This window comes from Felis catus, chromosome A3 (genome assembly GCF_018350175.1).
Source record: "Felis catus isolate Fca126 chromosome A3, F.catus_Fca126_mat1.0, whole genome shotgun sequence".
Lineage (NCBI taxonomy): Eukaryota > Metazoa > Chordata > Mammalia > Carnivora > Felidae > Felis > Felis catus.
The window spans coordinates 89,590,668-89,732,348 of record NC_058370.1 but is presented as its reverse complement, the minus strand read 5'-3'; the positions used below and the strand labels follow the sequence as shown (position 1 = coordinate 89,732,348).

General features: G+C 47.0%; 6 protein-coding genes and 1 pseudogene across 6 annotated transcripts; 4 read left to right on the top strand and 3 right to left on the bottom strand.

Moving 5' to 3' along the window:
- Positions 1-38,172: 38,172 nt before the first annotated feature.
- EGR4 (early growth response 4) lies at positions 38,173-40,981 on the top strand. The gene is given in 3 exon segments (XM_006930186.5): positions 38,173-38,732; positions 39,134-39,781; positions 39,784-40,981. Coding segments are annotated over 3 exon segments (1,758 nt in total). The 5' UTR covers positions 38,173-38,290; the 3' UTR covers positions 40,452-40,981.
- Positions 40,982-47,079: 6,098 nt separating this feature from the next.
- FBXO41 (F-box protein 41) lies at positions 47,080-74,489 on the top strand. The gene is made up of 13 exons (XM_023251770.2): positions 47,080-47,558; positions 60,853-61,883; positions 63,356-63,581; positions 64,064-64,137; positions 64,408-64,766; positions 65,598-65,839; positions 66,054-66,169; positions 66,292-66,444; positions 66,625-66,720; positions 68,065-68,183; positions 68,363-68,521; positions 69,960-70,075; positions 70,208-74,489. Exons 2-13 carry the CDS (start codon positions 60,991-60,993, stop codon positions 70,268-70,270), a joined length of 2,616 nt encoding a protein of 871 aa, XP_023107538.1. The 5' UTR covers positions 47,080-47,558; positions 60,853-60,990; the 3' UTR covers positions 70,271-74,489.
- Positions 74,490-75,983: 1,494 nt separating this feature from the next.
- Positions 75,984-93,184, bottom strand: CCT7 (chaperonin containing TCP1 subunit 7). Its single transcript, XM_003984121.5, has 12 exons — positions 93,042-93,184; positions 87,756-87,909; positions 87,020-87,126; positions 85,678-85,803; positions 84,834-84,886; positions 84,309-84,480; positions 80,234-80,398; positions 79,200-79,388; positions 78,465-78,562; positions 77,951-78,083; positions 77,290-77,496; positions 75,984-76,356 (listed from the first exon to the last, which is right to left on the bottom strand). The coding sequence occupies exons 1-12, from the start codon at positions 93,045-93,047 to the stop codon at positions 76,135-76,137; spliced, it is 1,632 nt and encodes a 543-aa protein (XP_003984170.1). The 5' UTR covers positions 93,048-93,184; the 3' UTR covers positions 75,984-76,134.
- Positions 93,185-94,137: 953 nt separating this feature from the next.
- Positions 94,138-98,259, top strand: PRADC1 (protease associated domain containing 1). The gene is made up of 5 exons (XM_003984120.6): positions 94,138-94,351; positions 96,272-96,372; positions 96,899-97,008; positions 97,290-97,457; positions 97,708-98,259. The coding sequence occupies exons 1-5, from the start codon at positions 94,285-94,287 to the stop codon at positions 97,826-97,828; spliced, it is 567 nt and encodes a 188-aa protein (XP_003984169.1). The 5' UTR covers positions 94,138-94,284; the 3' UTR covers positions 97,829-98,259.
- A 440-nt stretch (positions 98,260-98,699) lies between these two features.
- Positions 98,700-110,769, bottom strand: SMYD5 (SMYD family member 5). Its single transcript, XM_003984119.6, has 13 exons — positions 110,460-110,769; positions 106,564-106,672; positions 105,699-105,838; positions 105,109-105,230; positions 104,651-104,720; positions 103,925-104,029; positions 103,086-103,148; positions 102,798-102,868; positions 102,388-102,494; positions 101,939-101,995; positions 100,985-101,079; positions 100,266-100,336; positions 98,700-100,169 (listed from the first exon to the last, which is right to left on the bottom strand). The coding sequence occupies exons 1-13, from the start codon at positions 110,553-110,555 to the stop codon at positions 100,025-100,027; spliced, it is 1,251 nt and encodes a 416-aa protein (XP_003984168.1). The 5' UTR covers positions 110,556-110,769; the 3' UTR covers positions 98,700-100,024.
- Positions 110,770-110,917: 148 nt separating this feature from the next.
- Positions 110,918-117,427, bottom strand: NOTO (notochord homeobox). The gene is made up of 3 exons (XM_023251769.2): positions 116,911-117,427; positions 115,153-115,367; positions 110,918-112,769 (listed from the first exon to the last, which is right to left on the bottom strand). Exons 1-3 carry the CDS (start codon positions 117,260-117,262, stop codon positions 112,611-112,613), a joined length of 726 nt encoding a protein of 241 aa, XP_023107537.2. The 5' UTR covers positions 117,263-117,427; the 3' UTR covers positions 110,918-112,610.
- A 12,897-nt stretch (positions 117,428-130,324) lies between these two features.
- On the top strand, positions 130,325-132,375 carry LOC101097634 (annotated as a pseudogene).
- Positions 132,376-141,681: the final 9,306 nt, after the last annotated feature.

Here is a 141,681-nt window from a genome sequence, read left to right as displayed (position 1 = left end):
TCTTAATAGACAAGAATGGAAACAGCTATATGACCACTAATAAAGTCAATAAATAAGTTATGGTATACTCATACCATGGAATAGTACACTGCAATTAATATGAGCAAACCAATGCTACAACAACATGAATCAATCTCATAATGTTGAATGAAAGAAGTCATACACAAAATAATACATACTGTAGGATTCCATGTATATAAAGTGCAAAAACAGGCAATAATAATCTATGATGCCAGATATTAGAACAGCTGTTAAGAAAGGGGGAGGGGGGAGGGGCGCCTGGGTGGCTCAGTCAGTTAAGTGTCTGACTTCGGCTCAAGTCATGATCTCGTAGTTCGTGGGTTCGAGCCCCACATCGGGCTCTGTGCTGACAGCTCAGAGCCTGCAGCCTGCTTCGGATTCTGTGTCTCCCTCTCTCTCTGCCCTCCCCTGCTCATGCTCTGTCTATCTCTCTCTCAAAAATGAATAAATATTAATTAAAAAAAAAAAAGAATGGGGAAGAGGGAAAGGGTAGTGATTGGAGGGACAAAAAGGGCTTCTGGGATGGTAGTTTTGTTCTATTTCTTGAGGTAGGAGGTATTTCCTGGGTATGTCAATTTTTTGATGTTTTATCAAGCTATACATTTATAATTTCTGCATTTTGTATCTATGTTATACCTCAATTACAATTTTATTAATGAAAAATATGTATGTACAACAATGTTAATCATTGCATTGTCAATAATGTTATTGGATTAACCAGTTATGGCATTAGTTAAATACATTGTGGTACATCCATGAAATAAAATACTTTGTTGTCATTTAAAATAATTTCTATGGGTGGGGCGCCTGGGTGGCTCAGTCGGTTGAGCCTACGACTTCGCTCAGGTCATGATCTCGTGGATTGTGAGTTTAAGCCCCGCATTGGGCTCTGTGCTGACAGCTCAAAGCCTGGAGCCTGCTTCAGATTCCCTCCCTCTCTCCGCCCCACCCCTGCTTGTGCTCTGTCTCTGTCTTTCAAAAATGAATAAACATAAAAAAAAAGAAAGAAATTTAAAAAAAAAATAATAATTTCTATGGGCATGCCTGAATGGCTCAGTCAGTTAAGCATCCAACTCTTGATTTTGGCTCAGGTCATGGTCTCATGGTTCGTGCGTTCAAGCCCCGAGTCCTGTTCTGTGCTAACAGTGTAGAGCCTGCTTGGGATTCTCATTCTCTCCTTCTCTCTGCCCCTCCTGCTCTCTCTCTCCCTCAAAAATAAATAAACTTTAAAAAATCTTTAAAAAATTAATAAAATAATGTCTATGGAAAACTTTCAGAACATTTTGCCAAGTGGAAAAAGCAGGTTACAAAAAAAGTATATTAAGTACATATCTATTTATTTTTTTATTATTTTTTTTATTACAAAAATTTTTTTTTCAACGTTTTTATTTATTTTTGGGACAGAGCATGAACGGGGGAGGGGCAGAGAGAGAGGGAGACACAGAATCGGAAACAGGCTCCAGGCTCTGAGCCATCAGCCCAGAGCCTGACGCGGGGCTGGAACTCCCGGACAGCGAGATCATGACCTGGCTGAAGTCGGACGCTTAACCGACTGCGCCACCCAGGCGCCCCTTTATCTATTTATTTTTTAAAAAAACGTATGTGTATGTGTTTCTGGGGTGTGTGTGTGTGTGTGTGTGTGTGTGTGTGTGTATGCACTCACATAAACCAGATCCTGGAAGGATTCACTCCAAAATATTAATAACAGTTGTTTCTGAGTGGTATTATAGGTTGTTTTTTTTTAACTTTCTGAATTCTTTGACTTTTCTACAATAAACATGTTCTACTTATGTTTTAAAAATGCTTTTTTAAAAAAGAAAAAATCTATTCAGAGCTTTGTTTGCATTTCATTAAATATTCTTTTATACATTCCCTGATTCTATCAAAGTAATCTTTTATTCTCCCCATGGTATCTGAATCAGGCAGAATGGCAAAATCAATCTGCTATGTAAAACATTAAACTAAAAATCTGAAACGGCTTTGGTTAGAGCCTTCCTGTTGTGTGGTCCCGTTTCTCCCACCTAATCTTTCTGAACTCGATATTCTCTTCCCCCATGTACTGCTGAAACTTGGATTTAAAATTGTTCTGTTTCTCCATATATTTTCTCGGTGCTTGGATTTTTGCTTTTATTTTTCTGTCTACTAAAGACACAGCCACAAAATCTCCAGACATAAACCAAGGTAGGTGGCCTATTTTTAAAAGGTAACAATAGGCATGCCTGGATGGCTCAGTCAGTTAAGCATCCAACTTCAGCTCAGGTCATGATCTCATGGTTTGTGAGTTCAAGCCCCACCCCAGGCTCTGTGCTGACAGCTCGGAGCCTGGAGCCTGCTTCGGATTCTGTGTCTCCCTCTCTCTCTCTACCCCTCCCCCACTCATGCTCTGTCTCTCTCTCTCAGAGATAAATAAACATTAAAAAAAATTTTTTAAGGTAACAATAATCATACTAGACCTCATATATGAAGTACCTACTATTTGTCAGACACAGTGCTGAATGCTTAACATTAATGAATCAATGACTCCTCACAACCCTAAGAAGTGGGTGTCTTTATATCTGTTTTACAGACAAAGAAACTGAAGCTCAAAAACGTTAGGTAACTTGGCCAAGGTCACCTGTTTAGCAAGGGGCAAAGCCAAGATCCAAAAGGGTAAGGGGCCATGGAGAAGGGTTGACCTGTAAAACTATCCAGGATAGAGACTCATATAGTGAGGACCTTGGCTGTACAAATCTTTTGCACCTACCTGATAGTCCCTTCCCATGGAAATCCAACATTGGGACAATGAGGCTAAAAATGTCAGGAATGAATCATGGGGAGAATCTGGAATTTCAGGAGTCTTTGGTTGTCTTTGACACCAGAGGCCTCACTCCACATCAAAGACCTCTTTTTTTGTAAGTGTGCCCACCTCTTGGTTGGACAGAATGAGACCTTGAAAACTCTGCCTTGAACTACCAGATCTCCCCCTCCCCCCCGCCCTGTGTTGGTCCAGAGGAAGCATTTAGCAGGCAGTGAGGGCTGCCTGAAATAATATGACTATTGAGATGTCAGTTTAGATGACTGCATTGGGCTACCATCCAGAGTAGCAAGGACATTGAAGATCCTGACAAGTGCCAGGAACTTTCCAAGACTTTGCTGAAACATTTAGGCACCATGGCAGAGTCATCCAAATATGAGTTGGAAGTACCCTCAGAGATGTAACCACATATTAAGTGGTTACTGTAATTGGAAAGCTAGAAGTCAGAGGCCTAACGTAATGGTTCTCAAACTTGAGCTTGCACCAGAAGCATCTGGAGAACTTGTTAGAACACAGTTTGCTGAACTCCATCCCCACAGTTTCTGATTCAGTAGGTCTGAGGTGGGACCCAGTGTTGTGCATTTTAAATAAGTTCCCAGCTTATACCAAGGCAGCCAGTCCAGGACCTCGCTCTGAGAACCATTGGCCTAAGGAATTAGTACAATAGTCACAGCTGTATGGATTTCTTAGACTGTACTGGCAGCCCTTTCCTTCATGGCCAGAGTGAAGAGGGAGATTTTAGGAGTGCTAAACTGGTTCAGACAGGGCAGAGAAAAGCCAGGACAGTTCCACCAGGAGGTGGACATCATGGGAGCAACCTTACAGTCTGTCCACCACACAGAGTAGGTGATAGCTATTCCTTTTCATCTTCCTGATGTCCAACAGGTAACTACTGATCAAACACACACACACACACACACACACACACACACACACACACACACACATTTACCAAGGATAAATGCTAATTTCTTAGAAATAGCACAGTCTGAATTTATATTGCAGAAGGAAAAATTTTTCCATACTGCCACATACATTTAATGACAGCCATTTGCTTGAGAGTACCTGAAATTACACAGAACAGTGTGAGTTTCCCTTATTCATCTTACTCCCTCAACCTTTCCTCACTCCCTGCAAACTGCTGGTGTTCTGGGCCCAGGATTAGGGCCCATTATTAAACTATACGCCTCCTCCTAACCACTGATTAGCTACACAAAGAACTGTCTTTGGACTTGCCCTTTCTCTTAACCTTCAACCAAATCAAATTATTAGCCAAAGCCTATCTTCCCTCTCTCTCTGACAGTGCAAGAGGGTGAGAGAGTGCGTTTTCTCTTCACATTACATAACCAATTTCTTCTTGATTGACATTTTAAATAATTTTTGTTTCCTTTACCAAATCTGTACCCTGTTCTGTGATAAGTGTTTTGCTATTTCAATCCATCTCAAACTGGTTTTGAAGTAGGTGAACTGTTAGGAAACAATTCAAAATAAATAAACATCTAGATGCATAACTTCCTGTGTCTTATATGCTTATAGACTGGGTAAGAACTACAGTGAGGTCATGAAGGGGATGATCAATAGTAAGAATCACTATATTCAGTCTCAGTGTGGTTAAGAAGTGCTGCAATGGGTTACTAGAGCGGACACACTGAAAGGATAAGAGGCAGTAGTCAAAGAAAGGGGTGCTTGAAATCGAGATATTGGAGGGACACAGAAGCCAACAATAACTGGTATTTAGACATTTGTACTTCAACCTGCCATTGGTTACTGACCTTGATCATTCTTGTAACAAAGGAAGTTTCCCAAGGCCTGCTCAGTTCACGTTTGATTTTACTGATTACCAGTCCTCTTTATGGATACTCTGGTGACTAAAGCAAACGTTCTCTAGGATGGGCGCTTCAAAGGAAAATGTCTTCGAAGAAAGTGTTCCTGGGTGATCTGTAGGTCTCCCCAGCTAACCTTTCCAAGAGGGGAGAATTTGGATGCAAGCCTTATGGTCATGCAGTTACTTTTCTACTATAGCATAATGCAACTCCCAACTTCCCACGCATCGGCTCTGTAGTGGTGCGGGCACTGAAAATGTTTAGAACCATTATCATACCTTCATAGGCACCTCTCCTTGGGTCCATTGGACAATTCAGGAGAAAGTGCCTGGTGGAAAATTAGAGCTCTAATTACGGATTGGCCTGCTGAGATAATGTTTGTAGGCACACTTTTCCATGCTTAAATCAGAGGCACTCCGTGGAAAGGATATATTTCTGTTCTTGCCTCTTTGAAAGTGCCTTTTCTGTCTGAAAATTATCTGTCCCAAGAGATTCTCTGTGAATTCAGTAAAATTGTATCATGAGGAGTTGTTGTGTTTTTTTTATCTGAAAATTACTCAGCTTAAGAGAACATAAAAGTGAAGTCGTGTTAGTAATTGTAATCACGCTAAGGAAGTTTGCATTTCTTCAGCAAGCGTAGGCACAGCAGGTAAGAGCCACTGGAAACAAGATTTTTCCAAAACTGCTCCTCTTACTGCTGAACTTCCATTAGTTTTGAGATCACTACAGTCTGGATTCATTTATCCCATAATTTCTTTGAAAGCAATGATTTATTTTTATAAAAATGAATTAATGTTCCTTATTTCTAAATCCAATATGTAAAAGCAACAAATTGCACACATTTGGTGAACACCATTTGATGCATTTCTATGCATATATGCAGGTTTCATATTTAATTCGCAGGCCATACAATTCAACTCACCCTTTCAAAGTGTACACATTGTTATTTTTAGTATTTTGACAGAGTTGTGCACTCATCACCGCTATCTAATTTGAGAACATTTTCATCGCCCCAAAAAGAAACCTAATACCCATTAGCAGTCACTCCCCATTTCCTTCCACCTCCACCCCCTGGAAACCATAAATCTTTCTGTCTCTATGGATTTGCCTCTTCTGGACATATATACATGGAATCAATTGTTAGATTCTTACACCACCACTTACTAGCTATGAGACCTTGGCCAAATTACTTGGTTTATCTGAACCTTAGTTTCTCCATCTGCAAAATGGGATTATACTGCCTACTTTAAAGACTTGTAAGGATTACTTGAAATAACACATATATATTGAGCACTGGGTGAAGTATAGAATTGTTGAACCCCTATATTGTACACCTGGAACTAATATAACACTGTATGTTAAGTGTACTTAAAATAAAAACTTAAAAAAAAAAAGGACTTGTATAGGACTTATCTTATGGTATTTGCCCTATAAACATGATATCCCTTCCCTGAGACTGGAATAGCTAGTAAGTTCAACTCTCGAGCCAAACCTATTTTTAAAGAATTCTCAAGAACAATTTTATTTGCTACAAATGGATTTCAAGGTCTTTAATAGGAGCTTATGTATTTTTAGTCATCAAGTACATCAAAAGCAAACAAGTACAATAAGTTTTAAAAGTAGAATTCAAGAGGGGCACCTGGGTGGCTTAGTCAGTTAAGTGTCCGACTTCAGCTCAGGTCATGATCTCACACTCCATAAATTCAAGCCCTGCATCAGGCTCTGTGCTGACAGCTCAGAGCCTGGAGTCTGCTTTGGATTCTGTGTCTCCCTCTCTCTGCCCCTTCCCTGCTCATGCTCTGCCTCAATCTGTCTCAAAAATAAAAAATAAAAATAAAAATAAAGAAGTCAAGATTGATGATAAGACTTTATCAAGTCTTTTTTTCAGATTTATTGAGGTATATTTGACAAAATTTTAACATATTTAAAGTGTGAATCCAAGTTTTAAAATTTGAACATTTTTGTGTCATATTGTTCATTGGGTTATGCGTATTTGGGCAAAATTTTCTTGATTGCAATGTAACACGAGGAGCCATTCAATTAGATCAACTGATTATGTAGTTCTACCCAGATACCATTCCTAGACAAAAAACTAGCTATACCAAAAAATTATCAAAAGATAAATCACAATATTAGAAACTATTTAAACTGTGATGATCAAACTATAATTGCTGAATGGGCAGAGAGTGAAACATCAATGTACTCATAAAGACATGAGTTCCTGTATACACTCTACAGGAACCGGTCTTCAGCATCCTGGACCTCAGATGCAGAATTAATCGTTTTCATCACTTCATGTCTATTTGCTTGTCCAGACAAGGCTTTTCTCTAGTTTGTTCTTTTTTTTTATCTTCATTCCCCAAAGCCTATCTATCCCCTACACCCCAGACACACACATAGAGGCAATTATTCTAATGAATTTGTATCATATCCTTTATATATATATATATATAGGAATATACATACATATCATACATATATGTATTATAGCACATGCATAACATGTTTAATATATACATATATAACATATATATGTCTCGCAAAACATGTATTTTTTTGCGTGTTTTAAAAATTATTACTATTATGCTTTAGACCTTATCCTATTTCTCATGTTTTATCATATTTCTCAATATTACTCAGCATATTGATAACTAATAATAATAATATTTGTATTGCTTGCGCACATCTAGTTTCTTGCTTCTATATGCTACATAGTCTTCCCTGGCATTTATCCAGTGCATTTTACTATACAATCCCCAGAGATCAACGTGTAGATTGCCCCCCCAAATCCCTGCAAAGAGCATTGAAATCTTATTCTTGTCAAGGAATTTATTTCATCAGATAGAAAGATTGCTACTCAACTTTCTTTTTGTTCATATCTTTTTCTATTGTTTAATGTTCAACCTATGATTTTACTTTGCTTTCAGTGTGTCTCATGTACTTACACATTGTTGGATCTTGTTTTATTTTGTTTTTTTATCCTAGTTGAGAGCTTCTAGATTTTATTTTTTATTTTTTTATTTATATGGGGGGGTAAGAGTGGGGGAGAGGGGCTGAGGAAGAGGGAGAGGGAGAGAGAGAGAGAGAGAGAGAGAGAGAGAGAGAGAGAGAGAATCACAAGTAGGCTCCACACTCAGCAGACAGCCAGATGCAGGGCTTGATCCCACAACCCTGGGATCATGACCTGAGCTGACATCAAGAGTTGTGTGTTCAAGTGACTGAGCCACCCAGGTGACCCAAGAGCTTTTAGATTTTAATTGATAAATTTTATTCATTTATATTTATTGAACTTTCTGGGACTTTTCTTATATTTTCTTTTTAAACATTTTTTTCTTTATTTTTTATTTAATTACCTTGTATTTTCTTTGTACTACATTTTTATCCTTTGCTCATTTCTAATGGAGGGATAAAGTTTAATGCTTTTTTTTGTTATATGATTACCCTTAAGTTTGATATATTTATTTGCCCCTATTTATTTAACTTATTAACATATTATCTTCCAAATAAAACAATGACTTTAACATACTCCTTTAAAAAAAAAAAGTTTATTTGTTTTTGAGAGAGAGAGAGCACACAAGTCAAGGAGGGGCAGAGAGAGAGGGAGACAGAGGATCCGAAGCAGGCTCTGCATTGACAGCAGACAGCCCAACGTGGGGCTCAAACTCAGAAACTGTGAGATCATGACCTGAGCCAAAGTCAGACACTTTACCAACTGAGCCACAAGGTGCCCTGGCTTTAACATACTTTTATGTCCCTTAGGACCATGACCAATTTGATATTGTCCAGAAAATTTGTTCCAGGTTGTTATAAATATACTTTTTCTCTTTTTTTCCTTTGGTCATTTAGGTTTCAGACAAAGATAACACTTGCTAAGTTATTTAACTGCCCTTGTATGTCCCATACACCTGGTAGCATTCTCTTGGTTTATTTCTCTTATTTTAAAACTTCTCCTAAGAGCATTTCCAGTGCTCTTTATGTGTAACCTCTAAGGCCTTTTGTGCCAGAGAATATCTTATTATAGTCTCACACTTAGATTATAACATGGATCCATAAAAAATTCTGGAATTGAAGTTCTTTTTATTTAATACTCTAAAATTATTATCCCATTGACTTGGATCCACTTTTTCTGTGGGAAAAAATGATGTCAATATTCTTCTTCTTCTTTTGTAGCTCATTTACTCTGGAGATTCTTTGTCTTTATTTTTTTATGTTTACTTATTTATGGGGGGGGGGGGCAGGAAGAGAGGGAGAGAGAGAATCCCAACCAGGTTTGGAGCCTGATGCGGGAGGGTTGATCTCACAAACCCTGAGATCATGACCTGAGCTGAAATCATGTGATCATGAACTGACATCAAGAGTCAGATGCTTAACCGATTGAGCCACCCAGGCACCCCTGGATATCATTTGTCTTTAATGTTTTGGGGAAGATTTTAGAATTTTGTCTTTTTCTTTGATGTTCTTATATTTCACTATAAAGTGTACAAATGTGATTTTGATTTTCTCACCTACCAGCTTGATATATAATAAAACTTTTCAATCCCGGGAACTTTATCATCATTATTATTTCAAACATAACTTAACAATAATTTTATTCTTCTATGGGGCTCCTGGGCGGGTCAGTTGGTTGGGCGTCCGACTTCGGCCCAGGTCATGATCTCACGGTTCGTGGTTTCGAGCCTCATGTTGGGCTCTGTGCTGAACAGCTCAGAGCCTGGAGCCTGCTTTGAATTCTGTGTCTCCCTCTCTCTCTGCCCCTTCCCTACTCACGCTCTGTCTCTCTCTGTCTCTCAAAAATAAATAAACCTTGAAAAAATTGAAAAAAAAACCAATGATTTTATTCTTCTCTTATTCTGGGACTCCCGCTATCTGGATGTTAACATTTCTACTTCAATGCTTCATATCTTTTTAGCTTGCATTTTATATGTTACATTTTCTGCTACCTCCTGGGAGTTTTTAATGTGATCTTCTGACTCACTAATTTGTTCTTTGGGTGAATCCATCTATTTTAATATATAATATACACATATAAAATCCAACTATAAATTATATACATTATATCCCATCTGTTATATCAACTATGCTTTTATAGTTTTTTCATTGTATTCTTTTTAATGAATCTTCTTTCTTTATTCATATTATTAAATAATCTCTTCTATTTTTCTTAGTCTTTCTTTCCTCATCTCTTCTCCCTCTCTCCTTGAAAATAATAACTTCATTGCCATCAAAAAATAATTACTTCACTGCAACTTTATAAGTGCTCTAGGATACTGAAGAAAGAATCACAAAAACCTCCAGGAAAAGAAATGTGACATTTTATTCCAAGCCAAACTGTCACTCAAATCCATAGCCAACAGATAAGCAGCTTTGAACATAAAATATTTCTGAGAGTTCCTGTGAGTTCAAACGGATGATTCTATTAGAAGATAAATTTAGGTCTACCTGAAGAATTGGCAAGAGAGTATTGGATGTATGTTACTGTGGACCAGGACGGGACACATGCAGCAACTATGGTGGAAGAACAGATTGGAAATGATCTAGAAATGATATAACTGACAAAACTTCAGAGGGGAAGGGGGCACAAAGATAGGATAAGGTATAAACACATTGTGGCATAAATGTGTTTCTTCATCTTTAATAGCTTGGACTACATAGCTGCCAAATCAAGTGAAAGAAGTATACTTAATACCAAGGTTAGGGGCGCCCTAGCGGCTCAGTCAGTTAAAAGTCTGACTCTTGGTTTCAGCTCAGGCCATGATCTCACGGTTTGTGAGTTTGAGCCCCTTGTCGGGCTCTGCGTTGACACTGAGGAACAGGCTTAGGATTCTCTCTCTCCCTCTCTCTCTGCCCTTCCCTCCCTCTCTCTCTCCTAAAATAAATAAATAAACCGTTTTCAAAAAAAGTACAAAGTTTAAGAAAATGAAAGTATCAATTAAAATTAAGTGGGGGTAAAGGAAAGGGGAAAGAAGTAGAACTATTCCAATTTTACCATTGCTCATAGTGGAAAATTAATAGACTCTACCTAAAGAAATACAAGATTAAGATAGTTACATAAATATAAAAAAGACAAGAAATAACAAGTGTTAGTCTGGATATGGAGAAAAAGAAACCCTTTTGTGTTGTCGGTGGCAATGTAAACTGATATAATCGTTACGGAAAACAGTACGAGAGACAGAGCGTGAGCAGGGGAGGGCAGAGAGAGAGGGAGACACAGAATCTGAAGCAGGCTCCGAGCTCTCAGTTATCAGCACAGAGCCCAATGCAGGGCTCAAACTCATAAACTGTGAACTGTGAGATCATGACCTGAGCCCAAGTCGGAGGCTTAACCGACTGAGCTACCCAGGTCCCCCAGTGCAAAAATATTTCAAAGCTAAAAAACAGTAAAAAAACAAAATATTATAGGGGCGTTCATGAGTTTGAGCCCCACATTGGGCTCTGTGCTGACAACTCAGAGCCTGGAGCTTGCTTGGGATTCTGTGTCTCCCTCTCTCTCTGCCCCTCCTTCCCGCCCCTCTCTTTCAAAAATAAATAAACATTAAAAAATTATTAAAAAACAAAAACAAAATATTATAAAAACAGAGCTAAAGCCTCCTATTAATTAATGTAAATGAGCCAGATTTCAATTTTAAGACAAAAAGACTTTCAGATTGGCTCACAAAACAAAAGCCAACTGTGTTATAGTCTCGAGACAAACCTAAAACAAATTAGCACTGTTATACTTCCTCCAATTTCCTGACTTTTTAGTAGATGCTATTTTATTTTCCATTGTGAAGGTTTATAACATAGACATTTCATTCTATAACCTGAGTTTCTTTAGTGTTTATTCCTAGCTCTATGTTTAAATTGGTATTGCAAATAACACTTCCAAACATCATTTCTAGTTCTTTATTTTGATTCTCTTCTTGATTCTATTTCTATCATTAAAATATTTTTTTCAAGAAAGGCTTATATAACAACAGCAACAACAACAAAAATGACAGCAGTACAAAACATTTTAACATTGGTTCAGCCCTCGCTATGTGCTGAGAACTGTGCCCAGGTACTTTACATTATCTCGTTTAGCCCTCAAAACAACCCTGTCTTGAAACTATTATTATCTCTATTTTATGGTTACTCACTCCTTAAACACAGTAATTTTGCTCTCTTCTAGCTTCTGTATCTAAAATTGCTTATCAGTCACCCCTCCCCCCCGCATTTAAATTTTATCTTCAAGAATGTAGAAGGTTTGGGACACCTGGGGGGCTCAGTCAGTTAAGCATCTGACTTTGGCTCAGGTCATGATCTCGCGGTTTGTGGAGTCGAGCCCCATGTCAGGCTCCGTGCTGACAGCTCAGAGCCTGGAGCCTGCTTCGAATTCTGTATCTCTCTCTCTCTCTCTCTCTCTCTCTCTCTCTGCTCCTCCCCTGCTCATGCTCGGTCTGTCTTTCTCTCAAAAAATAAATAATAAGACATTAAAAATTTTAAAAAAAGAATGTAGAAGGCTATTATACGAAGGGCAATGTCTTCATTTGAACTTAGCCAACAAAAGGTCCCACCATCCTTAGAGGGCAGTGGGAGATTAAAGATAATAGCAATTTTTTTTTCATAACAGCAAAATTTTGTTCTAGCACATTTGAGAGTTGCACCAAATAAGCCCTGAAAAATTGACTTTAGAGACCCTCCATTTACTGAAGCATGAAAGAGGGCTGAAAGCAAGGTGTTTTCTTTCATGGGTAGGATATAAGTGTAGCGAAAGGAAGATCATACCAGAACTTTAAAGTACTCAAGTCTGTGTGAGCCATGAACAAGGAATGCTTTATCTGAAGTCACAATTCTGAAGGCAAATGCTGCAAACATATTGCTTTACAAATTATCGGTAATTGGAATCATCCCCCAATCCTGGAGCTTACATACTTCCCGAGTTGTGGTAGTAAAGAAAAAGGCACAAAATTCATTTGTATGGATTACCATATTCTTAACTGTATCTTTCTCTACTGCTCCTGGGGTATATGAAGAGTGAATCATTACTTCTCCTTTTACTTTTCTTTAAAATACTAGTTACGGCAAAGTTCTTCCTCCTACTCATTCCCGCCTCTCACTATTGTAAGTGGGTGTGGAGGTGGTAGTTAAATTTATCATTCACTCCATAGGTCAAAGAATACTGGAATTATGATAGACTAGATGAGGAATGGCCAATCTCCAAGATTAACGATTCTAAAATGAAAACAGCAGAGAATAAGAACGATGGATTTGGGAGCCACAAACTCGGGTTCAAATGCCGTCTCTGCCATACAACCTATGCGCCCCTGTGAGGATGAACTGAGTAAATACATCTAAAGTACTTAGAAAAATGCCTGCCACACAGTAGGTGCTAAAGAAAAAACATAATGGTCCCAAGCTTTTATCTCAAGGGGCTGAAGATGACTTTATATTGGTTCCTGGGAAGCATTTCGTGTTTTCCAATTAGTGGCATGGAGCAGACCCTCAAATATAAGCATTATAAGACCGCCTCCAACATTCACAGGTGTCCTTGAAACATTGGTTTTCTTCTTAGTGATGAGGCACCAGGTGAAACAACTTGCCTTTCATTCTGGATGGAGTATCCCAACATACCCCAGATCTTTTCACACTCCATCCATCCAAGAATTTCTGTAAAGTGGCAGACTCCTGTATTTCACAGGACAACCTCTTTGCTTTCTCCCTTCCCATGAAATTTCACAAAATACCCTATGTACTTGTGGCTTTTAGTTCTCCAGAGCCTTTGGTATGATGCCACCATTCTTGCAAAGTAGCATGCTGTCCTTTGGAATGGAGATAGAGTCAGGGACACTGCAGAGTTCCGGAGCCCCATTTGGTGGTGGGGGCTCCCAGGCTCTGTTCCTGATTCATCAGTCACCTGACTTACTAGCCTCTGGTTTAGTTTTTTTCTGTTCGTGAAGTTGCTCAAGGCTGGTTTGTGGTAGGGGCCAGGAAAAAGGTGGGAAAAAGACCCAGAATGGGATATCCAGTGGTGGCAAAGAATGACAAAAGTCTTGGGTGACAGGTGCAGCACAATCAGGGTCCACGCTGTACATAAAACCCGGCGTTCCCGGAAGATTGGATCTGTTTATACTCAGTTTTAAAAAGTGGCAATGGGGGTGGGGGTGGTAAGGAACAAGCAAACAGACTAGAAACAAAACCATCTTATTCCCTTTTTTATGCAGCTTCTGGAACCCACTTAAGTGGTAAGACATCTTATTTCAAGGAAGAGAAATGCTTTTCATTACTTGGCAATAAGCTGGATTGGCGATTTATTAGCATCTATTTCAACATCCCAGGCATCTCATGTAATGAGAGGAGAGGTTGATCAACATTTATGGGAAAACATTTAGGAACTTCCATAAATTTGTGTTTCCTGTACAGAGCACTGACAATCCAGAGATGTAATGACGATTTTGAAATCTGGGTTTAGGAATTCCTTTGAAATCGGTCCAGGCTTGTCAGTGCCTTTGAAAAGCATATGGCTAAAGGCAGCAATGATAATAAAAACCCAAGGAGGCACAGCTCAATCACTCGGTTGCTTTTTCCCCCCCAGCTGCCTTTGCAATCCGTCCATTATATGCTCTCCGGGCCATTGGCAGGAAATCTGTAAATGTCAATGTGAGGAGTTTCTGGTGCATTATTATAGCAGGCAACATTATTGTTTTTTTCTCCTTTAAAAAATATTTTGGCAAGATACCTGAGACTCTGGAATGGGCCGCCAAATCACAGTAGGATTCCAGATGGTTGAGATTCCGGCTCCTGATGCCCTGATGTCTCCCCCTCCCTCCCCTCTTAGATATTTTCATTTGTGTTCTCCTCAGAGATAAATATTTTTATGTCAAGCAGCCTCAATAGTGGTCATTATTGAACACTTCTGGGTTAACCTGGAGGTGAATGAGTTCAATCATGTACACTCGTGAGGTTCAGCCTTCATCTCTCCCCTTTCCAGGCTCCTCTTGCCCCTTTCAGCAGCCTCCCCCACTCTCTCTCCCACTGAGGTGTCCTGTGAGGACCTGACCTACTAATGCTCCCTCTTTCTTCCCCCATTTATCTGGCTGGCCCCTAATATGTGCTCAAGCATTGGCAGAGTGGTGTGTGAGCTTCTTTGTGATCCTGCCCTGACCTCTACAGTGTGGGTGACTGCCCTTCTCGAGGCTTGTGTGGCAAACCATGCTGTACTCCATTGCAGGAATAGAATGTAGTGATCACTCATGGAGGCTTCGGTCAGACTTGGTGCAGCTCCGGGCTCTGCCTCTTGCTCTGTGTGACCTTGGGCCAGGCACTTAACCTCTCTAAGCCTCAGTCCCCTCATCTGAAAACTAATAATACTAAAATTATCTTAGATTGGCTGTTGGAAGGACTAAAGATAAAACTTGTAACATGGTTGGGATAACACCTGTACACAGTAATTGTCCTGTGGACATTTAGCCATTGTCATTGCTGTTCTGACAGAACTTTATTTCAACCATTGGGTGGATGTCTGACTCCCATTCTGGATGGTAAGCTCCTTGAAAGCAGGGACTACAGCTTTGACATCTCTGACTCCCAGTTCCTAACTCAGTAGGTATTAATACATCCTGCTCAAAGGGTATTTGTATGTTTCAGTGAGGCTGTTGGAAGGACTGTGCCCTAAACAAAAGGTATGACTTAAATCAGGGATACCTCAGTTATATGGAAGGCAGGGATATTTCCACTACTTTGCTCCTATGTCCATTTTTGCCCCCAAGGAAGGAAATACCACATTATTAGTCCTTTCTGAGAGTGTACGAGTTGCTCAAAGCCTAGGACATTCCTGAGCCATGTTTCACTGGTGGACAAAACTTGCAACAGGTGAGAGTTTGAGTTCCATTCTTTTACTCCCTGCCTCCAAGCAGTGAGCAGAGCAGGCTTGGCTGTCCTTCTGGTCAACCCCCCTGTCCTATATTCTCTACCCTGACCTGTGGGAGGGAGGGGTGTGTGTAGACTCTGCAGTGTAGACTCTCAGTTATCCTCACTTCAGAAGAGACAGTATAGGAAGCACCACCCAGGCTTTCAGAACTAAGCCACACACTCCAGCCCAGAGAAGCCCTGCTTTTGGTAGGTGACTTCTACTTGTGCAGTATTAATAATGTGATGCTCTATTAACATAGATGCCCACCTCTATGTATAGCTGAGAGAACCCCAAAATAGATAAGGGACACATGGTATAATCCAGACACCAAAATCCCACCCCAAATTGAAATAGGAGATATGTGGGACAGAACTTGTTATGCTCATGAGAATTTTAAGAGTACATGACCCCTCCCAGGGACTACAGAAAGGATGGCAACACTAATCCAGGCACTTCTGAGACATTCAGAGAAAGTTTTGAGATGGGCCAGAGCAGGGGAGTTTTGCATGTAACTAACCTTCTGTTCCGATTAAGTCATTTATGATGAGCCTATGTGGCTTCGACAGTAAAAAGGAGGTGATTGAAAGAAAGGAGGCATTTTCTGGTTGGGCAGCAGTGAATAGGAGCCGGCACAGGGAAATCACCTCTTCTCTCCTTCTGAGTTGTACTTCAAAAGTCCTTCCTTCCACATTCTGCTTCTTTCTTTGAATCACACTACCTTCTCTCCCAAAACCCTCTCCGTTTGTAAATAAATAGCCCTTGACTGGAAGTCAAGTGCCTGGACTCTTACCCAGCTCTGCTCCTAATTCACCAGCCAGGGGGCCTTGAATCATTAACTTCTTTCAGAGTCAATTTCTCATCTGGAGATCAGATACAAATGCTTAGCTCTCTGGGCGCCTGGGTGGCTCAGTCAGTTAAACATCTGACTTTTGATTTCAGCTCAGGTCATGATCTCACGTTTCTCACATTGGGCTCTGTGCTGACGGCATGGAGCCTGCTCGGGATTCTCTCTCACCCTCTCTCTCTACTGCTGCCCTGCTCACTCGCTCTCTCTCTTAAATTAAATAAACATATTTTAAAAAAATACTTAGCTCTTAGGAGACTGTCAGGTCATCAGTGTGAGCCTTAATCCAATTTGACTGTTGTCCTTACAAAAAGGGAAAATTTGGACAGACGCGTGTACAGAGGTAAGACAACATGAAGAGACACAGGGAGAATACAGCCACCTACAAGCCAAGGGATGCCCGAGGCTACCAGAAGTGAGGAGAGACACCTGGACGGATTCTTCCCTACTTCCTTCAGAAGGAGCTTGGCCCTGCTGACACCTTGTTTTCAGACTCTGGCTTTTGTTATGGCAGCTCTAGGAAGCTAATACGGCATTAAATGTCCTCAAGATTTGCCACTGTGGCCGGGTGTTCTGTTACTGCCAAACACATCGCTAACTGATACACACGAGATACATATACATTAGTGTAATTTACTACTGTACAAGAAAAAAAAAAAAAAAACCTCCCAAAACATGCAACTTAAAACAACAACAACAAAATATTTATCTCATACAGTTTCTATGGAGCAGGAATTCAGGCTCTGGTGAAAATTTCATGAGGTTAAAGTCAAGATGTTGGCCTGAAAGCCTGACTGAGGTTAGAGGATCCACTTCCCTCTAGAACATCATCATTGATTTGACTCCACTCTAGGGACTCCCAGTCCATTGTCTTTTTGTTCCATCTTCTAGATCCTCCTAGAAGACAGGATACAACTGGCCCAACTTGGGCCAGGTCTCCTCCTCTAGACTTAATCAGTCTTAGTTGAAAAGCTCGAAGTCCTTCTTCCTCTGGCCCCCTTCTTCTCATCTTTTCTACTCTTCTGCTCACACTTACCCACTCTCCCCCCCCCATCCATGCCCTCAACCTACCCCAGGCTTCAGACTCTGGGTTCCATTGTGACAGAGGCCCTGGTGGCATTATCTTAGAGAATATGTTGTCTTGCCGGCCAGTGGAGCCTTCTTATAGCACCTGAAGTGTAAATAACTTTAGGTCTTGCAGATTCTTCAGAGTAAAATACTTACAAGACAAACAGACCTTTGTTCTACCAATTCATATCACCTCCCACAAGTCATTTTGATTCTAAGGACCCACTCCCCAACAAGGGTAAAGATGTACTAAGGGGTTTCCACAGCACATATCACTCTTTTTATCCCCAAGTCTGGGTGAGTGTCTTATGACTCCGACTTGCTATCCATAACTGGGAAACACAGGTACAAACTCTTCTGGGAGGAGGGACTAATGGCAGCATGTGTCACTCCATGAAGCAATCTCTAAATTGTGAGCCTAGAAGGAGAATGTCACTCAGCAGCCATTCTGCCCCATGGCAAAGGCTGAGGGAAAAACACTAATCAGTATTGGAGAGGAAGTGGGTCGGGAGTGTGGGGTGGGGATCTCTTAGTCAGCTGCCCTGATCCTATCCTAGAAGAAAGAATTTCTGGAATGTGACAAAGGAAGTTATATCCAAATTGGTGGGTGATGGCTTCAAGATGAATAATATCTCAGCTATATTTGAGCTCCTCTCAAACATAGAAAATTATGCTGCAAGAAATAGCATTTAATCTGAGCTTTAGTCCCTGCCAAGTGAGGCCATTTAAGGATTTTTTAAAAAATGTTAAGCCCGCCAGAGCAGATTTGTCCTATCAGTGACAATGAGGGCAGAGGAGAAAGTGAAATAACACGATGGGCTTCTAACGCCAAACCTGATTTGGGTACAGCATGGAAAGTCACCTTGGGTGTGGCAACATGAGGAGGTGAGACGGAGGACCACATAATTGGATTTGGGTTATTGCCAAGGGCCTCGTTTTATTTGAGTTCTGAGTTTGTGGGTGTTTATGACACTACTAAAAGCAACTAAATAAAAGTAAGTTATAAATGAGGATGAGGAATGGGATGGAAGAGTCACTAAGCCCTCAGCAACTCCGTGTCCCTATCTTTCAAATGGGATTGTCTTTCATGCCTAGAAAATACTAGACTTACAAAAGAGTAAATATCTCCATAATGCCATCATGTTTTGGGCATGGAGATTATAAATGTCTCCCTGCTATCTCTGCAAATCCGGGAGGTCTCAGTTTGGGACAGGCACTTCCTCAATTATAAAACAGCAATATAACAGGGAAACTTTCAGCTTCCTCAACTCTATTGATCCACTTGGTAAAAATATCCCTTTAAAATCTGTACCCAAAGTGGGGCTCAAACCCTCAACCCTGAGATCAAGAGTTGCACGCTCCACTGACTGAGCCAGCCAGGTGCCCTCCCTTTAAAGTCTTCAAAAATGTGTACACATATGTAGTTGCCATGGTAGGAGTTTAAGTGATGATCAAAGTGAGGTGAATCTGGAACTCCCATGAGCTTGCAACTTAGGAATGATTGGGAAAGACTGGACCCCAGTTATCAAATAAATACGCAAAGAAGTTCACTTTCATTTGGTTCAAGCAAAAAACAAAACAAAACACAAACAGGTAAAGGACATTTAATGGGTGGTGAGTAAACTGTGGAGCCAGACATAATCTGTACCCCACTGGCAGGCCATCCAGACAGACGTGGATTGTGTCTGATGTGCACTGAGCCCCAGACTGGGTGCTGAAATGGTTGCAAAGTGAGTAAGTGTCAGCGCCTGCCCTCAAGGAGATTGAGTCTCATAGGGGAGACAGATGTCTCTGCCAATAGCTATTTTATGCAAAAACACAAAACCTGATTTAGACATCAAAAAAGGCAGAGGAAAGAGGTGGGCCAAGAACGTAGATTAGAAACGGAGGATTTGAATAGTTTGAGAATTTGTATCACCTTGTGCTGGGGCCTTGAGGAAGAGCCAGGCAGAGTGTCACTGGAGAAGTCGCTGAGTGACCCGCTTAGAGAAGACACAGGGACCCTGTAGGCTTGAAGGCTTAGGAAGGGTGGGTGAGAAGGAGCAAGGACAAGGGGCATGAGGAAGGGCAGACTCTACATCTGAGTCACACTCCTGGGCTTTCCAGAAAGATGAAGCTCACGTGGCCAAAGTGATAGACCGGGCATGGACGCTCAGTCAGATGCTCCTAAGGAGAAAAGGAAAGGCTGCAGCAGCCCTGGGACCCGCCACCTGGGGAGGCTGTGTCTGGAGAGGCAGGTCTGGTGTAGGCAGGAGATTCTCTGGTTTGAGAACCAAATCGGGGGCTGGGTCGGGAAACCGTAGGAAGGCGCTGCACGGGATGTGAGAAAGTATAGACAGTAGTGTGCGGTGCTTAGGGACAAAGATCTGGAACCCAACTTTTGCGTTCACGTCCCAGATTTCCCACTTCCTATCTCTCTGATCTTGGATGAAAATGCAAACTCTGTTCCTCAGATTGCTCATCTTTAAAGTGTGCAGAGTAAAATCACCCACCGCTTAGAACTGTGATGGGCAGGAAATGAGCTGACAAGTATAAAAGAATAGCACACAGCTGGTAGTCATCGGTGTTAGCTAGGATTATTCCCTAGTCATTTGACGTGAGTGCCCAGCCTATCTTCTCTATCCCCACTGATATTTTCAAAGATCCATTCCATTTTTTTTAAAGTGTTTTTGTTTGTTTTATTTTGAGAGAGCACATGAGCGGGGAAGGGGCAGAGAGAGGGGGTGGAGAGAGAATCCCAAGCAGGCTCCACGCTGACAGTGTGGAGCCCGATGTGGGGCTAGAACTCACGAAACTGTGAGATCATGACCTGAGCCGGAACCAAGAGTCAGACACTTAACTGATTGAGCCACCTGGGCGCCTCCAAAAATCCATTCCATTTTAATTCAGGGTCAAGTCATTCAATTGGTCAATATGTGGACCCCTGGGATGCCATGGTGGCTCAGTTAAGTGTCTGACTATTGATTTTGGCTCAGGTCATGATCTCACAGTCATGGGATCAAGCTCTGCATTGGGCCCCGTGCTGACAGCGTGAAACTTGCTTGGGATTCTCTCAACCTCTCTCTCTGCCCCTCCTCCAATTGTGTGTGCATGCTCTCTCTCTCTCTCTCTCTCTCTCTCAAAATAAATAAATACACATTAAAAAAAAAAAGTGGACTCCTGAGGCCAGTGGACTGGGGCTCAGGCTCTCCATGGATCCATTACTGCTTCTTCGTTCTACATCAAAGATGAAGCACACCGCAGGACAGACCCATGGGGGGTGGGGCGGTCAGCTATTGGAAAGCAGGTGCTACGTTGGTCACGAGAGGCCCTGTGGGAAAAGCAGGAGTGGGCAGGGACCTTATCGCCCCATTGAACAATCACTTTGGACCCCACCACTCCCACCATTCTTAAATTCTCTAAAATAGGAAGAGTCATGAAATACGTTCAATCACAGGTTTGAGTCCCTCTTCTTTCCACCCACCTTCCCATCTCCTCTAGCCCCTCCCTCAAAGCTGACACTCCAAAGAAGAGAGTCTTGACACTCCTGCTGCTCTGGAGAAGGCTTGGCCTCTGATAACACAAGAGACACGTGGCTCTTCTTGAAGGCAGCAGACCCACCAGGCAGCTCAGGAGCTCCGAGGCGAAGGGGCTGGCAGCAGGCAGCGCACAGCCTATATATGGAGCTGCCAGGGAAGTGACTGTTTCCAGGGTGAACTGACACAGCCGTTCAGGAAACGAGCAACTCAGAACTTAGCAACGTAATTGAAGCCTGCCAGGCTCACCTCTCACACCTCCACCCCCAGCTCCTGCTCTGCGTGGGGCTGCTTTGGAGGATTTGTTGCCGGCACCCAATAGCTGGGTGAATTCTGCTCACATGTGTTTCCCAAACAGCCCTGGGGGAAGCCTGGGTCTTGCACAGGGGTGGGACTTGGGGGCTCAACAAGAGGGCTTCCGTGGTGGAAGTAAAAGCTGCCAAGCGAAGACAGGGACATACGAGCAGAAGGAGACAGCACAAAGGCACCGTCCAGGGAAGGGAATCGGCCCAGATTGTCCCATTTAGAAATGGAAAATGTGTGCTTGAGGTGATGACTGGTCCTTCTCTTAATCACTGTCATTAAAACAAAGCAACCATAAGAGAAATGGCAGATTCAACAAGAGAAATGAAGGAAGAGAAATGAACTAACAGCATACATTTATGAAGATACAGTGGACTCCTGGGTCCTCATGAAAACTTGCCCACATCAATTCCCAGAATACTTTCTACCTTAATCCGCCTGATGGCAAAATGGCCCCCACATGAGGTAGCTCAATGGGGCTCTGTTCTCTTCTCTCCAGGATGATGACCCAGTGGCGATGGCCACAAGAACCAGGAAAGATCTGGATATAGGCAGCCAAGTCGAAAAAGATTTGCTTGGACAGAAGTCTAAAATTAGCATGGAGAAGAAATGGTCAAGAGAGGCCTATCCAGAGAGAAAGAGAGAGAGAGAGAGAGAGAGAGAGAGATTGGCCAAAGAGATGGGACCTCCAAAGCCAGGATGTGTGGCAGAGTTCCCAGCACCAGCCTTGAAAGCCAATCCTGGCCACTCAGGGCCTTTGAAGAGAGACTCCTTCTGTCTAGGGCCAGAAGCCACATTGAACTGACCTCCAGTCCACCCCTGTCTTCTCTCCTCGTTGTAACAAAGATATATTTGATTTAGTAGACTTTTGTGTCAGTGCTATTTAAACATTTCGTTGTCTTGATGTGGCCTATTTTAATTCTTCTTTTTCTATCCTTATCCTTAGTTTATTGCTTCTTTTTCTAATTTTCAGTCTTCTCATTCTACCTTCTATTATTTTCCCTCAACTTCACACCTTAGGTATTAATTTTTTTTAACGTTTATTTATTTTTGAGACAGAGAGAGACAGAGCATGAACAGGGGAGGGGCAGAGAGAGAGGGAGACACAGAATCTGAAACAGGCTCCAGGCTCTGAGTGGTCAGCACAGAGCCCGACGCGGGGCTCGAACTCACGGACTGTGAGATCATGACCTGAGCCAAAGTCGGACGCTTAACCGACCATGCCACCCAGGCGCCCCAAGTATTAAACTTTATTCTTTAGAAAACTATTTGCTTCTATATGGTAGCCTTTCTATTTACACTTTTAAATCTTTTAAAAATCTGCCTTTTCTTTAATTTTCCTGTACATTCCTTTAAAAGATTACTTGTTTAGATATTTACAGATTTAATTTCTATTGCATTTAGTTTTAGCTCAATGTTTTATTCTTAAAGGGTTTTTTTTTTTTTACAAAAAGTTATTATTAACTGTATCAATTATGTTTCAGAGCAGGAATGTGGCAGATTGTACTTCCTAAAAAAGGCCACAATATTTTCATCCCACATGCTCTTCCAGAACTTTGCTGCTCCTCCATCAAGAGGAGGCATCTAAGTCCCCTTGCCTTGAACCTGGGTGAGTCTTTGTGACTGTCTCAACTACTACAGTATGGTAGAAGTAATGCTATGGCACTCCTGAAGGTAAATGATAAAGATGATCACACACACACACACACACACACACACACACACACACTCCACCTTGGATCGCAGCCACTATGCAGTGAGGAGAGGCCCACGTGACTAGGAAGCAAGCAACTCAGCTGACAGCCAGCACCACTTTGCCCTCCTGGAAGTAGATGGTCCAGCCTTCAGGAGAGCCCCTTCAATTTACAAGGTATGGAACAGAGCTGAGCTTTCCCTGACAAGCAAGCCCTGCCCAAGTCACAGGTTTGTGAGCAAAAGAAATAATTGTGGCTGTTAAAAAAATTTTTTTTAATGTTTATTTATTTTTGAGAGACAAAGAGAGATAGAGCACGAGTAGGGGAGGGAGACACAGAATCCAAAGCAGGCTCCAGGCTCTGGGATGTCAGCACAGAGCCCAGTGCAGGGCTCAAACTCACAAACCTCGAGATCAGGACCTGAGCCAAAGTCTAACGCTTAACCAACTGAGCCACTCAGGGGCCTCACTTGTTGACGTTTTAAACCACTAAGTGTTGGGTGCTGTATTATGTAGCAATAAAATAACCAAAACAAAGAAATAGAAACTACCTTAGGTATTTTAAAGAGGAAGAGGTTTACTAGAGGAGATTGGGTACTTACAAAATGTTTGGAAGGGCTGGAATGAACCCCAGAATGTAAATCATTGAGCTCAAAAACACTACAGAAGATATAATCTAGGAGTGAACTAGAAAGTTCCTACTGGCCAACACAACCACCTTTCAATGACTAAGAAGCCAGGGATTGGACACTGGACACTGTTGTGGGAAAACCTTGTGTCTCCTTGACGTGACTTGGCAGCAGGAAAACAACCCAAAGAGGCACGAAGATGACTTCGGCCCCACACCCGCCTTCCGAATCTCACAACACTACTTGGCATTACCTAATTTGCATTCTGAATTCTAGCTGCAAAGGAGTCTGAGACCCATCAATTTCGGCTTCCTGGCCTCTGCCATACAGGGAAGCCCTTAAAGGCAGGGTGAAATAGAGATTGAGCGATCAGCCAAAAGTAGCCACAAACATAAAAACTATGCTTTTATTTCATTTTACATCTCCTTTTCTTCTCTTCTCCATCTCTATTACTTTGCTCTTCATGATTTGTTTTTATACGGGGCAGCAGCATTAATGGATGTAATCACGATCGCGCTGAGGAGAGTGAATCCTTCACACAGGGGCGATCAGAGTCTTCTGCACCCAGGGGCACCTGCAGGACCCATCTGGTCTCTCCTAATTAATAACATCAATATTTTTATACTCACAAAAATTTAATAGGCTGGACATCCATACTGTTCTGCAATTTTGTTATGATGTATCAAAACACCTTTCTAACAGTATATATGAGATACATATTACATGTAACAGTATATATATGAGATATACTATCTCATTTTTAACAGCTACAAGTTTCTCAATGCCAAGAATTACTGTAATTATGTAATCTTCTGGTTGATATATAGCTTGTTTCAAGTGTTTTTCTGCTACAATCAATGCTATCAGGAATCTTCATTCACATCTACATTGCGGGAAGTTTGGTTTGGAATAGATTCTGGAAGTGTAGCTATGTTTTTCTTTATGTTTAAATGCCCTCTTATTGTTGAAAAATTCTAACAAGGAGTTACATAAAGTGAAATACAGAAATCCCTCCATATATACTTCCCCAGAATTATACACTCAACAGTTTAATGTATGTCCTTCAAGATCTTGGTCTGTACAGAGACAAACACACACTCCAGAAACATGTAAATATAATTGTTTGTTTTTCAAAAAATGGGATCATTTTATATTTATTTCTAGGTTGCCTTTAAACCTAACAATATAATAAAATTAAATGTATAATAATAAACATTATCATAAATAACTTTCTGTTTAGATACACCTCACTCTTTTAATGCCAAATGCTGATTATTATTAACCTTTTCAACTCTTGCTTATCTGAAGGGTAAAAATCTTTATCTTGTATATCTTGTTTGATTTGCATTTGTTTTATTAGTAATGAGGTTGAACATCATTTTATCTCTTTATTATTTGTATTTTTCCTTTTTTTTTTAAATTTTTTTTTCAACGTTTATTTTTGGGACAGAGAGAGACAGAGCATGAACGGGGGAGGGGCAGAGAGAGAGGGAGACACTGAATCGGAAACAGGCTCCAGGCTCTGAGCCAACAGCCCAGAGCCCGACGCGGGGCTGGAACTCACGGAGCGCGAGATCGTGACCTGGCTGAAGTCAGACGCTTAACCGACTGCGCCACCCAGGCGCCCCTGTATTTTTCTTTCTTTAAGTTGCCTATCATAACTTCTGGCTATCTCTCTATGATTTGCCTTTTTAAGTTATTTGTAAGCACTCTTTCAATATTAAGCCATGTCTACTATATGCAGAGAGATTTTTTTTTCCTCCAAAAGTGTACTTTGTTTTAGATTTTCTTATGGCTTTTGTCAAAAAACATTAAAAATTTTCACATAGACAAAGTTGCCAATCTTTCTAATGTGGCTTCTGAGTCTTATGCTTGCTAAGACCTTCCTCATGCCAAGATTATAAAAATATTCTCCTATACATGTTTTGCTATTTTATAGCTTTAGGTTCGTTATTACATTTTTATTCTTATTTTATTTTTATTTTTTAAAATGTTTATTTTTGTGAGAGAGAAAGCGAGAGAGCGTGTGCACACACAAGCTGGAAAGGGGCAGAGAGAGGGACAGAGGACCCGAAGCGGGCTCCGTGCTGACAGCAGAGAGCCCGATATGGAGCTTGAACTCATGAACCGGGAGATCATGACCTGGACCGAAGTTGGATGCTTAACCAACTGACCCACCCAGGTGCCCTTATTTTTATTTTTTTAATGTTTATTATTTATTTTTGAGATAGAGAGAGGTGGGGAGGGAGGGGCAGAAAGAGAGGGAGACAGAGAATCTGAAGCAGGCTTGGAGCAGTCAGCACAGAGCCCAACACAGGGCATGAACCCACAAACCATGAGATCATGACCGTCAGACAGTCAACCCACCGAGCCACCCAAGTGCACCTGTTGTTACATTTTTAATACATCTTGAATTTACTTTTGAATATCTTACAAAATATGTACTCTACTTTTTCTTACAGGTCTACCCATTCTCTCAATGCCACTCATTCAATAATCAAAATGTTGCCATTCATGTGAAATTCTACTTTTATCACACTAAATTCCTTATATATGTGGGTTGGTTTCTTGACTATTCCGTTAATCCATCTGAGTATCCCTCGCTCTAGCACTACATTATTTTAATAGATTTTTATGTTTAAAAAGTATTAGTCATAATAATAAAAATTATCTTATTATTCTTTCGTGTTCTTCCAAACATACTTCAGAACTAATTTGTCAAGTTGCACCCCAATTCCTAAAAAATCCCACACCTTATTGGCTTTTTTCTTACATTCATGGGTACACTTTCAGACTCCCTGTTCTATTTCTCTAATACTTGTGATAATACACTATTTACCCTACATTTATAAGTTGTCTTGATATTTAACAGCATGATTCCCTCCCCAACCTTATTCTTTTCAAAAAGCATATTAACTGCTCTTTGTTCTTTGCACTTTCATAAATATCTCATAATCAACTTGTCAAGAACCACCATTAATTTGTTTACACTATCAATAAATTTGCATGGGTCAGTTCTCACAATTTCTTAATTTTCAGTACATGAAAATGATAGATCTCTCCATTTAATTAAAGCTTCATATAGTATCTTTCAATAAAATGTTATCAATTTATTTTTTAAAAATATTTTTTTTATTTGAGAGAGAGAGAGAGAGAGAGAGAGTGCTAGTAGAGGAGGGGGCGGAAGGAGAAAGAGAGAAATTCTCAAGCAGACTCCATGCTCAGCATGGAGCCCCATAATGGGGCTTCGATCCCACGACCCAGGGATCATGACCCGAGCCAGAATCAAGAGTTGGATACTCAACCGACTGAGCCACCCAGGCGCCCCAGATATCAATTTCTTTATACAGATATTACTTTTTTGTTATGTTATGTGTCAGTATTTCATATTTTTGTTGTTCTTATGATAGAATTTTTAAAATTCTGCTTCATTTTCTTTTCCTTTTACATTTCAATTTCTGGTTCATTGCTGCTGATATATAGAAAGAATAGATCTAAAAAAAAATTTTTTTTTAATGTTTATATTTGAAAGAGAGACAGACAGAGCATGAACCGGGGAGGGGCAGAGAGACAGGGAGACAGAATCTGAAGCAGGCTCCAGGCTCTGAGCTATCAGCACAGAGCCTGACTTGGGGCTCGAACCCACAAACTGTGAGATCATGACCTGAGCCAAAGTCAGATGCTTCACCTACTGAGCCACCCGGATGCCCCAGAAAGAATAGTCAACATGACTTCGCACCAAGAGACTTACAAACTCTCATATGATTTCTCATAATTCATCTGTTTGTTCCTTTAGATTATTTGCTGTATATAATCATATCATATGTGTGTTGTTACTGAAGTTGCAGTAAATGTACAGATTACTCTAGAGAGACCTGACTAGCCGCTGTGGAGTCCCCCTTCAGGAAAGGACATGGGACCCAGCTGCAAGGAGCAGAGGTGTAGCTGAGCTCCCAGCTGTTAGCACCTTTCAGGTTCACCTCAGCTTTCAAGCCAAGGCCATGCTTTTTCCAGGAAGGCCCTCCCCACTGACTGAGTACAGAGGGCGAACCTCGGGAACAGGCCGATTCTTCTCAGTGCGAGGTTTTACTAACGGGCAAGTTTTGCTCTGAAATTCATCACTGGGTTTCCTGAGACTTTGTCAGATATGCAATGCGGCTGAGGCTCTCCTCCCTGTGTATCACTCCCAAATAAGCCCCTTGTACTCCTGACTCCATCTCATTGTCTGCTTCACAGAGAACCCACTGACTTTGACACATTGACATATTTATAATGAGTCTTTCCATCCAAGAAAATATATCTCCCCACTTATTCTATTCTTAAATGCCCTTCAGGAAGATTTTATAGTTTTCTTCTTATTCATCTTGCACATTCTTCAGTTCATTACTAAATTTTTAAGTTTTTTTTTTTTTTTTTGCTTAAGTAAATGCTATCTAGGGGCGCCTGGGTGGCGCAGTCGGTTAAGCGTCCGACTTCAGCCAGGTCACGATCTCGCGGTCCGTGAGTTCGAGCCCCGCGTCAGGCTCTGGGCTGATGGCTCAGAGCCTGGAGTCTGTTTCCGATTCTGTGTGTCCCTCTCTCTCTGCCCCTCCCCCGTTCATGCTCTGTCTCTCTCTGTCCCAAAAATAAATAAACGTTGAAAAAAAAAATTAAAAAAAAAAAAAGTAAATGCTATCTCTCATTCATACCTTTTATTTACGTATTTTACTTTATTTGAAGTTTATTTATTATGAAAGAGCATGCACACATGTGTGGGGGGGGGGGGAGCAGAGAGAAAGGGAGAGAGAATCCCAAGCAGGCTAGTGTGGGGCTCAACCCCACAAATCATGAGACTATGACCCAAGCCAAAATCAAGAGTCGATTGCTTAACTGACTGAGCCACCCAGGCATCCCTTATTTATATATTTTAAAGCTACATTGTAGGTCATAAGGGTTTAAAACTGTTATATCTTTTCATTATCATTCATTTCTAAATCATTTTTCTTTTGGTTTCTTCAAACAAACAAACAAACAAATATAAAGGCCAACAACAATAACAACAAAAACCTGCCTCCATCGGTAGGAGAATGGATAAGCAAACTGTGATATATTCAAACAATAGAATATTAGTCTGTGATTTATTTATTTTTTTAAATTTTTTTTTCAACGTTTATTTATTTTTTTGGGACAGAGAGAGACAGAGCATGAACGGGGGAGGGGCAGAGAAAGAGGGAGACACAGAATCGGAAACAGGCTCCAGGCTCCGAGCCATCAGCCCAGAGCCCGACGCGGGGCTCAAACTCACGGACCGCGAGAACGTGACCTGGTTGAAGTCGGACGCTCAACCGACTGCGCCACCCAGGCGCCCCTAGTCTGTGATTTAAAAACGAAAACAAAAACAAAGCACAAACTACTGATACACGCAAAACATGGAATGGATAAACTCACAGACTTTGTGTTGAGCAAAAGAAGCCAGATGCAAAACAAAACATACTAAATTATTCCATGTATATGAAGTTCAAAAGCAGGCAAAACTAATCAATAGGGATAGCGTGGAAAAAAGCAGTTACCTCAGAGAGGGATGTCTGTTAACTTGAAAAGGGCACAAGGGAACTTTCTGGGGTAAGTCACTGTTCTGTATCTTGATTTGGGTAAAAAGTCCTCAAACTGTACACTTAAGATTTGCTCCTTTCGCTGTATGTAAGTTATAATTCCATAAATAAAACCCAGTGCGTTTGGTTGGAGGAGTCTGCTTTTCCTGTTGGTTCTCCACCTAAATAAATGACTACCCCACTGTCAATTCCAGAACCTGAGATTCCCTCCTCTCCCTTCTGCCCCATGGAGTAGCTAATCACCCATGTATGTCCATTATATTCTAGCTCCTAAATGACCATTGACGCTTCTCCTTTCCTGTTACTGTCACCATGGCTCAGGCCTCAAGACCTCTGTCACCTGATTTGCTGCAGTGTCCTCCTAAGTGATTTCCCCTCCAGATCACCTTCCATACAGTAGGCAGACTGGTCTTTCTAAAATAAAAACTACATGTCCTACACAGCTTAACCCCCTTCAAAGGCATCTTATTGCCCCGAGGATACAGTCTTGATGCATAAATATGCTTTAAAAGATCCTCTGCGACCCTGAGCTTGCCCCTGTCTCCCACCTGGCCCCACTTCTCCTTTCTGGCTTTTTTTACTCCTTGTGGTCCAGCCATTACAGACTTCCTTCAGTTCCCTGAATCCTCTCTCTCTGTCCTTCAATCCTCTCTCTCTCTCTCTCTCTCTCTCTCTCTCTCTCTCTCTCTCTCTCTCACTCACTTTTTGATCTTTTGCTTGGAACATTCTCCCCACTCAACCTGTCCTTTTCCCATGGCTAACTTTTACTCAACCTTCTGGTCTCAAATGAAATGTTGCTTCCTCAAGGGAAGCCTCCCCTGAAAGTCTTAACTAGATTATTATCTCCTGCCTCATGGTATGATCCCAAACCACCCTGTCACATGCATCACACCTTTCTGTAATAATTTGTTAAAGCAGCTGATACAGTAACTCCTCAATAAGTATCTAGATGAATAAGTGAATGAATGAGAGCAAGGATTGGGTTGGGGGGAAGCTAGTCACAAGATCCTGGTCATGGTGACCAATCCCACCCCCATATGAGATGGTACCCAGGAAACCGGAAGCACATTTGGGGTGAGCAGGGTTATCTACTGTTTCTTAACTGGATATATTGCATCTCATCGCCTCTCAATTTTATAGCATGTGCTTGTCCTTCAACTGCCTGATTGGTTGATTCTTGATCGTCAGAATCAGAATAGGTGAGCAAATAACGCATATTCCCATTATGCAGGTGAGAAAAATGCAAGCGCAGAAAGCACTGGTAATTTGTTCAAAGCCACAGAACAAGTTAACAGTAGAGCTGGTTTGGAATGAGTTCCCTAGGCTCCCAGGCTGGGGGTCACTACTCCATAATGGGGTTCTCTGTGACCCTGTATGCCATGTGTCCCTAGACTGGCCTTTATGGGAACTGGTGTTTAGAAATCCTATTGAAGCTCCTTTCATGCCCTACGTACCCTGTACCAGAAACCCGCTGTACATCATTGACAAAGCCGGTTCTGTTCTGGGCCCCTGCTTGCTGCTGCCCGGGCAGGGGACCCCGGCAGCCCTGCCCCTCATACCCTCACTGAGTATAAGCCTCTGCTGGAGTCTTCACATGGCACCCCGCATGAATGTGTGGGACCCACTGGTTGCCAAGCTGAATATGGCTCCAGATTATTCTAGGAAATAAATACATTGTTTTGCTCTGGATTGCAGGAATTGCTAATTAGGGATTTTTATTTTGGGCAGTGTTCCTTGGAGCTGGCAGACAGAAGGAGTAGGCGACTTGCTCCAGGGGCACTGTTAAAGCAAAAGGAACTATCCATTTCTGCCCCTGTTATGAGAACATGCCAGAGCCATTGCTGCCTAGCTCCTGCCCGCAGCGCCCAAGGCAGAGGCCTCTTGGAAGTTTTCCTGGCTCCCAGTGGTTTCCTTTTCTTTGGGAAGGCCCTTGAAACACAAGCACAAGCCCCTTGTGGTCTCATCAGCTGTATATTACCCTCCCCCTAGCCAGATAATTGTCCTCAGGAGTATAGCACAGGTCTTTCTTGGTATTTCCTACCTGGAACTGAGAATGAGAATCCATTTATCACAGCAGGCTGATATGGAGAGCATCAGCCAGGTTTTCAGTCATCAGTGAGAGAAAAGAGGAAGAGCTGAGAGCATTTGAAAAACTCTTAGCCCCTGGTTCCACTAGCTCATGACACGCAGCTGTGTCCCTCCCCTCCCCTGTAGGTTGGTTGGTTGGTTGACACGCCTTTGGATTCTGTGAGCTGATAAATTCCGTTTTGGGTGGTGGGGTGTGGGGGGAGGTGTAATTAATTTGTTTGGCCTAAACTAGTTCAGGCTGCATTTCTGCCACTTTCAACCAGAAGCCTGACCTTCTGATGGTTGTCAGGGTTTGAGGACACACAGAGGACTCAGGCTATGGCTCAGTGGCCCATCTGTGGATAAAATGCCTGGGTATTTTGGAGTTATGCTGTCTGGTTCTAGTACATTGGCCAATCTACTTTAAAGCAGTAGGGCACCTGGATGGCTTGCACTGACTCCTCTGTCTCCCCCTCTCACTGCCCCTCCCCTGCTAGTGCTCTCTCCCTCTCTCAAAAATAAATAAACATTTAAAGCAGTTTAAAGAGAACTATTGTGAGACAGGGCGGGGGAGGATAGAGGATAGAAGACAGTGAGATGAAGTCAGGTCAGTGGAAGCGGGAGAGGCCAGTGGGGAGAGAAATACACCGGGGAGGAGAGGCGTAGCAGGCTTGTTTCTGATTCTAATTCTGTTCCAAAGCTAAAGCCTCTCAGGCCACTCTGTCAGCCTGTTTTTCACCTTCTCAACTCAAGAACTGAAACGCAATGCTCTGAACACCATTACCTAATCAAATAAAAACGTATATCAAGGTTCAAGTCCATTATTACCGACAAAGGAGGAACCAGACTTAGACACAAAGGGGTGGAAGAAGGCTGATTCCAAATCCCAGGGTGGGTAGCAATGTGGAGAAGTCACTAAGTCCATCCCCCCGACACTGCCCCTGACCCTTCTGGAACCCATCCCAGTCACAGCTCTCCTGTGATCATCTACCTCTCAGTTCTGTCCAGTGTTGACTTTGCCCATGGGAGTTGAATGGAAGACGGGAGAAGGAATAACCTCCCTCTGTCCTGTGACAGAACAACTAGAAGCTGCCTTGGAAGAGTCTAGGAAGCTTTTCCTAAATGGTTCACAGCCACCTTGTTCTCTTCTCTGCCTCCCCCATGACCCGGAACTAAAATCACAAAAGGAAGAAGGGTACAGAAGCCCCCCACACCCCACAACCCACTCTAGTCAATGCCAGAACAGCCTGATCTCCAGTGCCACTTGTGGGAATGTGAAGAGCATTAGGAAGGTTTCCCTGGATCACAGAAAAGGAAATACTAAGGCCCTGTGGAGAGATTCCTATAATGTTTACAATGCAAATTAAATTTACAATGCAAATTAAAATATCACCAGGATACCTCTTGGTGCTTACCAGTTGACTCTCATATGCTGCTGTCTGGCTCCAAAATTGAAACAATTTTCTCAGAGGAACATTTGACATTATATATTATAATTCTGAATGTTTGCACCTTTGACCTAGGAATTCTACTCTTTGGAATCTAGCCTATAGTTTTACTGTAGGTTCAGATGCTGGCACCATCGTTTACTAACCCCGTAAGCTTGGGCAAGCTTCTTAACCTCCCCATGCCTCGATTTCCCCTTCTATGAAATAGAGATAATAATAGCACTCAACACATTGTGAGAATTAAACAGTGAGTGTATGTAAAACTCTCAATACCTGGTGAATAGTGCCCATAGTAAGTGGTATACAAATGTTAACTAGCATACTTAGTATTATTACCTCCATCAGTGAACCAAGTACACAAAAAAGACTATGCACAGCCAGATTCATTATATAATACTGAAAAACAAGAAAACAATTGAGTTAAAAACTTATGTACATCTACATGATGGAATACGCTGGAGCGGTTGTTAACAGCACTATCGATTAATCTGTATCATGATGGGGAACAGAAAAACCGTTTAAGGTACAATGTCTTGTAACTAACAAGAGTATGTATAGTGTGACACCATTGGTATAAATAATGATGATGATGGTAGTGTTACAGTTGGATAGAGGAATGTTGAATGAATATGCATGAAGAAAAGGCTATAGGAATCAACTTGAAACTATTTAAATGTATTTATCTGGGTATAGAATTGGGGAAGATATTTTCATTTTAACATGTTTATCTTGGGGCGCCTGGGCGGCTCAGTTGGTTAAACTCTTGGTTTTGGCTCAGGTCACAATCTCATGGTTTGTGAGTTTGAGTTCCACATCGGCTCCGTGCTGACAATGCAGAGCCTGCTTGGGATTCTCTCTCTCCTTCTCTCTTCCCCTCCCCCACTCACTCCCTCTGTCTCTTTCTTTAAAATAAATAAACTTAAACATAAAAAAATATTTAAAAAACATGTTTATCATTTTCCAATGAGCATTAAAAATGGTAAAGACAGAAATTGTAAACCAATGACTGGCCATGGCCAGGGGAGGGGACAGAGAAGGACCCTGGCAGTGGGTCCCTTGCCTCAGGACAGATGATCAGACTGCATCCATCACAGTGGTCAGTGCAGCCTAAGGGGCACTGCAGGGGTCTCCGGGATGGGACTTGTGTTCTGCAGAGGTGGCAGTTGGAGACATACTTCATCCCTGCTGTAGTCTCACTGGCCTTGTTCCTTGTTAGGCTGATGGCTGGATCCTGCCTCTGTCCCTGCTTTTAACTAAATCTTTTAAGAAGGGAAAAAGAGAGGAAGTGGAGAGGGAAGGTGGGGAGAGAAGAAAGGAGAGGAAGGAGGGAGAGGGGAGGGGCAGAGAGGAAAGAGAAGGGTGAAAGATGCTGTGTCCCTGCATCTCCATGGCCCCAGGAAGTGGGCTGAGAAGCTGCTCCTCAGCTCTGTCAGGAGTCGCCATGGAGACTGAGTGCTGGCCTCTTCATGATTAATACTCTGAGGCAGCTGTCTTCTTGGAGTCTTTTTAAATATATACACTATTATTTGAACACAATGATATTTAGAGCAGAAAGATCAAGGTGGGGGGTGGAGGAGGGGGCAGTAGCATTACCAGAATGATGACAGGGGCTGGGCCCTTCTTAGAAGAGAGAAGAGGGAGGCTCACTCCTCCCCATTCTCCTCCTCCTCCCTCCTCCCACCCTGGATCCAGAGCTTCCAGTCTTATCCACCACAGCATCAGTAACAGTGTCCCAGGAGCCTGCGCAGTGCCTGGCACAAGGCTGTACTCAATGAACATTTGATGAATGAATTTTTTCATTCATTAATTCATTCAGTAATTGTCTGTTCCATGCTTGTCCAGAAGGTAAACTCTGCTTCCCCAACCTTTTCCCATGGAAATCCCATGGAAATTTCCTCTCACCCTCCCCAAGGCCACACACACACACACACACACACACACACACACACACACTACCACCAATGACAACTTCTACACTGGTTCCCAAGGACCTTGTGTTGCTTCTCCTCAGCACATGTCTGATGTGACCCACAGTGCTCCTATCCATCCTATCCATGGCAGTCACTCCATGGAACCTTTGCAGGAATGGACACCAGCCAGATCAAGTTTGTACATCATACCCTACTTGAAAAGCTAGAGGGATGTCATCCATCTAGGCAATCCTAGAGTGAATCCTTTTGTAAAATGAATAATCTTTTCCTAAATTATCTTGTGGAGTAGGCTAGCTAGTCCATCCTATCATTGAATAGAAGTGTGGTCTTGAGCAAGTTATTTAACCTTATCTAGTCTGTTCCTTTTTAAAAAAAAATGTTTATTTATTTATTTTGAGAGAGAGAGAGAGAGAAAGAGAAAGCACACCCAGGAGAGAGTGGGGGAGGGGCAGAGAGAGAGAGAGAGAGAGAGAGAGAGAGAGAGAGAGAGAATCTCAAGCAGGTTCTGGACTGTCAGTGCAGAGCCCACACAGGGCTCGATCTCATGAACCATGAGATCATGACCTGAGCTGAAATCAAGAGTCAGATGCTTAACCAACTGAGCCATCCAGGCACGCCTAGTCTGTTTCTTCATCTGTGAAATAGGTCTCCAATTCCTTATTCCATAGAGCTTTGGGATGATTAAATGATATGTTTATAAGATGCTCAAAGTGTGTGATTTCCCTTTTTCCCTTCCAGTTTGTGTTTTTATATTTAAAGTGGTGAATTAAAGTAGAACTCATCGGTCGAAGCTCCTCTTTCTTCCCCTCTCAAAGACTTTATTCTATCTAGGCCCAGAATCTCTTTTAGAGCTGTTAAAATTTAGAGGTAAGAGGGGCTGAGCTGGGAAGGGCTATAAAATGCCCATTCTCTTTATAGTCCCCCCTTCTTCTCCTCAAGGAACCAAATGCAGATGCAATTACCCTCCAGAGGTAACCATCCCATATGTGAGAGTGTGTGTATGCATGTCCACTGAAGGTGAGTGGGTCAGAGATGGGTGTGTGGGCCAGCCCACACCCAGAGTGCAAGCTGTGTTCCTCATTTCCTCTCCTATTCAGTCTTCCCTCCGCAGCCCTACTCCCAGGCCTGACCTGTAACAAGAAGTTGGGGTGACTTGGACCCTTATCAACACAGACCTAGCCCAACAGCCCTTGGCAGAGAGCAGCAAAGGTCTGGAAACTTGCCAAAGGAGTAGGGGAATTATCCATGACTAAGAAGGAGGAGGAATGCTGTGGCAGAGGGAAGAACAACAGAAGGGACGGGGAACCTGGGGCTGGCCAATCTGGCCCGACGGGGCAGCCTGGGGAGCCCTGGACACTGGCCTAGCCAAACCCCTCCATTCCTCCTCCCTCCCAGGCAGTAAGATGCCAGAATGGATTTGAGACATGTGTGCCCTGTGTGTCTGGTGTGGGCTCACCTGGCCTTGGCAATGCATTTGGATTACAATCAATCCCCCGGTCTGAAATAGTGTATAATGGAAGTAGTGATCTGTGTGTTTCATCCTTACAGATCTGTGCTGGGTTTCTGCATTTCCGACATGCAAACATGTGTGTAGCTAACATAGAATTATATCTGTGGCGTTTGTTAGGACATGCTGCTCATACATGACTCTTGAAAACCTTTGTATGATTTCCAGACATGGGGAGAAGGTGAGTGCAAGTGTGTCAGCATAGATTTTGCAAGTGATTATGTGATGGCATATTCTGTGACCATACTTGTGGGGTCATAGTAGAGTGGGGTTAGGGCACTTAGGGATGGAGAAGGGTCTCAGGGTCCTGGTGGACTCAAAACCAAAATCTACCTCTGGCCCTTAGTAAGCACTTAAGGAAGGAATACTGTGTGAATGAACATTGAGAAAATGAACGCATGAATGAATGTTTGGATGATGGACATAGGGTGAAAGGCCTGGGAATTTGGTGAGGTTGGGGCATTTTTGGCATTCTCTCAAAAATGAGAATACCAGTGGGCGAGAGAGGCTGGGAGATACACTGCAAACCATTCTGTAGCCCATCACCCCTGAATGGCTTTGTTCCTATTCCTAGGAAAGCAGAGAAAGAAGAGGGAACCCCAGCCCTGCCCTCCCCACTTCCAACTCCTAGAGTCCCAAGAACAGATGCTCTTTGTAAAGAGAAACATGCTATCCTGTGTATTGATTTAATCTCCTAATTTGGTTCCAGAAAGGAGTTAAGTGAACTATACAACAAAATAAAACCACAACTATTTAAAGAAAATAAGACAGAGGGAAAACCACAGCGGAAGATAGAAGAGATCAGGAGAGTAGGCAGGCTTCTTTGCCGGAACTGACTGACCTTCTGCAGCCAAGATTCACAGCCACCTTAAGATAAGGGTTTTGTTTTTTTTGTTTTTGTTTTTTTGGTTTTTTTTGTTGTTGTTGTTTTGTTTTTCCCAGAAGAAAAAAATTCTTCTGGAACCAAAATCTTCCAATTAGTCCAGGTGCTGATTTCAGGGAAATATATCCTGTGGATTATCGGTGTGTTGCTGGGAACAGCATCCTTAGAGTAAAAGTCAAGGCAGAAAAAAAAGTCTACAAAAGCATTTCATACCCTGTAGGTGAAGGGGGAGGGAGCAGGAATAGGCCCTACTTCTTTGGAGGACAATTTGCCAATTGTCTATCAAAATTCCACATACCCTTGACCCAGAATTACATTCATTGGAATTTATCCCACAGATATATTCGCATTTATATAGTCAAGAACGTTTAGTACAACAAGGTTGGTAAAAACCAAACGTTGTAAGCTTCTACGTGCTCATGGATAGGGGACAAACTGACTTCCCTCATAATGGAGTACTAAGCAGCCTTAGAAAAGAATGACAAAGCTCTTTATGTTCAGACATGGAGCAATCTCTCAACTATTATAAATGGAAAAAAATTATATTGCAAGACAGTGAGTATGCCAGCATATGCATATTTTTTTCTGAAAGAATACACAAGACACTTAGATGTTGCTACCTCAGGAGGTATATGGGGAGGGAAGAGACTTTTACTTTTCAATTTAGAATATACCCTTTTGTACTAATTGATTTTTCCTCTCATCGGTAGCAAGCGTTATGGTTCTTTTTAATTGAATTGTTATTTTTCCTAGAACAAACTAAAGGAAAAAAAACTATTAAGAAAATGAAAAAACACACAGGTAGAAGCAAATAATGAATAATGGCAAACATCTCTGTAGTTTACTGTGTGCCCATGCGTAGCATTTAATATGCTCGAACCCAATTACTGTTTACAGTAAATTTATGAAGTAGGTACACATAGCTCCATTTCACAGGTGAGGAAACTGACATTCAGGGAGATTAAGTGACACAGGTTGTACAGAGTGGATTCAAATCCCCAGCTGTGTAATCCAAAACCCAGGCAGCTTTTCCTCGCCGACCCCCGGCCTCTGCCTGCAGGCGGGAAGTGCACTAACTGAACGCCGGGCCCCACGTGGCGCAGCGCCCCAGTCAGGCGCACCCGCGGCCCCGGCGCGCACGGGGCTCCACGCTCGGGGAGCGCGCGCGCACGCAGCGGCGCGGGCTCGGCGGCGGCGGCGGCGGCGACGTCACAGCCCGAGCTTTCCTTTTCGGGAGTCCCCGGCACACATCCTGTGTCCATGTTTGGGCATTTACGTCACGGCGGCAGGGCCGGGGCCTCCCGAAATGGCAGTGGCCCGGGGAGTCGGAAGCCCGGAGCCAGCGCGGCCGCTGCTATATAAGTGGGGGGGCCGCGGATCGGGGGAGCCCGGCTGCGCTTTGGAGAGGCGAGGAGCCGCCGCCCGAGGCGGGTCCCGGCGAGCAAGGGAGCCTCGACCCCGGGACCTCTTTCCCAGAGGTGAGCGCCTGGAGCCAGGAGCCCGGCCGCCTGGGTCTGTGAGGCGCAGGGCACCCCAACTACTGGCCTCCCCGTCACCCGCGCGCCAAGCCCAGCGGGCGAGGCCCCCGGCGCCCCGCAGCCGCTGCCGCGCCATGCTCCACCTTAGCGAGTTTTCCGGCCCCGACGCGCTCCTGGTCAAGTCCACCGAGGGCTGTTGCGCGGAACCCAGTACCGACTTGTCCCGGTTGCCCGGCAGAGACGCGCCGGCGGCAGCCGGCTACCCCGGAGGTAAGGAGAACGGCCGAGGGTGCTCAGACGGCGGCGCAGCGCGGGGGCGCATGGTGCCTGAAAACGGGCAGGGACGGAAACGCTAGAGCTGTGGGGGTAGGGGTGCTAGGAGGCTCGGGGGTCCTGGGGTGCTCACCCCCATTCCCTGCCCCACTGTGCCTCCAGCGCCTCCGCAGGAACCTGTGGGTGTATCAAGGCGTCCTTTTGCCCGTGCACGTGTGTTTTGCGTGTGCATGTTTGTGTGTGCGTCTTGGGGCGTATGCGGGCTCAGGCTGGATCAGAATGTGGAAAAGGCACCTTTTATGTGTCCGTGCGCCCCAAGGGCCTAGTGGGTGGGGGCTTGCAGACTCCGGAGGCGCACCCTTTGATGTGCCCGGAGCTGATTCCTGCTCCCTCCTCAGCAGGCGACTTCTTGAGCTGGGCTTTGAGCAGCTGCGGCGCCGGGGGGGACTTAGCCGATTCCTGCTTCCTGGAGGGGCCTGCACCCACGCCCCCTCCTGGCCTCAGCTACAGCGGTAGCTTCTTCATCCAAGCAGTACCCGAACACCCGCACGACCCGGAGGCACTCTTCAACCTCATGTCGGGCATCCTAGGTCTGGCACCTTTCCCCGGCCCTGAGGCGGCAGCATCTCGGTCTCCGCTGGACGCCTCTTTTCCCGCAGGCCCCGACGCCTTGCTGCCGGGTCCAGCGGACCTTTACTCCCCGGATCTGGGCGCTGCCACCTTCCCAGAGGCGTTCTGGGAGGTCTCTCCCTCAGCAGGCGCCCCCTCACAGTGCCTGTATGAGCCTCAGCTCTCCCCACCCGACGTCAAGCCAGGCCTTCGGGCGCCTCCGGCCTCTCCAGCGCTGGACACTGCCTCGGCCTTCAAAGGCCCCTATGCTCCCTGGGAGCTACTTTCAGCTGGAGCCCCAGGGAGCTGTGGGTCACAAGGAGGTTACCAGGCGGCCCCCGACGCCCGCTTCCCCTCGATGGGGGCCAAGATTGAAGACCTGCTATCGATCAGCTGCCCGGCGGAGCTGCCAGCCGGCCCCGCCAACAGACTCTACCCCACGGGGCTTACGACGCTTTCCCGCTGGCCCCGGGTGACTTAGGGGAGGTGGCCGAAGGCCTCCCAGGTCTCCTGACCCCTCCTAGCGGGGAGGGAGGGAGTAGCGGTGACAGTGGAGAGTTTCTGACCGCTACTCAGCCTCAGGTTTCCCCCCTAGGCCTCCGCAGCGCCGCGGCGGACTTCCCGAAACCTCTGGTGGCAGACATCCCTGGGAGCAGTGGGGTGCCTGAGCCTCCTGGGCCACCGCCGTCGGTCCCATTCCCCCCTACCAAGGCGCGGCGTAAGGGGCGCAGGGGCGGCAAGTGCAGCGCGCGCTGCTTCTGCCCGCGGCCGCATGCCAAGGCCTTTGCTTGCCCAGTGGAGAGCTGTGTGCGCAGCTTTGCGCGCTCCGACGAGCTCAACCGCCACCTGCGCATTCACACGGGCCACAAGCCCTTCCAGTGCCGCATCTGCCTACGCAACTTCAGCAGAAGCGACCACCTTACCACACACGTGCGCACTCACACTGGTGAGAAGCCTTTCGCCTGCGACGTGTGTGGCCGCCGCTTCGCGCGCAGTGATGAGAAGAAACGGCACAGCAAGGTGCACCTCAAGCAGAAGGCGCGCGCCGAGGAACGGCTCAAGGGCCTTGGCTTTTACTCTTTGGGCCTCTCTTTCGCCGCCCTGTGAGGGAGAAATGGGTTTGTAGATTGGGGCACCGCCTCCTGGCACGAAAGAGGCGACCTGGTCTGCCCTCCTCCCCTCTCCTCTTTCCGGCACGTCCCGGGGCCGGCCTCTGGTCCCCCTTCCAGTTCCCTTGAAGCGCCCGTCGTTCACGCCTCGTTCAGCACCAGCTCCGTGGACAGCTCCCGCGGTCCGGGCTCCAACTCCTGCGTTAACCGCGCTATGAGGGAAGCCCTCTCATGCACTGAGCGGGCACTTCCTTGGGACTTCAGACAGTGTTTTGTAACTGGCTTGGCGCACGCCCCACGCCCCCCATTAGACACCCCCCCCCCCCCAGAGGCAGGCTGGGGCAGCGCCGAGCCGGTCTCGCGCGGGATTTTGTACAGCAATGTCGTTTCCAGCAGCCATTGGATGTAACGTTTTGCTTTGGGGTTATTTCCTTTTGTTGTTGTTAATTTTTGTAAAGCAGACGCTACTCTCGAGCAGTTGACAAAACTGTTTATTTTTGCAATTAAAATTATTGTGCTAAAAGCTTACCGAATCTGCCATCCAAGCTTCTGACCCATTCCCCAACCACTCCCCCAGGAGAATATGTGCCAGAAGAGAAGGGAGATATGACGCCAATGGAATCATTATGCAGCTTCTGTCAGGCACTGTGGAACACAGTAGGCATTCAATAAATATGTACTGAATTAACAGATGCATTTAATCACAACTGACCTAAGGGCTCAAGGTGTTTCTGAAACTTGAGAGTGATTGAGAGGCTTAGGTGTTAAACATTGATCATATATTATCCTTAATCCTCACAATCCTGAAATTCCATTTCAAAGATGAGGCAGGAAAGTAGGTAACTTGCTGGGTAACCCAGCTAGGAACAAACAAGGTCAAACTCAGATCTATCTGGCTCCAGAGCCAGTGCTTTTTTACCAACCCCAGAATGGTGGCACCTCAGCTTAAGAGCACTGTTTGGAAAGGCTTCCTGCCAAGAAGTGAAATAGGTTCCGCAACTAGAGGGAGCCCCAAGCAGTAGCGACAGCAACAGAAGACTGCAATATGTCAGTGCTGTTTGTGAACACCCAGAGTCTTGGGTATCACAGAGGCTCCAGCCAGTGCCTGTGCATCTGTATGAGAAGCACATGCTGTCATGGCCAAAAGGGATTCAGCATTCAGCTAGACCATGGATGGGCAGAGCCAAGCCCAGCAAGGAGAGGGTGCTTTCCAGATTCTCACAGGCTAGTTGCTCACAAAGGGTCTTTTCCAGGTGGCAGCAGCCCATTTACCATCCAGCCATGCACCTGCCACAGTCCCTTTTCCCTAGCTCTTCTTCCAGGTGAATCTTTCATGGCTTGAGGAGGGGGTTTGGAGCAAGAAGAGAGGAAAACATGATTTTGTGATGGAGAAGATGGGGAATGGATGCAACTTGCTCCCCTTTTACTCCCTGAGCTTACAACTCAAAAGCTTTTATACTCTTTCTGGCCACCTTGGGCACAACCTGGAACATTAAAAGCCTGCTCTGCCACCCTATCTCTCCTCCCCAGTAACTCCTCTCTGCTAAGGAAAGGATGGGGCCTGTCTTCAGGCTTTATTCTTTTCTCTTTTGCACTGAGCTATTCCTGAGTTAAGAATGCCTTACAGCCCTCTGATGCCAGATCAAACCGGCTTCTGATCCTTTGGCTTCTTTGTCTCTTCACTGTCAGACATGCTCACCCTCCACCCCACAGTCAAGTGGACCAGAGACAAAATGATCAAGTCCGAGAATTCCACCCATTTGTTTCCCCAGGTATTAAGTACTTCCACATGGTTGAATATCTTGTATCTAATAGACCAATTTGTGGTAAAGGACTCCACTCCACATTACCTCTTCTAGAAGAGTTAGCATTTTTAAAAGTAGCCTGCAGAGGGCAATGTTTAACCCTGTAGAGAGGCTCAAATGGTGGACCATCAGGTATTGTAATAGGTAAGTGGCAGATTCGCAAAGATGTAAGATGATGATTTTTATTAGCTTACTATTGAAGTGACCATACCTTTCACTTATAGGTATGGACCACCTGACTTCATTTCCCATGCAATGTAAGGAAGAGCACAGAGGCTCAGATTTCAAGTAACTGATTGCAAACCATACAACCTAAGCAAAGAGAGAAGGGCAGACAGACTGTGGGTGGGTAGTGTCTAACCACCCCACCCTTACCCCCTTCATAGCATTCTGTCAGGTACTGCCAGCTCTATCGTGCCCCTCTCTTGTCCTCACGCACACCTAGGCCTAAATATCACAGATGAGAAAATTGAACCCCCACAGAAGTGACTTGGTAGTGGTGCTGGTATCAGAGCCCTGCCTGACTCTAGAACTCCCAGCTGAAAAGCCCCTCCTGTCACTCCCAAGAGAAATTGTTCCATTTACTGGACCTTCCTCTAGGGATTCTGAGGGAAGAGAATATTAGGCCAGGCCCACACAGAACTAGGGACTAACAGAGAGCTCTTTCCTTACTTGAGCCTCTTTTTCATCTGGCCCTCAAAATATGGGTGTTTTTCCAGACTTGGTTCCTAGCTCTCACCTTCCCTATTTCAACAGTGTTTTTGGAAAGCACATTCACTTCAAGGCCTTTAGCTATCACTGCTGCATAAATGACTTCTAAGCCAGCCAGCCCTGGTCTCTACCCCAGCTGTAGCCACTTGGTTGGACTAATGAACACCTCCATATGGGTGTCCCACTGCCATTTCAAATACTATCTGTCTAAAACCAAATCATTCTTCCATATACCCAATTTCTGCTAATGGTGACTATCATTTGTTTGGGTCCCTGGTCTCATCCAAATAACTTAACAGTTCTGTGGGATTCACCTTTGATCCCTCCTCCTATATCCAGGCTGTCACTCAGACCTGTTGGACCTTCCTGGAGTTCTTCAGGGTCTTATCTACTCTCATTTATGGTACATACTTCCTTTTGTCTATTGTAATTTTTAGCTTGTGAGTTCATCTTCAGTGGGGATTTACCTGGGCAAAAATACTCCGTGGCCTGGCTTGAGGGTATGTTTTTCCTGAGCAGTTTTGTGTGTGCTTGTGCCATGCACCCTAAGAGTACCAACTGGTGGACATCAGTCTTTATGTTAATTTTCAGCCCACGGTTCCTATATCACACAGGAGTTGTGAGTTCAAAGTCTAACCCATATTGTTATACATTCTCATAGGCAACTCCCCCAGTCAGAGCCCAGGTCAGAGCACATAAGCAATAAGCCTCCCTCCCCATATCTCCTGGGGTTAGTCATAGCACATCCCTTGCTTACATTTCTTGGTCTCATTTCTCTTCCCAGTTTTGGCCCATATAGATTTTCTTTCCTTTACTGCAATCTTGGTTAAGCGTTTCAGAGGTCTGTTATGTTTTGTGAATCAGTCCACATATTCTGAAGCAGGAGGGTCTTTGGCTTATCCATTCGACAATATTGATTAACACTGAAGCCAGAACATATTGGTTCCTCTATTAAAATGTTTCCCATGTTTATCTTCTCTTTGCCTGTTGCCAGTACCTCAGTCCATGCCACTCCCTGCACATACACAAATACACAAATACTGCACATACACAAATACTGTGGCTATGACAAGCACATAGAAGCACATGATAATAACATGTAGTTGGACGGAACTTAGAAGAACAGAATTTCTGACCTCTCAATGTGTAGAGAAAGAAACTGAGGCCCAAGAGATTTAGGGATTTTCTTCAGGGCACACAGATGGTGGGAGACTGAAATGGGCCTTGAACCTGGGCCGTCCAGTTCCAAGACCAGTGTATATCCCTGTATCTACTCGTTCCACAAGTATTATTGAGTGCCTACCATAGGCCAGGCCAGTGGCCCCTAACTTGTTTCCTTTCCAGTATACTTGAAGAACTCAACACAGACATTAGTAACAGTGGTCACTCTAATCCCCATTTTCACCGTGGAGAGACAGGGAAGAGTAATGAGAATCTTGATGAGGTGGGATATGGGGGAAGAGAGTGACAAAGCAACCTAGAATGCCTGCTATTTCTTCCCTCATCCCCCCACCCCCTGTGCCCTGTTTGAGACAAGCCTGCACTGTACCAAACTACTCCCTGTGGTCTCTCTTCCTCCATTCCACATTGCACATCACTACTGATATAATTTCCCTAAACCATTGTTCATGGTGTTTTATCCCAACTGACCACAACTTCCCCCTTCCTACAAAAAATACACTGCAGTTAAAGCCTTACATGTCTGATCCAAATTCATCTTCTACCCTCCTCTGTCATCCCTACTTTTGCTCTTTCCTCCCCCCCCCCCCCCGACCATGAATTATCCAAATCCTCCCACCCTGAGCTCCTTCAAGAGCAGAGACCATGTCTGATCCACATGTGTGGGCTCCATATCACCATGCCTACTGCCCAGCACATTCAAGGGCCTAATTATTGTGTGGATTCGTTGGCCAAAAAAAGGCCTAAAGTGCTAAAAGGGGAAAGGAAAAGAGAAGGGGGAAAGAGCAAGGAAGGAAGGTGGTTGGAGAGCATGAAGCTGAGAAAAGATCAGGAGGGAGAGTTGGGCAGAAGCAGGACGGAGGTCCTGATCCAAGTCATGGGGGTCTTATGAGTGGGACCACACTTTTGGCTGCTCTGTGCCTGTCCAGGTCTTGCTAAGCCCGTGATTCTCTACCTTAGCTCTGGGCCCCCAGATATGTCTGTCACTCAGCTCTTTCTCTTTTGGTTTTTCTGGCCCACATGGAGTGGGATTCAGTTTAACATTTTTAGAACTGTGGTTCCCATAACAACCAAGCAGGAATTGTTGTCTGTGAAATGTAGCACGAGCACACATGCGCACATGCACACATGCATACACACATATGCGCATGTGCACATACACGTGCACAGCCCCCCCATATATTCAAATGCATGCACACCCACATGCATCCACATGAGCATTCACTAATAGACATTCACAACATGCAATGTACACCCACATGTATGCACATGCACACACTCACCTGTGCACGTACACACATGCACACATGTGCATATGCATAGATATATACCTGCATGCATACATATATGCACAAAAGCGCATGCATACATACACAAGCATGTCCTGTATTATTTTTGCATATTCATAAGAAACATAGAATGAGGACGAACAAACATTACGAGAACAAAGATAGAACCAGACAATATATGGACATTTTTGGTTCTCTGCAAAAGCAGGTGGATTTAGGGAATCTGTACTTTAGAAGAGGAGGGTTCAGTAAGCCTAATACAGCAAAAGGGTTGCAGGAGGGCACTGTGTTTAAGCACAGACATTGGAGTTTATTGACTTGAGTTCAAATCCTGACTGTGCCATTCGTTGGGCTCTGAATTTTAGCTCCCCTGTCTGTAAAGTAGGAATAATAATATGCACTTGATAGATTTGTTAGGACAATTGAATGATATGCATAAAAATGCTTAGTATGATGCTTGGCACTTGGCCAAGAGGAGCCGTTATCATTTAGGTCTTAGAGGAAGTGATTTCCCACTCGCACTAAGAAGACTTTCTGAAGGAGGAAAAAAATTCAGCCAGGGGAAGGAAGAGAAAAGTGGGGAGGGGTTGGGGGGGGTGGTAGTTTGACCTGATTGGCCACTATTCAGCCTGTCTTTCTTAAATTTGCCTATCCCCAAAAGCCACCAGGCAAGTTTACAAATTATCTTTCCTGATACTAAATGCCCAATGCCTTTGCCAGAGCAGGAGTAGGAGGGGGTCAAGGAAAGTCCCCATCAGCCTCTATTGGAGAATCCTGGGGCTATGCTGGATTCCTAGGCTGTTGCAGCCAGACTGCCCCTCTTAGCCCTGGTGCTCAACCCTGCCCAAGCTCGGCTCTGTGCCTTTGCCCAAGTACTGCCCCTAGCCTGAAATTCCATCTGTCCTTCTCCTCTTCTAAAGCCCAGCTCGCCCTGGGATCGATAGCCCCAACACCATGTCTGATTTCTCAGGCCCCACTGCAGCCCTGTGGACTTCCTCCAAGCCTGGAACAGCCAGATTGTTTCTACTTCGGCTGGATAGGCCTTAAGCCAAGGGCCAGGCCCTCCAGATGCTCCAGGCCTAGGGAGTTGGGCTTCTCTCCTAACCAAGTTCGAAGCGGGGGGTTGGGGGGGAGGTAGGGAGATGGGGTGGAGTGGGTGGGAAGGAACCAGGGCTACAGACCACCGCCTCTTTTTTCCTCCTCTAGGTCCGGGATGGGATTTGTGATGGGGACAGGTGCTCCTCGATGGCATCCTCAAGGGCAAAATTGGGTCCTGGGAAAGCAGCCACTCGAAGCTTTCCTGGTTCCCTAGGGATGCCCAGAGGAGATTGACTCAAGCAATCGCCGCCGAGACCACGCATCTGGCCGGAGGTCGCCGGGTGCACAACCTAGGGCGCGGCCCACGAGGCTGCTTAGTGACCGTGGCGCATATCCTAGGAGCATTGCAGCGCACCCGCCCTCTTCCTGACCCACAGAACCGCCCCCCTACGCCCGGGATCTGCCCCGGGTGGGAGCAGGCCCAAGCTGGAGTGGTAGGGCTAGGGCGGAGCGGTTTGAATTAAAGGTGGGCAGAAGAGGTGCCTGGGGCAGGGAGAGTGCACTGGGCGGTGCCGGGAGCCTGGAAGACCGGGACCAAGGAAGGGCTCGGCCAAGCGGTCCCTGCACCCCCAGGGCGGCGCCGCGGACCCCTCCCCCATCGAAGCCACCTTCAGCGGAAAACGTGGGGTCCCGGCGCAGCCGCTTCTGGCGACATCTGCCGCTCCCCATCTCGCAGGAGAGCCCGCCCCGAAGGAGGGGCCGACTCCGCCCCACCTCCTCGCTGCCTCCCTCCCCCTTCTGTTCCTTTCCTCCGGCCGCGAGCCCCCTCCTCCTCCCACCTCCTCCTCCATCCTTCCCCCACCCGGTTTGTGTGCCCCTCCCGCTGCGACTGGCTGGGAGGCTCGGCCGCCCCCGCCCCGGGAGGGAGGCGGGGGCGCAAGCCGCGGCGGCCACCCGAGGCTGCGGAGGGGAACGAGATCCGAGGCCCCAGGGCGGCCCTGCATCTGGACACGGCACGCGGGGGCTGCCTGTGCACCCCCAGCCGAGGGCCGCGGGGCCTGGCCTCGCCGCGGGGTGGAGGAGGTAAGGGCGAGTCATGGGCGCGCTGCGGGACCGCTCCTGGAGAGAGAAGGCAGGGAGGACCCCAGCCGCTGCCTCCTCCTCCTCTTCCTTCTCCCCCACAGCCCTCGGGAGGCCCCCGAGGCTGCCGGACAGGGAGGGATTCTGGGCAGGCCAGGCCAGAGGCAAGGAAGGGGTTAATTTAAGGAATTAAAATCAGAACGTTTTGAGACCAGGCTTCCCATCCCCCCGGCTTCTCTCCAGTTGCTCCCCGCGCCAGGTTGGGGGGCGGGGGCGGGCTCCAGACCCCTCTGGGACTCTGGACCTTGGAGAGCAGGGCCAGAGGGAGGGAGGAAGGGGAGCGCCCTCAAACCCAGCCCTCTTCACCTGCTTCTGAAAAAGGGTGGGGGAGGGGCTTGGTGTTGAGGCCTGGCTGGGCACCTGTGCGGGTGTCTGAGGGTGGGAGGCTTTGGGTGTCTGTGTGCGTGCCGGCGTGCACGTGTGATAGTCAGGATGATCTGGAGGTGTGCATGTGTGTGCACGCATGTTTCTGTCTCCTCATATCCCAGTGCCTCCGCTGGTGACTACCCACAGTGATCTGGATGTGCGCGCCCCACTGCATTGCTTTGCATGTGAGTGTGTGGCACGGCGCCTGTGTGCACTTGCCATGGTGTGCCTGGGAGCGGGAGTGGGGCCTGCTCTCCTTAGGTCGAGTGTGCTGTGAGGGGCCCCGATGGTTTTCCGGGTGTGGGATCCAGGTGCTGGAGCCATGTGTGTGTGACCTTGGGAGGTGTGTGCATGTTTGCAGGAGCACAAGAGGGAAGGGGAGCTTAGAACAGAAAAGGCAGTGTCAGGGCTGCCGGGAAGCAGGGGACTGGATGCATTGACCCCTGTGGGTCTTCACTAGACTATAGTGATTGCCCTGGGAGGTACACAAGTGGGGACCACAGCCCCAGGTGTGGAGAGCCACAACCCCCTCCTTCTTGCGGATTTGGAGGGATTTGGAGGGGGGGGGGCATTCCTTTATTCTCCATCCACAGGGACACTTCCAGCTGCCTCCCCATCCTTAGAACACCTCCTCCACCTGCTGGCAGATGTCTCCTGAAAGCACTGAACTTAGGGCTTCATTTCTTTGGCCTGTAAAGCCATCTATTAACATCCAAATCCTCTTCCCCTCCTCTGCATGTGGATTTTAGATGGAAAGAGGGAGAAAGAGCTCTTGGGCCTAGAGGGCCAAGTGAGAGGGTAGAGGAGGTGCCAGAGACATGTTGGGGGAGTCGAGGGCAGGGTGGGTGACCATCAAAAACCAAACTCTGCTAACTTCTCGATTTTGCCTGATCTGAATTTAACAGAAAAAGAGACAGAGAGGAAGTTTGGTGATGTCCACACAAATGTTTCTAGATTTAGGGATGCCTAGTATATTTTTGTTTTTGGAATATTTGTAGCTGGAAGGGGGTGGTAGTTGTTGAAAGGTAATTGCCATCCTGCCTTTGAATTCCCTGGACTTTCCTGCCTCTATGGAAGTGCCCCCACTCCCTTCATTCAATCAACAAATATTTACTGTGAATATTGTAGAGTTGGTGCCACATTCCCCTCCCAATTAGAAGTAACATACGTTGATATACTCTTAGTATGGGTTTTGAAATCAGGTAGTACTTGATCAGGTAGACTTACAAGTCAAATCCTGACTTGTAACTGTTTCAATTATTCAGTGGTGCAACAAACCACCTCAGAATGTAGGGGCTTAAAACAATAATGCTTTATTATTTTTCATGGTCTGTGTGTTGGCCATGACTATGGCCGTGGCTGTGGGTTCACTTGGCACCTCTCAGCAGCATTCAGTTGAGGGACTGGCTGGAAAGGAACATCAAGGTGGTCTTTCATCCTTCAGGGTCTCTCTACATACAATATCTAATCATTCAGTAATTCAGCCGGAGGTTTTTTTGTTTTTTTTTTTTTTGTTTTTTTTTTTTTGTTTTTTTTTTTTAATGGCAGCTGTATCCCTAGAGAAATACTGTAAGAGGTTATAAGCTCTAAGGTACAATTGCTTATCAAACCTCTGCTACTACATGGCCAACTTTTGAGTCAGTGTGGGAGGGCACAACATAAGGGCAAGAATCCTGGAAGCATGGTTCCAGGGAGGCCATCAGAGCAAAGTCTATTACAGTCACTTCCTGGCCTTGGGCAAGTGATTTGGCCACTCTGAGCCTCATCTTCCTCCTAAAATAGAGACAATACCACCTATGTGGCAGCACTGTCATGAAGACTAAATGAGAAGCATGGTATCTGATCAGAATAATTAGTAGGTAAATGTTCACTGTTTAGATTATTAGACTGTAAGCGTCTTGAGGGCTTGACTGTCTTATTCATCCCTGTGTCTCCCAGTGGCTGGCATGGCCCTTGTGTTTGATATCTTTTTGTCGGGTGGATAAAACAGAATGAAGCACAGAAGCCCTAAGCCTTGGAGCTCTGTTAGAGTGACAGAGGCAAGAAGACACAGCAAGTTCTTACTTCCCAGTGGGTGGGACGTAAGCCGAACCAGGGAAGCACTTGTAATTCCAGGTGATTCTTAGATGGACTTAATTATAACCAGATTCATCCAGTTCCATGATAATGAGTGATAGAAATCACTTTGGTTACATGAAATCAATCAGTTCATCCATTATTCAGTGTGATTCCTCCAAGAATGATATACTGATGTCTGCTGTGGGTGAGAAAGGTGTGAGGGTGAATCATTTGCATTGTCCTTGCCTTCCAGTGTACGAATAGGGTGGGATCTGATGTGCAAACAAGTCCATGACCATCCACATGTGACACCTGTTACCGTATGTGAAGAGCTGTGGTAAGGAGTGATTCACGCTGTGATGTGATTTGAGCTGAAGGAGGGGGTCAAGGAAGGCTTCATGGAAAGGGTAGCATTTGAGGTGGCCCTGCAGAATTCACCATTTGGTGCAGGGAGTCCCAGGAAGAGGGACCAGCATGAGCCAAGATTTGAGGGTGTGACAGCACATGGCACTTCTCAGTGAAGCTGAGCCCTGCAGGGCTCATTAAGGATGCACATGGGAAGCAGGACACAAAAGCTAGGCTGGCAAGGCTGTCTGGTGGTCTGGTCCTGGCCAGGCTTGAGGGCAGTCAAAGCAGGGTGGACTTTACCTCCCAGAAAATGGCCTGCCCTCAGAGATTTATTTTGGAAGAAGAGTGACATGACTGGATTGGTATTTTCAGAAAAAGCAGGAGGAGTTAGAGACTTCAGTTAGAAACAGTATCAACAGACCAGATAGAAGCGGATAATTATGGTCTGGGGGAGGGACTAGAGGAAATAAGAATCAAATATCTAGAAGGCAGTAGAACAAAAACCGGTGATTGATGAGGTCTGAAGAGGACTTTGAGAATGCAGAGGTGCCTTGGGGGTTGCATCCAGGGTGCTGAGTAGATAATGAAGATGTTGGTCAAGATGGGAAACAGGAGAAAGATGCGGGCTTGAAGGAATCATGTATTATGAGTACACTATTAGCCACATTAAGCTCTGAGCCACCTACATTAAAATACCACCTTTTCATCGTCTCCCTCTCTACAGGCTGCTTCTAAGGAGCACTTAAAAAAAAAAAAAGATTGCTATAAATGTCAGGTCTAAGGCATGGGTTATGTATGCCTCATGCTAGTGGAAGTGATAGTAGAGATTAGAATTAGGTTATCTCTAAGAAGCATTTAAATATGTTCTGGTGTCTCTCATCTTAAAAATTCCTTCTGGAATCTCCCATGCTGCCTCTTCCCCTTCATAGTTGAGCTTCCTGTATGTACTCACTGTCTCCACCTCACTCTCCCCTCAGCCCCCATCAGCTGGGCTCATCAAAGAGGTCTTCCCTGAAGTCCCCAGTGGACCCTTGCCACCTCTGCTCTGACTTGTGTCATCAACTCCTGTTGTTTACACTGTCATTTACACTACTGCCCACTTCTTCCGTCCTTGACATCCTCTCTTCCAAAAGGTTTCCTACCAGAATTCCCATTGCTGCTTCTGGTTCTTAGAAACTTCTTGGTTCTTCTCCCTCCCCTGCTTTTCTGAGGGTCCACCTTTATTACTCTGCTCTCCTCTCTCTGCACCCTCTCCCTGGTCCTACTCATCCACTTTTATGCTTAAGTTGCCAGACCTATATTTTTGGCTCCATATTGCAAACTATGTATCAACGACTATCTCTATTTCCAAGGCCCTCTGGAACCTCAAACTCATGGAATTTACAACCAGGCTCGTCTCTCCCCCAAACCTGCTTTCCTTCACTTTCCCTCCTACCTTAACCACAGCCCCATTTATCTACATGCTCAAAACCCAAACCTGAGCTTGATCTTCGACTCTTCCCTTTAGTATGAGCCACAATCATTCTGTCACCAAGCCTTCTTGACTCTCCTTGCTATGTTGTGCCCGTATCCATCCTTGTCCTCATTGCACTCCTGCTACCTTGGCTAACAATTTCTGCCTCCAACAGCCTTCTGCTTGACCTTGGCCCTCAGTAGTCCATTTTCTAAACTGTATATCTGATTAAGTCCTTGCCCTTCCTTCATTCCACAAACACTTACCCAAGCACCTGCCCCATGCCAGGCAGTGTTGGAAGTGCTGGGGAAGTAGCAGTGGTTGAGACAGAGCTTAGGGTTTAGTTCCCAGAGAGAGATGTGTTTTTTTGCCTTTGCGCATCCTGTTTCCACTACTCAGAATGCCTTCCTTCTCCTCCCCCAATCTCATAATTACACTTCCTCACCTGACTCGACTCTTCCAGTCATTTAGATGCTACTGCCTCTGGGGGTTCCCCAATTCCTCAAGCTAAGTTGAGTGTAGAATCCCATGCTAGCCTCTTGCCCAGCATTTATTTTATTGCTGTATCATTTAATACCTTACTTAGTCTGTCCCAGGGAACCCCAAGCTGTTTGAAGGCAAGATCTCAAGATGTCCTCAGCATACCTAGCACAGCACCTGATAAAATTCATGGCCCAGAGCAGGTATTCAGTAAACATACACTGAATGAATTCATGTTTTAATAGAGCTCAGGAGAGAATGCTAGGCTAGAAATACAGATTTGCGAGATTATTAGGACTTTTGATTACAAGTGACAGAAATCCCATTCAAATTATTTTTTTGCAAAAAGGGATATGTACCAACTCATGTAACTGGAAAGAAGGGGGATGGGTGTGTTTGGGGTATGACTGTACCTGGGTTCTCAAAAATGTGGTGAGGACTCTTTCTAGCTTTTAGCTCAGCTGCGCTCTGAGTGTGGCCATATTTTCCCCCTGCCATGCATGGGCTTTCTCCATGTAGTAGGTGGGGGTTACACAAGGCCATAGATAGCTTTAGCATCCTAATATGTAATTCTAGAGGAATAAGAGACTCCTCAGTCTTTCATTTATATTCCCAGTGAATGGCTCTGTTGGCTCAGCTTGAGGAATGTGTCCATTCCTGGGTCATTCATTGTGGCCAAGGAGATGGGGGCACCATGGTTGACATGATTGGCTAGGCCTGGGTCATGCAGCCCTGTCAGAACCACATGGAATGGGGAGGGCCAGCTTACCAAAGAAAGAATGAGATGTATTACCGGAAGGTGAAGAAGACTTGCTGAGCAGATAAAAATACTAATATCCACTGCAGGAATTCTCAATGATTACATGGTAGTGGAAGCCATGAAAATGCAAGATAATCTGTGTTTCTGTCAGAGTCAGTGAGAATGTGACAGTAGACAGGAGCCAGAGAAGACACACATCTTGAAATGGTTGGTCCTGTTTGAGGAGATGAGATTCACACACCTGAAAGCCTTAAAAAAAAAAAAAAAAAAAAAAAAAGATCCTGTGGTTCATCCTGTAGAATCCTTCTACCTAATGCAGACCTTCAGCTGGATTTGAAAGAAAGTAGACTTGAGATAGGCATTTCAGAAAGATGGCAGGAGCATAACAGGTCCTGGGGATGAGGGCAAGGGGCAGGGCCAGGCTGAAAAAGGAGGCAGGTCTTAGGAACGCAGAGGTTGCTGATTTGAAGAGACTAGAATGCAAAGGAAAATCTCCAACTGTTCTGTCATGATACTCCTAATACAGGACTGTGATAGAATTTGAACAGGCAACACTTCTATTTTTCTATTTTTCTTTTTCTTCCTCTTCTACCTCCCCCTGCCTCCATCACCTTCTTGCCTGCATCCAGGCAAAGCTTATGCTCATGCTGAGGGAGTACATACATCTAGGCGAAAATATTCCTAAGAATGATTCATAGTCCTTCCTCAGCTCCAGCATATGGAGGGAAACTGTGGGGCAGGCTGGCCTCAGGGGAAGAGCCACCTGGAACCAAGAAGTCGCTTCCTACTTCTACCTTGCACGTCCACACATAGGCCTGCACCCCCAGACTTTCCCCTTTGTCAGAGCCTGGCTAGCAGGGTGCTGTGTAGGAAAAGGTTGCTTCAAAAGTATATAGGTTGGCCAGTTCTGATCCCTGAAAGTGCCCCCACTGGAGGGCTCAGCACTTAGTTGGGATGGGCAGGTACCCACGGGTGCCCTGATACCAAGCTGACCATACATCACAGAATAACCCTGTTCCTGAACAGTTGTGTGTGTGTGTGTGTGAACTGAATTCTATTTATAACATCTCTGGTCACTTTGCCAACTTCTTCAATTTTATCTATACTTATTAATCCATTCAGGTTTTCTACTTCTTCTTGAGTCAATTTTGATAATTTATATTTTCCTAGAAAAATATTCAGTTCATCCAGATTTTCAACAATTTGGGCCAAGAATTGTACCTGGTGGCATTTTAGTAATTAAAAAAAAAAATCTCTGTGTCAGTGGTTATATCCCTTTTCTCATTCACAGTGTTATGTATTTGTTTTCTTTCTTTCTTTTTTGCACTTTGAATAGATTTGCCACAAGACTATTTATTTTGTTGGTCTGTTCAGAGAACTCTCTTCTGGATTTCCCTCCCAAGGCTACTTTTTTGGTGTTAATATACCTAATGATAACGGTGATGGATGATAATGATTTTGATGTTAATATACCTAAATGATGGTGATGTTAGAACAGTGACTAAGTATTTAAAAAAAATTTTTTTTAATGTTTATTTATTTTTAAGAGAGAGAGAGAGACAGAGCGTGAGTGGGGGGGTGGGCAGAGAGAGAGAGGGAGACACAGAATCTGAAGCAGGCTCCAGGCTTTGAGCCGTCAGCACAGAGCCTGATGCAGGGCTCGAACCTGTGAACCATAAGATCATGACCTGAGCCGAAGTAGGATGCTTAACTGACTGAGCCACCCAGGCACCTGCTAAGTTTTTTTTTTTTTTTTTTTTTTTTTTTTTTTAATTTAAGTCCTTGGCTTATAGATAACTAAGTTGTTTTTGGGTAAAATGAAACTTGGATTTGCTCAAAATTATCTAGTGGTGGGGGTGGGGGAAGTACAAAGCAGGGGAGCAGGTATACAGATAAAACAAAAGCGTCATGAGTTGGTAACTGTTGAAGTTGGTTGATGGGTATATAACATAGTTTATCCTCATATTGTATTTTTGAATATATGTGAAGATGTCCATAACAAAAAGTTGTGTCTTTTTAAAATTTGTTAATGTTTTATTGATTTTTTGAGAGAAAGACAGAGTACAAGCTGGGGAGGGGCAGAGAGAGAGGGAGTGTTTTGTTTTGTTTTGTTTTAATCCTTGTCTCACCATGCATACCAAAAATTTTTAGATGGATTTAAAACTCCATTGTATAAAAGGAAACCATACAGCCTGAAGTATGTGTATGCTACCAAGTCATTGTCAGTTTATGGATGATTATTTGTTTAAGGCCCTTAATTAAAAACAATTTTTTTAAACATTTTTTATTTATTTTTGAGAGAGACAGAGACAGATTGTGAGCGGGGGAGGGGCAGAGAGTGAGGGAGTCACAGAATCTGAAGCAGGCTTCAGGTTCCAAGCTGTCAACACAGAGCCCCATGTGGGGCTCGAACTCACGAGCCGTGAGATCGTGACCTGAGCTGAAGTCGGATGCTTAACCAACAGGCCACCCAGGCACCCCTAAGGCCCTTAATTTTAAAAAATTGTTCTAGACTTTAAAAAAAAAGGTAATCACACAAAGTATGAAAGGAAAACATATATAACTATTTATAAAATCTTCAGTAAGGCTGGACTTCCTAAGCATGATAACAAAATCAGAAATGCTAAAGATTTTTACTGAAGCCAACTATAAGCTTTATTATATCAGTAAAGACTGTAAACGAGCCAATTGACAGACTTGAGTAAAACATTCGTAGTATATAAATGACGAGGGATCAACATTATAAAAAGCCTTTGCAAATCAGTAAGAAAATATGAACGTTCAGTATAAAAATGAGCAAAGAATAGTACATAAGCAAGTCACCAAAGAAATATAAATGACTGCTCAATATGTGGGAAAAAAAATATCCAGCCATAATAATCAGAGAAATGCAAGCAAAACAGCCAGGCCACTTTTTGCTCTCAAATTGGCAAGAGTAAAGTGAGGCCAGGGGGCGCCTGGGTGGCTCAGTAGGTTAAACTTCTGACTCTTGATTTCTGCTCAGGTCACGGTCTCGTGGTTCGTGAGTTCGAACCCCATATCGGGCTCCACAGTGCAGAGCCTGCTTTGGATTCTCTCTCTCCCCCTCTCTCCCTCAAAATGAATAAATAAACTTAAAAAAGAGAGAGTACAGCGAGGCCAAAGGTGAAGCTGAGTTTGGCTGCAGTTGGTAGATGCTGGGAGCCATTGAAGGAGCATGAGTTCTCGGTAGACAGAGGAATCTGGTGCCTAATATGGGACGAGATAGAGCTCTGAGCTGAAGCCTGGGCCAGCAGTCTGGGTGTGAGGAAGAGCACAGAGCAGAAGAGAACTGATGGAGAAAATGAGCAGGTCTTGATGGTTAGCAGAGAGCAAAGCCAAGATGGCCAGTGGTGTGGTATGACTGGGAGGACAGTGGCACTGTTGAAGAGAACAGGGATGGACGCTGGGGAGTGGGTGAGGGGAAGTCCAAGGCTGGCTTTTTACACTGTGGGTCACTGTGTTAGTCTAGAGCTTCATTACTAGTGACTGGCCACTGACTCAGATGATTTAGGCTACAAAAATATTTGTTGCCTCACACAACTGACAAGTCCTGGATTAAAGTTTTAGGCAGATCTGGATCTGGATGCTCAAGGGAGGTCATCAGGAGCCTTGTTGTTCTTCTTGCCCAAGGAGGATAGAAGTGGCCACAAGCAGGGGCACCTGGGTGGCTCAGTCAGTTAAGCACCCAAGTTCGGCTCAGGTCATGATCTCACAGTGTGTGGGTTTGAGCCTCGTGTCTGGCCCTGTGCTGACAGCTCAGCACAGCTTTGAATTCTGTGTGTGTCTCTCTCTCTGCCCCTTCCCCCGCTCACACTCTGTCTCTCTCTAAAAATAAATAAACATTAAAAAATTAAAAAAAAAAAAAAAGAAGTGGCCACAAGCAGCTCCAGGCTCACATTCTACCAGCTGAGCACAGGTCCTGGAGTGGCTATATTGGCCTGGAGTTTGGCGCTGTGACTGATGAACAGGCTAAGGTCATATGTGCTCCCCCAGAGCCCCACCCAAAGTGGGGGCAATGGTTCTCAAGGGAAAACTGGGGGTCCATCCACAAAGCAGGGCTGGAGCTGAACAGCAAAAACAATAAATGTCCTCTACATTCCATGTCTGAACAAGATCTACACAGACCCCCCCCACTTGTACAATTTTTTAAAATGTTTCTGTTTATGATAATGCAACTATCCCTCACAAAACGTCAAACACACTTGTCCCATCTCCAGAAGAAGATGTTCCAAGTTCTCATCCACTTACCACATCTAGACCCAATTCAAGATCTTGGTGATGGGCTGTTTGGCAAGGTACTCAGCTAGCCACTCATGGTCTTTTAATTTACGGCCAGACTATGATGGAGGAAAGATCGGATCGCTGAAAGAACAAAACCCTCCCAGCTCAAGAGGGGAGATGAGGAAAAATGCTCAGTGGTCACAGACCCATAGTATGGTCTACATGCTTGACCAGTTGGCAAGGATGAGGTTCCCTGGCTCATCTATTTGGCTGCTATGGTTCTGCCATCTCGAGGAGCCTTCGTTGTTCTTCATGCTCTGTGCCACACACAAAAAGGGGCATTGCGGCGGGGCGGGGTGGGGGGGAGTCACCTCCCACTGACGGCAAGTTTAAGGGGTGAGGAACATTAGTAGCTGAGTAATCCCTGGCCTTTGTTTTCCAGGTTTGTGGGTTTTTCTGGCAATACAATCCCCTTAATCATTAGGAAGCTTTCAGTCAGTTTGCATTCAGTTGTCCCCAGAGCCATTAACCAAACTAGAGACCTCATTGGAAGTTGTAATTCGTGAATCAAGTCCCTGGTGATAGTGTTGGGGGAGGAGCAGGAGTTGTCTCTTAGCAACAGTTCTTGGTGCTCTGCCCTTCCCAGGAGCCATGGCTCTGTTGCCTCTAGCTAGGCCTCTGCAAAGGGCAATGCAAACCCCTAGTCTAGAGTTCATTTGTCCTCTCTCACTCAAGCTGTATCCCAGTGGAAGGCTCTTTTGATGAAAGCAATGATAACCTCTGTCGAGCTGGGAGGGTACAGCAGGAGGGGTTCTTGGAGAGCCTGAGGAGTCAGGAGCCTGTGAGGGCCCAGGTTTGTCTCTGTCTGTGTTTCCAGCCTCCCTGTCTTTGCTTGAGTTGACTTTAGCTAGAAGCAGAGAACTGGCTCTTAATTATCTGACTCTCAGCCATATTGGATTACTGGCCTCAGGCAGAAAGGGCCTCTCTAGGCAAAGCAGCATTTTCTTCCTGTCTGCTTTCAGATGTGCCCCTTTCAGCCAGAGTGTGTCTCTCTTGTCGGACCTTACTGAGGCCATGGGAAAGGCCACACCCCATATGGTGACATTTTTCTACAGGTCCCCTAAAGTTCCAGGTAGGAACATCAGCTGAGCTCGGGAGATAGTGCAAGAGTTTAATTAGCGGCTTTGCTGCTATGTAGTAGGGCTCACCAGCTTCTGAGGAGGGATCTGGTACTATCTTACTTCCCCACTTAATTCAGCTAATTCTTCCTTAGGGCCTATTCCTTTAAAACATTCAATTTCTCACTCTAATTTCTGGCTTCGGACTTCTTTCTAGTGCAAGTGCCACAGACCCAACTCCAAATGGTCAAGAAAAAAGGGGAACTGATTGGCTCACCCAACTGAACAGACCAGAATCTCAAACAGTATCTGTGAGAAATCTGTCCATCTCAGCTCTGCTTCTCTGTATTGGCTTCATTCCCAGGAGGTTCCTCCCCAAAGAGACAAAGATAGCCCTTGCAGCTCTAGCCTTCCCCATCAGCTTAGAAACCTGAATGCAAAGAGGATGCTTTTCCCCAGTAGTTGCAGAAAAGTCCTGGAGGAATGACTCATTGACTCAACTTGGGCGATCTCTGCCCATCCCAGGACTCTGTTTGGCCAGGTCTATATTACTTTCTTACCCCTGGAGTCGGGGGTGGACCATCAACCCCCACTCAGACCACAGGGACTGAGAAAGTGGGGAAGGAAAGATGGTTCCCCAAGGGCAAAGCAGAATGATTTTACCAGGAGGACTGGGTTCTGGGCTGGTAAAGGGAACAGATGTTCACCCATATATCCATGTGGAAATGCCTGAAGGCAAAGGGAAGTCAAGAGCAAGTCAGGATAGAGAGGCAGAGCTGAGAGTTAGTGGCTTAAAGCTGGGAGTGAATGGGAGCAAACCAGACTGCTGGGGAGAGGGTAGGTATGAAGGTGGACCTCCCATCAGGAGACAGGAAGATTCAGAAGGCAGTAAGAAGAGGAGGTCAGAGAACCCAAATGGGGCAGCTTCATGGCAGCCTGTAAAGACAGACTGGTTATTAGTATGAGCGGTGGGACCAGTGGGGGAAGATCCTTGATGACAACTGGATTGATAAGCAGTGGTCTGTGACCCGGAGGAGCACAGGGACAGCAGAGGGTGGTTGAAGGCAGTTAGGAAGAGGAGAGCAGTGACGAATAGGGTAGAGATTCCACAAGGCAGGAGTGGTGTGACCAGAAGCCAGAGATGAGGGAGGATGGGCAGCAGGAGTTGAGAGTGAGCAGGGTTAGGATGCCAGGAAGGGTGGTGTCTTGTGCTAGAAGCCTGAAGAGGACAAATACAGTGGTCCTTGGAGTAAAGGGCAGGGCAGGGACACTTACTGGAGACCAACCTAGCAAAGAAATTTGAAAAAGGAGCTACGTGCCTAGCAGGGCAGGGATGGGAGTATGTGGTACAGAAACAGGACAGGAACAAACAGGGACACACACACAGGTATCATCAGGTGAGGTGACAGTTTGGTCACTGCAACATGGTACCAATAGTTTGTCTTGATGGGTATTTCCATCAAGGTGGAAATAACACCTTCTTTTAAGGATTTCTTAAGGTATATTTATTTATTTGGAGAGACAGAGAGCGAGAGAGCAGTGTGTGTGCGTGAGCAGGGGAGGAACAGAGAGAGAGAGGGAAGGGAGAGAGAGAATCCCAAGCAGGCTGTGTGCTGTCAGCACTGAGCCCGATGTGGGGTTTGATCTCAAGAACCAGGAGATCATGACCTGAGCTGAAATCAAGAGTTGGGATGCTCAACCAACTGAGCCACCCAGACGCCCCAAAGATTTGTTTTCAGAGGTAACATACATACAGCCAAATACATATAGTACACTAACCTTATGTATACAGCTTGATTGTTTACGTATACACGTACTCACATGTAAAACCACCACTCATATCAAGATCTAGAGCATTTTCAGCATCACATGTGGTTCCCTCCTGCCCCTTCTCAGTTTATCGTCCCCAGGAGTAACTTCTATTCTGACTTCTGTCATGATCAATTTAGTCTGTTCTTGAATTCCATATGTATGGAATCCTCCAGTATGCACGCCCTCTGGCTCCTTTCATGCAACATAATATTGAATGGATTCATCCACGTTGTTGAATGTACCAGTGCTTCCTTTTCTTATCACTGGATAAAATTCCATTATGAATATATTACAAATTATCCATTCTACCGGTGTTGGGCATTTGGGTTGTTTAAGTTGGAATATAGCTTGGAAGGAAGTGTTATACATAATATTAATGCCTTTCTCTCCCCCCTCTCCCCCCTTAAAGAATCCTCATTCTTTCTCACTCTCATACACGTACAGGCCCTCCCACCAGTACCAGAGCAGGCCAGCCTCCTCCAGGAGGTCAAGCCATTGGTATCCCCTCGCCCCTCTATTATGGGCATGGGTTTCCTGGGGAAGTACATTTCCTCACGGGTGGGGATACCACCCTCCTAAGTCTTACTCCCTCTCTTCTAGCCTCCTCGCCCCTGGCCGTGAGCGCCCTGGGCCTTCCTGACCCCGCAGGGGGGCTCGCCCGCAGCCCCCCATGAGCGCGCCCGGCTGACTGGCGGGCCGGCCGCGGTGGAGCCCAGGCGCCGCGGGGGCGGCGGGGCCATGGCCTCGCTGGACCTGCCGTACCGCTGCCCCCGCTGCGGGGAGCACAAGCGCTTCCGGAGCCTGTCGTCGCTGCGCGCGCACCTGGAGTACAGCCACACGTACGAGACGCTCTACATCCTCTCCAAGACCAACAGCATCTGCGACGGCGCCGCAGCCGCTGCAGCCGCCGCTGCCGCCGCCTCGGGCTTCCCGCTGACGCCCGAGCCCGCCGCCCTGCTGGCAGTGCCGGGCGCCCGGCGCGAGGTCTTCGAGAGCACGTCCTTCCAGGGCAAGGAGCAGGCGGCCGGGCCGTCGCCCGCTACGCCGCACCTGCTGCACCACCATCACCACCACGCGCCCCTCGCCCACTTTGCCGGCGACCTGGTTCCCGCCAGCCTGCCCTGCGAGGAGCTGGCTGAGCCCGGCCTCGTGCCCGCAGCCGCCGCGCGCTACGCGCTGAGAGAGATCGAAATCCCGCTGGGGGAGCTGTTCGCCCGCAAGTCCGTGGCCTCCTCGGCTTGCTCGACGCCGCCGCCCGGGCCGGGACCCGGGCCCGCCTCCGCCTCCCCCGCGTCCCCCTCACCCGCTGATGTGGCTTACGAGGAGGGCCTGGCGCGCCTCAAGATCCGTGCGCTGGAGAAGCTGGAGGTCGACCGGCGGCTGGAGCGGCTGAGCGAAGAGGTGGAGCAGAAGATCGCAGGCCAGGTGGGTCGGCTGCAAGCCGAGCTGGAACGCAAGGCGGCAGAGCTGGAGACGGCGCGACAGGAGAGTGCGCGGCTGGGGCGCGAGAAGGAGGAGCTGGAGGAGCGTGCTTCCGAGCTCTCGCGCCAGGTGGACGTGAGTGTGGAGCTGCTCGCCTCACTCAAGCAGGACCTGGTGCACAAGGAACAGGAGCTGAGCCGCAAGCAGCAGTGAGTGGCCCGCAGGGCCCTGTGGGCGGGTGTGTCACTGCCGCTGCCACCACTGTGACTGGGCCTGAGTGTGTCTGTTTGTGTCTGTGTGGCCATGGCTTTGTAATATGGCATCAATAGCCACAAGCCTGTAATGACGGTGTGGGTGGGGCCAAGAGTGTCATGAAGGTATGTGTTTGGGACTGTGAGTACATGCAAGTGTGACCACGGGCCTGCTGTGAAAATTGTTTCTCTCCCTTTCTGTCTCTCTAGCGAAGGCCAGCTCCTACATTGTGGCACCAGACCCTCTTCCTACTTTTGCCTACTCAAAGACATAGCGCAGTTCTGCTCTCCCCCTTTGCCATCACCAGACTTTCCTCGTCAACTGTATCATTCCTAAAAGCATCCAGACATAAGATCATTACTCCCATCTGCCCTAACCCCACTGCCCCCCTTAGGCTACAGCCCCTTTTCTCTCCTTCCAGAACAACTCCTTGAAAGTATTGTTTATATTCCTTGTCTCCAGTTTCCTTCCCCACTTTCCGTCTTCAATGCACTCTGATCAGATGTCCACCTCCACCACTGTCCTCTGTGTCACCAACGACCTTCATGTTGCCAAGGCCAGTAGTCATCATCTCAGCGTCTCAGACGCGTTGACACAGCGATAACCTTGAAACCCCTTTTTCACTTGGCATCCAGGACACTCTCCTGGAATGTCCTTCTTTTTTCCTGTCTGCTCCTCCTCGGTTTTCTTTGCTGGCTTCTCCTTATTTCCCTGGTCTTTAAATGTAGAATTTCGAAGTAGATGGATGTTATTTATCTGTCCCCCTTGTGACGTAAGCTCCACAGGGGCAGGGATTTTTCTCAGGCTGTCCACTGCTGTGTCCCTAATACAGTGCCAGACACCTAGAAGGTGCCCAGTAAATGTTGAGTGGATGCATGACCAACTGTGAATCCTGAAGTCACTCTGAAGCATGCTGTGTGTACATGCACTTCCCGGAGGCTTCTGCGTCTGAGAATGGTTCTGAAAATTGTGTGTGTGTGTGTGTGTGTGTGTGTGTGTGTGTGTGTTGGAATGTGTCGTTGGGACTGTGCCTGCCTCAGACTGCGTGTGTGCCTGCAAGTGAACTTGACACGAGCATGACACGAACTTGACACGTACATGAGTGTGCGTGGCTGTGTGCCCGTGAGCATTGCTGGAGGGAGGGGGTGGCTCTGAGTGTCACTGAGTATGACTGTTTCGGTGGGGAGGAGGGGTGTCTGGCAGGAGTGTTGGGGCTGGGTCAGCGGGGTGTGAGTGTGTGACTCGGGGTGGATGTTCGCATTTCTGTGTGTGCTGTCCTATGGGGCATTGTGTCTGGGCCTGTTCCGCGTGCACCCACGTGACCACAGGCAGCTGTGCCCGTGTCTCTCCCCACTGCTCGGGGTCCCCTCCGGAGGGTGGGTGGGCGGCCAGGCCGAGGCACGGGGGTAAGAGACTGCTCCGGGCCCAGGGAGGTGGTACAGATCGACCAGTTCCTGAAGGAGACGGCGGCGCGGGAGGCCAGCGCCAAGCTGCGGCTGCAGCAGTTCATCGAGGAGCTGCTCGAGCGGGCTGACCGGGCCGAGCGGCAGCTGCAGGTCATCAGCAGCAGCTGTGGCAGCACGCCCAGCGCCAGCCTGGGCCGTGGAGCCGGGGGAAGCGGTGCCGGGCCCGGCCCCCGGGGTCCAGGCAGAATGGTGAGTGCCTGCCTGCCTTCCCCCCTCTGCTGGCGCCCCTGCCCCGTGCAGCCTCACCTCACACACTGCCTGGCATCCCCCCCCCCCCCCCCCGTCATGCTCCATGCTTCCCTTCTTTGGCTCTTCCCCACGAGCAGACTCGAGGCCTGAAGTAGGGGCCCCTCTGATTGGGCAGACGTGCCGGCCCCTGAGGCTGCGATCCAGTGAGGTGTGATCCAGCCGCTCCGGTTCTCAGGGGCCTGTCTCCACTCAAATGAGAGCCCACAAGTCGGGGTCTGGGGTGCTGGGTGGGTGTGGGGAGGGGGCCGGGGAGCCTGCCTCTCTGGGCTATCTGTCTATTTGTCCATCTTTCCCAACTTTTTTTCCTTCTCTCTCCTCTCCCTCCTCTCTTCTCTCCATCTTGTGCCCTGTTTCTCCCGTTCCTTCTCACCCTTTTGCCTCCTCTGCCCCCTGCCTCTCCCTCCCGCTCTGGGGGCCCACAGCGAGAACACCACGCGGGCCCGGCCATGCCTAGCACATACGCCGTGTCAAGGCATGGCTCCTCTCCCAGCACAGGGTAAGCCTCGGGCCTGGCCCGCCCCACAGCCCACCCTCACCCTGGAAAGATCCACTGGCCCACTGGATGGCTGGCCCATCTGAGGCCTTGGCTCCTTGTCCTTTCCCCATATTCCTTGGGTCACCTATGTCTGCCTTTCCACACTGTTGGAAGGGGGCTCTTGGAAAGTAGGGGGAGTGGGTTGCCCTTGGCCGGTGGTAGGGGTGGCATGGGGAGTTCGGGCAGTCCTGGTGCCCCTCGCTCCTCACCGTCTGGTCCACCCCACCCCAGGGCCTCCAGCCGTGTCCCTGCTGCATCCCAGAGCTCAGGCTGCTATGACAGTGACAGTCTGGAGCTACCCCGGCCAGAAGAGGGGGCCCCCGAGGACAGTGGCCCTGGGGGCTTGAGCACACGGGCCCAGGCTGCCAACGGCGGCTCGGAGCGTACCCAGCCCCCTCGCAGCTCAGGCCTGCGGCGCCAGGCCATCCAGAACTGGCAGCGCAGACCCCGCCGACACAGCACGGAGGGGGAGGAGGGTGATGTCTCGGACGTGGGCTCCCGAACCACGGAGTCAGAGGCTGAGGGCCCCTCAGATGCCCCCCGCTCTGGGCCTGCTATGGCCGGGCCACTGAGCAGCTGCCGGCTCTCAGGTGAGTCCTGGGGAGGGTAGGCCAGAGAGGCCAGTCTTTCCTTGGTGCTGGGCCCTCTCAGGGGACACAGGGCTGAGGCGGTAAATCCCTTGGGCTCCCACACCTGTTTTCCCCCCTGTCCCAGACTCCCCACAGTGAGAATGACAAACTGTCCTACAAGTGCCCTGTGAGCTTGGGCAAGGAACTCACGTGACAGAGCAGGGCTGCAGCACAGGGGCGCTCAGGTTGGGTATTGCACAAGGATGCCACATCTCAGGGGTCCATTCACATGGTGGGCTCGTTGACATTTACAGGAGAGTAGTTGAATGTTAACTGCAGGCTGAAGTCCCGGAGCAGCAGGGAGAGCCCCCTTCTGTATACGGACAAGGCCATGTGCATATGTGGGTGGGTCAGGGTCAGGAGGTTAGAGGGCTGAGATCAGGTGCGTGACTGCTGTAGAGTGAGTGCTCTGGGCAGCCTCACCCTGGCCTTCTGTTCACAGAGGCTGGGTTTCTAACCATCTGTACCCTCACCCTCCAAACCCTTCCCCACTCTTGACTCAGTTGATTCATCTAAGGGGTGAGTTTGGACTCTGTGATGATATATGATCTTAAAAAGACAGTTTGCTTGAGGAAGGGTCACCTTTTTCTAATTTGTATAGAGATAGGGTGTGGCAGAGGAGGGGGAAGCAGAGGCCCCTTGTCCTTCCTCCCAAGTCACTGGCCCTCCAGCATGAGTCTTTCGTGACTATTCCTTCGGCAGCTCCTAGCCGCCCCCCCCATCTCCCCACCCGCACCTCCACACTGGCCTTTGACCCTCCACACTGACTTTTGGCCCTCTGGTACTGTGCAGCCCGCCCCGAGGGAGGCAGTGGGCGGGGTCGGCGAGCTGAGAGGGGCAGCCCCTCACGCTCCAACGAGGTCATCAGCCCAGAGATCCTCAAGATGCGAGCCGCCCTGTTCTGCATCTTCACCTATCTGGACACACGCACGCTGCTGCACGCTGCCGAGGTCTGCCGGGACTGGCGCTTTGTGGCTCGTCACCCCGCGGTCTGGACACGGGTGCTGCTGGAGAATGCCCGCGTCTGTTCCAAGGTGCTGTCCCTGTCCACTGCCCCTGCTGTGAACCCACCTTTCTCCCAGCAGAATCTGGCCCCTCAAGGTCAGGTCCTTGAAATGCTTACAATACCCCAGCTTCAGCCTGACTCCCCACAATGCTCTCATGGGGCCTCCTGTCTAGGGGCTGGTCTGCCTCTAGGCAGGCAAGCACAGACCCCTTCATCCCCAGGTAACCCTTGTCTCCCTGCAGTTCCTGGCGATGCTGGCTCAGTGGTGCACCCAGGCCCACTCGCTGACGCTGCAGAACCTGAAGCCCCGGCAGCGGGGCAAGAAGGAGAGCAAGGAAGAATATGCCCGGAGCACCCGGTGAGCCCATGGCGGGTGGGCGGGTGGGTGTTGCAGGCTGCAGACCCAGAATTCCATTGGGGGTTGCTTCCCAGAGGGGGAGGTGGCCACAGGCAGTGCCCTGACCTCTTGGCCATCCCCAGAGGCTGCCTGGAAGCAGGGCTGGAGTCCCTGTTGAAGGCCGCTGGGGGGAACCTGCTGATCCTGCGCATCTCCCACTGTCCCAACATCCTCACTGACCGCTCACTCTGGCTGGCCAGCTGCTACTGCCGTGCCCTGCAGGCCGTCACCTACAGGTAGGTGCACACCACTAGACTCAAGGTCCACACCCTCTTGGCCTCGGGCCAAAGGGATCCCTGGGGTCTGCATACTCTTTCCCCAGGGATCTTAGGCAAAGGGACTCAAGAGTTCTACGGTCCAAGGGAAGGGAGCAAAGGCCACTAGGGTGGGTGGTCTCACCTTTGTCTTTTCAACAGGAGTGCCACAGACCCCGTGGGCCACGAGGTCATTTGGGCTCTGGGTGCAGGCTGCAGAGAGATTGTCTCCCTCCAGGTGGCGCCACTTCACCCTTGGTGAGCCCTGGCAGGGGTCAGGTGGGGACAGGGTGGGGCTGGGGCTGGGGCTGAGGACTGAGCAGATCTGAGCCATTCCAAAAGCTGACTGGGGAGACAGATTCGCATTCATTAGTCGGTGTAAGTAAGTGTTGGGAGCAGGGCTTCCAAATCAGACATGGGGTGATGCCCTGGCTTACTGGCAGTGAGACTTTGGGCAATCCAGTCATGTCTTAGTTTCTCAAGTGCAGAGTGAAGATGGTATTAGAGATCTTTCAGTTTTGGGAGGACTGTAGCTGGCTCCAGTGAGATGTGTACATAAAGCCTGCAGGGGCCACAGTAGGTGTTCAGGCAACGCTAGCTAGAAATAGCCACATTTGTTTGAGCTGGTTTTTAGAGAATCCAGATCATTCACCGCTCTACTTGGAGTTCCTCAGACCAGGCGTTTTTGTCCCTGCGCTTTGTCCCCCAAGCCCTCTCTCCACAGAACAACTCCTCCCAGGGCATCCAGTGTCCTTCGTGAACACCTGGCAGAACTTGGCACTGCTCCCCGCCTCCAGTCCTACTGCACCCTGTCCCAACCCCTGTTGTCATTTGTTTTGCAATAATTTCTCTATGTTTCAGTCCACGGTGTACTCGCAGTTCTCAGAGTAGGGGCTATGAATGCCCATTTCCATATCTCTGGTTCCAAGTGCAAGCAGACGCCAGAGAACCTGCTGCCAGGGCGAATATTGAGGGATGAAGTGTTCAGGGAAATAGAGAGTTTGATGTGGGTGGTGGGCAGAGGAGAGCAATGAGTGTGGAAAGGAAGGTTAGGGCAAGGTTAGGCAGGTCTGGCCTAAGGGGTTTAGATTTTTGCATTTCATCTAGAGAGTGCTTGGGAAGCCACTGGGGTATCTTAGATCTTAAAAACAGGATTATATCAGATTGGTTACCTTCTGTGTCCCTCCCTCCCCCAACTCCTTGAGGGAAGGGACCATGTTTATATTGTCACTGATGTATCCCCAGGGGCTAGTTCAGTTGTTGGCTGGAGTGGACACTTGAGGCCCATTTGTTGAATGACTGAGAGAATGTAGGAATGAATGACTCACTGTCAGCAGTGTGTAGGATTCTTCTAGATGGATCCAGATGAATATGGATGGTGGCCTGAATTGAGAGGTCGAAGAGTTATCCAGGAATCAAAATCTGTAGGTCTTGGCAGGAGGTGAGGGAGGAAGAGTCAGGGATGATTCCAGGTGTCTAACTGGAGCAGCTGGGTGGTTGGCGGGGGCCCCAGCCTAAGGCGGGGCATGAAACAGGAGCCGGCTTGGGGTGTCATGCAACCAGAAACTTCCTTGACAGACTTCTCTCCGCCCCATTCTCCAGCCAGCAGCCCACGCGCTTCAGTAACCGCTGCCTGCAGATGATCGGCCGCTGTTGGCCCCACCTTCGGGCCCTGGGGGTTGGGGGCGCTGGCTGTGGGGTGCAGGGCCTGGCATCACTCGGTGAGTCCTTCCTCGGGACTGGGGTGGAGGGTGGTGGGAAGCAGGTGTGGGTGCAACACTGAAATCCCAGGGGGTTTGGGGCTGCAGCCTGGGTGGTGGCAGGAGCACCAAAGCACTGGGCGGGAGGCAGCCTGGGGAGTTTGTCAGCAGGACCTCCCCTCTTCCCCCCCCCTTCCTAGCAAGAAACTGCATGCGGCTGCAGGTCCTGGAGCTGGACCATGTGTCGGAGATCACCCAGGAGGTGGCAGCTGAGGTCTGCCGGGAAGGCCTGAAGGGACTGGAGATGTTGGTGCTCACGGCCACCCCCGTCACCCCCAAGGCCCTGCTGCATTTCAACAGTGAGCGATGGGAATGCAGGAGGGGGGCTACCACTGTCACCACTTACTGTGCCACGTCAGCAAGTAGCATAGCCAGCTCCCTGTCTGTCGCTCCTAGTCAGCAAGCCAGCACTGGGGGCAGACCAACCGGGACGCTAATCCTGGCTTTGCCACAAGTGTCTTCTGCGGGCAGTGTGGCGTTCAAGTCTTGCCAGCATCTGGTCCAAACGGTTCGGTTCAACATTTATTGCCCTATGCTCTACGTACGTTGGAGACACGAGCTGTACAATGCCATCTGCCCCACATGAGCCTCTGGCCAAGGGCAGAGGCAGAACAGACAGGTTAGGAGCACAGGTTCTGGAGCTGGACTGACCTAGGTCTCAATTTTGGCTCTACTGCTTATTAGCTGTGTGACTGGGCAAGTTACTGTACTTCTCTGGATTCTGTATCCCCTTCTTCCAAGCTGACCCTCTGGAGTGGGTGGGAGGGTGAGGACCATTCTCAGGGTGAAGACTCCTCTCTCCATGGTGTAGACTCCATGCCTCCTCTGAGCCCACCTCCCTCTAGCCACCTACTTCACTCCTGGCCACTTCTCCACCTTCACTGAGGACATGGGTGTCCAGCTCAGGCTGCTCACACTCCTTCAGGGCAATGTCTTGGACAGGAGCTGCCCTCCGACCCCCCCCCCCCCAACTGGAGCAGCCTTCTGGGCACAGCCAGCACAGTTGAGTCACCACCGGCACCCAGTGTCATCGCCCTGAGGATCTGCAGTAACCACCGAGTGGCTCCTCAGCTCCTCAGGCTGCTGGGGCAGGCCTCCCCTTCCTGAGGCCCTGGTCACACCTACATCGTCAGCACTGAAGGCTCCCTGACTTTCTTATTATTTCTAGGATCCTCTTCTTCCTTCCCCATCAGCCTCATGGCCTGGCCCTGGACTGACCACCAGAACTGCTCAACCTCTAAAATCATGACCTCCAGAACCTTCTCAGCCACCTGATTTTCTTCTTCCTCCTCCACTGACTTCATGGCAACATCTAGTCCCTTAAGCCCTCTGCTCCCAACTTGTTTGCTGCCTGTCCCCTCCTCCATGCTCCAGAGAAGAGCCATCAGCCTCACCTCAGCCACTCTGTCCTTTTAATTCATTTCAGATGCCCAGGCCATGGCACAGCTGTCCCCTCTGCCAGGGAAGTTCCTAGAGCCCCTGCACAACTGGCTGCTTCCCACTCATCCTCCCAGAGTTCACTGCAGCCTCTGCTCTATGACCTTGCCCTCCTCCTCCCCTGCATTCCCGTGTGGTTGATCCCCTGGGTGCCACCAGTGTGCTCTCCTCTAGGTGGTTCCCAATGCCTGGCACGTGACCATCTCCGTAGGGTTCTGATTTCATGAATTAGCGATAGAAGAGCAGCCCCATTGTCCAAGCCAAACATGAGCCATCACCTTATTACCCACCTTTTCCCAGGCATTTGCCGGAACCTCAAGTCCATCGTGGTCCAGATTGGGATTGCTGATTATTTCAAAGAGCCCAGCAGTCCTGAGGCCCAGAAGCTGTTTGAGGACATGGTGACAAAACTCCAGGTAAGGAGTTGGCTCTTAGGCCAACCAAAACCCCAGGTGGCATCCCTGGGCTGGGGTTGGTGACCTGGGTGTGTGATGGGGGGGCCCCACTTGCCTTGACCTGAGGGGAACTAACCAGGGTTCGGTCTACAGGCCCTACGACGGAGGCCCGGCTTCTCTAAGATCCTGCACATCAAGGTGGACGGCGGCTGCTAACCCGGGGTGGGGGGCGGCAGGGCCCCTGCCGGCCCCACACCAGGGCACTCTCTTTGGACCTCCAGAGGGACCCTGATTTGGACTAGACCTTCGGAGGCCTTGTGTTATCCCTAGCTTCCAGGGAGGGGTTGACAGTTTCCTGTCCTCCTCTCGGGACAGCGGAGCAACGGGCCTGACGTCGGGCACTGGCTCTTCAGGGCAGGGGCTTGGACAGAAGCTGCCCTCCGACCCCCACTCCACCCCCAACTGGAGCAGCCTTCTGGGCACAGCCAGGAAGGAGCTGAGTCACCACCAGCACCCGGTGTCATCGCCCCGAGGACGTGCCATAATCACTGAGTGGCTCCTCGGCTGCTTGGGTTGCTGGGGCAGGCCTCCCCTTGTCAGGGGCCTCTGCTAGTCCCCAGGCCAGACGGGGCTCCCCAAAGCAGCTCAGACTTGGCAAGAAGGGCTCTTTTCCTCCCCCTGCCCTGTTCCAGCCCTCTGTGGGGCACCCCCATCAGACAGCCTGCCGAGGCTCTGGGTCCACATTCTCCAGGGATAACACAGACAGGCCTTGGGGCTCTGGGAATGTGGTCAGCCAAAAGTGGGGGGTAGGGGGCAGTGAGGTAGTGGAATGGGCTTGGAATGGCAAAACATTCATCTAGAACTTTTCCCCAGGATACTGAAACTACCACTCCCAAAGTGGGGAAATTGCCAAGTAGAGAAAACTTAGTTTTTATTGCTGTAGAAACAAGACCCCTCCTCCCAACAACCACATACCCCATGGCACACCAGAGCTAAATTCAGAGCTAAAAGGTGCATGTTTCTATACCTTCCACCAATCCTGAGCCTCTGGCGAGGCAAGGAACCAGCTCTGGAAATTTTATTAGCAGTGAGAAGCAGTTCCTGTCCTCAAGAAACAACTTCTATTCCAGGTGCTTGGGCAGCAATGTAATGGCCTCTGGATCTCCAGTGCTGTGGTGGGAGGGAGTCACTGGGCTGCCTTCTGTGCTGGGGTCTGGAGGAGGCCAGGAGGGTGGTTTGGGCTGCTTCCTTGTCTGGCTAGCTTGCTTGAAGATGTAGCCTTGGTAGGGAACTAGACGCATGAGGCCAAGAATGAGGAAGAGCACCCTCATCAGACTTGCCTCCCTCCCCAGTCTCCACTGGCCCTATGGACTGGGGGCTATGCTGGAGTTCTTTAGCCTAGGGGCAGTGCTGGGGCCTGAGCCACAGCCATTTGGCTTAGAAGTCACAGAACGCAAGCAGGTTTTCACAGACTTGCACGGTTCCAGCAAGACCAGGTTCTGGCACTAAGGCTCCAAAGACTCAGGTCTCCCCAGTTCCCACTCTCAGAACCCTCACGGTGGTGTAGAGGCCACGGGTCCTGCCAACATTCATTTGGAAAGTTCTTTCAAACATTAGCCTCAATCCATCTTAGGGTTTCCTTCTCTCCTATACAGGACCAGCTTTGCCCTAACCATTAGGTTGCTGGTCCTGGCTGGGGCTGGACTCCTCTAGTTTCTCAGCCCTTTGCAGTGACCCAACTTTCTGCCACAGCCTGGCTTAGACATCAAGACCCAGCCTGGGTTACCCTGTAATGAGTCCTCCAGAGCAGGGACCCCACAGGCTCAGCATCCAGCTCCCCTGGCTCCACACCCAGCTCTGTCCCAGCTCTTGTTGATGACTTTTCCTCCCGTGGCTTATTCTGGCCTTGCCCTTTGAAGACCCCAAATACCAAGGGTGTCATGTTGGCAATTCCCTGTCCAGTTGTGCACAAAGCCTTGGCTGTGTGGCATCCCCCACTCCAGAGCGGCTGGCTCCACTGGCTCCCACCTCCCCGGCCTTGTCCCCCGGAGTCACAGGAAGAAGCACAACTTTTCTCTGTCCTCCAGGGACCTGGAAAAGATATGAGGGTACCCTGGGTGCATCTGTCCTGCCTTGCCAACTGCACCCTTTACAGCTCCACTTGAGACCTTAGGACCGGAGGTGCTGCCCACCCATGCCCCCGTCCCCCCCCCCCCCCCCCCCATCTCCTGGACAAAGCACAAAGGGATGCCCTGCTTGGCCTAAGCCTGCCTTACTGAGGGATTTTTCTGCCCCAGGAAGCTTCCATCCCTGAATAGGCGGCTTTGGGTAATTTCTCCCGGGGTGGGCAGCCACTGGAATGTCAGGAAAGGAGGTCAGGGTGCATGGGCAGTGAGCTAGAGTTGGAGAAAGTGCTGAAAGAACTGATTCCAGGAGTAGGTTCATTCACCCACTCCACCCACCCATCCACACATCCTTGCAACAGCCCTGACCACCACCAGCACTGGGGGTAGAAGAGTGAACAGGGCCTTCCCTCTCCTGGCTGGCAGGAAGTTTGGCCAGCAAGTCCCCACCTTGTATTTGCCAGCTTAGTGTGTGTGTAAAGGATGTGTGGGAGTACGTATTGCACAGGCTCCTGCCGACGGGAACGATGGGTCACAGCGTGTTCTACCGCACAGCTGCCCCTGGGGCTGACAGACTCCTGCACCCTGGACTTCAGGTGTGCTGAGAACTGGAAAGTTGCAGGCCCCCTGTCCCCCAACTCAAAGCTATTTTTTGACTCTCAGCGGAATGAGCCCTGCTGCTGTGCGGGGAGCTCGTCTGCAGGCCTGTTCCATTTGTTCACTTCTTTGGCAACCACACAGCAGGCTGAGGATGGAAAACAGGGACGGAGGGCCTGGCCATCCCTGAGGCACCTTATCCCTCACTCAAAGGAGAATCCTCCTCCATCTCACACCTAGTAAGATGCAAGGGAGAGGAGTACCTGAGAGACCCAATCAAGGCAGGCCCTGCTCGGGGGTCCCAGGCACATGCAGAGGTCCCATGGGCCCCAGCACTTGGTGTCCCTACCACCTCTCCCTGTTATATAGCCTGCAATGGTAGGCTGACTCATCAGGCTTTGCTTGGGCTGTCTCCCCATGGCACCAGCAGGGAACAAAGGAGATGCTGTGTATGTCTGACCCCCCAGGGAGAGGAAATGTGCTGCCCAGAACCATGGCTTTTCACTGGCCGAGAAACCACCTAAGGAGCAAGGCAGTCCAGGATTTCCTGGTCCTGTGAGTGGTTTGAGCTGGCCTCTCATGGGAAGTCCTTCAACAACGAAAAAGCCACCTCCTTCCCAACGCCTGCTGCTCCAAGGTTTGGCTCCATCCTTTCCCTTTGGGTTCTGCTTGTTCCCCTGGTCCTTTGGGCCATGGGTGGGAAGCTGCCCAGTCCCTAAGTCCCTCTAAGGCACTAAGCTGAAGACCTCTCCAGAGTGACTATTGGTGCCAAAGACCCAATTCCTGGTGGACTTGGGTTGAAGACGGGAGATGGTGAGCGGGTGCAGGGCCCACGTGCCCAGAGGAGTTAACTCAAACTGATGGGATCTGTCTAGCCCATCAGTCCTTGAGGAGTAGAATTCCCTCCCCCAGGGGCCTGGCGGCACTTCTCCTTAACCCTGGTGGTCATGCTTTCTCACCCAGCCTTGTTCCAGGCCCGCATTTCTGTATATACTGCTGTGTATCGTGTGTATGTATTTATTCCTGGACAAGTGTATTCATCTGCAGCCTTTGCCTGGGATAAGGTTTAGGACTGGGTGAAGACCAGAATACCAGGGCCGACTAAGGCAACCAGCTCCTATTTCTTCCCCAACCCCCCGGGACCCTGGCCAGTCCCAAGACTGCCCTGACAATCAGGCAGGCTTCCCCACCATGAGCCCAAGCCTTGTCTGCCATTGCTGGCATGGCTCCAGGAGGCTTGGCCTCGGGCTCCCTGGCCTCAGCCCTGCCCTAGCAGGGTTCCTGCTTTTAGGTGCAGAGGCCTGAGGTGACCTAGGCTTGCCTCATGACTGGCACCGGTAGGCCTGGCTCTAGTGGGCACCGCTAGCGGGGACCTCCACAAGTGGCCCCCGGGCCTGCCTTCCCCGCACAGCCAGGCTGCAATGCGCCTGAGCCGTGAGAGGGTAGCTCCTCCCACCCCCAGCAAATGAGGTGGAGGGGTGGAGAGCATTTTTTGGTTTTGTTTCTGAAGTGGTGCCTGTACCTCCAGCCCCCAGGGGGCCTTCCCTGGCCCCACTTCTCTGCCCCACCCAGGCATCACCATCCCAGCACTTTGCTCCACATTATCCACAGATGCCCTGTGCCGAATGTACCTGAGTGTATGTATTTAAAAGGACTCACATGGGCATCAGAGAATTTATGACTTTGTATCCAATAAAAAGGTGGTGAAACTGGAATATCTGCCAGGGAAGTAAATGGTAGGTGGCCGTATTTGTCCATCTGCGTCACCAAGCCTTTCTGCAGCAAAACTGCACTGAGGCAGGAAGTGGCTGGATGACCTGAATGGCATCAACAGAGTGAATAAAGCATTAGGAAGACCTGTCAGGACTGCAGACGTCGCTGAAAGCCATGCAGGTCACTATCCCTGTCCCAGTTCACTTTCTCAGCGTCTGCATGCAGACAAAAAACCTTGGGGTGTCGTTTCTGATTCAGCTGGGAGACGCCATCTTTAAGGACAACCCCTGCACAAGGACGAAAGGAGCAGCGGGCACTGTCCAGTCCCTCAATGGCTTGGCCACCTCTGCCGGAAGTTCTAGCCAGCCAATAGGCTTTAGCCTGGGAGAGACCAAACTGCCCGTCACTGGCCTCGACTACCCCAGCTTGCAAAATGAAGTCGCGCCACTGATTATTACTCAGGTCTTGAAAGATTTAAAGCCAGTAAAAAGACCAGGTGCTTAGGCTTAAATTGTGAGTGGCTCCAGCATCAAACAGGTAGATGAGCATAACTCTGAGCCAGCTACTTTTATGTTCATAACAAAGGTAGAGCAGCTGAGGCTCAGAAAAATTAGTTTACCCAGAGACTATCAAGTTAGAAGGGAGGTCAGACTCCACAGTCGGGACCCGATCACCACCCCATCCCTGCTTTTGAGTCCATCTAACCAAGAGGGGATCAGACTCAAGAGACTTTCTTTCTAATCAACTTCCAGTTGCAGGCAGCAAAAGCTTCCATGGCTCAAAGTGACATAGTTACCTCTACCTTCAACAGTTACTAACTACAGCTAGCTGCAGGCCAGCTCTGAGGACTAGTATAAACGAGAACGCAGTCAAACCCTGCTGGTTTCTAGTTGATCTGTGGTGGCCACTGCAAACCTCCATTGGTCAGAAGAAAGCAAAAGGAACCCCCAAGACCACTGGTGGTCAAACAGAGAAGACCACGTGGGTGCTCCTTCAGCCACCTCTCCTCAATGGACTTTTAAGATAATCACTACAGAATTTAAAGGGAATGTGGCCTCTTTATACATTCCTCCGAGAGATCTCGAGTAAGAGAGACCAGGACACTGAGCCAAAAAGAATATACAAGTGGAAGGAGCAAGCAAGGTAATAGAATACATTGATTCAAACCCACAGAAGTCCTCGGAGCACTGCCTGGCAAGGCCAGGGCTAAACAAGATGACGTCAGAAGAAAAGGAAGGGACTCCACATCTCCTAACTACTTCTGGGACTAAGAGAGTGCTCAGAGTGAAACTTCTGGACGGAGGCCCCTCAGGTGGAGCTCTGCTGGCAGAGTGGACCCTCTGCCTTAAAAACCAGACGCTGTTGAAGACTCAGTCCGATAGGAGAGAAGAAAACTTTTCCATCTGTCAGGTGAGTACATACGAAAGTAAAATCCTGAGCTGGAGTCAAGACATTTAGCAGTAAAAGTCCGGTGCCCAAATAATTTGCAAAGTGAATTCTAAGTCTTAAGCTTTATTTAAATAACCTCAGTGAGAACAGAGTGGGCCAATTACGACCCCTTCCTTGTAATACCAACTAACCAAGACGGGGAGAGTAAGCATACCCTGCAGCCAGCCCGCCGGCCACTCATGAGGGACCGGGTGCCTCTCAGTGGGGGCGGCCCCGGCCCCGGCCCCGGCCCGCAGCTGGGGGAGCGTCCACCGTTGAGCGAGGGTTTTTGATGGTTTCATCTACCGACACGATAAGGCAGGCAGCCTCAGAGGCTGCGGTCAGGGCATTGATGCGCACCATAGCTGGCTCCCACACAAAGGCCTCAAAGTTGTCAGCAATGTCCTCGTTGTTGATGTCCACTCCATACCACATGCCCCCCTGGAAGAGCAGGAGAGGAGGGGAGGTTAATAAGGAACTACTCTCAAGTTTCTTCTTGCAAATCTTCCCAAAGACAAGGTCGTTAGGAAACCTCATACTCTGAACTTGCCAGCATTTCCCTAAGAGAGACGGCATCTGTCTGGCATCACACAAAGAACCTGAAAGTGCAGGTCTTCTCTTCCCACTCATGCCCCCAACGACCACCCCCTTCAAACCCTAGACATGCTGCTCACACAAGAGCTCTGGGCCCTCCTCTAGGCAACGTGCCGTGTTTTGGGGAGGTCCAGTCCTCAGGTCACCCGAGGACCGTGTATATCACACCACAGTTCTCAAGAGGAACACTTTCCAATCCCTTATCTCGCTGCTTCCATCAGTCCCCACTTCGGATGAGGGAATGGAGATGCAAAGAAGTGAAGGGACTCTCTTAAAATCCTAACAAAGGCAGAAGCAAGGTCACGGAGCGCTGCTGTCACAGTACTGAGCACTTAACAAATATCTCTAAACAAATGTTTGCTAAATAGCAAACGAACACACTTAAGTTCTCACAGAGATCACAACTTAAGAGATGGTACCGCCGTGGCTGGACCGCCCAGCAGCAGGGCTCTGGCATGCCTCGCCACCACTGGGAAACCCAGTAACGTGCTCAGCGTGTGCTTCCAGGGAGGAGGCTGCAGGGTCCCCCTGGTTCCTTTGATGGCACCACAAGGAGCTATGATTATACTCTTGGTAGAAGCACTGAAGAAACCCTGGAGGCTCCAGTCCTGGCACTGTGGCTTTCCCTCTGCCCTCAGAGGAGACACAGTTGAGTCGGTACTAGGTTTAGTTCCAGCCCTGTCATGGGCCTGAACACTCTATGGCGCCTGAGTAAGCATAGCACACACTCAAAATTTAGCCCCATGCACCCAATCCCTGGACTCAAGGAGAAGGACCCACCTGAGCATGCCGAGCTCGCAGCTTGTTGAGGATGTTTGTGGCATCAAAGCCAGCATTGTCACACAGCTGGCGTGGGATAATTTCCAAGGCCTTGGCATATGCCCCAATTAAGAGCTGCTGTTTTCCTGGAACGGTCCTTGAGTAATCCCGCAGGTACTTGGAGAGCTCCATCTCAATGGCCCCGCCACCAGCCACCACTGAATCGTTCTGCAGAGACCAGACCCACCTCTTAATGCTAACAGGCCCCTGGCTCAAGGTCCAGCCACAGCAGAGTTGGACCAGCCAGGCAAAAGGTCCTCCCAGCACAGAAAGGGAGCAGTTCCTCATTCCTCCCTCATCCCAAACCCCAGGAAGCCTAGATGTGGCTCTTGTCTAGCACATTCCAACCTCCATCTGGTGGACCTTATGGTTTCTGACTATCTCCAAGGTCACCTTGGACCTCAAGGGCATTGGTACAATCACTGGGATGGCTAAGGACAGTAGCTCCACTGTTTGTTCACGAGAACAAGTCTTAGCCTTTAAGGCAGCATGACCTATCTTGAGAGACTGAGGCTGTCTGTCTATGATTTGTGAGGCAATCAGGGCTAACAGGCCACCCAGGGAAGGATAAGTTATATATGGCAGAAATCACCACAAAGATCCAGGAAACCCCGTCTACTACCTTGATGGCCCTCCTGACAATCATGATGGCGTCGTGCAGGGACCGCTCCGTCTCCTCCATGAACTGCTCAGCACCACCACGGAGGATGATAGTACAAGTCTTGGCCTTGGGGCAGCCAGTGAAGAAATTATACCTACACCCAGGATCAAATCATACATGTAAACTTCTTTCTGCTGCCAACCTGTTGTGTATGACCTCACCACGTTCGCCCAACACTCAACAGCTGCTCTTTTGTTCCTCACTAGGGTTTCCAATCCTGCTCTTGAAGAGTTTTGGGGAAGGTCTGGGGCTGTAACCCTAGGGCAGAAGATACTGTAGAGTCAGACTTTAGACGCAACTTGATCTTCTGCTCTCCTGAAATACTTTATATCTGAGTTCTTTATGTCCCAAAAGGTGAGACCTTAAAAAAGAGCGGCACATGTTGAATACCACACCCAAAAGATGGCAGAAGGCCAGACCCAGGCAGGTCTCATGAGCTCTGCCAGCAGGCAGCCCAGGCCTATGGCTTGCTTACCTCTCGCCCCCAATCTGGGTCTCTTCAAAGACCTGGCAGCGGCCCAGCACATCTGCTGACAGAGCATTCACACTGGTCTGGATGGAGCCTCCACAGGCCTGAGGAGCACAAGAAGATCAGATCACCTTCACGCGAAGCCAGAAGAGAGCTTCCTGCCACCTAGTCTCAAAAGCCAATTCCCATGCTAGACCCTGCCACAGTGCCCCAGGACTCCCTGTACTGGACAACCTCCCATTTACCTCCCTAAAAGAGGAGAAAACAAAACAGAACAAAGACCTACGAAGGGCAAGCAGGCCTGGTCAAAAGGAGATGGAGACCTTTTACTTCACCCAACACCCACGCCCCCAAACTAGTGTGCCTTGGGCCCAACAACTAAAGTTAGGATCAGCGCTTTAGACCTAACATATCTTGTGGAGATGCTCAAAAAGAAAAAGGAGAAATGTGGCCGAAAACATCAGTACTTGAACTGATCTAGCTGATCAAAGCATCACTGCTAGGTTCCCTCACCAATCAGATTTCCTGACTTGCTCTGGTTACAACGAGCACATGCACATGGGATTGGAGTGCTTCACAGCAAAAAAAAAAAAGAAAAGAAAAGAAAAGAAAAGAAAAGAAAAAGGTTTAGACAGGCCTAGTCACAGGCCAACCTGACAGTGCACTCCAGTATACCTGTAGTAAATTAAAACCCCTCCAGGGCCACAAAAGCCAAGCAGCAGCCTGTGAATGTTTAGTTACCATCATTGTCCTCTTCAGATCCTCCTCTGGCACTCGGCCAGCACAGAACATGTCCCTGTCGGCAAAGTACTGGGTGGCCACATCCCCGATGGGGAGTTTGGACAAGACGACTTTGGCTCCGGAGTGATGGATCCTCTCTAACTTGTCATAGAGAATGTTCCACTCAGCATCAACAATTGCCTGATAATCCTGAAGAGAGACCCAGAAAAGGATAAGGATGCTTGGAGAGGGGAGGGGCGTGAAGGGCAGGGGGGAGATTAGCATATATGGTAGGCTAAAATATACTCCCCAAAATAAAACGTGCTGATGTATTTGGGAATTAAAAAGGGTAAACAAAATAGCCTCTCCTCAGTCCAAGTAACAAGAACCCTACATGAGAACTCAGGAATCACCTAAAACTTTCAGACACCAAAGTAGAAAGAAACCCCAGGACTGGGAGTTACTCCACAGCTGGTATGCCAAGGTGTGAGAAATAGTTTAGCTTGGCAGAGTTGTAGATTCCTCTAAGATGCTGTACCTATGGAGTTCCCAATAACAAGATCCATTCCCTCCAGAGGCCACTGTGTTTTGGCGACACATTACCCAACAGCACCTACTTATAGCTGGATGACACTGCTACTCGAGATAGCCTTGGTATTATCAGTGATGGGAGCACACCTATCCCTACAGTGTGGGACCCAGTGTAGGAGGAGAGGGGCCCTCAACTGCCCAGGTAAGAGGAATCAAAACACTGGGCTCAGTGTATGGGTGGAGGGCAGCTGCCAGCCCCTTCCCTGGGGCCAGAGAATATTTCAGCAGGTCTCCCCTATCCAAGTCTCCTCAGGTCCCTATCCAAGTCTCTTCACTCACAGAGAGAAGAGTGAGAAAAGAAGTGGGCCTAGTATTTGGACATCAACATATTCAGGGGGACAGGAGGAGAATGGGGCTCATAAGGAGCCTGAGAAACAGCTGGGCCCAAGAGAGCCACAAAGACCCAAGACTTTGGCCCAGAACGCTGACCAACTCCATGCCTCTAGCCAGCTGGTGGGGCCTACCTCAACTGTGTGGACTCTGATTTCAGCATTATCTTTCTCAGCTTTCAGCTCAAGCTCAACATTTAAAAGGGCAATCATTGGATTATTGTACTTTTTGGGTTGCATTTCAAACCCAGCGTAAGAGAAAGTCTTCTTGAACGCGACGCCAGCTACTAGCTGGGACTCCTGTTTAAAAAAACAAACAGTTAACAGTTCAGTCACTACTGGCATGAAATGAAATCAAGCTAGTGCTGTGCTAGACTAACATGTGTCCATTTCTGCAAACATGAAAGAGTTAACCACGTCTTTATTTCACTGTTACAACAAAGCCTTTCCACTTTCATAAAAGCTAGGAAAAATACAAAACATATTTTGGTTATCCCTTCAGTATAATCAATCATTCAGCTTACAGGGACTAAGCATGGGAAAGGCCTGTTTGGGCTATTTTCTAAGACTGGCCTTCAAAGCAGGAGCCAAGGGCTAACACTGAATGTATTTACCGACAGTGCCAGGCAAGGAACAGGCATTTATGAATAAGGCACAGGCCTCTTCAATCCCAACTCGCCCCCCAGTCTTCTACTGGACACACCTACACACGCTCCTACTGCACGCGCACACACACAGTCCTGTGTGCAGCATCATAGGTCTTTCCTCTTCCCAGGAGATGAAGCCAAAAGATCTTAAGAGTCAGAAATTCCCTGTACAGTTCCCAAGCCACCACTGTGGCTTCCCGTGGGTTGGATTTAACAGCAGGGCATACGTAGTAAGAAAGCATGTTGCACTTGGGACTGACTTTAGGACTATCTAAAGACCTGGGTTCAAATCTCAGATCTCTTTTTCTTGCTAAATGACCAAGTCATTTCCCACACGATAAAAAAGGGTATTTCCGTTCAATACCTCTATGTTCTCTGCCAGTGCTAATCTAGAATACTGTCGTCTATCAGTGAACACATACGTGCATCATTCAAATTCACAGCCTCCTACGGGGGTGATGCCTGAGACAAATCAAGAGGAGCAGAAATCAGTCAAATAGAAAATGGAAAGGATGTTCCCAAGAGGCAGAGGCAGTGTGGTGGCATCAAAGAGTGCATTTGCCGTTGTGGGAATGTAAGGTAGAAGGCAGAGGCCAGTTTAGGAGAATCTTACAGGCTCTGCTAAGGCCTACCTCTTATCCTGTATGCAATGTGGAATCCCAAAAGGCTTTACACAGGACAGAGTAAGTTGTGGAGCTTCGCCTTTCAACAGAAAATAGGATTGATTTAGGGGACGTAAGACTGGAGGAAGGGTGACCACTGCCAGGACAATGGTCTTGGGAATAAGTAAAAAGACAGCTTGAAGAAATAAAGAGTAAATTGGTAGACAAAATAAGACAATGGTGACTGAAAGGTTGTGGGAGTTGGGAAAGATTTTCAAAGATAATCCTGGATTTCTGGTGAGTGACTGAGTCAATGGTGGCGATACCAACTCGTCAAGAAACACAGAAAACGGTTTCAGGTTTGGAGAATGAAATAATGAGTTCAGTAGCAGATAGAAGAGCATGAGGTTCAAGGCAAAGTTAAGGGCTGAAGACACACATCAGGAAGTTCTGTTAATCCTGAGAATAAGTCAATAATCACTACTACCATTTATCGAATTCTGTGTGTCAGGTTTTGTGTTAAAGGTTTTACATGCATTTAAGGAATGGGGAATAGTCTGAGGAAAGTGGGTTGGAGCCCCTGGCCTTCTCACTAGATAAATTAGTTTTATTTATTTTATGAGAGAAAGGGAGAGGGAAGGGGGTGGGAGAGAGAGACAGCGCACGCGAGCCCAGGTGTGAATGAGAGGGGCAGAGTGCAAGAGAATGTTAAAAAGCCTCCATGTTCAGTGCAGAGCCTGACACGGGATTTGATCCGATGACCCTGGGATCATGACCTGACTGAAATCAAGAGTCAGATGCTCTACTGACTGAGCCACCCAGATGCCCCAAGTTATTGTTTTAAAAAAAAAAATTTTTTTTTATTCATTTTTGAGAGAGAGCCCAAGTGGGAGAGGGGCAGAGAGGGGGAGAGAGAGAGAGAGAGAGAGAGAGAGAGAGAGAGAGAGAGAGAGAGAGAGAATCTGAAGCCAGGCTCCAGGCTCTGAGCGGTCAGCACAGAGCCCGATGCAGGGCTTGAACTCATGAACCTCCAGATTATGACCTGAGCCGAAGTCGGATGCTTAACCAACTCAGCCACCCAGGCACCCCCACCAAATTATTATTTTTGACCCCTAGTTGAGTGAACTGGCCAATCTAATCTCAAGAGTCCAGGGAAATAGGAAGGCCCAGGAGAAGATGGATGACTGCTACCAAAGTAGTGGGTAAAGACAAAGTCAGTAAGCCATGATGGGCCAAGAAAGCACTGGTACCTGGGGCCAAAGACAGGGGAGTAACTCAGATGACCTCCAAACTCCTCACAAGTTTTATTACAGAAAGAGAACCTCAGTCCACTGACATGTGCCATGACAGGAGGAAGGACAACAGAGTGGGAATGCAACTCAGAAGGGTAAAAGTCAAAGAACAGAAAAGTGAAGGGCCAGGCCAGGCTATAATATTTGAAGCAGGTCTTGCCCCATCCAATCCCTTCAAGCTGGGTCACCAAGATAGAGAAAATTAAGAAGTAGGGCAGGCCAGAGTGGAGAAAGGCCAAAGCAGCATAGAGATACCAACAGAATGCTTCCAGACAGATACTACTGTGTTAAAAAAGAACAAGTTACAGTTAGGTTGTGCAATGCAGTAGCCATGAACCACATGTTGCTATTTAAATTTAAATAAATAAAAATTAAATTAAAAATTTAGTTCTTCAGTTGTACTAACTGCATTTCAAGTGCTTGGTAGCCACACATGGCCAGTGGCTACCATAAAATGGACAGCACAGACATGTAACAGTTCTACCATGACAGGAAGTTCTATTGGACAGCAATGAATTAAAAGCCCCACATGCTGATATGGATCAAATTCTAAAATAAGTTGTTAATGGCGCCTGGGTGGCTCTGTCAGTTGAGTGTCCAATATTGACTAAGGTCATGATCTCATGGTTCATGAGTTTGAGCCCCATGTGGGCTCTGTGCTGTCAGCTCAGAGCCTGGAGCCTGTTTCAGATTTTGTGTGTGTCTCTCTCTCTGGCCCTCCACTGCTTATCCTCTGTCTAAAATAAACAAACATTGGGGCGCCTGGGTGGCGCAGTCGGTTAAGCGTCCGACTTCAGCCAGGTCACGATCTCGCGGTCCATGAGTTCGAGCCCCACGTCAGGCTCTGGGCTGATGGCTCGGAGCCTGGAGCCTGTTTCCGATTCTGTGTCTCCCTCTCTCTCTGCCCCTCCCCCGTTCATGCTCTGTCTCTCTCTGTCCCAAAAATAAATAAAAAACGTTGAAAAAAAAAATTAAAAAAAAAAATAAAATAAACAAACATTAAAAAAATTAAGTTGTTAAACAGACAAAAGTGAGTTACAGAACACTATGTATTATAAATAAGCACTTGTTTTTAGGAAAGCAGTATTTACATATGTATTTACAGATGCGTAAAACAATTCTGGAAGCACCTGCTCATACACATACACACACACACACACACACACACACTCACTCACTCACTCACTCATTAGTGGTTGTATCTGGGGCAGGAGTGAATGGGATGTTTATTTTTTTTCCTTTAGGATTCTTTTTACATTTAGAACTATGTATCATCTATCCAAAATAAATGAATAAAAGAAGGGAGAGCTTGGGCATGTCACTTGGAGAATGGACTCAGAAGTACTTCTCAGGCTTATTAACTGAGAGGGTCATAGGTAATTTATCAGATGGAGCTAGTCCCATCCCCTCCCACATTACACGAAGATTCTAACAATCAACTAGTTCAATCTGCTGTTCTGCTGACAAGTAAATATAGGTCCACAGAAATTACAAAATATATCTACAGTCACAGCCTGCAGTGACAGTATGGGGAATACAAATCCAGTCTGACTTCCAGCTCAACACGCATTCTCTCTATTCCTGTAACATGTGTTCATCTCCTGTACCAACCTGTGTGAAGGGTCAATATGAAAGCAGAAGCCTTCTAGGGAGGCTGTAGCAGGCTTACCTCTAGGGCACCACCCTGCACCTTTTTGATTCCAATCATTTTAAGCTGCAACAGATCATCGAGCATCATCACCGCATCCACCACCATCTTAGCGAAGAAGGCTTTCTGCTGGGAAATCAGCTTGGAGCTCAGAGCGGTCATGGCACACTTCTCCAGCAGCTTCCTCTGCTCCCTGGGACACAAGGATAGGTGGGACTTGTGTCAGGTCTGGAAAGCCCCTTGTCTGAGTCTATTGCAATGTGTAGGGGGCTTCTGTTCTAGCCTCTAAACTCAGCCCACATCAACTTCATCTTCTAAAATCTTTAGGGCAAATTATCATTGACAGATGGTGACTGCAGTCAAAGACCTTGTATGTGACAGCTTTAAAATTACAGTCTACAGCCTCTTTTGTGCTGTGAGCTGGGGCACAGCCAAGGGTCTAGCAAGAGCCAAATAGCCCCAGGCCCATATAGGGTGGCAACACGCTTCTACATCCAATTTGGCCACAAAAAGTCAAGGCTCTGACAAAGCCCGCTGCAAACTTACACTTTGTCTTCCTTCTTCACGGTCACAGCAATCTCTTTGATCTTGTTAACTGCCTGCCAAGAATAGAAGCCGAGTGAGTCCCTGGTGCCAAAGGCAAACTGGAGAGGTGGGTCCCAGTCTCTCTTGCCACTCTCCAATCTGTTTACTCCCAAATTGTAAGCATTTCCACTCTGCAGCTGAAACACACTTCTGAGTCTTGTTGCTGCCCGGAAACACACAGCTCTATGGTTTAGAAAACTCCCAGTGACAAATATACAGTAGGTATAGTTCTGAAGAATCATCAGGATATTTCCAGGACTTAATTCTGAATATGCAAGGAACACTAAAACAGATGAGTGGAAACAAGCTAGGACACTCGATTGGGCCAAACCTTCTGGCTTAAGAAAAACACTCATGACAACTGCTAGCACTATATATTATTAGACACGTTATGTATGGCATACGTATCTGTATGTTAAACTTAGTATCTTTTCAAAAGCACTTCTCATATGTGATCTCATGTTACCACCCTGAACCAGAGATATTTAAGGGAGAAAGTAAAGCCTAGAGGGACCAACTTGCCTAAGATCACACAATGAAGGTCAAAGGTCAATAAAAGCAGGGTCTCAAGATATGTGTCATGAGGAACTTTAGATAAAACAAAAAACCTCTCACTTACTGAGTCAGGAAACCTGAGGCTTAAAGAGATTAAGGAAATATCTAGTCAAATAGCTACCGAATGGCAGAACAGAGATTCATAGGGAGAATTGAGAAAATGTCCAGGGAACCCTGTTACCTCTCTCTATACTCCGCTAAAGGTATTATCCTGAGAAACACAAGGCTAAGGTAGCCAGTATTCCCATACCAACTGGGTGGCAGTGCGGAAAGCTCGGATGATGATCTGTGGGTGCAAACCTTCCTCCACATAGGGTTTCACCTGCTTCAGAAACTCTGCAGCCAGCAGGGTCACTGAGGTGGTGCCGTCACCAACCTGGAAGAGGATGACAGGAAATTCACATTTCTCACAGTGAGGAATAAGGCCTGAGGCTCCATTTTTAGGCAACCCACCCATTTAAACTAGGGACTGTTTAAATGGGTGTGAAATGTTTTTTCTGGAAGCGTAGGTGATTGCAATGAGTACAAGGAAGTTAGGTATCCATCCCATCAAATGGCTCTGGGCTACAAAATGAATTCCTCGGCCAGGCCCATTCTCCAAAGAGGGCTGATTTTGACAAAGTTCTTCAGGATATGAAATCATATACACAGACTAACCAACAATTTATTTATTACATACAGGCACTATGATGATTACGACAATCCCAGTCATGCTTATAATACAATACTTATGTGTCTGGTAACAAGAGGCATGAGACAAATATTCTTCAAGGAGCACAAAGTACTATAGGAGTTTACATAAAGATAATTTACAGCCAAATCCTACTAAAACAAACCTTCCAGGACCAGCCAAAGTCCTTTATATTTTAAATACTGTTTGGAATTGACAGATCACTAGTCTGCTAACCTTTCTAACGTAGTAATATTCCACAATGGGATCTAAACCCTTTACTTATTTATTTAAGCATTTTATTTATTTCTGAGAAAGGGAGACAGAATGCGAACTGGGGAGGGGCAGAGAGAGAGAGGCACAGAATCCAAAGGAGGCTTCAGGCTCCGAGCTGTTAGCATAGAGCCAGATGCGGGGCTCGAACTCACAAACCGTGAGATCAGGACCTGAGCCAGAGTCCGACACTTAACCGACTAAACCAATCAGGTGCCCCTCTAACTAAGATCTCAGCTACATGTAGTGAAAGAGTATGAATTAAAAAAAAATTTTTTTAAACATTTATTTTTGAGAGACAGAGTATGAGCAGGCGAGGGGCAGAGAGAGAGGGAGACACAGAATTCAAAGCAGGCTGCAGGTCCCGAGCTGTCAGCACAGAGCCCAACGTGGGGCCCGAACTCACAAACCGCGAGATCGTGACCTGAGCCACAGCCGGATGCTTAACCAACTGAGCCACCCAGGCGCCCCAAGAGTATGAATTTAGAAGATTAACTTCATCTGAATACTTTACAATTTATAAGCACGTACTACTTATGACATCATAACTTTAGATATATAATCAAAAAACTTTTAAGACAGAAGAGCAAAGGAGCAAGCAGGCATGTGTTTCAACCTTCACTTAAACACATATGCTCGATCTTCCCACCTCAGCATCTTGGGACTTGGCAATGTCCACTAACGTCTTTGCTGCAGGATGGACAACATCAAGGAGTTTCAGAATTGTGGCCCCATCATTAGAAATCGTTGCTTTGCCTTAAAAGGAACAAACACAAAGTAAAAATTTAAAGACCTTTTCTCCAGTTGGACTTGGAGCCCAAGCACACTTTACTGGGATGGGGCAGAGGAGATCATGGCATAAATAAACTGATCTTTTTATAGATTTAGCTCTGTGCACAAAGGGCCACCTGAAATCACAAATTTCTGAAGACCATGAGCTACCGATTTTCTCTGAACAGCATTTAGCATACATTGAACTGGATGTAGAAAATACTAAATGAGAATGAGAAACCGTTTAGATATTCTTGACATAGCTGATACCTACTATTGTCTCACATGTCAGTTAATATACTAAAACACGAGGGGGAATTCTGTCTTGGTAATATGATACAATGGGAATGACCAAAGTTAACTCAGATAGTTCTCTTTCATGTTTCCAGGCTGCATCTCTCTATGAGGCAACATGTTCCTGAGCCCAAGTTCTTCCGTGTATCCCTGTAGGGTCCAGCATTCAGGACAATGTATGAAATGGAACCATCTCCTAGCGAGCAATCCCTCAGAGACCTTAAAAGCAGTGGAATTTCTGATACCAACTTCTGCTAGCCCCAGCACTCCCCAGGAGTCTCCTCTTCTGCACACTGGCCTGAGGAACCCTGCAGACTTACCTCGGCCATCTACGATCAGCTTGTCCATGCCACGAGGGCCCAGGGTGGTTCTCACAGCTTCTGCAATCACCTGGCAGGCACTGATGTTACTTACAAGCTGGGGGATGCCTTGGGAGCTATCAGTCCCCTCTTTCAACAGGATAACTGGTGTGGGCTACAGAAGAAAGCAATTGACTGCTTTTAATAATCATCTACTACAATGAAATTCAAGGAGGGAGGGGAAAAGAAAAGTGTTCTCATCTCTCTCATAACAGAAATACCTGGAGGCCTTTTGCTATTTTTTTATTTGAGAGAGAAAGCACATGCATGCACAAGTGCAGGAGCAGGCTCCACGCTCAGCGCAGAGCCTGACTCAGGATTTGATCCCACAGCCCTGGGACCATGACCTGAGCCGAAATCGAGAGTCGGACGCTCAACCAACTGAGCCACCCAGGCACCCCTCTGGAGGCCTTTAAAACCATATTCCCACTGTCCACCACATAGATTTCTTAACCAGCCTCTACATCCAGAGATACCGCCAGGACTACAACATACCCTACAGGCGTGCTAGAAAATGGTCATGAGAAGCACGATTTAGTCTAAAAGAACAAATCAAATACTGTGTTCTCCAGCGCTCGGCTGGACGAGCATAGCCTTTTCAACTTCTGACACTATTCCCTGTGTTGAAGAATTAGGTCAGAGCACAGGAGGAAGAAGCCCAATGTTCACCCTCTGGCAAAGCAACCACTTATCTGCATTACAGCTTAATCCTAGGGAAGTTGATGGGGCACTGATGCAAAACACGAGGCACCAGCAGCTTCAGGTGGTGTCCTGGAGATGCCCAGGCAGGCAGCTTTACCACAACGCTCAGCTGGAGAGCAGGGAAGCAGCATGTCGTCCCGCCTCACAAAACAAGTCTAATTCATACAGCAGTGTTTCCATTCTCGTGCTGGTTCCACAGAGCTTCCTTGTGACCAATCTCCAACCAAATGTCCCACAGAAGTTTTTCTCTATTTTGCATGCCAGTCTTTTTTTGTTTTGTTTTGTTTATTTATTTTTGAGACAGAGAGAGACAGAACATGAATGGGGGAGGGTCAGAGAGAGGGAGGGAGACACAGAATCTGAAACAGGCTCCAGGCTCTGAGCTGTCAGCACAGAGCCTGACGCGGGGCTTGAACTCACGAACTGCAAGATCATGATCTGAGCCGAAGTCGGACGCTTAACCGACTGAGCCACCCAGGCGCCCCTGCGTGCCAGTCTTGGGAACAATCACTATCCCCAAAGGGGCTTAATTGGCAGACCTGCAGAAACTCTGGGAAGACAGGGATACCCGCGTAAAGGCCTGCTTAGCTGCCTCTGTTCCAGTGACCATTAGCCTGACAGTAATTCCTCAGCTTAGCAAACTAGAGTCTGTATCAAAACCTGTGCCTTCAGAGATGAGCTCATAAACCAGACTCAGTCTTCCCTGTGTTTGTGACTAATTTTGTATGTGTGAAACAAAACAGTAAAGATAAAAACTGTTTTAAAACTTGTTATGCTATGTGTGTGCTATTAGGCTGCAACTTAAAATTTACTTCTTACCACAAATTGCCATAACAAGTTTGAAAGCCACTGCCCAGGCCCACCCCTGTGGGTGCTTCAGGTATCTGAGCAGGAAAGGAAAGCACAAGGTTGTGTCAACTCAACAATAAGGAGTCAGGGATTCACACACCAGAAAGTCTAGTGACCCATGAGGCTGACTCCATATTCACTGGCCAATTCCTGAAAAAGTTCAACTCCTCTGGCTAGTGTAGCAGGAGGGCAGTGGGTAGACAGAAGACTGGAAAAGGGCTGAAGAGGCAGGTGAGAACCAGATGGCATACTCAACTGTAGATCATGGTAAGGAGTGTAGATTTTATTCCTACAAAAGGAAGGCCTGGAAAACCTTTTGGCAGAGGAATGGCATGTTCTTTTTTTAATGTTAATTTTGAGACAGAAGAGAAAGCGGAAGCACACGTGCCTGAGTGAGCAGGGTAGGAGCAGAGAAAGAGAGAGAGAGATTCCCAAGCAGGCTCAGCTCTGTTAGCGAAGAGCCCCTGTGCTGATGCGGGGATTCACCTCACATACGGAGAGATCATGACCTGAGCCAAAACCAAGAACTGGACACTTAACCAACCAAGCCACCCAAGGTGCCCCATGAATGGCATGTTCTGATTTACATTTATCTACATAAAATACAAAGAGAGAGAAAGCAGGAGGCAAGATGTAATATGTAAGTGCATAAAAGGGGGCTGGAAAGATGTGCATCGAATGCTAACGAGTAAGAGTGGAGGTAAAGAGGGTTCTGACACTGTATTATATGTTTTAATTTTTTTCTAACGAACAAACTTTTTTTTAAGGAATGCCTGAGACAGGATGCCTAGGTGGCTTGGTTGGTTAAGTGTCCAACTCTAGATTTTGGCTCACTCAGGTCATGATCTCACAGTTTGTGAGATAAAGCCCCACATCAGGCTCCACTCTGACAGCACAGAGCCTGCCTGCTTGGGATTCTCTCTCTCTGCTCCTCCCCTGCTAACGGGCGCGTTCTCTCTCTCAAAATACTAAACTTTAAAAAAAAAAAAAAAAAGCAACTTTAGTAAGAATGCCTGTCAGATAATCCCCTAAATCTGGGGTCAGGCATGGGCTGGAGGGAAAATTCCTTCCCTTTCACCAGTGTCCCAGGTCTGGAGGCAAGAAATGGCTTCTTTGGCCAAACTTCTTTCAAGCCTCTTCCACCTTTTGTAAGGAAAAAGGTGTCCCCATCTTCTCCTAGTCCTGCTAAATTATTCCTCATGGCAGCCCCCAAGCTTCCTTGCTTCATCCTTGCCCCAGACAGTCTTACATTTCAAAACAAAAACTAACTTGGGTCTCAAGTTCATCTTATTGCCTTCAACAAATTTTCACCTCTCCAACAGGCTAACATCAATGCATGTAAAGATTTTTTTCTCACCCCCCCCTAAACTGTACCCCTATTTATAAGAGCTACCCTGGCACCTTCTGCCAAAACCACTTTCTTGGGGCACCTGGCTGGCTTGGTTGGTAGAGCATGTGACTCTTGATCTCGAGGTCATGAGTTTAAGGCCCATGTTGGCTGTAGAGTTTACTTACTTAAAAAAAAAAATATATATCTATATATCTATATATCTATATAAAGACATTTTAAAAAACAAAAGTTTCTTATCAACAGGCCAGCGATTCACCAGAGCCCCAATTCTTCTAACATATTTCCTCAACAGCAGCCAATAGGGGCACCCCGAACAGAGGATCCCGTAATTCCCTCTTTGCTTCCTCGTGGCGTAATTTTTATATCACCATCAATCTTAAAGCATGACCTTCCCAAAGGTAAGGACTATAGGAATCTCAATTTGTGGAGTGCCTAGATTTGGCCACATAGAAAGCAATATACAGCAGCTTATGGTGTTAAAAATTCAACTTTACGTATACTTGCACATGTTTCATTCAAACCATGAACTAAGATAGCACCAGCTTCTAATTTTTGGAAAAGCACTGGCAGTGTGGTGACACCAAATCCACAGAGAGTTCTTAAATACAAAGCAAGGAGCAGCTGCCCACAGTCCCTTTGTTCCCTATGCTTTGTAGGCCCTACAGAAGTCTCACATTCCAAAAGGAGAGATATAAACAGCTAATACCACAAGGAAAAAGAGCAGGGGTCAGTTCAGGAAAAACCCAAGTGTGGTGGAGCATCCCAGTAAAGGGTTTTATCACCAGACAGAAGAACCTTGGTCCTGATCCTCAGTTCTTTCAATGCCAACCAAAACTCTTATGGTAGCCTTGTCAGCAGGATAGATTACAGGGAGGAAAGGAAGCAAACCACTACCTAGCAGAATAGCTAACATTTGCCAATTGCTTATTGATGCTGGGCACTTCATATGTATTAGCTCAATGAATCCCTTCTAACACACTGAAGGCCACAAATTTAACATGCTCAAAGTCACACACATAGTAGGTGGCCCAGCTTAAGTTACAAAACTAGGCATTCAGTGCGGCTCCAGAGCCCTTACTCTCAAGGGCTCTGCTGACTCTGCACAGAAGATGAAGCCGACTTCAAGAAAAGGTAATGCTGAAGAGGGACTGAAAAAGGGCAGTACTGGAGGTATAAAGGGGAGAAAGTACAGATAAATCCTAGGTTCCTTCTCTGTGGGTACAACTGGATTCACAGGACATTCCCTAACAGAACGCTTCATATGTATCAGCTTGACATCTACCAGGACAGGAAAAAGCAGCAGAAGCCCAGAAAAGCACAGAGAACTTCCTCTGACTGATAGAAATGAGTTAATTGCCAAGTGCACTACAGGGAGCAGTAAGTATCCCAGTCAGCGTTTTGCCTCAAACACCTTCTTAAACGCTGGCCCTGTTCAACAGCAACTCAAGAGATAGCAGGAGGCTTGGGAATCCAATGGAAGTTATCTACAACTGAGATGGCACAAAAAGATGATGCAGAAGTGGGGCGGGGGGCGGCCCTGCAGGATTCATCAAGACCCCCAATTCAAGAAAACGAAACCCAGAGTTAGATGGCCAACTAAGAAAAGCCTGGCCCGAGGCCAAATCCGGAAGGGCAAGACAGGGTTGGAGTCAGAGCCCGGGTCCTTCCACCTCTGATGTGCTGTCCCCATCTGCCCTCTCCATTCTCCCAGCTGAGGAGCTGCACCCGCAACAACCAGCTGGGTACGGTATATTCAGCAGGCGCTCAATACGCGTTTACTTAAGCAATGAACGAGTGTTAAAGTACAAACCAAGTCTGTTTCCATTTATGTGGCAGCAGGCGGGCTGACCGACCGGCAAGCGACCCTAGTTGAGCCCTTCCGCTCAGCCCAACACAAGGTCCCCACGCTGCCTCTGCCCTGTTCTAGGAAGCACACGTTTTTACATCCTACATTTCCCCAGGCACCAGTGCTTCCCAGTCGGCCCGCCGACCGCGTATGCACGCTCAAGTCGGGACTCATTTAACACGGGTTACAATTGCGGGGGGCTCCAAAAACTGGGTCCCCTCAGCCGGCTTGCGGCCCCGAAGCAGCTTGGGACTTGTAGTCCCCAGTCGGCCACACCAGAACCTTCCCTCCAGCCCCAAGAAGTCCTCGCCCAAGGCCCATGCTCCGTGCTCCGGCCGCAACAGGCCGCGGAGAGCCGGGGTCGCCCACAGACAAGGGGTGGGGGCAAAGACAGAGTTAGTAGGCAGCGGAGGGCTCTATGGAACTGACCCCGGCAGGGCGGTGCCACCCAGGGGCCAGATGGCAGCGGATGGCGACAGATAGGCGAAACGCCACTCACCATCATTTTGGAAGTTCGTTTAGTGGCCCGCTACACCTTCTCTCTTCTCCGCGTCGGGGCCGCCCAGCAACCCCACAATCCCCCGCGCCAGAGAAATCCCCAGAAGCTTCGCCGAGCCGTTGGCTCGGGAGAGGAAGGGGACGGGCCACTTCCGCTACTCTATGATTTGCTACCACAGAGTCAGTACGGCTAGAAAGGCCAGAGGCCTGGGCCTCGGAGGGAGAGGCGTTGGTTACCGAAGGTTCGCAGGATTGTGGTTATGCATTTCTCTTTGAGTATGTAGACTCCTTGCTCGCCTCGCATTACCCACTAAACCCTCATTCCTTCCCCCACCTCCGAAAGCCAGACCAAGGAACACAGTAAGCACATTTATTGAACGCTATGGGACAGGCTTATGGTAAATAAGCACCTGGTGAGAGATCTCATAAGCCCTTCCAATCCTATGACGTTGGTACTGTTATGTCTATTTTGTAGATGAAGGAACTGAAGCTGAGAGGTTATGAAAGGTGTCCACGGTCACAGTTGTACACTAAATGGTAGAGAAGCAGGCGTGGGCACCAGGCACCTGGCCCCAAATCCCGTTTTCTGGCTCTTCACTGACCAGAGCCTCCTCGAGGGTGGGGATCATCAAGCCGCGACCCCAGCGCGCAAGCGCTGGTGGAACTTGTCAGAGGACGAGCGGAGGGGAGGTCGCGGGAGACCACCTGGGCGCTAGACGAATGCCTTCCCAAGGAGGGAGGTGAGGAGGAGGAAAGCACAGCTGGGAGAAGCAAATCGTCATCTTGCGAGGCGGCCGCAGGGAGGATCCAGCCAAGACCGCAAAGCTGACGGCCACGACTTTCCTGGGCTGAAGTGAGTCCAGCGGGGCGCCCACCTCCAGTGCTCTTTCCTCCCCGCCCGCCAGCCAGCCCACCAGCCCGCGCAATCCTGCAGTCGAATCCAAACTAAGAAACGCTGGGGCGCGGGTTGGGAGGGGTGGCAGTTGCTGTTAAGAGTTTAGGCCAATCAGTCCTAGGCCCCACTTCTCTCGACCAATAGGAAGTGGGCTAAGGCGCAGAGGCGGAAAGTGTAGCTACAGGAACAGGCATCAGAGCCAATCAGCCGTCGGCCTCGTTCCTGTCCGCCAACCAGCGGCAAGAGCGGGTCTGGGGGCGGGAGGCCGGAGCAGCTGTCAGGCTGAAGTCCAGCGAGCTAGCACGGTGGGGCGGCTGGAAGAAGCGCGGCGCCGGGCCGGGCCCTGGAGATGGTCCCCGGCGCCGCGGGCTGGTGTTGTCTCGTGCTCTGGCTCCCCGCATACGTCGCGGCCCACGGTGAGCGGAACGGGCGGGGCTGCGGGGCGGGGCTGGCCGTCTAGCTTGCTCGCGTCTCGGGCCGGGAGTCACGGGTCACCTTGGGACCCCGCGAGTTCGAGGCAGGGCAGATCTAGGGACGGGCGACTGGAGTGGTGGGTGCTGGCCCCCAGGGACGTGAGCAGGGCGCGGCCTGAGGCTGGGCTCTGAGTCCTCAGCTCCCCACGTCGAAGCAAGACTCCTCTCCACGCCCCCAGTAGTGCCGGCCCAGATGGCTGAAGGGGCGACCAGGAGAAGGAACAAGAGACAGTTAGAGATATTCCAAGCTGGAGATAGTATGTGAGCCCTCACATACATATACAGGAACACACATTCTTACACGTGGGCCCCCACGTACAAGCACACACGTACACACACAACCTGTTTGCACCTAAAGGAGCACATAAGTATATACACACATACACATACGAGAGCACATACATATACCACACTTGATTTACACAGATCAGCAGATGCAAAGGCCAGGCAAGATGTGTGTGGTAAGGAGGAGGGGTTTAGTGTTAAAGGCGGCTCATTGGAAATATATCTGTATCTCATGGGAAGTCCCCACTCTCAGGATGAAAGGCTGTAAAGCCCAATGCCAAGCCAATGGAACTCTATCTGGTCTCTGTGATTTGGGCAGTAGAGGACAGCTAAAGCCACAATCAGTCCTAACCCCCTGACACACAGTAGTGGCTTCATAGTTTGTTGACTATTTGACCAGCTTCCACACTTCCACATTCCTCTATCTCTCTGGGCTAAGGCAACCAAGGATTCAAGTCCAGGCAAAACATCAAACTTTAGTGCTGCAGAGAGGATCCCACACCCCAGAAAAATCTGGTTGTTCTGGAAATTCTCTCCCTCAGTGCGACTGAGCTGAAAATAGTTGTTCACTCCTTCAACAACCTTTATTGAGCACCCACATATCCTAGCCACTGTTACATAATGTGGATACAGCATTGAACTAAGCTACAAAACTGTGGGTTTTGCCTTAGTAGAAGAGACAGACATTAAACAATTCTGAATAGTGTATAATTACAAATTATGTTGAAAGTGTCAATGGAGAAAAAGTACATTTTGAATGGGCATAGGAAAAGGGCAGTGATAGGGCAGAGGGGTTTCTCTAGAAAGTGACATTTAAGCTATGACCTAACCAAAGAGCAGAAGTGAGCCAGGTGAAGAGGTAGAACTGGGTTGGGGGCAAGGGTAGGAAGGCTCCAGATAGAGGGAACAGTTGCAAGAAGATGCAGAGGTGAAGAAATTGAAAGGAGGCCAGAAAGGAGTAGATAAGGTTGTAGTAGTAGCCAAGGGCAGATGGAACAGGGCCCTGCAAAGGGTAGTCGTTGAAGGGTACTGAAGCCATAAGAGTGGTGACTTGATCATATTTGCTTTAAGATATTTCAAGAAGACCCCTGGCTGTTGTTTGGGGAATGGATGGTAGAGAGCAAGAATGGAGGCAGATAAACCAATTAAGAAGCTGGACCAGTCAGGACAAGAAATGATAGTGGCTGGACTAAGAGGATGGCAATGGAACCAGAGTTAACTTTTAAGTTTTAGTACAAATTGTTTTATACCTAGGCTACCACATCGCCACCTTGAAACTCTCAGGTCCACTTCAGAACAAAGAGGGATGGATCCTCGGAACACAAGAGCTCTCACTCTTCCTGGCTCATCAGTGCAGCAGCAGCAGCTGTTATCTCTGGGGTTACTAACACTATCTGCATCAGTTCTATCCTCCCCAGGACAGAGATCATCTATCTCACCCACCTGGAGGACTCACTTGGCTGAAGCTGGGTCCCTGAGCCCAGATTATAGCCAGCCCAGTTGTACACAAGTGGTCCATGACCTGAACCTGAACCGGCTTGTTCCCTGGAAGTTTCTTACCTGTACTCTATCTTTCAGGCTTACGCATCCATGATTATTTGTACTTCCAAGTGCTGAGTCCTGGAGACATTCGATACATCTTCACGGCCACACCTGCCAAGGACTTTGGTGGTATCTTTGTAAGTTCAGGGAGACCCTTTTGTCTCTGCTCCTGTCTCCACCCCACTAAGTCAAGGTGACTGTCTCATCCCTTCAACCAATACCTGACTGCTAGGACAGGGAAGGGTGCACAATCCAGGCCTGCCCTCCAGGGGCTGCTGTGCAGGAGGGAAGGGCTTCCAGCTAGCTATTCCCCGGGGTGTAATACAGACTTGGGCACCAGACAGGGAGAAGCTGTCTTCTCTGGGGACATGAAATCGTAAAAAACCAAGGGCTCTGCTAGCTGTCTCTGCACTATGTGGCTTACGGCAAATTACTTCCCCTTTCTGGATCCTACCAACTCCCCTACATATCTCATGAAAAGGCACCGTGGAGTAGGACAACTAGATAAGCCTTTGTGAGAATTTAGTAAAAATACTCTAGTGCCCAGCACACAGAAACCACTCTATGTTTCCTTCAACTTTGTGAGGAACCGGTAGAATGGGATGGTCAGCCTCGTCCTACAACAGGTATGTCTCCTCACGCTCTGACCTAAATGTCTTTCAGCACACAAGGTATGAGCAGATTCATCTTGTCCCTGCGGAACCTTCAGAGGCCTGTGGAGAACTCAGCAACGGTTTCTTCATCCAGGACCAGATCGCTCTGGTGGAGAGAGGGTAAGGAGCGGACAGACACAGGCACAAGAGGAGGGCAGGTGTAGGTTAGATTCTGAGATCAGTGTTGGGAGTGGTGCTTTGAAATAGCGGTTCTTAAATAATTCATGTTTTTAATGGTCTTTAAGAGATGTCTTAAGATTACCCATGCCTTTTGGCCATTTACGTATGAGCCTTTACAAAAAATTCTCCACGGTCCTTCTCTCATCCTTCCGGTGTGACAGTCTGGAGGAGGGGTAGCTAGGACCCTGCCTTTCCTTTGGTCTCATCACCACCTCTTCCAGGGGCTGCTCCTTCCTCTCCAAGACACGGGTGGTGCAGGAGCACGGCGGGCGGGCAGTGATCATCTCTGACAACGCGGTTGATAATGACAGCTTCTACGTGGAGATGATCCAGGACAGTACCCAGCGCACAGCTGACATCCCTGCCCTCTTCCTGCTCGGCCGAGATGGGTGAGGGCTCCTTGTCTCTGGCTGTATCAGCACCAGGCTGGGTGCCATGACTTGGGGAGGTCAAGGGCAATCACCAGTCCCTTCCCACAAGCCTCTGTTGGAGGGCCGAGTCCTTGGGCCAAAAATGTTGGAGGGCCCCAGTTGAAGGGCCAAGTCCTTGGGCTCTGGAACTCCCAGAGTGATGGGGACAATGGGGCATGATGGGGTGCTGAGAAAGTGACCATCGCCACCTTTCTTCATGCCCTCCCAGCTACATGATCCGCCGTTCCCTGGAACAGCATGGGCTGCCATGGGCCATCATTTCCATCCCAGTCAATGTCACCAGCATCCCCACCTTTGAGCTGCTGCAACCGCCCTGGACCTTCTGGTAGAAGAGTTGGTCCCACACACCAGCCATAAACAACTCTGGGCTGGGAAGGGGAAATCCAGGAATTCTGCTATTTGGGATTTGGGGATAGCATTTGAGGACAGGTGGAGCCGGGTAGGGGAAAAAGGCTTTGGCCTTGGCCATGCTAAGAAAAGCTGTGCCACTGGCCTTCCCTTCCTCGGGGTCCCCAAATGTCTCATGCTATGGGAATAGACAAGAGCCAGGCCCCAGAGCTTCTGGACTAGAATCTGGAACACAGGGGCTAAGGGCAGGTGGCCTGAGAGCCATCTGTGACCTGTCACATCCCACCTGGTTCTCGCCTCCCCTTCCCAGGGTCTCTTCAGTGTACTTCACAGCAGCTGCTGGAGTGGTGTTTGAGGAATTAATAAACCCTCACTGACTTTTTAGCAATAAAGCCTCTCATCAGGGTTGCAACTGTGTCCTAGAATAAGAGCATCCAGGGGTGGGAGGGGCCTTCACTCTCTCATCTGGTCCCATGCCCCTGCTTTGAAGGGAGGAAACTGAGGCCCACAGAGGGTAAATGACTTGCTCAAGGTCCTTTAGAACCAGTGCTTAGGCTGCTAATCTTGGATCCCAGCACACTCTACCTCCTGCTCAAGAACTCAGGAAGCTGTAGTTCAGTTCCCTGAGAAGACTTCTCTGATAGCCTGGTCCTGGGGATCCACGCTGGACCTCAGAAGAGGTCCTTGCTCTTGGCATTTGCACAGCATTGTAGATGTGACCAGGGAGGAGCCTGCTGGGGGGCTGCAGCTCCCATCTCCTGCCATTGCCTGGTCTAAAACTATGTGCCTCTGTGCCACCTATGTGATTGCTGCATGCCTCAGACAGCTTGTCAAGTCATTCTACACAAAGCATTCCTGCAGAGGCCTGTCACCACTCACACTTTATTGAGAACAGTGGGCAGGCGGGGGCATGAGGGGTGCTGGCTGCTGTGAAGAACCCAATAGGCCAGACAGGTGAGCTCCACCTGGCTCATGATCTAGGATAGAGCCTATGGGGTGGGCACCTGCCCTCTCAGAGATCCCTCAGCAGGGGGTTGTGGCAGCCCCCGCCCAGGGAAAGTAGGCAAAGAAATCGCAAGTGATAGGCTATAGTTCCCACAGCATCCAACCCAAAAGTGAGGGGTAGTACTAATCTGGGGGTGGAGGGGCAGGTGACACAGACAGGGCTTATCTCAGAATATCTAGCCTAGCTCCTCTAGGTTTCTGGAAGACTTCAGTGTTCTTCTGTGGAGACCCTAACGATGGAGATTGAGGCCGGGAGAGCTCCTCACTGACCCATGTTAAACTGTTCCCAGGGAAGCCTCTTGAGCATCTAAAATTAAGGAGCACAGGCCCGTCATCACTCAGTCTCAGCCATGCTGCTAGAGTCCTCAGTGGGAAAGGAGTGTGAGGAAGGGGTCATCTCCCCACATGCCCCTCTGGAGAGAGGCAGAGGCCTCTTACACACCCCACGTGGCCAGCTACTGTGCCAGGGCCTGAGAGGCAAGGCACAAGGTACAGAGATTCTGGAATCTGGGGAAGGGGTTATACTCTCCACTCCCCTGGATGTCCAAATAGCGGGGGTGGGGAGAGGAAGGTATCCCCCTGGTTCAGTGTCCCCAGCACAGAGCCTTAGGGAAGGTGCTCTGGAGGCCCAGTTGCTCCTTCCGGCCTCTCCTAGCTGTGCCAGCAGGAGGCAGTTGCCTTAGCAGCCACAAAGGTGGGAGTGGGAAAGAAGGTGAAGGCATCTCACCCCTCCCCTTTCTTCTTCAGTGCCGTCAGGCCGATCTCTTGTTACCCCCGTCTGTAGTAGGTAGAAAGCGGTGAAGCCTCAGGTGGACAGGGAAGCATGGCCATGGGGCCAAGTGGAAGAAACACTGTTTCTGACCTCTGTTGGAATTGCTCGCCGACTGGAGTGGATACCTCAGTGTGTGTGTGTTTTGAGGGGGCAGCACTGAGAGGCTCAGTGACCACGCAGAGCCTGAGCCACTCAGCAGCAGTGTCCAGGGCATGAGGTCTAGTGGGGGGTGGCGTGCCTAAGGTCCAGCTTCTGTACTACTCTCTGGCAGAAACAGAGCTGGAATGGAGGGGGGGAAGCAGGCAACGGGAGTGGGGGAGTTCCTTCCAAGCCTCCTCTCTGGGGGAAGTCCCCCTTTTCCTGCAGGGTCTGGGGCAGGCCCCTTCCAGGCAGGGTGACATCACACATCGGTCATCTCATCCCCCAGCTCTGCATCCTCTGGCTCTCCTTCCTCCTCTTCATCCTCCTCCTCCTCCGAGGTCACGTTGGGTTCATCGGCCTCTGCCAGGCATTTGGGGCAGGAACAGACAAACAGATAGTTCTCCCTGCAGGAGATGGGGGGTGGTGGTGAGGGTGAAGTCAGGCAGTAACCAGGATGGAGCCTCCCAGAGCCCAGCCACCCACCACATCCCAGCTGGCACCTGAGGATCTTGTGGCGGCTGTGGCGGCTGCGCTCCCGCTGACAGCAGTCTAAGTAGCTGATACAGATTTCCTGGAGGGCAGAGAAGAGGTAGAATCTGACAGTCTGTGCTGTCTCTTAGATGGGATCAGGGCCTCCCCAACCACTGTCCCATCTCCCAGGAGCTAGGCCCTCATTCATTTCCCTGTGCTCTCAGAAGGCCATCAAGAGGCTCAAACAACCTGTGTCTGAGACAGAGAGGGGACAGTGGTTAGCCTCAGGCCACGACTATAGGCAGCCAATGGCTAAGGTCTGTGGCCATTGTCAGAGGTTATCTTGACATGGTGCTACTAGCTCTGGAAGAAGATTCAACCAGGCTCTGCGCACTGTGCTAACAGCCAGGACTCCAAACCCCAAACCCACATGTGCACCCATAGCCCACGCTAGGAAGAGCCATCTCTTGTTTTCTTGGAAGCTGTGGATTTGTTGATCAAAAGGTGGCTGGGGACAAGAACCTGGGCATGCACTTTTCTCTGAGTCACTGCTCTGAGGTTTTCTGGTTATTTTTTTGAAGAATTGGGGGTACTGTGGGTTTGAGCATACCCATGGGTAAAAAGACTCCTGCCCTGGGTCATGTGGGGATCAGCTGAACAGCCTGAACTTGGGGCTCTAGCCACTGTTGCTTCCAATCCCTGGAGAGAACTTGCAAGGCCCACCCCCCACAGCTCCTAGCCCTCTCACCTCTCCTGGCTTGATATCCTCCAAGGCCGTGACATGCAAAAGGAAGTTGTTTTCTGGGAAGGAGGTCTCTGCATTGGGGACACAGCTGTGGTTACCTGGGTCACAAGAGGCAAGAAATAAGGACTGCTGACTAATAAAAAATAACAGCCTCAACTTGCAAAGAACTGGGTCCCATCCTTCCTTGTTTTCTGATCCTTGCTAGGGCTACATAGGTCCTGGAACCCAAATTTCCTGACTCCCTCCGTCCAGTGCTCTTTCCTAAAGACCACAGAGCACAGGCACAAATGCACTTCCTCTTGCCACCCCCTCCCACCTGCCATCACTGCCCTTGCTGTCCTCAGCACTGGGCAACTTGTTCTCAATTGTGTTCCTAGTGTCCCACAAAGGGAAGGACAGGGCCGTGAAAGGGACCCCATGCCAGACACTTAACTCAGTTGGCAACTGGATGTCTGGTAACAGCTGAGCCAGTCCCCCTGCGAGCCTAGTTTGGGAGGGGTAGCATGCCCCAGACCTTGGGAGGGCTGACAATGAGGAAACCAGAGGGGGGAGGCTGAGATCTGGAAAAGACAGTTGTGTGATTGGCTCTGCTCCTCCCTGTTAGGTGCTGATGAGACCAGCCTTCTAGCCTAAACTCCCTCCTCCCAGGAGCCTGAGGGCAGTGGTTGTGCAAGGCCAATGCTTCTCTTTGCAAGGAACAGAGCTCTGTGTCCTGCCTTAGCACAGGGCCTGGCCCACTGGAAGGTTTTATATATAAACATATATTAAGGCACAAGCAATCCAATGAATGAATGAATGAATGAATGAATGAATGAATGAATGAATGAAAAACTGATGCAACAAAAAGTCCCAGGAGAATCCCCAAGGAAGCCCAGACCTAATCCTGCTCCCAGACTCCTCCCCACCAGCCTAAAAGGGGCTGTGAGAGATGTACCCCTCCTCAATGCCGGGACTCACAGCAGCTCTGAAGCACAAAGAGGCCAGATCCTTCACAGTTAAGAAACTCTCCAGTTGCTGTAAGACAGTAACATTGTAGATGTTATTCTATCCATTTTACAGGTGGGGAAAGAAAACTAGACTTACAAGGATAGGCACTGGTTCCACTGTCTTGCCACCCAGTCACTACCATTTCATCTAAACTTGCTTCCAGGAGGCATAAACCTTGCTTTTCTATAAATGACATCACCTTACTTGTCCAGCACCCCCCTCCCCCAGCATCCAGACTCTATATGGACCTCAGGGTCATGTCTTATCTTATTTGTCCTGTGGATAGATGTGAAGCTTCCTATAGGCACACAGGGATTACCTTCCCCAACCATTAGCTCAGAACCCCCTCGGGGAAAGACTGTGTGTCTGGCTAGGGGGTCATTCAAGGTTGGGTGAGACCAAGACTCCATCTCACCAACCTGCCTCGATGTCCTTGTACAGCTGGTCAATGAAGGCGTCCAGCTGCTCTCGGTCCTGAGGCTTCAACTCCAGAGCGTCACAGGCATGGACCCACTGGCTCAGGGAGCTGGGGGTCCCAGGCATCCATGGTTGGAGAGAAGGAGGCCCAGCTCCCAGGGCTCTCCACCTCCAGACAGGTTAAGCCCATTTTTTTCTCCAGGGCAGGGGCCCATCTTCCCCCAAAGACCAAGGCTCCCAGGAGCAAACTACCACCTCAGTCTTTCTGACTCCCACCACTGCATCCAGTCCAGCTCTCCTGCCACAGAATCAAACCCTAATCTTGAAAGGAAGTGTGGCTACCTTCCTCTGTCAATCTCCCGCCCAAGCCCTGACAGACAAGTGCAATAGCTTTGGAACATTCTCTCCTAACCTGGTCCCAATTCCTTGGCCATTGGTCCCAACAAGAGCAAAGAGAGACCGGAATCCATCTGGTGTGAACCACTGTGGGGAGAAAGAAAAATGAGTGCTCAGATTACAGCCACTCGCTTTTCCTCCTGAAACAACTCTCTGTTCAGGAAGTCTTCTGTGAGTCAATCCCATCCCAACTTCACACCAAGTCAGTCTTGGCTTAACTCTCTGAGTAGGAGATGCTGACCCGGTTGCTCCTGGAGAGCTGGAATGACCAGGAGGTCACTGGTCCCACCTTCCCCATGCTCACCTGGCTGAGCGCCTCCTCATAAAGGGCCTCTGTGAAGAGTCTCCGCAGAAGTTCCAGCTGGCCCTGGTTTAGGGGAAGCAGGGAGAGACCTGTATCCTGGGGATTTCCCACTAGCACCCAGGCAGGGCCCAGAAGACCAGGTAAGGAAAAGAAAAGGGGCCAGCTCTGTAGAATGAACTTTCCCTGAAGGCAAAGGAAGGCCACAGAGTTCTTACTTCCAAAGAACCTTGGCAGTCTGTTGGCCTGTTCCAAGCCAGAGTGGGGAACCCCAAATTCCTATTTTCCAGGAGGGCCGAGGCAACCTGGCTTCAGATGACTGTCCTCGCGAAAACCTTCCAGGCTCCCTGACCTGGCCTCCAGACAAGCTTGACGACCCCCTCCCTCTCCTCAGAATAAATGCAGGAAGGCCCACCCCAGCTGCCCTTGAAACCCTGCCTGCACCTTCAGGCAGCTCCTGCGTGGAAGTCTGCTGTCCTCAGTGAGAATGTGTAATCTTTGGGTGGGAGTGGGCACTCAGCACATTGGCAGCTAAAATGCTATTTCACGCCTGCTCCCTGACCCTCCACTTTCCATTATACTGACTTATCCGCCACTCTCCTATCATGAGATTCTGCCTTACCATGTCAGGGCACCCGACCCCTCCTTCCTGTTCACCGCACTTCTCAACTTTCGGTCCCTGTTAGGTCACAAAGTTAAATAGTGGCAAGAAGATAGGTTCTCTGAATAGATTTTTGGCTCCAGGCTCTGTGGCTGGCAAAGGACCAAATGTGGAGCTCCCCTCAGGTAGCCACAGAACATCCAAGGCTATTGGGATGAGGGGATCATGGGGGAAGACTAACCTTGAATTTGTCCCCCAGGAGTTTGTGGACAATCTCCTCCTCCTCATTGGCTGTTTTATTACAGAACTGGGAAAAGAGCCTGATCCAACGATCTTTATCCTTAGCCTGCAGGGAACAAATATACTTCAGGATCACATTCACATATGCCTGGGCGTGCAAGCGTGTGCACGCACAGACTCAGGGACACCCATCTCCTTGCTGTGCCTCATACCCAGGCGGGAGAGTAGCCTGTGATTCTAAAGCCTCTGCCATCAGCGAAACACCATCACACATGAGATTCTAGGTAGACCCTTCCTTGGCCTGGGGACTTCCTTCCCATCCTGCCCACACCCAACCATCTCCCCAACTGGGCCAGGCTGGCCAGTTCAACAACACTTGGAAAAAGAGGAGAATGGGGTTGTGGAGCTCCAATACTAACAGAATGCGTTGGAGTGGCTTCTCTCACTTTACATAAGAGGCAATCCTGAGAAAGTGGCACCTGTAAATTGCATGTGTGAACTGTTGCTGCACAGGAGGTCCTCTCCTAGATCAGAGGCTGCAGGAAAGATGAGTCTCCTGCCAGATTTATGGTTAGCTGCTCCTGAGTTTACACAGCAAGCAGCTCTCCTTTGGAAAGCGCAGAGGGAACTCTGCATCCAAGCCAGGGACTTGACGTGAGGAGGAGACTGAGGCCAAGGGGCACATGAGGCCAGAAGGGGCTTCCGTGGGAGGTCCGGGTGGGCTTACCTGCTTCACTGTGGCCACCATCCGCGCCATCAACATGATGCTTGCAGTCTCGGGGGGGTAGTGAACACTCCTGGGGAGAAAGAAAAAGATTTGGTCTGGAAATCCCCTCCCCAGTAGCTGTGTTCAGGGAAGCCCAGTCTGATCACTACAGAGAATCCTTCCTATCAACTCTATTTATAACCAAAGAGAGATGTCATTGGCAAGGATGAGGGCAGGCCTTTACCGCCCCATGGGCTTAATGGGGCTCTTCCTGGGAGTGTGTAAAATGCTGAGGGTAGTGGGACTGGCGGCTCACACTGAAGGCAGGGGGTTGGGTGATGTGACTTCTGTTTAACCCTAAGACTGGAGGAAAGATCTGGGGATGGCAGTTTAAGAAAGATGACTGCATCTGCTGATCTCAGGCGGGCAGGCAGGTCGAGAGGGAGGATAAAGGGAAGAAGAGATGAAATGCTACCCACCTCCAGGCCTCCTGTAGCTTATTGAGAGGATGCAGGGGGTCGTCCTGGGAGGGCCCTGGGCACAGGACCTGATGGTACTGCTCGGCGGCCGCCAGCCGACACTCCGCACTGCAGTACATCACCTGGTGGAGTGGGTGGAGGTCAACACCCTAGGATCTGGCCATGGGGTGAGGCACAGACCTTCCTTAGTGGTACTCACCTCCTCTGACTGCACTCCTTCTACGAACAGCCCCTGAGCAGTAGCTCAGTGACATCGTAAGATGAGAAAGCACATACCGCCCGGGGGCATGTGAGAGGGGCACCCAGGCTTGTCGAACTATGGGAAGGAGAGAGCTTTCAAGTAGAGGGAAGAGCCCCTGCCAGACTCCTGGGAAGAGGGCAAGTTCCCACTGAACCAATTTTCTAGATAGCGGGACCGGGACAGGGAGAACACACCTGGAATAGTTACAGCCTTTTGAATGTCTTACCCTACATTATGGCTCTCAGGGGCCACGAGCAGGTCTGTTGTCATTCCTGTCTCCCCAAAGAGGACTTCGGCTAAGGCTTCTCCCACCAGCTCCCTTTCAGGTGCACTCCCCAGGGATGCTCACCTGGCAGTGGGGACAGTGCTGGTGGAGGTCCTTGCGCACGGCACACAGCTCAGGGTGAGGCAGAACCTGGCCGGGTTTCCCAGTCAGCCTCTGGGCATTCTCCTCGGCCTTCTCCAGGGCCCGAAGGCAGTGGTCACAGGCTGAGGGAGAGAGCCCCATGTGACAATGTAAGTGTCTTTAGAGCAGGGGCCACATTTTGTCTTTTTCACAGAAGCATCCCTAGGGCTAAAGATAGTGCCTGACACTTGGTAGGTGCTCAACAAATGTTTGGGAAGTAAGTGAATGAACAACTGTGTTAAAGAACAGAATGGGTGCATGATTTCACATGCATTCAAAAGCAGATTGGGATTTAGTCTATAGGGCTCCCCTCCTAACCCCCAGACTGAGCTTTCCCCACATTCTGGAGCCAACTGACCCTCCTTTCATGTTTGTCTCTAGCCTAAGAAAAGTGTGAAAAAAGCACGTGTCTGGAAAAGCTAAGGGCATCCTACTTGCTTCTGACCCCTAACTCAGCCTGTTTTGACCAAGGGGCGAGTGGCCTCCTCTTGGTGGAGAGCTGCCCTTTGGCACAGAGCCCTTCCACATGATATCCAGTCCCTGATACTGCAGGTCACACTGAGTTCTGCCTGCCTGACAGTCCTCCCCCAGGAAGCAGGCTGGAAGAGCCCATCCCTCGCTCACTCCCAGCCCCAAATGGCCTAAGACTAGAGACAAGCATGATTCTCAGGCACGGTTCTCCAAGATGAGCTTTTCTCCCAACACCTGAATTCCCAGAGACATCAGCTAGTGGGAATGTATGTAGCTCTCTTCCATGCATACAGGCAGCTGGCCCAGCAGCCATGAGGAGTGGACGAGATGTGCTCACCTCGGTAGCGATAAAGTGCATTCCAGAGAAACTGTGCAGCCACCAGGGGCTGTTCTACAAAGATGGTCTCCCCTTTCCGGATCAGCTGTGTGGCAAATAGGCCCTTTCCCTAACAGGGAGAGAAGGAATAGGATGGCCATAAGGAGAGAAAGAGGACATAGCTCCTAGAGGGCTTCCCAGCATCACCCCCCGCCACGCCTCCCTCTCAGGAGAGGCCTCTACCTTGGGAGGGTTCATGGAACATGGTCACCTCCCCCCAACCCCCCCCCCCCCGCCGACCAACTGCCTCCTCTGGAAATGTAGCTCTGACCTACTTTCAGTCACACCTCTTTCAGCCTGCTCAGAGCAGAGGGCCTGGGATGGGGAGGGAGCCACACTGTCAGCCAGAGGAGAATTTTTGGAATGGCCAAAGCAGGGCCAAGTCTCACGGCAGGCTGGAGCCTCCTGTACTAGCAGCCGGTAACGACAGGGCAGTTTTCTTCGAGTCACCCATGTGTCCCTCCAGGATCCTGGCAGTGACACCACTGCTCAGGGTTGCAAAGGACTCCTATGCCACAGGAGAGAGGGAGGCCTCGCCTGGGGGAGAATGTGCCCTATTTCCCTGGTCGATGGGGAACTCACCAAGTCCTCAGAGTTATGCTGAAAGGAAGGGTGAATCCTAGCACCAACCCTAACACTACTTGCTGTGAACCTTGGAGCCAACTGCTTCACTTCTTTTTCTTTTTCTTTTTTTTTTAAGTTCATTTATTTAAGTAACCTCTACACCCAACGTGGAGCTCAAACCCATGACCCCGAGACCATGAGCCACACACTCCACCGACTGAGCCAGCCAGGCACCCCAGTTGGTTCACTTCTTGGCAACGGTTTCACATATGAAAAGCATCATAATGATACCTCCCAGGTAGTTTCCAGGATGCCATGATATAGCACAGGTGAATGTACCTTATGAGCTTTAGCTCCTTACTACTCTAAGTGAGATGATAAGTGGGCAGCATGGGCATCATTTGGACACCTGTTAGAAATGCAGAATCTCAGGCCATGCCCTAGACCTGCTGCATGAGAATGTGCATTTTAACAAGATGCCCAGGTGATTCAAATGCACGTTAAAGTCTGAGGAACTCTGGTCTAAAGCACTGTAAACATCATGTAAGGCATGAAGGATGAGAAAACAACTGCTGAATTGCTATTTCTCAGATGTGCAAAGGGACTCAGGAGACAGCTTCAGAACCCTGGCAGTTGCTGGCTCTGCCAGGCACTTGTTCCCACTATTCACTTAGAGGAGAGGGGTGGTGCCCCTGCCAGCACTGAACTGTCACAAGAAGAGAAAGAAATTAAAAAAAAGATTTGACATAGCAGTAAAACGTCCTGTCATGTGGCCTCTCAGGTAGCTCCCTGTTTCCTTCTAGCATTGGCACTGTGGCTAGATAGCAGCACCTCCCAAAGTCAGAGAGGCAGGGATGTGTAGACCAGGAGAGCCCTGAGCAGAGGGGGACAGCTGGAACAAAACCTCTGGCCAAAGCCGTTGATGCACCTTTGGTTGTCTTCTTAGAACCCCACCTCCATGCCTTTTAGCCCTGGACCCAATCTGGCAAAATGAAAACATGGCCTTATTTTATGGGACAAAGGAGTATGAACATGGACCCACATTATCGCTGACAATCTCAAATCTCAACATTGGGCAAATATCAATGTCTTTCCCTCTCTTTCTGGAGGATCAAATGCAGAAAATATTTGGTAATCAAAATAAAGGGAACAGAATCAGAGCTGTTCCTTTATGAAACCGCTCATCCCCCAAACATAAGGCAGGGTTCCAAGAAAGCCACTCTCATTAAATATTAATTACCAAGAGGCTTGGAGAAAGCTTATGCCTTGAGTGGAAAGGGCATAAACTTGCAAAGATATTTCCAATTTGAAAAATAAATTTTAGAAAAAAGATTGTGCAAAACTCTAAGACCATGTAGTAAACTTTAAGAGCTTTACTAAATGGATAATTTTCTAGAAAAATACAAATTACCAGAACTGAATTCAAAAGGAAGGAAAGCTAGAGAAAGAAGCAGTGCTGGTATCTGGCTGACCCACACCAGTATGGCATTCTGGTTGGCATCCACTGTCTTTGGTCAGACAGTATCATGTTCTGTCCCTGGCAGAGTAGTTGGTAAATCTTTGAAAGATCATTCCTGCCAATATCGATAGAAGCAATACAGAAAATAGTCAAAAACAACCCCCATGTGAGGCTCCTAGTCCATATGGTTCATGAGCCAGCTCCCTCAAACCAAAGAATAAGTAACTCTCATGCTATTTAAAAACTATTTAGTAACAGAGAAAAAATGGAAAGTTTCTCCATTTTACCAAAAAACAAGCATAACTGTGATGCAGTAACCTGAGGAAGATAGCACAAAGAAAAAAACGTCACAAACCAATCTCTCTTGATGAACATAGATGCAAAAAGCCTGGGGTAAACCACCTTGTCAGCATGTCTGGGTGTGTATGTGATTTTCTCCAGCAGAAGATCGTGTGTGGGAATAGAGAGAGCAGCCAGCTCATTCTTCCAGAGGTGGGGTTTGACAGAAGGCTGGGACAGGACAGCTGGGCAAGCAGAGTGGCTGAAGTGATGAGGTCAGAGGAAGAAATAAAGAAGAGAGGGGCTGAGAGATAGGGGACTTAGTGAAGGGAAAGGTCAGTGTCTCTGCTTGCAAGGAGTGATGGAACTGGGATACCATTAAACTGAGCCAATCAAGAACAGAGGTGGAGACAGAGATGTGAGCAGTTGAAGAGGCCAAGGATATTGGGGAGCTGCTTTACCACAGAAGGAAAGGAATGCTCCAGATGCACTGGAGAGGAAAGAAGGCAATGGAAGGTTGGGGTGGGGAAAGCAGGAGGCAGATGACTAGAAGGCTGACATCTTGGGCAGGGACCAGGTATATGCACTGCTGGTATACATGATAAATTATTCAACCTCATCAGTAAACACAGACTTGTAAATTAAAACAAAGTGATACCATTTTGCACGTATCAACTGGCAAAGTTAACTAGTAAAGAAAATACTCCGATGAAGAGAACAAAAGGATGTGTGCACAGAAACTGAGCTCCAGGACCTTTGCCCTCAGGGATGAAAAATAAAATACAACGCAAAAGTGCATAAATAAGTAGGTGGCTGAATGAACTGTGGCAATCCCTTGAAACAGACTATTACTCAGCTCTTAAAAATATGTATAAATAGGTTTATTGATATTTGCACAAGTATAGGATTACGAGTGATTTTTATCTTCTCTTTCCTTACATGCATTTAGAGTATTTTTCTACAATTAACTTTTAAAACACGATAATATAACCACAAAACCATATTGCTTTCCTGTTTCAATGCTTCAAATGCTCCCACGGGCTTCGAGCTCTAGTCCAAATTCCTTAGCATCCCAAGGCCTTTGTGAAGGGTCCTGGCCTCTCTCCCCACCCCATTCCCAAATCTCACTCAGAAAGTTCCCCGAGGGCCCACTCTTTTTCATACCTCAGTACCCTCTGCTCAGCCAGTCCCCGTCCACTACCCCCACGGCCCAGGAGCAGAGTACTCCAGCCTGGACCAAAAGGCCCGGCGCCCACCCGGCCCCGCCTGGAGCAGCAGGAGCAGGGCAGCCGGAGGGCGCACCGGGTCCCGTAGGGAGGGGGCGCGCACGGAGACTACGGAGACTACGGAGACTTCGGAGCCCGCCGATTCACCGCGTGACCGCCCCGGAAGCCTGCGCGCGGGGACAGACGGGGAGCCCCCGGGCCGCGAGGAGTGGCTGAGCCGCAGAGTCGCAACGGCTCAGGAGCTTCTAGGCTCCGGGCCTAGGGTCCCGCGGGGCTCTCTCCAAGGCCGGACACGGTAGGTGCCCCTGGCGGGTCTGCCTCGGCCTCACCTTAGCGCTGCTTACGAATCGGACTTCCACGGCGACCGGAGCCCGACCCGACACGCCCACGCAGAAGGAGAACACGTCGCACATGGAGGCCGCCATCTTGGGCGCGCCTCCGCCTTCTGACTCTTGACCTCGCCTCGACCCGGGGGGGCCCGCCCCTCTCTGGCCCCGCCCCCGGCGTGTGTGTCTCCAGGCTGCTAGGGTTTGCGCGCTAGCAAGTAGGAATTGGGAAATTGGGATCCCTTTAATCTGTGTTTAGGTCGATTGGTTCGGTGGCTGGATGTCGCTGGGTCCGCGTTTTTTACATCTGTGCAGTTTTGCGTCTGTGTCTTCGTACGTACCTATGTATCATAGCCGGTGCGTGTGTGTATAGTTTTGATGTATCTGTGTCCAGTTCGTGTTTTGGTGTCTGTTGTCTCTGTCCACCCAGTGTCCCGTCTAGAGTCAGGCACTCTGGATCCAGCCATGGGGTGGGACAGCGGCCGGCCAACTTATACCCTCTCTGACCTTCTACCTGAAAGGAAGGACTAGCTTGCCCTACCTCCCCACCTACAAAGTCTGGCGCAAGAATTCCCTTCTCCTTGGGCCTTCTGGCAGCGGGGCAGACAGCCCTTCGACAGATCAAGCTGGACTTGTGCTTCTCTCAGACCCTTCAGGGGCTTAAGGGACTTTGCAGCCTAGGGGTGGTAGAAGGGGGTAGATGGTGGAGCTCAGGTCTGAGGACCCCTGAAATTGTGTGCAGAAGTGAGTGTACATATACATATTGTCCTGGGAACAGCAGAAGGCCCTGTTCTCATTCAGGACCCCAAAAAGCTGGAGCCACTGACTTACAGCATCTGTCCCCACAGCCAAGTCTGACAACCATGCGTCGTTTCCTTGTCCTCCAATTGATTCTGTGCTCCTTGAAAAAGGATGTGTCTGCTTCTGTTATGGTCTCATGGTCATACTGGGGGATTGGGTAGGCCCTAGTAACTGTTCAATAGGTTAACTGTTGATTTTTTTTTTTTTAATTATTTTTAAAAGGTGAGTCAATTGAGGAGGCAGGTGCTGGAAGTGGTAGATGCAGGTAGATTCCTTTGATTAACAGAGTGGACTTTGCGTCCAGCATTAGGAAGGATTTCCCTGAAGACAGGGGGAGAGAAGAGTTCTTGAAGCTGGACCCTGGCCTCAAGCCTGTGGCCTAGTGTCTAGGAGAAGATGGTCTACCACCACTTGGAGGCATGTGGTTTTTCACCTCTGCTCCCTGCCCTTCCTGTCTCCCTCAGAACGCTGCAGACAGCAGTGGGGACCGTGCCTTCTGTCACCGGCAGGTGGCAGGGCAGGCCTCCTTTCGCCAGCTCCCCTCTACCCAGAAGCCATTGGAGATTCTAAATCAATACTCTGAACAGAGGCCTGCCCAGGAATGTAGAGCACTAGAGAAATGAGCTCTGGAATTGCTGGTGACTGGCCTCACAGGGGTAAGCTATCAGCAGGCTTCTTAGAAACGGAGCAGATTCCTGGGAAGGAAAGGGAACCATGAGTTAGGGGCTTGAAGGGGAAAAATTATAACTGTCTCATGGAAATACAGCAGAGTTTGTGAAAAAATCCCTGCTTTGGCAAAGGCAGAGCCAAATTTCTCTGTACAATGATGGAGAGGGGTCAAAGTGGGTAGCTAGAGGGAAAAAGATGGGGTCAGGGAAGCATGTCTGTGCCTAAGCAGACAATTGGGGCTGAACTCCTAAAAGTGGTAGCAGTTCAGACAAAACAAGAAAACTTTGGGAAACTCTGAAGTAGGCTAAATGGTTTACCTTTCCCTCCTCTTTACTCTCATATCCACCATCTCTGGTGGGGAAGAGGCTTCTAGGCCCAAATACTGATTCAAGGAAGCCCCTTCTCCACAGGCAAGCCAGGAAAAGATTAATCCCTGGAGGGGCCAGTTCGGTTGCAAGCACCACACCCCCAGGTGAAGGGAACTTATAAACCTTAACACTTGCTGAACACTTAGCACTGGGCCTGGCACCCCGTAACAGCTTTACAGACATCCTGTCAGCTCTGGGAAGAGTAAATTGTCAATGCACCCATTATACAGATGAAGAAAAAAGGCTCAGAAGTTCCTGTGGGTGTCCCCAGGAAGAACTAGCCCAGACAGCCTGGGTTGAGCCTTTGTCCCAGTCCTCAGCTGGCCACTCCTGACTCAGTGTCTTCTCTCTGGATGCTGCTGTCAGAGCTGCTGGAGGGCTCATCCTGGGAGGCAGCCATGGTAGACACAGCTGGTAGCTTCAGCCTTTGCTGCTTCTGATACTTGACCCTGCGGTTTTGGAACCAGACCCTCACCTATAATTGGAGGCAATGGTCAGAAATTAGAATGTGACCAGCAGTTCCCACTGCTTCCCCCATTCCCACAGTGGTCCCTGATCTCTGGTCCGCATTTGATCTTCCTTCTAAAGGAAGCATCTCCTTCAAAACACCCTTCCCTATAATTTTAGACACATTCATTCATCCAACAAGTATTTATGGAGCTCCTACTATGTACTAGGCACCATCCTAGGTGATGGTGATACAGTGGTGAGCAAGAGAGGTATGGTCCCTGACCTCATGGAACTCACAGTCCAGAGAGAGAGAGAGAGAGAGAGAGAGAGAAATATGGAAACAAAGAAATGCATAAACACAAATGCAAGTATGAACAGGGGTCTGGCCCTCCCTGAGGAAGCAGCACTTAAGCTAAGGTTCACCAGATCAGAGGCCAGTTTAATGGGAACAGAAAAAGCAGGCTGAGGCAGGGGACAACCTGTAGGAAGGCTCTGTGGTAGAACCAAGCTTGGTGTATTGGAGGACCAAAAAGAAAGAGAGTGTGGCTGAAATAGCTGAGAGTGAGATGGGGAAGTGAAAGAAGGGAAAATGGAGAGGTCAGCAGAGCCCAGATCACCTAGGACTATGGAGGCTATGGATAAGGAGTGTCAGCTTTCAGGCTACTAAATGGGATGTGACATAGTCCTGTTTGCATCTCAAGTGAATTGCACATCTGGCTGCTCTGTGAAGAAAGGATGAAAGGAGATGCAGGGAGACAGCTGGGGGCTATTGCAATGATCCAGAAAGAGCTGGGACTGGTGTGAACTACGGGCAATGGAAAAAAATGAAGCGATTCCAGCTATACTTTGGGGGTAGAGGTGACAAAGCTTGCCGATGCAATGGGAGTGGGAGAGAAGGAAGAATGTAGGATGACTTGGTATTTTGAGCAACTGGATGGATGGTGGGACCATGAGTAGGGAAAGGAACAGATCTGGAGAGAAAAAGGTCACAAACTGAAGTTTAGACTTAAGTTGAAATGCATACCCAGGAAACATCCAAGTGGAGACCTCAAGAGGGTAGATAGAGGGATGCCTGGGTGGCTCAGTTGGCTAAGCGTCTGACTCTTGATCTCACCTCGGGTCATGATCTCACGGTTGGTGGGATCAAACCTGAGTATGCTGTATACTGACAGTGTGGAGCCTGCTTGGGAGTCTCTGTCTCCGCCCCTCCCCCACAAACGTGTATGTGTGCTCTCTCAAAATAAACAAACTTAAAAAAAAAAAGAAGGTAGGGGTGCCTGGCTGACTCAGAAGAGCATGCAACTCATGATTTGGGGTTGTGAGTTTGAGCCCCATGTTGGGTGTAGAGATTACTTAAATAAAACAAAATTAAAAAAAAGAAGGTAGATAAATGTACAAGTTAGGGAAAAAAGGAGTGAGCTAAGATACAAATCTGGGAGTTGTTGGCTTATAGATGGTATTTAAAAGCGTGGGAATAAATGATGGGGCACCTGGGTGGCTCAGTTGGTTGAGCATCCAACTTCAGCTCAGGTCATGATCTCACCGTTGGTGAGTTCGAGCCCCGCGTCCGGCTCAGCCTGGAGTCTGCTTTGGATTCTGTGTCTCCCTCTCTCTGCCCCTCCCCTGCTCATGCTCAGTTTCTCTCTCTCTCTCTCTCTCAAAAATGAATAAACATTAAAAAAATGATAAAATAAAATAAAATCATGGGAATAAATGAGATCAGCTACAGAGACAATTTGAGGTCACAAAGAGTACCCTACAAAGTTGACACAGAGGAAGTGGCCAGAGAGCTGGAAAACCAAGAATGTGGTGTCCAAAAGCCAAGAGAAGAATGTGTTTACATAAGAGGAGAGGTCAACTGTACTGAGTGGGGAGTAAGACGAGGAAAGCATCTGTTGACTTTGGCAACATGGAGGTCATTAAGAGACCTGGAGGAGAAGTTTTGGGAATGGTAGGGAAAGAATTCATATCAGAATGAGTTAAGTAGATGGGAAGTGAGGACATGGAGTGCCTATAACAAATTCATGGGAAGTTTGCCTATGAAAAGAGCAGAAAAGTGGTATAGTAGCTCAAGTGAAGTATAGGGTTCTAGTGAATATTTATCATTATTTTTAATATTTAGTCCCTTGAACACACTTAACTTCATGGTCAGCTCCCTTTTTAACATGGAAACATAAGTTCTAGGTTAATATCTAGATTAACATAGTTGTTCCCATTATGTGATTTCAAACGGGACTACTTTCCTCATTCATGTAGGAAGTGTGCCAGTGATTAGGGCCTGTCTCCCTCAGTGACCTGGCACAGAGGAAGAAGGCCCATGTCTTCCCCTCAATCTCACCCAGGGCCTTCTGGGGAGCAGTGTCTGCCCCCAGGCACAGCCCTGACCCCACAGGGGTCCCTGCTCCCACCTGGTTCTCCGTAAGGTTGAGCTGGGCTGCCAGCTGGGCTCTCTTCTTCCCCACTAGATTGTGCTGTTTTGTAAACACTTTCTCCAACTCTTCCAGCTGCTTCAAGTTAAACATGGTCCGAACCCTCTTTTGAGGTCTCTCAGTGTCCTGAAGTTCCTCGGCTGGAGCCCAGTCTGGAGTGCCCCAGAGGCCTGAGCAGTGAGCCAACTCTAAGCCTAAAAAGCAGATACACACACACACACACACACACACACGTATTTAGGTATTAAATATGCATAAAATACCCCTGGAAGAATAAAGAGACTGGTGTCATTGGCTGCTTGTGGGGTGGAGTTAACCAGGTGACTGGGGGACAGGAATATAAGGGGAAACTCTTCTCCATCTGTCTTAGGAAACATTGTGGAGTTTGAACTGTAGGAATGGATTACCTATGCAAAAACTAACTTGAAAATGAGGGGCACCTGGGTGGCTCAGTCAGTTGAGCATCCAACTCTTGGTTTTGGCTCAGGTCACGATCTCACGGTTTGTGGGATTTGTGCTGAGTCAGGCTCTGCGCTGACAGCCTGGAACCTGCTTGGGATGGGATTCTCTCCTCTCTCTCTCTCTCTCTCTCTCTCTCTCTCTCTCTCTCTCTCCCTCTCTCTCTGCCCCATACCTGCTCAAGCACACACTCTCAAACAAACAAACATACATTAAAAAAAAAAAAAAACTAATTTGAAAATGAGATTAACTGTAATACAAAGCAGTAAGCTGCAATTCAGACCTCAGCTGTGTGAGGCAGTTAGGGAAAGTTGTTTTGGAAACTTGGGCATGTCGCTCAGATGCAGTGGCACGAATCTGGATGAGGTTGAGAGCCTAGGCTTTCTCTGAAGGGAAGGGTGGAGAAATGCTCAGCTGAAAGGGGTGGAAATGCAGAATGGAAAGAACCCAGGGAGTAGGCACCAGGTAAGATTGTGTTACATGGATCTTGGTATGGGTTGACAAGGCTTGCGTTAATCTTGCTCCTGTTTTCCTCAAGGGGAGGTGGGGAACCGTGAATCAGATTGCCAAAAATGGCAAAAGCTCCTGTGGGTGGATGTAAATGCTAGAGGAGAACGTTAGGTACACAGTTAAATTCTCGTTGGGGTTTAAGTGCCTGAGCCCCAGAGCCCGAGGTTCCTCTTTTAAGATACGCAAGCAGGCTCAGAGAGCAGTTAAGTGTGGGGCTTTATGCTCACCCGGACTGGGCGTGAGCGGTGGAGGCGGTACTGGGGTCCCGCCATTTGCCAGCTAAGAGCTCCTCGATGAACCTCACCACCGCAGCAGCCGCTTCCCCCAGCTAACTGGGCCGCGCGTTCCAGAAGAGAGCTACTTTGGGGAAGAGTCTAAGCTAACAGTCGTTATTCAAAGGGGCTGTGGAAGGAGCGAGAGACTAATTCTCCAGAAGAGACGCTCTGCAGCCCCAGGGCTGGTCTTGTCCCAGTCTTCCGAGGCCCCCTCTGACCTTCCCCGCACCTTCTGCTCTGCACCCGCGCGCTCACACACATCTCCTCCCACCTCAGCAGCGTGCGTGCGGGGGAAGCCTCGTGCAGTGGTCTGTTCTCGGCCAGTCCCTCTCTTGGGCTTCGGGTTCAACGGCAAGGTGAAGGGTCATTGGGCCCCTTCCCACCGACCGTGCGTGGTTCTCAAAACTCAGGGACGTCTCTATCCTGTGCCCGCTGTCGCGGCTGCCACGCTTCGGCCGCCCGCCCGGTTCCCGGGCGCCCGAGCAGCTCGTACCTGTGACGCCGAGGCCCTGGAGGCCGTAGAGGTGAGCCACGCGGAGCCCCGTCCGGGGCAGCTGGGGGCACGGCTGGTAGAGACTCACGCTCAGGTAGGCCGGCAGCCACGTCGCGGGAAACCGGGAGGGAGCCGAGCCGAGGTCCGCGGCGACGCCGGACATTGGGGCGGCGGCGGGGGGCGCGCGGCGGGCAGGCCTGGCCAGGATGGCCTCGACGGAGAAGGAAGACTCGAGGCGCCCGGGAGCGCGGGGCCTGCTTGGACCCGCGGGGCGGCGCTGGAGCTCCGAGGTCTCGTCTCCTGCGCCCGGGGGAGCGGGCGGCCGGCTGCCTCGCGGCACTGGGCTGGGCATGGCGCGGCCCCTGCCCTGTCGGGCACAGGGAGTGAAGCCACGGCCTGTGGGCAGCCGTGCAGGGAGCGCGAGGGACGAGGGGGAGCACCACGCAAAAGGGAGAGAGACTTGTTGGCCAGGAGCATTCCCGGCGGTGGACGCGGGCTCTTAAATTTGGCGAGGCGGGGCGGGGCCGGGGTCGGCCTTTTCTTCCAGCCGCCTAGGCGGGGCCACCAGCGCGCTGCGAAGCCCCCACCCTCCAAAGCCGGTCAAGCCGCCAAATCAAGGTGGGCACTCCCTCCCTTAACTCCGTATTTAAAAATGCCCTCCTTGGTGCGGTCGGAAAAGGACCCTAGCTCGCTGCAGCTTCACCTGGGGCTGAGCAGACTTTAAATACATACATACATACATACGTACATACATACATACATACATACATAAAATCTAATTTAAATATATTGATAAATACAGTGAAAAGTAAATTTCCCATCCTGTCCCCCAGCCACTCAGTTTCCTTGAGTGGAGACACCTCCATGGTCACCACTTTCTTTTGGATTTTTCCAGGAACTTTCCTCTGTCTAAAAAGGTGGAAGGGGAAAAAACTGTAACAGTTCCAGGTTAAGAAATACTCTTTACTACCAATACATAGGAGTTACTACAAAACTCCTTGAGTTCTGTAGGTGTAGGGCCGGCATTTGTATCCCTGGTTTACAGATGAATAATGAGTACTTCTAGCTGTTGTCCTTGGGCAAATTACAAGTTACTGTTTGTGTTTCCTTACCTGTAACGTGGATGGTAATAGTAGCTATCTCACGGAGTTGCTGTGCGGATTACCTGAGCTAATGCATATAAAGCATTTAGAACTGGCCTGGTGCTTGGTGATCTTTGTGCTGGGATTGTGGAGCTCCCAGGGCTTCTTGCTTCCCAGGCTCCTACTGCATTCTGCCTCCTCAAATTAATGCCTAACATTGAAACTACTCAATCGAAGGCAGTTCCATGTCATTGTCAACAGGCATCAGCTATTTAGGACACAAATATGCCTCTGTCTGCTCTGCCATGTGGGGGACCAGGGGAACCTTGCTGGAGTGAGCAGCTACCTGTCCTCTGTCGTTCCCACTCAGCAAATACCGGCCCCACCTTCTGGACAGTACTCCAAGCAGCCTGGAAGCTGAGATTGTGGGTGAAATCATCAGTGGGTGGTCCAGATAGTCCCAGTGTAGCCTTACTGTGGAGGGTGGCGGGGGGCGGGGGGGGGGCTAAGTCAGAGATGAGGGAACACAGTGACAGCTCTGGGGAAGGATGGGTGAGATGCAAACTCAGAAGATAGGGTCTCACTTACCTGAGGTCAGACTTACTGGGGCAATCAAGTGTAAGTTCTGGAGGACCCCTTCCCCCCATAACTCCCAAATCCTACACACACCACTCCATTTCTCAACATATTTGCTTTTAAGGAGATTTTTCTCAAAGAGGGAGGGGCTATGTCACCCCCCCAGGACTCCCCCCCCCCACGCCAATGGCAGTATCAAGGTGCCAACAGCATGCCTATGAGGAGGGACATGGGCACCCACTTCTTCAGACCCATAAAGACAATAACAGCTCATGCTGTTAGGGGTCAGTGGAGCACAGGGATAGAAAATGTGGATTTGGGGCTTCTTTCTCTCCTGTGTGTGCGCACTCTCTCTCTCTCTCTCTTAAATAGATAAACTTTAAAAAAAAATGTGGATTTTGGGGTTGGATAAACCTATATTTACATTCCATCATTTCTATTATTGGCATAGTGGAGACTGGTTTCTAGCAAATCTTTGTTTTGATCCATACTCTCAAGTCACCTCCTAAATTTCCTCACCTGGGAGACTAGAGTGATGATTTAGGGCAGTGCTTCTCATGCATCAGGATCACCTACAACATTCATAACACAGATTACTGGGCACCATCCTGAGAGTTTCTGATTCAGTAATGTAGGTGCTGCTTAAAAATATTAATTTTAAACAGTTTCTTAGGTGATGCTGATGCTGTTGATCTCGGAACTGTACATTGAGAACCAATGACCAAGGTGATGGTATTTATGAAGTCTTATCTTGGTATCTTTGGTAGCTGGCATAGTGACTGAAAAATAATAAGTGAAAAATTGCGCTTTTTTTAAATATTAAAAAAATCTATCTAATGTTCAGTAAATCTTAGCTTTTCTCTAGGTCTAGATTACAATTATAAATTCCATTCTTCATCCTAATTAAAAATTTACTGTTGTCTACATCCCCTGATTGCGTATATACTAAAAAATAATGTAACATTAATTTTTTTAAAAATCTGTCATTTCTGTGACTTTGGATAAGTGGATTATTCACTCCAAGCCTCTAATTTCTTATAAAATGGGAATGATTTATTAAGTGAGAAAATAATACCCACCTGATGGGATTGGTACACGAATTAAATGAGATGGTGTTTTTAGTTAAATGGTAACTATTATGGGGAGGAGAGAGGCTATTTACATTGGTAGATGTGTTGGGCTAAACTTCTTAAAAGTGTTCAGTGAGAGATAGGATGAGGACAGATTTATAGGGCCAAGGGTCTGGTTTGTGTCACTTTATGCACTGAGACTCTCAATGGGCTAATCTGCAGCAGCAGGCATCCTGGAATTAGGGGGAGTTGACAAAGAACAAGAAAAAACTTGTTGGAAAAAGATGGAAGGCTTAAGAACATTTTAAGTCTATTTGTGCTGATTTTTTGGTAAAGAATGTACTCACTGTGTCTCTAGCTCTGGAGTTAGTACACAATTCACTGTCCAGTACATAGTTATCTGTTTTCTGTTATTTCACTTAGGCTATAAATTCCTCTAAGGACAGGTATTAATATTCTCAATTTAAATATTAGTAAAAAGAGCAAGAGAGGTTAACAGACTGTCAACATTTAAATCTCTTAGCTATGTGTCATTTAGCAAAATGTGGTTTTAATTTGCAATTATTTCCCTGAAGATGTTTATGTTCAGCATCTTTTCATAAGTTTATCAACCACTTGGATATCCTTTTTTGTGTGAAGTGCCTGTTAAGTGCTTTGCTTATTTTTACATTGGGTTACTATCTTTTCTTTATTCATTTGTAAGATGGTTTACATATAGATAGATATTTTGGGATCAAGTTCTTTGTTGCACTGTAAAGAGAAGAAAATATCTTCTCCCATTCTGGGGTCTGCCTTTTCATTCTTTTATTGTTGGTCTTTTTATGAACAAAAATTACCAATTTTAATAAAGTTTAATTATCTGCTTTTGTGTCCTTTAAAAGAAACCTTTCCCTGCCCCTAGTCATGAAGATACTCTCCTGTTATTTTTTTTTTCCTTGTTATTTTAAAATTTTCTTTTTTTGAACGTTTATTTATTTTTGGGACAGAGAGAGACAGAGCATGAACCGGGAACGGGGGAGGGGCAGAGAGAGAGGGAGACACAGAATCGGAAACAGGCTCCAGGCTCTGAGCCATCAGCCCAGAGCCTGACGCGGGGCTCGAACTCACGGACCGCGAGATCGTGACCTGGCTGAAGCCGGACGCTTAACCGACTGCACCACCCAGGCGCCCCTTCCTTGTTATTTCAGCTTTTACATTTAGGTCTGGAATTGATTTTTGTGTAGCTGTTAGGGAAAAGATTTTTAAAGGATGAGTCAAAGGGTGCCTGGGTGGCTCAGTCAGTTGAGCGTCCAACTCTTGGTTTCGGCTCAGAAACCACATTCGATCTCACATTTTGTGGGTTCGAGCCCTGCATCGGGCTCTACATTGACAGTGCTGAGTCTGCTTGGGATTCTCCTCTCTCTCACTCGCCCCCCCCCCCCCCCCCCCCGTCTCTCTCAAAGTGAATAAATAAACTTAAAAAAAATTAAAGGATGAGTCAAAATCTGAAGCTATAAATGAAAGTATTGATTGATTCAAATACACAAAAATTTAAAAATTAATTGTAATGATGGCTTGTAACTGTACTTTTTGTTTTCTACATGATAAGAGATTAATACATTTAAAGAAAAAACAATTTGTATGTAAAAGCTAGTATTATTCTAACTTTGGTTTGTAACTGCAAATCTTGCTTTCTACATAATTTAAGAAACTAGCACATTTAAAATATTTATTTATGTTTTTTGGCATACAATATATAAAGATGTAATTTTGTGGCAAAAACAACTGAAAAGAGATGGAGACAAAGCTGTAAAGGAGCAGAGTTTTTGTAATATTATTGAAGTTAAGCTGGTATAAATTCAAATTAGAGTGTTATAACTTTAGGATGTTTAATGTAATCCTGATGGTAACCATAAAGAAAATAGTTATAGAGTGTACAGAAAAGGAAATGAGAAATGAATTTAAACAATTCACTACAAAAAAAAAATCAACCAGACACAAAATAAGACAGTAATGCTGGAAATGAGGGACAAAATAGCTATTATAAGGCATATAGAAAATGAATAGCACAATGACAGATGTAAGGCCCTCCTTATTGGTAATTACTTTAAATGTAAATGGATTAAACTTCCCAATCAGAAAACAGAGATTATATCCCATCCAATGAGAAAAGAACTTCTTCGATTTTTCCCAAGGGTCGTCAGACATACTCCACTAAATATGGTCTACCATGTCCAACTGGACAAAAGCAGTGTTTTTTTTTTTTTTTAAGGGGGTGGGTAATGCATAGGGAGAAAAGCTCTACATGTGCATTTCTTCTTGTTTGAGATTCACAAATTCCCTTTATATAATGGTGTATCAATGTTCTGTACTTCGTGTATGAACATAAAAATATCAAAGGTGAACTTTGGAATTAATCTAGTTATGTCCTCCAGAGAGAACAGAAATAGGTTAAAGAGAGATAATTACATAGAAGTGGTTTAATAAACAGTTTAGTATCATACCTGATTCACTCTTACTCAGTTCATGGAAGTGACTTTCTGAAGATGGGGCTGAATGAAATATGGCCAATCAATTTATTCACAAAGATCAGACCTTGACCTTGGTTTAGTTGAAGTCATATGCATATGTCCATCCATATTGTATACCAGTGGAGTTGAATCTTAGTTTTAACATGACTTAAATGTAAGCCTTGAAACAGTGCAGCCTTGGAAAGGGCAGTACATCAACCAATAGTCAAGACACCTGGGTTCCAGTACCAGCTCTGCCAACAGGTTTTGTGACTTTGGGTAAGATCATAATAATTATTGAGCAGTTGTTAGGCTTTGAGAAACTGAACTAGGTATTTTATCATATTAAATCTTAATAGCCACTTTGTAAATCAAATAATACATTTACTTTGTACAGGTGAGGAAATTAAAACTCTGAGAAGCTGATTAACAATAGCCAAGATCACTCAGCTGGTAAATGACAAAACTAGGGTTTGACACAAGCTTTTCTCTACACTAAAGTATTTCCATCATTTAATCTTTTGAATCTTAGTTTATTTCTTTGTGGATGTGAAGCTCTGTATACTTTGTAAATTTGATGTTTTTTGATTTCAGTGTAAATATTTAAATATAATATTCTGTTCTTTTTTTTATTAGTAGTATCCATTTTATGACTGTTGGTAGATATTTTTCTCAGTTTGTATTATCTCTATTGAAAATTTACTTCAGTCAGATTTATCAAATTATGAAATCCTTATTTGGATTGGCTTAACATTCCGTAGCATCATGGTTTAATTTTACATTTGTTATATTTGTAAAAGAAAGTTAAATATTACAGAATTTGACTCCTGCAGTCAAAAACTACAAGTACCTTTTGCTGAAAGTAGAGATGAAAGCAACTTCTATCCCCTCCAGCAGGAGATACCTAGTTATGTCCTCCAGAGAGGATGTTCCTCAGAAGGATGTTCCTCATATTTGTTCGCCCAAAGGTTAGGGGAATAGAAGCACCTACAATCATTTGCCAAACTCCTCCTCACTTTCGCTATCACTTTGGTCTGGTGCCTAAAGATAAAATTGTTATTGTGTATATGGGGACAAAAAGGGCATATTTATAGATAGATAAAAACAAATGATCCAAATCTATTATATCAACACTATATCTCACTGGAGATCCAAAGACACAAGGAAATTGAAAGTGGGACAATAGAATAAGATATTACATGCAAATAGTAACCGAAAAAGAGCAGGTGTGGATATACTAATATCAGGCAACATAGATTATAAACCAAAAAAGGTTATAAGAGACAAATAAGGACATTATATATTACACAAAGTTCAACATAGCAAGAAGTTTAATGCAAATAGTTACGTACTTTGTGACGGACCAAAATATATGAAGCAAAAACTGATAGAATTGAAGGGAGAAATGCACAGTTTTACGGTAAAAGCTGGAGGCTTCTATAACCTACTCACAATAATGTATAGAACAACCAGACAGAAGATAAGTAGGGAAATAGAAGACTTAACACAATAAAACTGTTAAATCTAACAGACATATATAGACCACTCTACCTAACAACAGAATTCACATTTTTTTTTCTCAAGTGCACATGGAACATTTTCTAGGATAGACTATATATTAGGTCACAAATTAAGTCTCAATAGATTTTAAAATATAGATTTTAAAAGTATCTCCTCCAACAGCAATGAGATGAAGTTAGAAGTGAATAAAAAAAGGAAAGCTGGAAAATTCACAAAAAAACTAAGCCACACACTTTTTTTTTTTTAATTTTTTTTCAACGTTTTTATTTATTTTTGGGACAGAGAGAGACAGAGCACGAACGGGGGAGGGGCAGAGAGAGAGGGAGACACAGAATCGGAAACAGGCTCCAGGCTCTGAGCCATCAGCCCAGAGCCTGATGCGGGGCTCGAACTCACGGGCCGCGAGATCGTGACCTGGCTGAAGTCGGATGCTTAACTGACTGCGCCACCCAGGCGCCCCAGCCACACAATTTTAAACAAACAATAAATAAAAACAAAAATCATGAGGGATATGAGAAAATCTTAGAGATGAACAAAAATGAAACATAACATACCAAAACTCATAGGGTTCAATGGAAGTGCTACCAAGGGGGGAATTTATAATTATAAATGCTTACATTCAAGAGAGAGATCTCAGATCAACAACATAATTTTCAACTTAAGGAAATAGAAAAAGAAGAATAAACTAAAACCAAAGATAACAGAAGGAAGGAAATAATAAAGATTAAAACAGAGATAAATGAAATAGAGGATAGAAAAGCAATAGAGAAGATTAATGAAACCAAAAGTTGGTTCTTCAAAATATCAACAAAATTGCCAAACCTTTAGCTAGATGGACTAAGAAGAAAAGTCAAGACTCAAATTACTAAATGAGAAATGAAGATGGGACATTATTACCAATTTTATAGAAATAAAAGGATTATGAGACAATACTATGAACAATTGTATGCCAAAGTTGGATAACCTATATGAAATGGACAAGTTCCTAGAAACACACAACCTACCAAGACTAAATCACAAAGAAATAGAAAATTGGAATAGACCTATAACTAGTAAGAAGATTGAATCAGTATTCAGAGATCTTCAAACAAAGAAAACCTCTGGACCTGATGGCTTCACAGGGGAATTCTACCAAGAAGTACTAATACAATCCTTCTCAAACTTTTCTAAAAAATTGAAGAGGAGGGAACACTTCCTCATTTTTGTGATGTCAGCATTACCTGATACAGGATAGCCAAACAAAGACACTACAAGAAAACTACAGTCTAATATCCCTGATGAACATAGGTGCAAAAACCTCAACAAAATATTAGCAAACAGAATTCTGTAGCATATTAAAAGGTTATACACCATGACTAAGTGGGATTTATTACTGGAATGCAAGGATGGTTCAACATATGAAAATTGATGAATATAATTCACCACATCAACATACAGGGGGTAAAACACATTATCATCTCAACTGATGCAGAAAACGTATTTGATAAAATTTAGCACATTTCACACTTTCATGATAAATACTCAACAAACTAGGGATAGAAGAAAACTATCTCAACCTAGTAAGAATCATAGAATAAAAATGCATAGTAAACATTATATCCAATGATGAAAGACTTTTCCTCTAAAATCAGGATCAAGGCTTTCACCACTTGTATTCAGAACACGACTGGAAGGGGCGCCTGAGTGGCTCTGTCAGTTAAGTGTTGGACTTGGGCTCAGGTTATGATCTCACAGTATAAGGGTTCGAGCCCTGTGTCCAGCTCTGTGCTGACAACATGGAGGCCGCTTGGGATTCTCTCTCTCTGCTTCTCTCTCTCTGCCGTTCCCCTATTCACGCTGTCTCTTTCTCTCTCAAAATAAATAAATAAACTTAAAAAATTTAAAAACAAAAACAGAATACAACTGTTGGGGCACCTGGCTGGTTCAGTTGGAAGAACATATAGCTCTTGATCTCAGAGTCATGAGTTTGAGCCCCCATTGGTGTAGAGATTACTAAAAAATTTCCAACAAGAAATAAGGGGTGCCTGGGTGGCTCAGTTGGTTAAACATCCAACTCTTAGTTTTGGCTGGGGTCATGATCTCATGGTTCATGTGATCAAGCCCCACATCAGGCTGCTGCATGCTGACAGCACAGAACCTGCTTGGGATTCTCTCCCTCTCTCTTTGCCCTTCCCCTGCTTGTGTTATCTCTCTCTCTCAAAAATAAATAAACTTAAAAAAAAAAGAAATAAAAGGCATCCAAAGTGAAAAAGAAGTAAAATATCTCTGTTTGCAGATAATATGGCTTTATATGTAGAAAACTCTAAAGATTCCACACACAAAAAAACCTGTTAGAATAAATCATGAATTCAACAAAGTAGCAGAATCAAAGTCAACACATGAAAATAATTTGCATTTCTATACACAAACAATGAACAATCTGAAAACAAATTATAAAAACAATTCCATTTACAGTAGCATCAAAATGAATAAAATACTTAGGAATTAACTTAACCAATGAGGTGAAAGACTTGTACAATGAAAACTAGAAAGCATTGCTGAAAGAATTGGAGAAGACACAAATGGAAATAGATTCTATGTTCATGGATTGGAAGGCAATATTGGTTTTTTTTTGTTTTTTTTAAATTTTTACTTTTTTTTTTTTTCAACGTTTATTTATTTTTGGGACAGAGAGAGACAGAGCATGAACGGGAGAGGGGCAGAGAGAGAGGGAGACACAGAATCGGAAACAGGCTCCAGGCTCTGAGCCATCAGCCCAGAGCCCGACGCGGGGCTCGAACTCACGGACCGCGAGATCGTGACCTGGCTGAAGTCGGACGCTTAACCGACTGCGCCACCCAGGCGCCCCGGAAGGCAATATTGTTAAAATGTCAATGCTACCCAAAGTGATCTGTAGATTCAATGCCTATTAAAATCCCAATGATGTTTTTCACAGAAATAGGAAAACCCATCTTAAAATTTGTATGGAATTTCAAGTGACCCTGTATAGCCAAATCGATACTGAAAAAGAAGAAAAACACTGGAAGACTTCTACTTCCTGATTTCAAAACTTAGTTCAAAGATACAGTAATAAAAACAGAGTGGTATTGGCATAAAGCAGACATATAGACCCATAGAATAGAATAGAGAGCCCAGAATTAAACCCTTATGTATATGGCCAAATGATTCTTGACAAGGACTCCAAGACCATTAAATGGGTAAAAAAACAGTCTTTTCAACAAATGGTACTGTATATCCACATGCAAAATAATGAAGGTGGACCCTTACCCAACACCACATACAAAAATTAACTAAAAATTGCTCAAAGACCTAAATGTAAGACCTAAAACAATAAAACTCTTAGAAGAAAACATAAGACAAAAGCTTCACAACATTGTATTTGGCAATGATTTCCTGACTATAACACAAAAGGAAAAATAGACAAATTGGACTTCGTGAAAATTTTTAGTAATTTGTGCATCAAAACACAACTATCAACATGCCCTTGTTGTGATGAGTACTGGGTGTTGGACGAAAGTGTTGAATCACTATATTGTACACCTGAAACTAATATTACACTGTATGTTAACTGGAATTTAAATAAAAACTTAAAAAAAAGACACTATCAACACAGTAAAAAGACAACCCACAGAATGGGAGAAAATATTGGTAAATCATATATCTGATAAGACAATTATAGCTAAGATATATAAAGAACTATTACAATTCAATAATAAAAAAGCAATCCAATTAAAAAATAGGCAAAGGATCTGAATAGATGTTTCACCAACGATGTGCAAATGGCCAATGACCATGTGAAAAGATGTTCGACATCGCTAAACATTAGGGAAATGCAAATCAAAACTGCAGTGAGATACCACCTCATACGGCCAGTAGGATGGCCACTACCCAAAAGACGGGAAACAATAAGTGCTGGTGAGGATGTAGAGACATTGGAAACCTCGTGCACTGTTGATGGGAATGTAAAAGGTAAAGCTGCTATGGAAAACAGTATGACAGTTCCTCAAAAAATTAAAAATAGAATTACCATATGGCCCAGCAATTCCACTTCTTGGTTTTTACCCAAAAGAATTGACAGCAGGGTCTGGAAGAGATATTTGTACACCCATGTTCACAAAAGCATTATTCACGATAGCTAAAACATGGAAGCAACCTGTGTCCATCAGTGGTTGAATGGATTAGCAAAATGTGGTATACACACACAATGGAATATTATTCAGCCTTAAAAAGGAAAGAAATTCTGCCATACACTATAACATGGATGAAACTTGAGGACAATATACTCAGTAAAGTAAGTACAGAATGACAAATACTATATGATTCCGTTTATATGAAGTACATGTTCAAAATCATAAAGACAATGTATAATGGTGGTTTCCAGGAGAGGGTGAAGGGGAGTACAGGGAGTTACCATCTAATGGGTAAAGAGTTTCAGTTATACAAGATGAAGAGTCATGGGGACTGATAGGGATGATGGTTCTACAACCATGTGAATGAATTTAATACCTCTGGACTTCACACTTAAACTTAAAGATGGTAATACAACAACAGAAAAAAGTGGGAAAAAAGACAATGGAGACATCTCTTCATTGTATTGAGAGAGATTATCCACCTAGCAGTTTATATCCTATAATTTGGATAACTATAATTATATATCATAATACTAAACATAAACATAAAGTGACAATTTTATGTCATTTAACATATTAAACTATTATTCAAGAGAGAGGTAAAAATGGAAGCATTTTCAGACATACAAAGACCAAGAGAGTTTGCTACCCAAAGACGCTTCTTTATAAGAGACATGTTAAAGAGTAGATTAGCAAGAAAAAACAAAACTCAAAAGGCACACACAAAAAAGCATAGAGGTTTTTTAATCTGTCAATAAATTTTCATGAACTATTAATTATTAAGAATAATGTTTTTAAATTACAAAATTAAAATTTCAACAGCAATAATAAAATTGGGCATATTAAACAATGGGCCTGTTAAAAGGTTATTGTCATGATCAGGAGAAGAATTAAAAATATTGATTAATTTTATTTCTTAGTAGCAAAAATAATAGTTAAGGTTGTATATTAAAAATTCATGGACAAAGACTAAAAGAACAGAAATACAATACATGCTTTGAAACCAGCAAAGGGTTTATTTTATTTTTTAAAGATTAGAAATTGATTTTTATTTTTTTTAAAGTTCATTTATTTATTTTGAGAGAGAGAGAGAGAAGGGGAGGGGCAGAGAGAGAGGAAGAGAGAATCCCAAGCACTGTCAGTGCAGAGCCCCAAGCAGGACTCGAACTCACAAACTGTGAGATCATGACCTGAGCGGAGATCAAGAGTCAGACGTTTAACTGACTGAGCCACCCAGGTGCCCCCAAAACAGCAAAGGGTCTTAAAAGGGGAGCAGTGTGGATGTGGAAATTTTTATCATTTTTCTAGAAGGTAATAAAGGAGACAAATTTTTTAAAAAAGAACCGTAAACAGAAAATACAAAGAAATTGGAGAAAAAAAGTCCAAATCAAATAGCATTCACACAACATGAAAGAGAACCTTACCCTATGTTTAACTGAGATGAGTGTTTCTTTTTTTTTTAATTTTTTTTTAATGTTTTTACTTATTTTTGAGACAGAGAGAGACAGAGCATGAACGGGGGAGAGGCAGAGAGAGAGAGGGAGACACAGAATCGGAAGCAGGCTCCAGGCTCTGAGCCATCAGCCCAGAGCCCGACGCGGGGCTCGAATTCACGGACCGCGAGATCGTGACCTGAGCTGAAGTTGGACGCTTAACCGACTGAGACACCCAGGCGCCCCTGAGATGAATGTTTCTAAACCAGAAAGAGATGGTAGGTCAGGATAGCTTTCCTAACTCATGGTTCTTGAATTTGCTCTTTAAGATGTTTTAGTGAAGAGGTATATATATATATATGAAAATACTATTCTCACGATCTCTGCCTGAAGAATCTACTGGAAAAAAAAACTTCAGACAACCAAAAATGACAGGACAGAAAACAGCATAAAGGATAGTGGCAATGATCATCAGTGGTCCCTATTATCACAAACCTGAATCTGATCAAGTCTTTAGATCTAACTGCCAAGTCACAGGAAATACAGTGACCAGAGCAACATGTTTAAACACCACAGGGATGCAATCACAAAATCCAGAGTACAGAGAGAGAGAGGGAGAGGGAGGGGGCATAGAGAGAGGGAGAGAGAGAATCCTACACCTAACAGTGCAGAGCCTGACATGTGGCTCGATCCCTCAAACCATGAGATCATGACCTGAGCTGACCCAAGAGTCAGATGCTTAACCGACTGAGCCACCTAGGCGCCCCACTATCTATCTTCATCAATAAATAAATCGTAAGAAAAAAAAAGGTGAAGAGAGAACCTATAAGTTAACAGTCATAAGAGACATATTAACCAATTGCAATTATTAGACCTTATTAGGAGTCAAAGAAACTGTATAAATATTTATGAGGTAATTGAGGAAATTTGAATACTGGAACTTGAATGACATGAAAGATTATTGTTTTATTTTTTTAGGGATTGTAATGGTATATTTAAAAAAAATTTTTTAATGTTTATTTAAAGAGACAGAAAGAGACAAAGCATGAGCATGGGAGGGGCAGAGAGAGGGGGAGACACAGAATCTGAAGCAGATCCAGGCTCTGAGCTGTCAGCACAGAGCTGGACGTGGGGCTGGAACTCATAAACCGCGAGATCATGACTGGAGCCAAAGTTGGACACTTAACCCACTGAGCCACCCAGGCGCCCCTGTAACGGTATATTTTTAAGGTATGTTAGTGATAATTCTTTAGGTTGTATGTAATAAGTCCTTATGTTTTAGAAAAACCTGCTGCACTATTTACACATGAAAATATATGGCATCAGAATTTGCTTCAAAGCAATCTGGGATGGGTGATTGGCCAACACATGGTTGGCAATGAGTTGAAAATTGTTGAAACTGGCTGATGAGTGTATGGAGTTTCATTATAGTAGTTTTTCTGCTTTTGTTTATATTTAAAAATTTCTGTAACAAAAAGCTACAATAAAAATAAAGACTAGCAATAAATGAATTGTGTTCAACATAAGTATGTAGGAAAAAACCAATAGGGGAAAAAGCTAAAGAAAATAGAGGGAAAATTCAGATAAGAACAAAAAGTAATGAAATAGAAAAAAAAGATACAGTTAATAGAAAAAGATGGTACAGTTGAGAAGATCAACAAAATCCAAAATGGTTCTTTGGAAGAGATAATAAAATAAACAAACCACTATGAAGATTTATCAAGAGTAAAAAGAGAAAAGGTATAATAGAAATTATTTGGAATGATGACAGAGTAGGCTGGAAATAAAATAGAGATTATTCCATTCAAGACAAAAATCATAAACCAATTATCCTATGATGCTAAAGTGCTCAGATGTTAAGTCAAATCTTAGCAATTTGAATTTGGTCACTTATATAAAAATAATCATAATCAAGTAGGGTTTGTCCTGAAAAGGTAAGGAATTTCAACATCATAAAATCTCTTAAGGAATATACCATATTAACAGGCTTTCGGGTTGCGCTGCCAGGTGTCCAAGAGGTTCTCTGAGTTCCCACTCAAGTACATCTGCAATTCAAAATGCCGCACCCATCCCCCCAAACTCAGCCCTCCAACCCTAGTAACTCCCAAGTCTTTTCTGAGGTGGATGTTGGAGGGGAACAAGTTGGTTGAATTGTCTTAGAATTGCTTGCAGATATTGTACCCAAAACTGCAGAAAAATTTTGTGCATGTGTACAGGAGACAAAGGTATTGGACCCACCACTGGGAAACCTCTCCATTTTGAAGGATGCCCTTTCCATCAGATTATTAAGAAATTTATGATTCAGGGTGGAGACTTCTCAAATCAAAATGTGACAGGTCGAGAAAGTATTTACGGTGAAAAATTTGAGGATGAAAATTTTTATTATAAGCATGATCAGGAAGATTTATCGAGCATGGCAAATGCAGGTTGCAAATACAAATGGTTCTCAGTTCTTTATCACAACAGTTTCCCTCTCCTCATTTGGATGGGAAACATGTGATACTTGGCCAAGTAATTAAAGGAATGGGTGTGGCAAGGATACTGGAAAATGTAGAAGTGAAAGGTGTAAAACCTGCCAAATTGTGTGTTATTGCAGAATGCAAAGAATTGAAGGAAGGGGATGATTGGAGCATATCTCCAAAAGATGGTTCTGATGACAGTCATCCAGGTTTCCCTGAGGATGCAGATATAGATTTAAAAGATATAGATAAAATGTTACTAATAACAGAAGACTTAAAAATATTGGAAATACTTTTCTTCAAATCCCAGAACTGGGAGATGGCCATTAAAAAAATATATGAAAGTTTTAAGATATGTGGAAGGTTCAAAGACTTATTGAGAAAGCAGATAGATTGAAGCTGCACCGACAGCTTTAAGCTGCGAGCTGAATATTGGTGCCTGTAAACTGGAGATGTCAAGTTGGCAGGGAGCAATTGGCAGTTGTTTGGAGGCTCTTGAAATAGACCCATCAAATACCAAATCATGGTACTATAGAGCTCAGGGATGGCAAGGATTAAAAGAATAGATCAAGCATTGGCTGACCTTTTTGTTTTTAATATTTATTTATTTTTGAGAGAGGGAGAGAGACAGACCACGAGCAAGGTAGGGGCAGAGAGAGAGGGAGATACAGAACCCATGTGAAGCAGGCTCCAGGCTCTGAGCTATCAGCACAGTGCCTGATGTGGGGCTTGAACTCATGGACCATGAGATTTTACCTGAGCTGAAGTTGGATGCTTAATCGATTGAGCCACCCAGGTGCCCCAAGCATTGACTGATCTTAAGAAAGCTCAGGAAATAGCACTGGAAAATAAAGCTATCCAGGCAGAACTGTTGAAAGCCAAAGAAAAGATAAAGGCACAGAAAGATAGGGAGAAGGCAGCATATGCAAAAATGCCTAATAAGGAATTCAGCTTACTTAAATATTATGCATTGATTGTATAAAGACAATAAGAAATTTTAAGATTTTTCTCTGTTACAGATGATCCTTGATGTGTTTCCTTTGATACTTCAGTTTCCCAATGTTTACAGCTTAGGAATACTGGAAAGGGTTCAATCTTATTAAAACAGAGTTTCACACACACATACACACAAAAGGAATACACCATATTAACAGATTAAAGAAAAATATATAACATTCTTAATAGATGCAGAAGGAGCATTTGATCAATTTTCTACAATCATTTAAAAATGTAAAGTTTTAGTAAACTTAAGGGTAAAAGGTTGTCATCAAAGTGGTATTGCATATAAACAGGTTGAAGAAAAAACTATAATGATCTTATAGGTCTAGAAAATTTTTTTATAAAATTCAACATAAATTCATTTAAAAATTATACCTTTTACCAAACTAAAGGGTAAAAACCTACTGCAAAGATCATATTTAGAAATGAGACTGCAGAAGCAGTGCCAATTAAAGTCAGGAATAAGACATATATATCCACTACCATAGAGTCTATTTATCATTGTACTGGCAATCTTAGCCAATGCAATAAGACGCGAAAAGAAAGATATAAGAATTAGAAAGGGAGACACCAAACTACTCTTATTTGTAGACAATATGATTATCTACAGAGAAAGTTGATGCAAATCCACAGAGAAAGTTTTCTGGAAACATGATCAGTATATAAGAATTGGTAAAGGTAAATATTATTAGCGAATGTAGCTGAAAATATATCTCACTTGTAACTGCCTCATAAACTATAAGATACATAGGAATAAACTTAAGAGATGTGCAAAATGTTTAAAGAGAAAGTTAGTATTGAGGGACATGAAATAAGACTTGAATATATGGAGAGGAAGACTCAAAGTCAAAAGATGACAATTCTTCTCCAAATTATCTTAAAATGAAATGAAATGAGAATTTTTAAAATTTATGGAATTGTACAACTTGACAAATTGATTCAAAAAACTGTATAAGGAAGCACCAAGAATATCTAAGACAGTATGAATAAAATGAACAAGATGAAAGAACTCGCCTTACCCAATAGCAACACTTCTTATAAAGCTGGAGTGATAAACACGGTGTGATATCGGTATAGGGATAGATGAATGGGCCAGTGGAACAGAATGGAGAGCCCTGACCCTATAACAACCTTCCAAGTATAAACATGGCTGCTTCACTTATACTTTTCACATCTCATGCAAATTTCTCCAATGGCCAACTCCAGCCCAGTACCATACAGGAAAGGGAATTCTAGGAAGTAGGATTCCAACTTAGCTAAGTTGGCACAGTACAAAGCCACCGCAGCCCACCCTTTGTCAACTTGGCATCCATAAATACCCGTTTTCACTACACTTAACTTTGAAATGAAGTTTAAAAGCCAATGATAGCCAAATTGTGCCTCTACTTAACATGATGCATCTATCCCTTGCACAATGAAAGCCTATCAGATAATTGGTTAACCATATGGAGAAATAAAAAGTACATTCTTAATGCTCCCCGCCAAAAGAGGATATAAAGTCTCTTTATTCATAGTTCAGTGTTGTTCATTTCTCTTACAGCTGAGTCACATTTCTCCTGTGATATCCTGTAAATTAATTACTGACAAATAATGTTAAAAACTTATTCAGACAGTAGAGGAATGGGGAGGGGAAAGAAATTTTTTTTATTAAAACACAAAAATATTTACATTGAAATAAGAAGAAAAGTTTCATCCTCATTTCTGCAGCTGATTGTGTTGTTTTAGCTGGTATTTATAAATCCTCTTCCACTTCCCATTCATATTCTCTTCTTGGTGAGGTGACCTTTGTTTCTGGTCTGGACTATTAACACTTCTTTCTGTATTGGGTTGTAGCAGTTTTTCCATTGACATTAATCACAGGAAATGGGAATGCCAAGAGGCTCCCCATTCTCCCCTTTGGAAGTCAAGACTAGTCACCCCAGACAATACAATAAACTTCTTTTTTGCCTGTTGATTCACTGGCAAGAGAAGTTCAAAGTAGCCGGGGCCAGACTCAACATCCAGTTTAGTGCAACCACTGCTGTGTTCTCTGTGGGAATATTTCTCTTTTGGGAACTAATACTTTTATTTTTTTTTAATTTTTTTTAATGTTTATTTTTGAGACAGAGAGAGACAGAGCATGAATGGGGGAGGGTCAGAGAGGGAGACACGGAATCTGAAGCAGGCTCCAGGCTCCGAGCTGTCAGCACAAAGCCCAACGCGGGGCTCGAACTCACAGACCGTGAGATCATGACCTGAGGCGGAGTCGGAAGCTCAACCGACTGAGCCACTCAGGGGCCCCGGGAACTAATACTTTTAAATCAGCAGAACTCAGTGTTTCAGAGACAGAAAGCAACATTTTTACTAGAGAAGCACTGTGTGTTTTATTGAGGGAAGCTGTTCTCATTTCTAACCTCTGCTTCTTGATCCACGAACCACTGCTGTGGGAGAAACAGCAGTATACATCAGTTGCTGATTTAGAGAACATCTTGCATCCTGAAGGACATTACCTAAGCCCTGCAAGGTGTTGCCACACAGGTAGTTCCGTAACTGAGTCTTGAAAAGGCCATTCTATTGTTCTCTCAGGCCAGCTGCTTCAGGATACATGGTAAGACCAGTAGATTCCATAAGCTTGAGCCTGTTGCCACTCTTCTTGAATGTAAAAGAAATTCTTCCGTCAGCTGTAGAAAATTTCAGGTCCCTTACATTGACCTTGAGATGGGAATTTAGAGCCCCAACTCATCATATTCTTTCCCCCAAGTTCTTCAGGGCATTTTAACAATCCACCAATCTTATTCTAATTATATTCAAGCAACTACTTGGTCAATCAAAGCACTGACTTCTATAGGCACTAAATTACAGTTGTCTACAGGTGATCATTTTTCTCCCATTCTGTGACATGGAGTACTAGTGATCCCTATACCCCTGGTAGCCCTTGGTAATCCTTGGCAAGGGTCATCTATGCCTTTAAATCTAATTAGATCACAGAATCAATGGATAATCTGGCAGGCAGTGGGGAAGGAAAGATGGACGTGAAATGGGGGAGCAAGGACAAATTGGAATCCAGGAAGAAGAGCAAGAATGAGCTAGAAACTGCTTCAGTCTCACACCGCCTCTAAGCCTCTAACTTTTTAAATTCAGGTGACCTGCAGAAGAATCTGGTCCTTTGTTTTAGAACTAAATCCACAACTAGCCCAGGAGTTGGGGGAAACTGTAGAGGCTCTGATGGGAAATAAAGGAGCTTTGTGCCCATCTGCTTTCTCCCATTTCCCCCACCAGCAAGGTGAGCCAGCAAATCTGTCATAATGCATGAGCCACCACAGGGCCTGCCTTCCACAGTGTAAACATGACAGCTGCTACTTCACTTCTGTTGCCAATCTGTAGCATGCAGATTTCTCCTGTGGCCAGCCCTAGCCCAGAACCATGCAGGGAAGGAAATTCTGGGAAACGTAGTCCTAGCTTAGCCAAGTTGACACAATGTAAAGCCACTACACTATTTATAAAGAGGTTTAAAACATGTATAACTTAAGTCATAAATATGTGGTATGAGTATAAAGACATTCTTGAGCATGAAAAATATGATAACTAAGGGTGAGCTCTGGGGAGGAGGAAGGGAACAGGAGTAAGGAGGGCACACAGGCCATCAATTTTCTGTAATCTTTTATCTCTTAAAACAAAACAACTGTAGTAAAAATGTTTGATACAGTACGTGGTGGTGGACATAATGATATTCTTTTTTTAAATCTATACTTGCCTATAGGTGTGAAACGTAGAGAGGAGGAAAAGGAGGGGGGGAAATGGTAATAATAATGATTGCTAATAGTTACTGATCACTTAGGCTTTGCACTTGGGTTATGCCACTTAGGTAGAGAATGGGTTTCTTTCTCTGGATTGAGGGAAGAAGCACAGCTGTAGACACGAACATTTTGACCCCTTGTCAGGATCCCAGAGCTCCTGGGGACCTGGAAAGATGGAGATGTGTTATGGGGGAGCCCCTCTGCTGCCCTTACTCCCAACATCCTTGAGAATTCTTGTCCCTTTTCTCCTTTTGCCCTCTCTTGTGCAGGGTCTCTCCATCTCTCTTGCTCTCTCAACTTTCCAAAGTTTTTGCGTCCAGAAGAAAGGTGCTAAGTGGGGGCAAGTGCAGGTCTTGGGAGCTACAATGCAGGGCACACACACATCAGGCCTTAAGTCAAGCCCAGCCCACAGGATGAGAGGGCCCGAGGCTACTGTGGGGAAGCCACACACCTCCTCCCCCCTGCCCGGCTGTCTCAGCTCCAACCCACACCTGTTCCTCCCCTCATCTACTCCTCCCGCCTCCCCTTGCACCTGACAGGCCAAGAGCAAACAAGGTTGTTGTTTGTTCCTCTCTTCGTGCAATGCACAGTCACACAGGGAGGCACCATATATGCTGGCAACACACATTGCACTTTGCAGTTACCTACTGTTTCCTAACTTTTTTGTGTGTACGCTGCTTTTAAGACTTTCTCTGAAATCCTATGCTCTTCAATTAGACTGAAGTCAACAAACATCTGTTTGTTTGAGGCCTGTTTTATGTGCGGGGTTAATGAGGGGTACAAAGGAATGAAGAACACAGTTTCTTCCCATTGAGAACTCACAATCTCATGACGGGGGAGATTCTATGGGAGTATGAAGCGCAGAGAGTATAACTTCAGAGAATCAGGAAGGCTCCTTAGAGGAAGCTCTCCTCTGCAGACAACCTTCAAAGAGAGGAAAGCCTATGAAGGGAAGGAGTGGGTGAGATTAGGCAGAAAGAAAATGCTGTGAGAGAAGAGAGAGGGGCTAGTTAGTATGGGCCCCTTGGGGGACTGCCAGCTGTAAGGATGGGCAAGGACAGAGGGAAGAAGGGGGAATGATCAGAGAAGAACAACCCTCGTGCAATGACGGTAGTTTGTGTTCTACCCACTTAGAGTACTTTAGAGCTGATTGGGCCGTTGGCAAACTAGCCAAAGCCCTTTCTTGTACTAAAAAGGAAGGACATTGAGGCCCAACTAAATGGGGAGTGATTTGCACAAAAGGCAAAACTGGGTCCAGGATTCAGCTTCCAGATCACTCTATCAGCTTCCAGATAAAATCAGCACTTTATTTGTCTTTTTATCCATCAGCCGTGCCTGCCACGGTGCCTAGCACGTAGTAGGCACAAACCTATTTGCTGAAGTGAATTCTGTTTCTCTAGTTTCAGAATTCTGTTTCTCCAGAAACTTATTCCTTCAGTTTCTGAAGAAATGGACAAGAAAGAGGGATGGTCCTCTACCCAACCCTGTTATACCACAGGCACCGTGCAGGGTGCATGTTGATGCTATCTTCTTGATCCCCACAGTCTTGCTGTTATTCCCACTTCACAGACAAGGAAACTGGATCTGGAGAGCTAGGTGGTTTGTTTACAGGTAGTCAAGTATCTGAATTCAAATCCAGGTCCATCTGACTCTAAATTCCATGACGAGGGTGTCAGAGGAAATGGTTGGAATTGAGTTTCATTGAATTGATTTCTACTCCATGCCCACAGCTCTTGGGGCAGGATTTTTTTCCTTTGGGGTAAATGGGGGAATAGCATTGTAGTAGAAGAGTATGTGTGAGAGAGGGTGAACCCTTTTAGGGACTACCTTGCTTTAACTGCTCATAACTGACAACACCAAACAAAGGTGTTGGTTCTTTTTTTAAGGTTGCTGCCCTTCAGTCTTTAGTTCCTCTCTGCATCAGGGGCATTCAAACTCCATCTGAGGATCCAGAAACTCAGAGATATTGACAAAATGGAAAGACATAAAAAGAACTGGATTATGGCATATGTGACCTCTCCAAGTGTCTTATAATCAGATGGAATTGGAGAGGGGAGAGGATGGGAGAACCATCTAGAAAGAGGTTTCTGTGTTTAGAAGAAAGGAAAATAGAGATAGTGGTGGTGATGGTGTGTGTGTGTGTGTTGCAGGTAAGTGTTGGGTGGTGTTGGGCAGGGGGAGAACAGATCTGTCACAGGCTCTGCGTACCAGCCCAGACCTCCCCTCTTCCCCCAGGCAGGTTTCTGGGGTTCTCACCAAGCCTTGGCACTCCCTACTAAAGCTAGGGATGTTGAGTCAAGGGTTGGGGAAAGGTTGGAAGAGAACTGAGTGGGAAGGAGCACTGAAAGTCCCAGGGAAGCTCATTTTCCAGGCCAGGTGCAGAGGCTGGGCCTTGCTGCCAGCTGGAGGTCTAGGAGTGGGGCGGGGGCTCTGGCTGCCTGTTTGTTCAGCACTGAACTGAGATTCCTGTTAGGAAATGCCCTTGTTTGTGCCCAGACTGATTTGTTTGCTGTTCACACTTACATGGAGAGCTGCTCCTTGGAGTCCTGGCTTCAAACATAGAGGTAGGCGTGGGAAGGGGGAACATGGTTGGAACCCAGAGCCTACAGGGTCCAGAGAATAACCTGGGAAAACGAATGTCTACAGCTTCTGGTGAGGAGAGGGAGGGCTGGACCTCACTGGAAGCTCAGCCCTGACTTCTTTCTTTCCAGAGAAGAGCCATGTAGGGCTTGCCCAAAGAGGAGTCCCGACTCAGGAATCATTTGGAGTTTGGCTTCCTCACTCCCCGTGGGAACTGTCTGGTGGGGAGCAAAACATCTTAATGCAAGTTCCACCTTGGGATGCTGATTTAGTTGGTCTGGGGTGTGGCCAGGGCATCAGGACTTATAAAACCTTCCCAGGTGATTCCAACTGTGCAGCCAAGGTGAGAACCACTGTTCCAGAGTCTACATGCTTCTCAAACCTTCACATGCATATGAATCACCGTGGGATCTTGTTAAATTGTAGATCTGCATCAGTAGGCCTGGGTTGGCTCCTTAGCATCTGCGTTTCTAACAGACTCCAGGGTGATGCTAGTGCTGCTGGCCTAGGGACCATACTTTGAATGGCAAGGCTCTCTACCCGCTTTGGACTTCTCATTCCAATTGCCCTCATTGCTCAGAAGGAAGGAGGTAGAACCGTGAACCCCAAAGCTTCCTGCACCTGTTCACCTGGCCCACTCTTTTCCCACTACCTTACTTGGTAAATAAGCAACAGACCTCACAGACACTGGCCAAGGCCAGTCATTCTCAGAGTCTCTGTGGACCAAACAGATCCCTGACCCTACCTGAGACAAACCAATTCAACTAGCTCCAGTTGGGAGTATAGCAGAGGGCAGGAGGAAAAGCAACAGGAACAGCCTTCTCTGTCCTCTTGGGAAAGTAGGCCTGATGGGCATACAGGACACAAACATTCTGTGGTAGGGTATGGTTCTAAGGATGGCTGTAATAATATTTTCCTCCCATATAATCTGCTACAAAGAGGCCTTGTCACTTCCCCAGCCACTCTTCTTGGATCTAGGCTAGACCTATGACTTGTTTTAGTCTGTAGAATGTAGAGAAAGTGACACTGTGTAACTTCTAAGGCTGGGCCTAATGATCTGAAGTTTTCCCTCTGCCATTCGGGATGCTCACTCTCAGGATCCAGTTTCCATTTAAGAAGCCCAAGCTAGTCACGTGGAGAGTTTGAGAGAGGTCCCAGCCTTCCAGCCAACCCTTCACCAGAAAATGCTGACCTGGGGGAAGGCAGAGGAGGCAAGGATAGGACCCCGTTTGCTTTCCCTTTTCCCTGGGAAGGCAGTGTGGTGGAGCAAAAGAAGAATGGTCTCAGAAGTCAGACAGACCTAGGCTTACATTAGGTGTGTGCACAGTCACATAGTGAGAGTTTGGGGAGACTCACACCTCCTCATCTGTCCCCATCTTGCTCCCCTTGCAGCTTTTCCCATCCCAGAAAATGGCAACTTCATCCCTTTAGCTGTTCAGGCCAAAAAACCCAGCCTTCCTTGGAGCCAGCCTTTCTCTCATCCTCATATCCAGTCCATCAGCATAATTCTTATAAAGCCCTACCTTCCAAATATAGCCAGAATCAGACTTCATCCAGCCACTTCCACTGCTACCATAGGGGGACTGAGCCTCTTGTCTTTTGTTGGGATCACTACAAGAGCTACCTATCTGTGTCTTTGCTCCCATCCTTGCCCCTTTCCAGTCTCCAGCCCAGCAGCCAGGGTAGTTTTGGTAAATGGGCTTAGAGCAGGTCACTTCTTTGCTAAATATCCTCCAATGACTTCCCAAGTCATCCCAGGTAGAGACTGACAAGGCCCTCGAGAGCTCTTCTCTCTCTAATCTCATCCACTACTATTCAGCACCCCTCACCCCATATGTACGCACACACTCTGCTCTACCCACCCTGGCCTTCTGGCTTTCCCTTGACCAAATCAATACCTCTTTACAAATAAGGAACACAAGACTCCGAAAGGAGGGTAAGCCACCTATCAAGGTGATACAGCTAGTACATGGCTGAAGAGAGGGACACTCCTTCCTGCCTCCAAGCTCCTCTGGCTCTGACCTTACATTGTCCACCCTTCCTCAGGGAACTCATAGCCTCAGCCTGGGGGGTGGGGATGCTTCTGGAGTTTTCTGGGCTGGTGTTTCTCTGCTGGCTGGGATGACATTTGAACTTGGTGCTGAGGAGGATCCTGTGTGCTCACTGCCTGGGTAGGCTCTGCCCAGAAACAGAACAGGTGGACTCATGATGCTGGCCACTGGCCTGTGTGTGCAGAACCCAGAATCAGGCCTGTACCTGCTCTGGGGCTCAAGGTTCCTGGGAGGCAGGACCCGGTTTTCTCAAGTCTCTGGAAAGCTCCTCGTACAATGCCCTGGAGAATTTAAGCCCTCTGTTTCAGCAGTGGTTTGTAGAGTTCTCGACTTGCTGTCAGGAAACCTAGGCTCTGGTCTGGCCCTGTATCTGACTTGCTGTGTGACAAGATGCAGGGAAGTCACTTAGGCCCCTTGCAAAGTGAGGTGATAGCCTCAAGGGGGTGCTGATTCCATTTATGGAGGCACCATTTTGCTTTTTAAATGCCTATCCCTTCTGGGCACGGTCCCAGCAAGGCCACGAGAATGCTCCTGGACGCGAGAGGTGGAGGGTGCCTAGAACGGGCAGATTGAAGGGCAGGGCCTATGGCAAGTGTCTCTCGCGG

Coding starts and splice junctions, on each gene's coding strand:
- FBXO41 (XM_023251770.2), top strand. CDS start 60,991: ATGGCCTCGCTGGACCTGCCGTACCGCTGCCCCCGCTGCGGGGAGCAC. Junction 61,884..63,355: donor GAGCTGAGCCGCAAGCAGCA/GTGAGTGGCCCG, acceptor CTCCGGGCCCAG/GGAGGTGGTACAGATCGACC. Junction 70,076..70,207: donor ACATGGTGACAAAACTCCAG/GTAAGGAGTTGG, acceptor TTCGGTCTACAG/GCCCTACGACGGAGGCCCGG.
- CCT7 (XM_003984121.5), bottom strand. Junction 80,399..84,308: donor TGCAGGGTGGTGCCCTAGAG/GTAAGCCTGCTA, acceptor TTTTTTAAACAG/GAGTCCCAGCTAGTAGCTGG. Junction 79,389..80,233: donor TCAGAGTCCACACAGTTGAG/GTAGGCCCCACC, acceptor GTCTCTCTTCAG/GATTATCAGGCAATTGTTGA.
- PRADC1 (XM_003984120.6), top strand. CDS start 94,285: ATGGTCCCCGGCGCCGCGGGCTGGTGTTGTCTCGTGCTCTGGCTCCCC. Junction 94,352..96,271: donor CGCATACGTCGCGGCCCACG/GTGAGCGGAACG, acceptor TCTATCTTTCAG/GCTTACGCATCCATGATTAT. Junction 97,009..97,289: donor ATCGCTCTGGTGGAGAGAGG/GTAAGGAGCGGA, acceptor CACCTCTTCCAG/GGGCTGCTCCTTCCTCTCCA.
- SMYD5 (XM_003984119.6), bottom strand. CDS start 110,555: ATGGCGGCCTCCATGTGCGACGTGTTCTCCTTCTGCGTGGGCGTGTCG. Junction 104,030..104,650: donor TGGTGGCCACAGTGAAGCAG/GTAAGCCCACCC, acceptor TGTTCCCTGCAG/GCTAAGGATAAAGATCGTTG. Junction 101,080..101,938: donor CTTTGTGCTTCAGAGCTGCT/GTGAGTCCCGGC, acceptor CTTGTGACCCAG/GTAACCACAGCTGTGTCCCC.
- NOTO (XM_023251769.2), bottom strand. CDS start 117,262: ATGCCCAGCCCAGTGCCGCGAGGCAGCCGGCCGCCCGCTCCCCCGGGC. Junction 115,368..116,910: donor CCAGGGCCTCGGCGTCACAG/GTACGAGCTGCT, acceptor TCTGCTTTTTAG/GCTTAGAGTTGGCTCACTGC. Junction 112,770..115,152: donor TCAACCTTACGGAGAACCAG/GTGGGAGCAGGG, acceptor CTCCAATTATAG/GTGAGGGTCTGGTTCCAAAA.